This window comes from Ixodes scapularis, unplaced genomic scaffold, assembly GCF_016920785.2.
Source record: "Ixodes scapularis isolate PalLabHiFi unplaced genomic scaffold, ASM1692078v2 PGA_scaffold5__190_contigs__length_132052651, whole genome shotgun sequence".
In the NCBI taxonomy this organism is placed as follows: domain Eukaryota; kingdom Metazoa; phylum Arthropoda; class Arachnida; order Ixodida; family Ixodidae; genus Ixodes; species Ixodes scapularis.
This window is the reverse complement of record NW_024609880.1, coordinates 115,429,899-115,574,077: the sequence shown is the minus strand read 5'-3', so window position 1 is coordinate 115,574,077 and position 144,179 is coordinate 115,429,899. Positions and strand designations below refer to the sequence as shown.

At 44.5% G+C, this 144,179-nt stretch overlaps 1 protein-coding gene and 1 pseudogene across 1 annotated transcript; both read right to left on the bottom strand.

Moving 5' to 3' along the window:
• Window positions 1–53,340: 53,340 nt before the first annotated feature.
• LOC115320675 lies at window positions 53,341–93,762 on the bottom strand. The gene is made up of 6 exons (XM_040214319.1): window positions 93,625–93,762; window positions 73,397–73,551; window positions 62,385–62,464; window positions 59,699–59,800; window positions 59,471–59,605; window positions 53,341–53,660 (listed from the first exon to the last, which is right to left on the bottom strand). The coding sequence occupies exons 1-6, from the start codon at window positions 93,760–93,762 to the stop codon at window positions 53,341–53,343; spliced, it is 930 nt and encodes a 309-aa protein (XP_040070253.1).
• Window positions 93,763–105,248: 11,486 nt separating this feature from the next.
• On the bottom strand, window positions 105,249–116,776 carry LOC115320686 (annotated as a pseudogene).
• Between the last annotated feature and the right edge of the window lie 27,403 nt (window positions 116,777–144,179).

The following is a 144,179-nucleotide window of genomic DNA, read 5'->3' as shown; positions in this document are numbered from 1 at the left end:
GTTGCAGATCAATTTTAGATTGGTTTTATGAGCAATTCAATATGGCGACTAACATCAAACTAAGCTTCTAGCGTGGATGCGTTTGGATTGAAAAACCGTTCACTTACCCTCACGTGAAGCCCTCTCTCTGAAAACCTCACCTGCAGTGCCTCTCTATCTTGTTAATAAGGCAACGTTAGTTCCTGCTTTCATAATCCGAAAAATATGGTTGCAGATCAATTTTAGATTGGTTTTATGAGCAATGCAATATGGCGACTAACATCAAACTAAGCTTCTAGCGTGGATGCGTTTGGATTGAAAAACCGTTCACTTACCCTCACGTGAAGCCCTCTCTCTGAAGACCCCACCTGCAGTGCCTCTCTGTCTTGTTAATAAGGCAATGTTGGTTCCTGCTTTCATAATCCGAAAAATATGGTTTCAGATCTATTTCAGGTTGGTTTTATGGGCATTACAATATGGCGACTAACATCAAACTGAGTTTCTAGCGTGGATGCGTTTGGATTGAAAAACCGTTCACTCACTCTCACGTGAAGCCCTCTCTCTGAAGACCCCACCTGCAGTGCCTCTCTGTCTTGTTAATAAGGATATGTTGGTTCCTGCTTTGATAATCCGAAAAATATGGTTTCAGATCTATTTCAGGTTGGTTTTATGGGCATTACAATATGGCGACTAACATCAAACTAAGTTTCTAGCGTGGATGCGTTTGGATTGAAAAACCGTTCACTCACTCTCACGTGAAGCCCTCTCTCTGAAGACCCCACCTGCAGTGCGTCTCTATCTTGTTAATAAGGCAATGTTGGTTCCTGCTTTGATAATTCGAAAAATATGGTTTCAGATCTATTTCAGATTGGTTTTATGAGCAATACAATATGGCGACTAACATCAAACTAAGCTTCTAGCGTGGATGCGTTTGGATTGAAAAACCGTTCACTCACTCTCACGTGAAGCCCTCTCTCTGAAGACCCCACCTGCAGTGCCTCTCTATCTTGTTAATAAGGCAACGTTAGTTCCTGCTTTCATAATCCGAAAAATATGGTTGCAGATCAATTTTAGATTGGTTTTATGAGCAATACAATATGGCGACTAACATCAAACTAAGCTTCTAGCGTGGATGCGTTTGGATTGAAAAACCGTTCACTCACTCTCACGTGAAGCCCTCTCTCTGAAGACCCCACCTGCAGTACCTCTCTGTCTTGTTAATAAGGCAACGTTAGTTCCTGCTTTGATAATCCGAAAAATATGGTTTCAGATCTATTTCAGATTGGTTTTATGAGCAATACAATATGACGACTAACATCAAACTAAGCATCTAGCGTGGATGCGTTTGGATTGAAAAACCGTTCACTTACTCTCACGTGAAGCCCTCTCTCTGAAGACCCCACCTGCAGTCCTCTCTATCTTGTTAATAAGGCAACGTTAGTTCCTGCTTTCATAATCCGAAAAATATGGTTTCAGATCTATTTCAGATTGGTTTTATGAGCAATACAATATGGCGACTAACATCAAACTAAGCTTCTAGCGTGGATGGGTTTGGATTGAAAAACCGTTCATTTACTCTCACGTGAAGCCCTCTCTCTGAAAACCTCACCTGCAGTTCCTCTCTATCTTGTTAATAAGGCAACGTTAGTTCCTGCTTTGATAATCCGAAAAATATGGTTTCAGATCTATTTCAGATTGGTTTTATGAGCAATACAATATGGCGACTAACATCAAACTAAGCATCTAGCGTGCATGCGTTTGGATTGAAAAACCGTTCACTTACTCTCACGTGAAGCCCTCTCTCTGAAGACCCCACCTGCAGTGCCTCTCTATCTTGTTAATAAGGCAACGTTAGTTCCTGCTTTCATAATCCGAAAAATATGGTTGCAGATCAATTTTAGATTGGTTTTATGAGCAATACAATATGGCGACTAACATCAAACTAACCTTCTAGCGTGGATGCGTTTGGATTGAAAAACCGTTCACTCACTCTCACGTGAAGCCCTCTCTCTGAAGACCCCACCTGCAGTGCCTCTCTGTCTTGTTAATAAGGCAATGTTGCTTCCTGCTTTGATAATCCGAAAAATATGGTTTCAGATCTATTTCAGATTGGTTTTATGAGCAATACAATATGGCGACTAACATCAAACTAAGCTTCTAGCGTGGATGCGTTTGGATTGAGAAACCGTTCACTTACTCTCACGTGAAGCCCTCTCTCTGAAAACCTCAGCTGCAGTTCCTCTCTATCTTGTTAATAAGGCAACGTTAGTTCCTGCTTTGATAATCCGAAAAATATGGTTTCAGATCTATTTCAGATTGGTTTTATGAGCAAAATATGGCGACTAACATCAAACTGAGCTTCTAGCGTGGATGCGTTTGGATTGAAAAACCGTTCACTTACTCTCACGTGAAGGCCTCTCTCTGAAGACCCCACCTGCAGTGCCTCTCTATCTTGTTAATAAGGCAACGTTAGTTTATGCTTTCATAATCCGAAAAATATGGTTGCAGATCAATTTTAGATTGGTTTTATGAGCAATTCAATATGGCGACTAACATCAAACTAAGCTTCTAGCGTGGATGCGTTTGGATTGAAAAACCGTTCACTTACCCTCACGTGAAGCCCTCTCTCTGAAAACCTCACCTGCAGTTCCTCTCTATCTTGTTAATAAGGCAACGTTAGTTCCTGCTTTCATAATCCGAAAAATATGGTTGCAGATCAATTTTAGATTGGTTTTATGAGCAATGCAATATGGCGACTAACATCAAACTAAGCTTCTAGCGTGGATGCGTTTGGATTGAAAAACCGTTCACTTACCCTCACGTGAAGCCCTCTCTCTGAAGACCTCACCTGCAGTGCCTCTCTACCTTGTTAATAAGGCAACGTTAGTTCCTGCTTTGATAATCCGAAAAATATGGTTTCAGATCTATTTCAGATTGGTTTTATGAGCAATACAATATGGCGACTAACATCAAACTAAGCTTCTAGCGTGGATGCGTTTGGATTGAAAAACCGTTCACTCACTCTCACGTGAAGCCCTCTCTCTGAAGACCCCACCTGCAGTGCCTCTCTGTCTTGTTAATAAGGCAATGTTGGTTCCTGCTTTCATAATCCGAAAAATATGGTTTCAGATCTATTTCAGGTTGGTTTTATGGGCATTACAATATGGCGACTAACATCAAACTAAGTTTCTAGCGTGGATGCGTTTGGATTGAAAAACCGTTCACTCACTCTCACGTGAAGCCCTCTCTCTGAAGACCCCACCTGCAGTGCCTCTCTGTCTTGTTAATAAGGATATGTTGGTTCCTGCTTTGATAATCCGAAAAATATGGTTTCAGATCTATTTCAGGTTGGTTTTATGGGCATTACAATATGGCGACTAACATCAAACTAAGTTTCTAGCGTGGATGCGTTTGGATTGAAAAACCGTTCACTCACTCTCACGTGAAGCCCTCTCTCTGAAGACCCCACCTGCAGTGCGTCTCTATCTTGTTAATAAGGCAATGTTGGTTCCTGCTTTGATAATTCGAAAAATATGGTTTCAGATCTATTTCAGATTGGTTTTATGAGCAATACAATATGGCGACTAACATCAAACTAAGCTTCTAGCGTGGATGCGTTTGGATTGAAAAACCGTTCACTTACTCTCACGTGAAGCCCTCTCTGAAGACCCCACCTGCAGTGCCTCTCTATCTTGTTAATAAGGCAACGTTAGTTCCTGCTTTGATAATCCGAAAAATATGGTTTCAGATCTATTTCAGATTGGTTTTATGAGCAATACAATATGGCGACTAACATCAAACTAAGCATCTAGCGTGCATGCGTTTGGATTGAAAAACCGTTCACTTACTCTCACGTGAAGCCCTCTCTCTGAAGACCCCACCTGCAGTTCCTCTCTATCTTGTTAATAAGGCAACGTTAGTTCCTGCTTTCATAATCCGAAAAATATGGTTGCAGATCAATTTTAGATTGGTTTTATAAGCAATACAATATGGCGACTAACATCAAACTAAGCTTCTAGCGTGGATGCGTTTGGATTGAAAAACCGTTCACTCACTCTCACGTGAAGCCCTCTCTCTGAAGACCCCACCTGCAGTTCCTCTCTGTCTTGTTAATAAGGCAATGTTGGTTCCTGCTTTGATAATCCGAAAAATATGGTTTCAGATCTATTTCAGATTGGTTTTATGAGCAATACAATATGGCGACTAACATCAAACTAAGCTTCTAGCGTGGATGCGTTTGGATTGAGAAACCGTTCACTTACTCTCACGTGAAGCCCTCTCTCTGAAAACCTCAGCTGCAGTGCCTCTCTATCTTGTTAATAAGGCAACGTTAGTTCCTGCTTTGATAATCCGAAAAATATGGTTTCAGATCTATTTCAGATTGGTTTTATGAGCAAAATATGGCGACTAACATCAAACTGAGCTTCTAGCGTGGATGCGTTTGGATTGAAAAACCGTTCACTTACTCTCACGTGAAGCCCTCTCTCTGAAGACCCCACCTGCATTCCCTCTCTATCTTGTTAATAAGGCAACGTTAGTTTATGCTTTCATAATCCGAAAAATATGGTTGCAGATCAATTTTAGATTGGTTTTATGAGCAATTCAATATGGCGACTAACATCAAACTAAGCTTCTAGCGTGGATGCGTTTGGATTGAAAAACCGTTCACTTACCCTCACGTGAAGCCCTCTCTCTGAAAACCTCACCTGCAGTTCCTCTCTATCTTGTTAATAAGGCAACGTTAGTTCCTGCTTTCATAATCCGAAAAATATGGTTGCAGATCAATTTTAGATTGGTTTTATGAGCAATGCAATATGGCGACTAACATCAAACTAAGCTTCTAGCGTGGATGCGTTTGGATTGAAAAACCGTTCACTTACCCTCACGTGAAGCCCTCTCTCTGAAGACCTCACCTGCAGTGCCTCTCTACCTTGTTAATAAGGCAACGTTAGAGCCACTAAATGAGCTGCGCTTAGAGTATCGGCACTCCGTTCCCCGACATTGTTGTGGGCGCCGCCATATTGGGGCTTGTGCAGAGCAGACGCAAGTTCCGATCGTCATGATTCAAAAGTGCGACTTCCTTAGCATTCGATTCGGTGTTAGGAAGCTCATGTAATATTGCTTTTCTCTCTCGCGGTCTGTTTAAACATTTGTGGAGGATGGAAAAGCGTTTCCTGTGATTTCAGATAATGTTTCAGATAACTGGCAACCATGATTTTAAGCCACAATATGGCCAAGTGTCGTTACTCTGAAGCGTAGCTTATTTAGTGGCACTAGGCAACGTTAGTTCCTGCTTTGATAATCCGAAAAATATGGTTTCAGATCTATTTCAGATTGGTTTTATGAGCAATACAATATGGCGACTAACATCAAACTAAGCTTCTAGCGTGGATGCGTTTGGATTGAAAAACCGTTCACTCACTCTCACGTGAAGCCCTCTCTCTGAAGACCCCACCTGCAGTGCCTCTCTGTCTTGTTAATAAGGATATGTTGGTTCCTGCTTTGATAATCCGAAAAATATGGTTTCAGATCTATTTCAGGTTGGTTTTATGGGCATTACAATATGGCGACTAACATCAAACTAAGTTTCTAGCGTGGATGCGTTTGGATTGAAAAACCGTTCACTCACTCTCACGTGAAGCCCTCTCTCTGAAGACCCCACCTGCAGTGCCTCTCTGTCTTGTTAATAAGGATATGTTGGTTCCTGCTTTGATAATCCGAAAAATATGGTTTCAGATCTATTTCAGGTTGGTTTTATGGGCATTACAATATGGCGACTAACATCAAACTAAGTTTCTAGCGTGGATGCGTTTGGATTGAAAAACCGTTCACTCACTCTCACGTGAAGCCCTCTCTCTGAAGACCCCACCTGCAGTTCCTCTCTGTCTTGTTAATAAGGATATGTTGGTTCCTGCTTTCATAATCCGAAAAATATGGTTTCAGATCTATTTCAGGTTGGTTTTATGGGCATTACAATATGGCGACTAACATCAAACTAAGTTTCTAGCGTGGATGCGTTTGGATTGAAAAACCGTTCACTCACTCTCACGTGAAGCCCTCTCTCTGAAGACCCCACCTGCAGTGCGTCTCTATCTTGTTAATAAGGCAATGTTGGTTCCTGCTTTGATAATTCGAAAAATATGGTTTCAGATCTATTTCAGGTTGGTTTTATGGGCATTACAATATGGCGACTAACATCAAACTAAGTTTCTAGCGTGGATGCGTTTTGATTGAAAAACCGTTCACTCACTCTCACGTGAAGCCCTCTCTCTGAAGACCCCACCTGCAGTGCCTCTCTGTCTTGTTAATAAGGATATGTTGGTTCCTGCCAGGGGGGGGAAGGAGGGAAAGGGAACGCGGCGCAAAGCGGAGGCTGCCATATTAAAACCGCTTACGTTGCCAGCATAGGTTTTGCAGCGGAGAAGTTGCTGCCATATACGGCGAACTGAGTTTTACTTTGTTTATCGTTTTAGAACGAGAATGTATTGTTGTGTTACATAAGTCCTCCTGCATACAAACAACGAAGTTGAATTATATTTGTCTTGTTTACTTGGTTTGAAACCCTAGAAACAGGTGTTTGACGACTTCTTGCTTTCATCATTTTGGAGTACGCAAGGCAGTTATCTCGCTGTTCTGGTTTCGGTTACGAAAGCAAGGCAAAACGCTCGTAGTTCCCGCCCTCAATACACGTATGACACCTTCCACACTTTGACACCGGATAACTGTATGAACAAGGATTTACATTTACTTCAGAGGTAACTTTCGCCGCTTCCTCACCGTCGAGCAGCCGGATCAGCTGGCGGCAAGCCGCGTATGAAAGGCTTGAGCATCAACAGCCTAGAGCCACTACAACAGCCCAAGTGCACTCAGTGCCGATGCGGGCGACGCGGGCTTCTGTCAACCCAGCGGCGGACCCAAAAAAGGGACGACGGAGACGCCCCCCCCCCCCCCCCCCCCCCCCTGCCCCCTTCTCGGAGGGCGATTTGACATGGGTAGATCCCCCGAAATAACACCAACTACCGGCCTGCCAGGTGGTAGGAGGCTCGCTACTCAAGGATGAGGGTTCGAAATAGGGTAGGCCGCACCCTGGCAGGCACACTTGTACCTTGTACTCTGAACTTGGAGAACCACTCCGTCGCTTCAACCGAGACTGAAGTCCACGGCGGCGGTTTCAAAGCACGGCTTAGAACCAAAAGTCGGCGCAGCGGCGCACATCTAGGGGCCGTCGGTGCACTGTGGTTCTGCCCCCCCCCCCCCTTCCCCTCCAAAGAAAAAACAAACAAACGGAGTTCTGGATCCGCCTTGAAGTCAACCTGTAGTCCAGCACAATCCGTGAACGTTCCAGCTCTTCGCCATGACACGGTGTTGCAGAAAGCAGGGTAAAATACAACTACACGGACCACCGAATCAAATGCACTGTTATCGTAAATATTGGCTTGTGATTGCGCTTTTGCAGATCATCTTATTCGTTTTGCTGGAGAGACGCAACCGACGGGCGTAACAAAATCGTTTGTGTATTCCGCATACCTCGCAAAAGCACTTACCCAGTCACCTTGCGAAAAGCGCGAAACACGGAGTCCGCACCGCCCCGACTTAGCAGTCTTTTACCTGCTTTAGAGCAGTTTGTACCTACTAGTAGGCATGTCTACTGAAACTGCAACTTGAAACTAGGGGCAATGCCAGAGAGAAAAGAGACAAAGTTGTGAAAGCATGCTCGCTCTCTCCAATTTCTGAACTCTCAAGTGATTGTACCATAATAAATTCCCCAACACCTCTTTCCAAAATAAATAAAAAACGCTATGTTCACTACGTAAAAAATGGTCTCAGTTCATGCATCCGCAGGCAGGTAGGAAACGTTGCCCTAATTTATTCACACCACATGACGAGCGCAACAAACTCACACGAGATTTACAAGAAAATATTGGTGGTGACTTAAGTTTCCCTGAAATTCTGTATGACCGGTCATTTGCAGGACCGAATCATCTACTCGGGCGGTGTGCGTCGCTGTGCAAACGCCAACAACACGAAGCATAAAAACGGCAGGTCTAGGACAACAATCCGGAGTCCATTGTTCAATTAAAACGACGTAATTTTGTTGAAAACGCCCGCAGCTTTTTACTCACGGTATGCGTCGAGAATCTTCCACATTTTGAAACGGAACGAAGGAAGATTTACTTTTAAAAGCGCTCACTGGCGTCCTCCCGGACCAGCTGGACCGGATCAGCTGACGACGACGGGACTAAAACCGCAGAATTTCAACCCCACAATAACCAATTTGCGCTTCGTGTTAGTATGGGCTTCTACCTCCAAGCACCGCACCACACACCACAAACGTTTCAACTCTTTGCCGCATCGCCGTATTGCACCAAACCTATCTCTATGCGCCAAACAGAACGAGATCGCCGAAGTCAACGGAGCGCTGTCGTGAACCTTGGCTTGTGGTTGCGCACTCGTGGACCCTGTGACTCCCTTCGCTTTCAAAGCACACACGACGATTACGAATGATACTTTCCGTCTTCCGGAACCATGAAGGGCACTTCTCCGGTCACGTCTTCGCTACATGTGCTCGAAAACCGCGTCAAACGTGGTCAAACCGAAGCTGCCGAAGCAATACCGGCGCCATGTTGAACGTGCGTTGTTGCCAGATTTTCTCCGACCAAACAAAAACAACGAAAGCAAACCGGCTCTAGCTTCCAGCGTACATCGGCGTTGCGCCGTGGCCAGATTTTCTCCGTCAGCTCTAACTTAAAGATGACCTACAGATGCAGCAACACTGGTGTCAAGTTTTAACATGGCGGCCCCCACGGAGCGCCGTAAATTCTGAGGAGGGTGCATTGGAAGCGGCGGCACCTTCCCCCCCCTGGTTCCTGCTTTGATAATCCGAAAAATATGGTTTCAGATCTATTTCAGGTTGGTTTTATGGGCATTACAATATGGCGACTAACATCAAACTAAGTTTCTAGCGTGGATGCGTTTGGATTGAAAAACCGTTCACTCACTCTCACGTGAAGCCCTCTCTCTGAAGACCCCACCTGCAGTGCCTCTCTGTCTTGTTAATAAGGATATGTTGGTTCCTGCTTTCATAATCCGAAAAATATGGTTTCAGATCTATTTCAGGTTGGTTTTATGGGCATTACAATATGGCGACTAACATCAAACTAAGTTTCTAGCGTGGATGCGTTTGGATTGAAAAACCGTTCACTCACTGGCCGTGTTCCGAAATTTAGTCGATCCTCCTCCAGGGTAAGGGTTTTGTACCTTGGCGTTCTAAAACCTACCCACGTCCAGCGTTTTTCAATCTGTGTTGTCACGTGACACGACCCGCCGGAGTAACTCGGATCAATTCGGGTAAGATTTGGAATACAGCCACTCTCACGTGAAGCCCTCTCTCTGAAGACCCCACCTGCAGTGCCTCTCTGTCTTGTTAATAAGGATATGTTGGTTCCTGCTTTGATAATCCGAAAAATATGGTTTCAGATCTATTTCAGGTTGGTTTTATGAGCAATACAATATGGCGACTAACATCAAACTAAGTTTCTAGCGTGGATGCGTTTGGATTGAAAAACCGTTCACTCACTCTCACATGAAGCCCTCTCTCTGAAGACCCCACCTGCAGTGCCTCTCTGTCTTGTTAATAAGGATATGTTGGTTCCTGCTTTGATAATCCGAAAATATGGTTTCAGATCTATTTCAGGTTGGTTTTATGGGCATTACAATATGGCGACTAACATCAAACTAAGCTTCTAGCGTGGATGCGTTTGGATTGAAAAACCGTTCACTCACTCTCACGTGAAGCCCTCTCTCTGAAGACCCCACCTGCAGTGCGTCTCTATCTTGTTAATAAGGATATGTTGGTTCCTGCTTTGATAATTCGAAAAATATGGTTTCAGATCTATTTCAGATTGGTTTTATGAGCAATACAATATGGCGACTAACATCAAACTAAGCTTCTAGCGTGGATGCGTTTGGATTGAAAAACCGTTCACTTACTCTCACGTGAAGCCCTCTCTGAAGACCCCACCTGCAGTTCCTCTCTATCTTGTTAATAAGGCAACGTTAGTTCCTGCTTTCATAATCCGAAAAATATGGTTTTAGATCTATTTCAGATTGGTTTTATGAGCAATACAATATGGCGACTAACATCAAACTAAGCTTCTAGCGTGGATGCGTTTGGATTGAAAAACCGTTCACTCACTCTCACGTGAAGCCCTCTCTCTGAAGACCCCACCTGCAGTTCCTCTCTATTTTGTTAATAAGGCAACGTTAGTTCCGGCTTTGATAATCCGAAAAATATGGTTTCAGATCTATTTCAGATTGGTTTTATGAGCAATACAATATGGCGACTAACATCAAACTAAGCTTCTAGCGTGGATGCGTTTGGATTGAAAAACCGTTCACTTGCTCTCACGTGAAGCCCTCTCTCTGAAGACCCCACCTGCAGTGCCTCTCTATTTTGTTAATAAGGCAACGTTAGTTCCTGCTTTGATAATCCGAAAAATATGGTTTCAGATCTATTTCAGATTGGTTTTATGAGCAATACAATATGGCGACTAACATCAAACTAAGCTTCTAGCGTGGATGCGTTTGGATTGATAAACCGTTCACTCACTCTCACGTGAAGCCCTCTCTCTGAAGACCTCACCTGCAGTACCTCTCTATCTTGTTAATAAGGCAACGTTAGTTCCTGCTTTGATAATCCGAAAAATATGGTTTCAGATCTATTTCAGATTGGTTTTATGAGCAATACATTATGGCGACTAACATCAAACTAAGCTTCTAGCGTGGATGCGTTTGGATTGAAAAACCGTTCACTCACTCTCACGTGAAGCCCTCTACAGCTCTGAAGACCTCACCTGCAGTGCCTCTCTATCTTGTTAATAAGGCAACGTTAGTTCCTGCTTTCATAATCCGAAAAATATGGTTTCAGATCTATTTCAGATTGGTTTTATGAGCAATACAATATGGCGACTAACATCAAACTAAGCTTCTAGCGTGGATGCGTTTGGATTGAAAAACCGTTCACTCACTCTCACGTGAAGCCCTCTCTCTGAAGACCCCACCTGCAGTGCCTCTCTGTCTTGTTAATAAGGATATGTTGGTTCCTGCTTTGATAATCCGAAAAATATGGTTTCAGATCTATTTCAGGTTGGTTTTATGGGCATTACAATATGGCGACTAACATCAAACTAAGTTTCTAGCGTGGATGCGTTTGGATTGAAAAACCGTTCACTCACTCTCACGTGAAGCCCTCTCTCTGAAGACCCCACCTGCAGTGCCTCTCTGTCTTGTTAATAAGGATATGTTGGTTCCTGCTTTGATAATCCGAAAAATATGGTTTCAGATCTATTTCAGGTTGGTTTTATGGGCATTACAATATGGCGACTAACATCAAACTAAGTTTCTAGCGTGGATGCGTTTGGATTGAAAAACCGTTCACTCACTCTCACGTGAAGCCCTCTCTCTGAAGACCCCACCTGCAGTTCCTCTCTGTCTTGTTAATAAGGATATGTTGGTTCCTGCTTTCATAATCCGAAAAATATGGTTTCAGATCTATTTCAGGTTGGTTTTATGGGCATTACAATATGGCGACTAACATCAAACTAAGTTTCTAGCGTGGATGCGTTTGGATTGAAAAACCGTTCACTCACTCTCACGTGAAGCCCTCTCTCTGAAGACCCCACCTGCAGTGCGTCTCTATCTTGTTAATAAGGCAATGTTGGTTCCTGCTTTGATAATTCGAAAAATATGGTTTCAGATCTATTTCAGGTTGGTTTTATGGGCATTACAATATGGCGACTAACATCAAACTAAGTTTCTAGCGTGGATGCGTTTGGATTGAAAAACCGTTCACTCACTCTCACGTGAAGCCCTCTCTCTGAAGACCCCACCTGCAGTGCCTCTCTGTCTTGTTAATAAGGATATGTTGGTTCCTGCTTTGATAATCCGAAAAATATGGTTTCAGATCTATTTCAGGTTGGTTTTATGGGCATTACAATATGGCGACTAACATCAAACTAAGTTTCTAGCGTGGATGCGTTTGGATTGAAAAACCGTTCACTCACTCTCACGTGAAGCCCTCTCTCTGAAGACCCCACCTGCAGTGCCTCTCTGTCTTGTTAATAAGGATATGTTGGTTCCTGCTTTCATAATCCGAAAAATATGGTTTCAGATCTATTTCAGGTTGGTTTTATGGGCATTACAATATGGCGACTAACATCAAACTAAGTTTCTAGCGTGGATGCGTTTGGATTGAAAAACCGTTCACTCACTGGCCGTGTTCCGAAATTTAGTCGATCCTCCTCCAGGGTAAGGGTTTTGTACCTTGGCGTTCTAAAACCTACCCACGTCCAGCGTTTTTCAATCTGTGTTGTCACGTGACACGACCCGCCGGAGTAACTCGGATCAATTCGGGTAAGATTTGGAATACAGCCACTCTCACGTGAAGGCCTCTCTCTGAAGACCCCACCTGCAGTGCCTCTCTGTCTTGTTAATAAGGATATGTTGGTTCCTGCTTTGATAATCCGAAAAATATGGTTTCAGATCTATTTCAGGTTGGTTTTATGAGCAATACAATATGGCGACTAACATCAAACTAAGTTTCTAGCGTGGATGCGTTTGGATTGAAAAACCGTTCACTCACTCTCACATGAAGCCCTCTCTCTGAAGACCCCACCTGCAGTGCCTCTCTGTCTTGTTAATAAGGATATGTTGGTTCCTGCTTTGATAATCCGAAAAATATGGTTTCAGATCTATTTCAGGTTGGTTTTATGGGCATTACAATATGGCGACTAACATCAAACTAAGCTTCTAGCGTGGATGCGTTTGGATTGAAAAACCGTTCACTCACTCTCACGTGAAGCCCTCTCTCTGAAGACCCCACCTGCAGTGCGTCTCTATCTTGTTAATAAGGATATGTTGGTTCCTGCTTTGATAATTCGAAAAATATGGTTTCAGATCTATTTCAGATTGGTTTTATGAGCAATACAATATGGCGACTAACATCAAACTAAGCTTCTAGCGTGGATGCGTTTGGATTGAAAAACCGTTCACTTACTCTCACGTGAAGCCCTCTCTGAAGACCCCACCTGCAGTGCCTCTCTATCTTGTTAATAAGGCAACGTTAGTTCCTGCTTTCATAATCCGAAAAATATGGTTTTAGATCTATTTCAGATTGGTTTTATGAGCAATACAATATGGCGACTAACATCAAACTAAGCTTCTAGCGTGGATGCGTTTGGATTGAAAAACCGTTCACTCACTCTCACGTGAAGCCCTCTCTCTGAAGACCCCACCTGCAGTTCCTCTCTATTTTGTTAATAAGGCAACGTTAGTTCCGGCTTTGATAATCCGAAAAATATGGTTTCAGATGTATTTCAGATTGGTTTTATGAGCAATACAATATGGCGACTAACATCAAACTAAGCTTCTAGCGTGGATGCGTTTGGATTGAAAAACCGTTCACTTGCTCTCACGTGAAGCCCTCTCTCTGAAGACCCCACCTGCAGTGCCTCTCTATTTTGTTAATAAGGCAACGTTAGTTCCTGCTTTGATAATCCGAAAAATATGGTTTCAGATCTATTTCAGATTGGTTTTATGAGCAATACAATATGGCGACTAACATCAAACTAAGCTTCTAGCGTGGATGCGTTTGGATTGATAAACCGTTCACTCACTCTCACGTGAAGCCCTCTCTCTGAAGACCTCACCTGCAGTTCCTCTCTATCTTGTTAATAAGGCAACGTTAGTTCCTGCTTTGATAATCCGAAAAATATGGTTTCAGATCTATTTCAGATTGGTTTTATGAGCAATACATTATGGCGACTAACATCAAACTAAGCTTCTAGCGTGGATGCGTTTGGATTGAAAAACCGTTCACTCACTCTCACGTGAAGCCCTCTAGAGCTCTGAAGACCTCACCTGCAGTGCCTCTCTATCTTGTTAATAAGGCAACGTTAGTTCCTGCCAACGTTACTAAAACACTCAGTTGGGAAACTCGCCGTCGAAACCTGGGCCGCTGGCGTCCACCGAGACCGAGCTAAATGCGACAACAGCGCCACTCTTTTTCGTTTGTCTGTACTATGGTCACCTCGAGCTTTTTGAAAGCCTGTTTTTTCCGTAAAAACAAACGGAAAAGACTGTTTTTGTATGAAATTTATTGGAGTTTAGTACCAAATGATGGGCGCGTGATGTTTTTATCATCTTTAGTTCGCAAGGTTTTGCGGAACAATTAATATTGTTTTTATAAAATCATGCCTCAGCGGGCCTTTCAGGTAGCGCGTCCCGACCTAGGTGCATTTTAACTTCAGTAGTTCAACCAGTGGGATGAAGCTCTCGGCTACTTCCGTCCCGCCGCGTATACTTATGACGTTTGCCCGGTCCGGCGAACTGCTTCCGATTGCCGCGCTCCCAGCGGCTGTTGGCACTTGTTATTTCATTTTAAATAAATATGATTCATATATTTAATGAAGCGAACTAAAGTTGAAGTTGTTTTGAAGGTGTGAATGGGTTTAAAGCTTGTTATCGTAACTTTCTCTTTCACTCTTTCAACGTGTCTGGGAGCGCTTTCTCTCTCTCCCAACCCGCGCCTCGCGCCTCGAGATGCGCTGGCCGCTGGCGCCGGGAAGTCGGTGGACCGTTAGAACAGTTAGAACGCGCGAGGGGCGCGAGCCGGTGAGCTGCTTCGCTTCTGGGAGTGCGTCGCGGCGCGAGATTCGTCCCGCGTTCGTGCGCGCGCGGCTATCTTTTCTTTTTCGTGGGAACTTGTTGTTGGTGTAATGTGGTCAAGCATGGATTTTCGTCATCAACACACCACCTGATGTGCCAAGTGGGGAAACAATGACTGCCGAAAGCCGGGATATCAATGGTTTCGAGTTCGAATGGACGTGCGGTACGCTCTTTTGGTCTTCTCTTGCTTAAGTTTCTGATTAGATGTTTGCAACAAAACCTAACTGTCGCAGTGGTAGTGAGTATTGTTTGATTTTGGCAATAGCTACAATGGTTTCCAATCACAAAAGCAAATCCTATCATTGTTCAGGATTGCTCTTCACTCGCCGCGAGAAATATGTCATTGTCAAATTACTGGAGACTTCTGTGTAGACTTTTTCATATCAAGATCGAGCACATATGCTCACTTTAAAAGATGGCAAACTTTTTGCTGTGAGCTGTTTATTTGGCACTGTTGTCAGCGATTCACGCGTCTGTTCGCGAGGAGTGAAAATATGAGCCTAAATATTTTTCGATTAACTGAGGATGAGCGATAGAGCGATCCGCTCTGGTTTCCCGTTTCGTTTAGCAGTGACTCACTCCTAAATTTAAGTGATAATATTAAAAACGAATGGGCAGTTTCTCAATGAAGACTCAATACCAAAGAACTGAGCTGTTTTTCTTGGTACTCATTGCTTAGTTTCCTTAAGTTGCAATTAAGACACCGTCGTCGGTCTTTACTTATATGCGTACTTATATAATCAAATTTGCAAGGACACATATCATCACCTTCGTCGCACGTAACCTTAACGTTTTATCTTGTTTTGTTGTTCATTTCTTTGTTTCTCGTGTGCAAAACAGTGAGAAATTTCGTCTGTATTTTCTACTGTCTGTTGAATAAAAATGAACGCAAAAGGACAAGCATTGCATATTTTTTGTGTATGTGTCACTTTCGTTGCTTTGCTAGGTTTCTGCTGCTTTGCTGCTGGTCTCGCTTTTCAGTGCTGGCTTGTGTGCGTTTCAACGCACATTAACCAGCATTGAAATGCGAAAACCAGCCGCAAAGCAGCAGAAGCCTAGCAAAGCAACGCGCATCCCGGGCAAAAAAAAAAAAAAAAGCTACAATATATATACTTTTAACTCTAGGTGGCGCAAGCTACCGCCCATCCATCCAAACACAATGGCGCTGCCGTGCAGTTTCGGTTTTTGTTTCGTTGTGCCGCCATGTTGATTTTAGTACAGCCACCAGATACCAAGGGATTCAAATGGCGCTGCGGCCTCCCAGGGTTTTCCAATTTGCGTTCCATGGGCGGTATAGGAAGTTGCACTCCTCTGGTTCAACGCGGCGCGTCCGCCGGGGAGACGGGGGTTCACCCCTGTCAAAGCAAAAATAGAAGTCGCGTACAGTTCCTGGAGTGGCCGCTGCGGGAGAAATGGTGGCGTTGTGTTCGTCATTAGCTCGGTGCTCGGAGACAGATTGGGGCCATATTTTTAGGGCTGTCTCTATGGGAGTTTCCCAACTGAGTGTTTTAGTAACGTTGGTTCCTGCTTTCATAACCCGAAAAATATGGTTGCAGATCAATTTTAGATTGGTTTTATGAGCAATACAATATGGCGACTAACATCAAACTAAGCTTCTAGCGTGGATGCGTTTGGACTGAAAAACCGTTCACTCACTCTCACGTGAAGCCCTCTCTCTGAAGACCCCACCTGCAGTGCCTCTCTATCTTGTTAATAAGGCAATGTTGGTTCCTGCTTTGATAATCCGAAAAATATGGTTTCAGATCTATTTCAGATTGGTTTTATGAGCAATACAATATGGCGACTAACATCAAACTAAGCTTCTAGCGTGGATGCGTTTGGATTGAAAAACCGTTCACTCACTCTCACGTGAAGCCCTCTCTCTGAAGACCTCACCTGCAGTGCCTCTCTATCTTGTTAATAAGGCAACGTTAGTTCCTGCTTTGATAATCCGAAAAATATGGTTTCAGATCTATTTCAGATTGGTTTTATGAGCAATACAATATGGCGACTAACATCAAACTAAGCTTCTAGCGTGGATGCGTTTGGATTGAAAAACCGTTCACTTACTCTCACGTGAAGCCCTCTCTCTGAAGACCCCACCTGCAGTGCCTCTCTATTTTGTTAATAAGGCAACGTTAGTTCCTGCTTTGATAATCCGAAAAATATGTTTTCAGATCTATTTCAGATTGGTTTTATGGGCATTATAATATGGCGACTAACATCAAAGTAAGTTTCTAGCGTGGATGCGTTTGGATTGAAAAACCGTTCACTCACTCTCACGTGAAGCCCTCTCTCTGAAGACCCCACCTGCAGTGCCTCTCTATCTTGTTAATAAGGCAATGTTGGTTCCTGCTTTGATAATCCGAAAAATATGGTTTCAGATCTATTTCAGATTGGTTTTATGGGCATTACAATATGGCGACTAACATCAAACTAAGTTTCTAGGGTGGAGGCGTTTGGATTGAAAAACCGTTCACTCACTCTCACGTGAAGCCCTCTCTCTGAAGACCCCACCTGCAGTGCCTCTCTATCTTGTTAATAAGGCAATGTTGGTTCCTGCTTTGATAATCCGAAAAATATGGTTTCAGATCTATTTCAGATTGGTTTTATGGGCATTACAATATGGCGACTATCGTCAAACTAAGTTTCTAGCGTGGATGCGTTTGGATTGAAAAACCGTTCACTCACTCTCACGTGAAGCCCTCACTATGAAGACCCCACCTGCAGTGCCTCTCTATCTTGTTAATAAGGCAATGTTGGTTCCTGCTTTGAAAATCCGAAAAATATGGTTTCAGATCTATTTCAGATTGGTTTTATGGGCATTACAATATGGTGACTAACATCAAACTAAGTTTCTAGCGTGGATGCGTTTGGATTGAAAAACCGTTCACTCACTCTCACGTGAAGCCCTCTCTCTGAAGACCCCACCTGCAGTGCCTCTCTCTTTTGTTAATAAGGCAATGTTGGTTCCTGCTTTGATAATCCGAAAAATATGGTTTCAGATCTATTTCAGATTGGTTTTATGGGCATTATAATATGGCGACTAACATCAAACTAAGTTTCTAGCGTGGATGCGTTTGGATTGAAAAACCGTTCACTCACTCTCACGTGAAGCCTTCTCTCTGAGGACCTCACCTGCAGTGCCTCTCTATCTTGTTAATAAGGCAACGTTAGTTCCTGCTTTGATAATCCGAAAAATATGGTTTCAGATCTATTTCAGATTGGTTTTATGAGCAATACAATATGGCGACTAACATCAAACTAAGCTTCTAGAGTGGATGCGTTTGGATTGAAAAACCGTTCACTTACTCTCACGTGAAGCCCTCTTTCTGAAGACCCCACCTGCAGTGCCTCTCTATTTTGTTAATAAGGCAACGTTAGTTCCTGCTTTGATAATCCGAAAAATATGGTTTCTGATCTATTTCAGATTGATTTTATGAGCAATACAATATGGCGACTAACATCAAACTAAGCTTCTAGCGTGGATGCGTTTGGATTGAAAAACCGTTCACTCACTCTCACGTGAAGCCCTCTCTCTGAAGACCTCACCTGAAGTGCCTCTCTATCTTGTTAATAAGGCAACGTTAGTTCCTGCTTTGATAATCCGAAAAATATGGTTTCAGATCTATTTCAGATTGGTTTTATGGGCATTATAATATGGCGACTAACATCAAACTAAGTTTCTAGCGTGGATGCGTTTGGATTGAAAAACCGTTCACTCACTCTCACGTCAAGCCCTCTCTCTGAAGACCCCACCTGCAGTGCCTCTCTATCTTGTTAATAAGGCAATGTTGGTTCCTGCTTTGATGACAAAAACAAACCGTAAACAGTTTGTTTTTGTCGATAAAATCAGATCCCAGGAATTAGAAATCAAACATGGCGTACCACAAGGCTCTATATTAGGCCCGCTACTCTTCCTCGTGTATATAAACGACATAACCGATATTCCAAATTCTCCTCATCTCGTAATGTATGCTGACGATACAAATGTCTTCTTCAGTAGCAACACAAAAGCATCCTTACAACAACAGGCTAATGATTACCTCGAGAAGCTATCAAAATGGTTGGAAGAAAACGAACTCAAACTTAATGCAGAAAAAACAAAATATATAATATTTAGACCCATAAACAAACGTGACAATAACCAAATACATCTACAGTTCAATGGCCTCCCAATAGCTCAAGTAGAAGAACAAAAGTTTCTTGGAGTCTGGTTCAATGAAGAACTCACCTGGACAACTCACATTAACAAGTTAAGGGGGGAATTATCAAGAGTGGTCGGATGCATGTATAAAATAGCAAACTTAATACCCAATTGGCTTACCAAAAACTTATACTACTCCCTGTTTTACTCGAGGCTCTGTTATGGAATTATGGTATGGGGAACAACCACGTCCACAAACTATGGTAAACTAATCGTACTTCAAAAAAAGGTTCTGCGAATTTTGGAAAACTACCGTGGAAATATTCGCGAATTTCATAGCAGCCCTTATTTTACTAAGCATAACATGCTCAAAGCAAATCAAATCTACTATTTCAATCTTATGCAGACAATACACAAAAGAAAACTCTACGGAGTGGATGAATCTGCTTCACAACTTTATTTATTGAGAAATAGTAAACGTAGAACTCCTAAGGTGCGTACGAAGTATGGAAAACAAAAAATCGATTATCAGATTCCTGCATTACTAAACACTATGGAAGATTACACTGATTTTGCACTGTCATTTTATAAGTACAAGAAAGGGATAAAACAAATTATTATAGACAAGGACATTTGTTACGCATTGTAGAAATGTTTTGTTTTTTGTTACCTTGGGTTCACCACTGGACATGTGAATACTAGAACTTCTGAGTTTTCTTTCTTTATTTTGTTGTGTGAAATGAACATTTTTTCCAGTCCGTTGAATGAAATGTATTTTGCGTACACAGGCATGTGTGTTTGGGCAGAGGGAATGATACAATGATTGTGCCACCTTTTGCACTTCTGTAAACTGTGGGGGGTAGAGGCCCAGTCAGGCAGAAATGCCTTTTGCCACTACCTCCCTACCGGGCATGGCCCGTGAAAATCCCAATAAACTTTCAAACTTTCAAACTATCAAACTATAATCCGAAAATTATGGTTTCAGATCTATTTCAGATTGGTTTTATGGGCATTACAATATGGCGAGTAACATCAAACTAGGCTTCTAGCGTGGATGCGTTTGGATTGAAAAACCGTTCACTCACTTTCACGTGAAGCCCTCTCTCTGAAGACCTCACCTGCAGTGCCTCTCTATCTTGTTAATAAGGCAATGTTAGTTCCTGCTTTCATAATCCGAAAAATATGGTTTCAGATCTATTTCAGATTGGTTTTATGAGCAATACAATATGGCGACTAACATCAAACTAAGCTTCTAGCGTGGATGGGTTTGGATTGAAAAACCGTTCACTCACTCTCACGTGAAGCCCTCTCTCTGAAGACCCCACCTGCAGTGCCTCTCTATCTTGTTAATAAGGCAATGTTGGTTCCTGCTTTGATAATCCGAAAAGTATGGTTTCAGATCTATTTCAGATTGGTTTTATGGGCATTACAATATGGCGACTAACATCAAACTAAGTTTCTAGCGTGGATGCGTTTGGATTGAAAAACCGTTCACTCACTCTCACGTGAAGCCCTCTCTCTGAAGACCCCACCTGCAGTGCCTCTCTATCTTGTTAATAAGGCAATGTTGGTTCCTGCTTTGATAATCCGAAAAATATGGTTTCAGATCTATTTCAGATTGGTTTTATGGGCATTACAATATGGCGACTAACATCAAACTAAGTTTCTAGGGTGGAGGCGTTTGGATTGAAAAACCGTTCACTCACTCTCACGTGAAGGCCTCTCTCTGAAGACCCCACCTGCAGTGCCTCTCTATCTTGTTAATAAGGCAATGTTGGTTCCTGCTTTGATAATCCGAAAAATATGGTTTCAGATCTATTTCAGATTGGTTTTATGGGCATTACAATATGGCGACTATCGTCAAACTAAGTTTCTAGCGTGGATGCGTTTGGATTGAAAAACCGTTCACTCACTCTCACGTGAAGCCCTCACTATGAAGACCCCACCTGCAGTTCCTCTCTATCTTGTTAATAAGGCAATGTTGGTTCCTGCTTTGAAAATCCGAAAAATATGGTTTCAGATCTATTTCAGATTGGTTTTATGGGCATTACAATATGGTGACTAACATCAAACTAAGTTTCTAGCGTGGATGCGTTTGAATTGAAAAACCGTTCACTCACTCTCACGTGAAGCCCTCTCTCTGAAAACCCCACCTGCAGTGCCTCTCTCTCTTGTTAATAAGGCAATGTTGGTTCCTGCTTTGATAATCCGAAAAATATGGTTTCAGATCTATTTCAGATTGGTTTTATGGGCATTATAATATGGCGACTAACATCAAACTTTTTTTTTCTTTATTGAACTCAGGTTGCAGCACAAGGTGCTATGTCATAAAATACACTTTTGCCCAACCACTTGCGGGCGAACTATAGTTCCTTCATATTTTTGATCTCATCAAACAAGTGAGCCCACTCTGGTGAAGACTCTGGAGTTCTACAGTACACCGACTGGACCTCGCTGACAATTTCGATGAAATGTTTATGCACCGATTTAATTCCGGGGTCAGCATGCCGGAATTCCATTCTGGTTTTCCATATACAAAACAAGCCAAGGAGAATGAAAAGGTCGTAAGGCACCGACTCACTCTCTTCGACCGGCAAGTATCGAATCGTCGCCGGGGACAACAAAAAATCTTTTTTTAGGGTCCTTTGCAGGATGTCCCAAAAAAACACGGCGTCCCAGCAGTAAATAAAGACATGGTCGATACCTTCCGGCGTCTTACACAGGAGGCACTCCACGGACCACGGGACGAAGATACCTCTGTCTCTGAGCCAGGGTTTGACAGGCAATGTCTCGCTATGCAACTTGAAGAAAAAGGACTTGACTGCCGGTGGGACACACATCCGTTTTACACGACGGAGCACGTCTTGCCCGGGACAGTGGCTATACAGTGAGCGGTACAATGGAGCAGGAAAAAGTATCTCGACCAGATCCTGCCTTAGTTTCTTTTTCGTGACTTTACCAAGGTATTCTATGGAAAACCGGGCTTGTAAAAATAATACAGCATCTTGGACCTCTTTTAAAAACCCTGAAAGACCAGCGGGTTCGGTACATTTGCTTGTAACCAACATTGTGGTCAGGGAGTTCGCCAGTCTCATCTGGGTTATGGTGCGCAAAAATGGATGGTTCTGATCGCGCAAGAAGAAGAAGGGCGACACGAGCTTCCGGACGAAAAGGTGCGAGAGGCCAAGACCGCCTGACTTGACGCTTCGGAAAAAGTTATCCCTCTTCATCCTCTCCCATCCGGACTTCCAGATGAAAGTGGCGAACACCCTGTGAAATTTCTGGATGTTCATCCTAGAACATGTTAAAACTTGCATTATATACCATAGTTTGGCGATCAAAAAAATATTGCAGACTGTGGCACGCGCAAATATCGACAGGTTTCGATCAACCCAGGTGTCCGCTTTCACCTTTAAGTCTTTTGCCACTCCCGTCCAGTACCCCGTGGTACCTTTGTAGTACTCCAAGGGCACCCCAAGGTACTTACATGGTCCTTCTTCCCAATTAATGCCTGCAAAATAACGAGGCTTTAAATCCCACCTGCCATGCCACACTCCGCAACATTTCCCCCAGTTCACCGCGGCTCCCGTAGCGTTACAAAATTCTTTGGTGAGCATAACAACTTCCATGACGCTCTCTTCGTCGCTACAGAAAACGGCAACATCATCAGCGTACGCAGACACTTTAACCTCGACGCTATTTAAAAGAAACCCGTGGATATTCCTATTAGCAATTACACTCAGACAAAAAGGTTCCAGGTACAAGGCAAACAATAAAGGCGAAAGGGGACAGCCCTGTCTGACAGATGAAAGTACCGGGATTTTCTTAGTAACATTATTATTTATAACAAGCCTGGTGGTGCAGCCCTTGTACGCCATTTCCACTCGCTTTTGAATCAGTTCACCTACGTTAACAAACGCTAAAATACTCTTTATGACATCGTGTCTGACTTTGTCAAAAGCTTTCTCCAAATCTAATTGAACCATTGCTACTCTACCCCTACCCACAGTTTCAAAAATACTTCTCGCTACATGAATATTAGTTTGAATAGACCTTCCTCTTATACCACATGTCTGATGATCCCCGATGAGCGTTCCAATAACACTCTGAAGCCTGCGCGTTATGATTTTCGTGAAGATTTTATAATCTATATTACATAACGTAATGGGCCTATACCCCGTGACGCTAAGTTTTTTAACTTTATCTTCCGACTTCGGAATCAAGACAGTATGGGCTTCCGCAAATGAAAGTGGTAAAGAGTGGTTTTCGTATGATTCGTTAAATACGCTCAACAATACTGGGCTAATGGCTTCTTTAAATGTCTGATAAAATTCGGCACAAAGCCCATCAGGTCCGGGTGTTTTCTGTCTCGCTAACGAGTCTATGGCTCGCCGAATTTCTTCTAGGGTGATCTCCCCCTCGAGCCAAATTTTTACTTCATCATTCAGCTTCGGCATAACTGACAAGAACTCATTGAATTTAGAAAATCCTACTGGGGTCGGTTTTTCCCCGAAAAGTTGCTCGAAGTGCTCAACAAAAGCAACTTCGATTGTATTTTTGTCCTTACTGACTTTCCCTTTATACTCTATTTCCCTAATCTCGCGTGTCAAGGCGTACTTCTTTTCCTCAGCCAGAGCTCGTTTCGTTGGCATCTCCCCCAGCAAAAACTTTTCCGCGCGAGCGCGGACGACTGCCCCTTTGTATTTCTCGAGGTACAGTTTTTCCAGCTCTAGTTTAACATTTCGGATGTCCTCGCTACTTGAGCCGGGTCGTTCACATTCCACTTGACAGAGTGCCTCCAGGTCTCTTTTCAACTGTCTTTCACGGGCTCGACTCTGAAATCTGATATTGCTTGCCCTTTCAATCGCAGCTAACTTTATGTCTCGCTTAAACTCTTCCCAAGCTGCGCTTATAGAAGGTCTTTTTTCGATGATAGCCCGCAAGTGTTCGCTAACTGTAGCAACGAAAGGCTCGTCATTTAAAAGCGACCGGTTTAATTTCCAAAGCTTCCAGTTAAATTGGTTTTTACTTTCTTTCCTTCCAATTTGAACACTTACAAGGCAATGATCGGTAAAGAAGATTGGCCGCACACGGTATCTATGCGCTTGTCTAAGTGCGTCTGCTGAAACGTAGATGCGGTCTAGTCGGGCGTGCGAACTATTTTGAAAATGAGTGAAACTGACTCCCTCCCTTCCAGCGTATACGGCTCCCACATCCTCGAGCGCACACTCATCAACAATTCTTTTTAAAAAGCTTGCACTGCTGTCACTGTACGGTGTAAGCGCAGACCTATCCCTATCTTCACATACACAGTTAAAGTCCCCCATCAAAACAACAACCTTGTCACATTCCACGTAATTACGCAAAAACTGAAAAAAAATTTCCCTGTCTCTTGCATTGTTGGGTGCATAAACGCAAATGACTCGCCACTGCACTCCTGACAGCACAAAATCACAAGAAATAAAACGACCACATGCGTCTATAACTACCTGCACACTTTCACAATTCACGGCCTTCTTTAAAAAGAGAAAACACCCCCCTGACCGTCCCACAGCATGACTTACAGCTATTTCGTATCTCCCAAGATAAGGATTGAGCGCTCTCTCGATATTATCGTCCGTCTGCATTTTGGTTTCTTGTACCGCAAAAAAGTCCGGTTGCTCGTCTTCTACTAGTCGTTGCAGCTGGTATTGCTTTTTCAACGAGGACAACCCTCGGACGTTTAAAGTGGCGAATCTAAGAGCCATTGCGGTGCAACTACAGACAGTCGGCGAGGCTACAACACAAAAAGCCGCTAAGTCAAATCGTTATATGATGACGAAAGTACAACACTCTTACTTGAAATTTACCTAAAAAGTATGGTTCAGGTTCAATGGTTACAGTTTCTTCACCGTGGGACCTTTGACGCGTGGTCCTCCCGTGGTCCCTGAGCGGCGGCGTGGCGCCGGCCTCTCTTGGATGTCCCCGTCTGCCACTTGTGGAGCGGCGACTCCTGCAGGTTTCCAGGTTGACCCGGGTCCTGGGTTGGTGTTGGTTCCAGGGGACGCTTGGCAGAACCGCTCATAGTGTCCATTTCGCCGTCCTTCGTGTCTTCTTGCCCTTGGTTGGCAGCCAGGGTCGGCTTGCGGAGGGCGTAGTCGTGGTCACAGTCGTCTCCCTGAAGGGCCGGGCCGCGTGCGACGTCGTTGTCTCCTGGCTCGGGGACGTCCGTGGCGTCTGCTGGAAGCTCCACCGTGGCCGAGACCTCGGTTGGTTGGGCGTCTTCGGGGGTCTCAGCCCGCCCCTGAGGTTGGCCGCCCTCCATTCTTCCTCCTGCCGCCTCCTCAGCTTCATCTTGGTCCATGATGAGCTCTGAAGTGTCGTCTGCGGTGCCGCCATTGGTCACGTCTGCGTAGGTCTTCCTGCAGTCGTCGCGGAGGTGGCCGAAGCGCCGGCAGCTGTCGCATCGTGGCACACGGCACTCTCTACGGATGTGGCCGGTTTGACGGCACCTAAGGCAGAGCGGGGCTCTACCCGGGGCCAGCACCAGGGCCGTGCATCCTGGGAGCCGGAGTTGGTGCGGCAGCTTCTCGAGCGTGACGCCTTCCTTTAGGGTCAGCCTCACGACTCTTGTTGTCGACTGCACGCCCTCGAAACCCTCGACGCGCCAGGCTTCTCTGCCGACGTCCTCCACCTTGCCGTACGGTTCCAGGTTCTTTTTCACAACGTCGTCAGGCAGGTGGAAGGGCAACCAGTGCAGCTTCAGTCTCACCTCAGATTTTTCCGGGTCGATGACGACGCAGCGCTTTCCTTTGACTTCAAAGGTTGCGGCGCTCAACAGCTTTTCTTGGCCAACGACGTCTTCAGGGTCACCATCCACACGTGGTTCATTTGGTATGAACCAAACGCGGCGATTTCGCCTAGCACACCGGCTTTCTCGAGTCCTTTTTTAAAATCCTGGATGCGATAAGGCCGAGCTGTTATGTCCGCGTGTAGGAAGACTGAATTGAGGGCGTGCACACCCGTGGGCAGGGGAGGCAGAACGATCCTGTAGCCTTCGTTCGATGATACAGCAGATCCGCGGCTATCAGTAGCCGTTGTTACCGCTCCGACGGAGCTCATAGCGATACGTCCGTTCGCTTCGAAAACCAAACGACGAATCCCCGACTAACATCAAACTAAGTTTCTAGCGTGGATGCGTTTGGATTGAAAAACCGTTCACTCACTCTCACGTGAAGCCCTCTCTCTGAAGACCCCACCTGCAGTGCCTCTCTATCTTGTTAATAAGGCAATGTTGGTTCCTGCTTTGATAATCCGAAAATTATGGTTTCAGATCTATTTCAGATTGGTTTTATGGGCATTACAATATGGCGACTAACATCAAACTAAGCTTCTAGCGTGGATGCGTTTGGATTGAAAAACCGTTCACTCACTTTCACGTGAAGCCCTCTCTCTGAAGACCTCACCTGCAGTGCCTCTCTATCTTGTTAAGGCAACGTTAGTTCCTGCTTTGATAATCCGAAAAATATGGTTTCAGATCTATTTCAGATTGGTTTTATGAGCAATACAATATGGCGACTAACATCAAACTAAGCTTCTAGCGTGGATGCGTTTGGATTGAAAAACCGTTCACTCACTCTCACGTGAAGCCCTCTCTCTGAAGACCTCACCTGTAGTTCCTCTCTATCGTGTTAATAAGGCAACGTTAGTTCCTGCTTTGATAATTCGAACAATATGGTTTCAGATCTATTTCAGATTGGTTTTATGAGCAGTTCAATATGGCGACTAACATCAAACCATAGAGTTATTATAATGTACGCTAGAGGTTAAACTGGCGCTAGTGTCTATGCGACTTCCGTGACGCAAATTGAAGCAGACGGCAACCAGTCTACTTTTCCAGTCTTCCTGTGTATTCCTATGGGAAAGCGCGCGTACATTTTGTCTCTTCGCCGGAAAATAACACGGAACACTTTGGTTATTTGGGTCGTACCGAATAGTATGTACCTTGATTAACACTGTAAAAGTGTAATTGCTTTAGTTAGCGCATTTTTCTTCATCAGTGACCGATGTTTAACTTCGCTACATTTCAGTCCCAAATGTGTGCTCCGCAGCAGGTGTGTAAAAACAAGCGACGATTCGAAGCAAAATTACAATCGAAAGGAATGTAGAGTGTGTTCAAGGCTCGCCAGCAATCCGGTGACGCTTATATATTGATAATATGCCAGTCCTGTCACTATATAAAAATGACCCCGTCGTGCATGAGCGGATAAAAACGTTCAAAACGTAGAGAATAAAGTCCGTGGGCTATAAAAGTTGTCTCTTCGTATTGTTTTCTCTGCCGGGCAGCTTTTATCGGGCACTTGTTCTCAAAGATTTCGAGCGTGCGAGTGATATTTTGAACGTAGAGCAAGCAGCTTCGCTCAGAGCAGAAAGAATAAAACGGTATTTACTTATTTAAAATAGGAATAGATTACGTGGCCTTCAATTAGTTTTGATCGTATATGCGCGTGTAGTTACTGATCCGGTGTTACTGCGTAGTTCTTGCCGTCTTTCTTAATTTCCAGATGTTCTTCGTTCGTTTGGCACGTATATCCCCCACGCTGAAAAGCGCCGACGTCGTGTTCGCGCTAACAGTGTCCGACAGTGCACATAAATACACGTACGAAGCTGTTTTAGCACCGTTTTTAATGCGATGAATTTGAAAGAAAAGCACCGTAACTGACCAATTATTTCGTCGGCCTGACTGAGAAATGTTCCAAGCTACATAGTACGTACGAATTATTCGGGATATTTCCTCTTATGATCGAGCCCAGAGAGAAAATGCACTCACTTTTTCCCATAGAAATGCATTACCGGAAGTCAATTTTAGACTGGTTGCTGTCTGCTTCAATTTGCGTCAGCACACTAGCGCCACTTGAACCTCTAGCGTACATTATAATAACTCTATGCATCAAACTAAGCTTCTAGCGTGGATGCGTTTGGATTGAAAAACCGTTCACTCACTCTCACGTGAAGTCCTCTCTCTGAAGACCCCACCTGCAGTGCCTCTCTATCTTGTTAATAAGGCAATGTTGGTTCCTGCTTTGATAATTCGAAAAATATGGTTTCAGATCTATTTCAGGTTGGTTTTATGGGCATTACAATATGGCGACTAACATCAAACTAATGGCGAATTCCACTGGTCGTTTTGGAGCGCGCCGGGATCGACTTTTCTGGAGCGAGCCTATTTCACTGGGCGATCGGGATTGAGACCGACATGTTTCACTGGTCGTTTTGGATTAGCTCCCGCTCCAGATCTCGATCTGGATCCGATGGCGAATTCCACTGGTGTTTTTGAGCGCGCCGGGATCAGTTCACCAGATCCGGAATGGAGCTCACAATCTGGCTGGTTCCAAGTATCAACGTTTTCGCAATCGCGGCGCTAATACGTGTTCGACGCACGAGCGGCAGGAATGGCTCAGGAGCTTCTAGCAAAGATTGCCGGAATGCCCGTAGCGCGGCCCCCAAAACCTTCTCTTGTCCTTCCTAAAAAACGAACCGGCTGTCTAGCCAAGGGGTAAAGACCCTGTCACACTGAGGGGACAGATGGACAACTCTATCCGGCAACACGGGGAAGTCGTGTTGCCGGCGACCCTGTCACATCGTGGCAACAACAGTCGGGCAACATATTGCTGCCGCCCCGCAACAGTGTTGCCCGATTTGTTATCCGACAACGCTATCACACCGCACTGACGGCGAGGACAATACGGGGAACACTCCGCCATCTTGATTGTTTACCTTCGTTCGTGTGCGGCGCGGAATCGCTGAAAATGTGACTCTACAAAGTGCTAGTGCGTTCGAAGGGCCGGGAATTACCACGGTACGACATCAACCATTGCTGTAATTAGAAAACTTGACACGGGGAGTATTTTCCGCTCTTTATTTTACCGAGATGTTCATCATTCGTTGACAAAGCAGATAGCCTCAACCGAGGAAAGTGACATCGCTGATATATGTTCGGCATTTACGCCACCGTATGAAGTGTTTCTGTCCGGTTCTTTCATGCAATTCCTATTTCTACTGTGAAATTGCGTTAGCACCGGCAGTACCCCAAACCGTCTTTTATAACGTGGTGTTGAACTGACAGTGCTTCAAAACTGCGACACCGACGCCATCGGCCTTCATAACAATCGGTGGATTAAATATTTTTCAACGCTGTCTACTTGTCTACCGCCTGCTATGTGATCGATTCATTGCCCCAAAACGTCCCGGGTATTTTTGAAACAAATCAGGTGTCTGGTAGCGGCTGGTTCCAAGTATCAACGTTTTCGCAATCGCGGCGCTAATACGTGTTCGACGCACGAGCGGCAGGAATGGCTCAGGAGCGTCTAGCAAAGATTACCGGAATGCCCGTAGCGCGGCAAAACCCTTCTCTTCTCTTCTCCTTCTTGGAAAACGAACTGGCTGTCGAGCCAAGGGGTAAGCAAGCGGCCATTACCATTTCTTCTGAGGCGAGATCAGGCGAGATGCCCGCGAGAAAGGAAGTCACGTGTGTGCGCCAAGGGCTGACCCGGCTGGCTTCCGGTTGAATCCGCCAAAATCGGGGGAGCGACTTTCTCGGATCCAGATCGAGATCTGGAGCGGGAGCTAATCCAAAACGACCAGTGGAACACGTTCGTCTCGATCCCGATCGCCCAGTGAAATAGGCTCGCTCCGGAAAAGTCGATCCCGGCGCGCTCCAAAACGACCCGTGGAATTCGCCACGAGAAAAGTCGCTCCCACGATTTCGGCGGATTCAACCGGAAGCCAGCCGGGCCAGCCCTCGGCGCACACACGAGACTTCTTTTCTCGTGGGGCATCTCGCCTCAGAAGAAGAAGCACGTGGCGGGCTAAGCTCCTAGATTGTCTCGACATCAGAAGAATTCGTAATGGTCGCTTGCTTACCCATTGGCTCGACAGCCGGTTCGTTTTCCAGGAAGAAGAAGAGAAGGTATTTGCCGCGCTACGGGCATTCCGGCAATCTTTGCTAGAAGCGCCTGAGCCATTCCTGCCACTCGTGCGTCGAACACGTGTTAGCGCCGCGTAGCGAAAATGTCTTCGAAACGACCGCGGCGGCCGCGAAAAGGGGATTCCCGGGCAGTTGAATGACGGGAAGGCATCCGCCGATCCCGGAGCAGTGGTCATGTTCCACTGGGGATCCGTAGGCGGCACGACCCCGTTCGGATCTTGTGCTCCAATCCGGATCTGGTCGACTGATCCCGGCGCGCTCCAAAACGCCCAGTGGAATTCGACATAAGTTTCTAGCGTGGGTGCGTTTGGATTGAAAAACCGTTCACTCACTTTCACGTGAAGCCCTCTCTCTGAAGACCCCACCTGCAGTTCCTCTCTATCTTGTTAATAAGGCAATGTTGGTTCCTGCTTTGATAATTCGAAAAATATGGTTTCAGATCTATTTCAGGTTGGTTTTATGGGCATTACAATATGGCGACTAACATCAAACTAAGTTTCTAGCGTGGATGCGTTTGGATTAAAAAACCGTTCACTCACTCTCACGTGAAGCCCTCTCTCCGAAGACCCCACCTGCAGTGCCTCTCTGTCTTGTTAATAAGGCAATGTTGGTTCCTGCTTTGATAATCCGAAAAATATGGTTTCAGATCTATTTCAGGTTGGTTTTATGGGCATTACAATATGGCGACTAACATCAAACTAAGTTTCTAGCGTGGATGCGTTTGGATTGAAAAACCGTTCACTCACTCTCACGTGAAGCCCTCTCTCTGAAGACCCCACCTGCAGTGCTCTCTATCTTGTTAATAAGGCAATGTTGGTTCCTGCTTTGATAATCCGAAAAGTATGGTTTCAGATCTATTTCAGATTGGTTTTATGGGCATTACAATATGGCGACTAACATCAAACTAAGTTTCTAGCGTGGATGCGTTTGGATTGAAAAACCGTTCACTCACTCTCACGTGAAGCCCTCTCTCTGAAGACCTCACCTGCAGTTCCTCTCTATCTTGTTAATAAGGCAACGTTAGTTCCAACGAGCTTGAGTCTTACCTTAGAGCGGTAAACCGGAACCCACTGCCTGCAGCGGAAATGGCACCCCCCCGGTTGCCGCCATCTTGACTGTTTGCCACATTAGTGATCACGTGACGTTAAGATGGCTGCGCCCAAAGGTGGGTCAGATCAGATTGGCCAGATCGTGGTCAGCAGATAGGCACTCTGGGGCTGCGTTCGAATCTTACTCGAATGGCGCCGAGCTATTCCGGCGGATCAAGTCACGTGACAAGACAGATGCAGCAACGCTGGACGCGGGTAGGAACGGGTACAAGAACCTCACCCAGGAGCTACCTCGTTGCCCAGGAGTGAGATAGAAGCTGCGTTCGATTTACTTGCACCTCCTGCACTGGTGCAGAAAAGTGTGGGGCAGTGTACTTCCGGTCGTATCTCAATACTATACCGGAAGTAGACTGCCCTACACTTTTCTGCAGCGGCGCAGCAAATGCAAGTAAATCGAACGCAGCTTTTATCTCACTCCTGCACTCCTGGGTGAAGTTCTCGTACCCGTTGCGTTCGAAAACCTACCCGCGTCCAGCTTTGTTGCATCTGTCTTGTCACGTGACTTGATCCGCCGGAATAACACGGCGCCATTCGAGTAAGATTCGAACGCAGCCCCAGAGAGCCCATCTGCTGACCGCGATCTGGCCAATCTGATCTGGCCCACCTATGGGCGCAACCATCTTAACGTCACGTGATCACTAATGTGGCAAACAAGCAAAATGGCGGCAACCGGGGGGGTGCCATTTTTGACCGCTGGTTTACCGCTCTAAGTTTACTCAAGCTCGTTGGTTAGTTCCTGCTTTCATAATCCGAAAAATATGGTTTCAGATCTATTTCAGATTGGTTTTATGAGCAATACAATATGGCGACTAACATCAAACTAAGCTAATAGCGTGGATGCGTTTGGATTGAAAAACCGTTCACTTACTCTCACGTGAAGCCCTCTCTCTGAAGACCCCACCTGCAGTTCCTCTCTATCTTGTTAATAAGGCAACGTTAGTTCCTGCTTTCATAATCCGAAAAATATGGTTTCAGATCTATTTCAGATTGGTTTTATGAGCAATACAATATGGCGACTAACATCAAACTAAGCTTCTAGCGTGGATGCGTTTGGATTGAAAAACCGTTCACTTACTCTCACGTGAAGCCCTCTCTCTGAAGACCCCACCTGCAGTTCCTCTCTATCTTGTTAATAAGGCAACGTTAGTTCCTGCTTTCATAATCCGAAAAATATGGTTTCAGATCAATTTTAGATTGGTTTTATGAGCAATACAATATGGCGACTAACATCAAACTAAGCTTCTAGCGTGGATGCGTTTGGATTGAAAAACCGTTCACTTACTCTCACGTGAAGCCCTCTCTCTGAAGACCCCACCTGCAGTTCCTCTCTATCTTGTTAATAAGGCAACGTTAGTTCCTGCTTTGATAATCCGAAAAATATGGTTTCAGATCTATTTCAGATTGGTTTTATGGGCATTACAATATGGCGACTAACATCAATCTAAGTTTCTAGCGTGGATGCGTTTGGATTGAAAAACCGTTCACTCACTCTCACGTGAAGCCCTCTCTCCAACGTTACTACATCACTCAGTTGGGAAACTCCCAAAGAGACAGCTTTGAAAAAGTAGCCCCAATCTGTCTCCGAACACCGAGCTAATGACGAACACAACGCCACCATTTCTCCCGCAGCAGCCACTCATGGAACAGTACGTGACTTCTATTTTGGCTTTCAGAACAGATACAGCGGAAGACGTTACAGGGGTGCCACCCCCGTCGCCCCGGCGGACGCGCCGCGTTCAAGTACCGACGTTAAAATGCACCTAGGTCAGGACGCGCTACCTGAAAGGCCCGCTGAGGCATGGTTGTATAAAAACAATATTAACTGTTCCACAAAACCTTGCGAACTAAAGATGATAAAAACATCACGCGCCCCTCATTTGGTACTAAACTCCAATAAATTTCATACAAAAAGAGTCTTTTCCGTTTGTTTTTACGCAAAAACAGGCTTTTAAAAAGCTCGAGGAGACCACAGTACAGACAAACGAAAAAGAGTGGCGCTGTTGTCGCATTTAGCTCCGTCTCGGTGGACGCCAGCGGCCCAGGTTTAGACGGCGAGTTTCCCAACTGAGTGTTTTAGTAACGTTTCCTCTCTCTGAAGACCCCACCTGCAGTGCCTCTCTCTCTTGTTAATAAGGCAATGTTGGTTCCTGCTTTGATAATCCGAAAAATATGGTTTCAGATCTATTTCAGATTGGTTTTATGGGCATTATAATATGGCGACTAACATCAAACTAAGTTTCTAGCGTGGATGCGTTTGGATTGAAAAACCGTTCACTCACTCTCACGTGAAGCCCTCTCTCTGAAGACCCCACCTGCAGTGCCTCTCTATCTTGTTAATAAGGCAATGTTGGTTCCTGCTTTGATAATCCGAAAAATATGGTTTCAGATCTATTTCAGATTGGTTTTATGGGCATTACAATATGGCGACTAACATCGAACTAAGTTTCTAGCGTGGATGCGTTTGGATCAACGAGGTAGAGGGGCTTAGAGTGATAAACCGGAAGTTCGGAAGTGGCACCCCCCCGGTTGCCGCCATATTTTACGCAAATGTGACCACTCGTCACGTGACCTCTCAAGTGCCGTGACGTCACAGGTAAGATGGCAGCGCCCAAAGCTGGCGGATGCGAGTTTGTTCGGTGCGCGGTAACCGTGATGTGCAGCTGCTTTCCGACGACTTCGGGCTTCTTCGTGCTCGCTGACGCAGGTATAATGTGAAAATATGGAGGAATGATACTTTATACCGTTTTTGCGCAAGATCGCTCTGGATCATCTGGATATTAACGCCTGTGAGACAGCATCAGCTCTGCATCGCCGTACCGGTGCTCGTATTCCGGGATGTGTCCGAGGATCGATAGAACTTTCAGTGCTTTTAACATGAAATTTTCGCATTCTCTTCGCTTTGTTCGAACGTTGAAATATCTGAGAATCTACGCGAAATGTATACGTCGCGTTAGGGCCTAAGGGAAGTTGTTTCAGCCCTCCGTCACCGAACAACCATAGCAACTTTTAGCGAGAAAGCTCCTGCGATTTTAACCTTTTGTGCTAATCCACAATTCTACATTCGATCGCTTTTCTTCCTTTTTTTTTTGTGTGTGAGTGCGAAGTGCACCCTTATTTTCAGCTACGAGGATGGCGTTTTATTGAGTATGGGGAAGAATAAATCGTTGCAGGCACCTGCTTCAAAGCTATTCGACTTGCTCTAAGAACAACTGTTTTGGTGCATGCATAGATTAACTGCGCATTTTTTCTGTCTTGTAGGATTTATTGCAGCTATAGACGCTTTGCAGCAGCTGTGCTTGGACGCTGCCATAACTGACCTTCAGATTTTGTTTCCTCTTATTACGTTTATTTCACTCCATCATTACCATAGCAGCCCAGGTTATTGCCACGTTAGATTCAACGGTGTCCTTTTCTAAAGCATCGGCCTTTGTACAGGATCGTCAACTACCGTTTCAGTTGATCGGCATCTCGGTGAGACAAGAGAAGGTCAGCTATGGCGGCTGTAATAATGGCGCGTGTGCAAAGCGTCTATACTCTTTTCCATCAAGAGTGCATTGTATCAGTCGGTCAATTATTTAATTGTTCTAATTACCTGGATAAGATGATTCATATTTTTGTTCATCCCTTGCCTGGAGAGCAGTCTTGTTGAAAAATGTTGACCACCATTCCTTTCGGTCTCTTCAATAGACTCTTTTTAAAAGTGTGGGCTGCCTATACTTCGCATCACCGTAGCTTGGAAAAGGCCAACCGCCACAGCCCCCTCGAGCCAATCAGAGAGACGGAGCGAAGGTGTGTGACAAATCTGTGCAGACGAGCACTCTGGTGATATGTTGTCATGTGCCTCTGTCCAATGTGTGTTTTGACTCACCGAGACTGTAGCCTTTGCCGTCTGCGAAATTCTGATGAAACAAATTACAGTAGCTACTACTGTAATTACCCCAGGCTTTCATACTTTGGGCATTTGTTCGACAAGAATGTTATGTCCGCCATCCCTGTGAATTCGGCTCAGCACCTATTGGACTCGAATGCTGCATTAGCGTTCGACCTGAACTGGGGCCCATTCGTGTGCTTTACGCCGAAAAAAATGGTGACAGTTGTGTTGCTTGATAAGGTTCTGCAAAGGGTCTGTTGTGTCGTACATATAGGAAGTGTCATGCTATATAACAATGCATCAACACATACTATTAAACTATATGCTCAGAGTTGTGTTTGTTTTTCCAATTAACAAGTTACAGCAGTGTGCTTTAATGCTATTATCATGTGTGTAGTTTTAAGTATCCTCTCTGCAATGCCTACGAAGGCTCCTGGAAGGAAGAAATTAATAAATAACATTTTCACATCACTGGAGTTGGTTTTCGGATGCACCACATGTTCAGGAAAGGTTGAACGAGTGCAGCCAATTGCAAGAAGTCTGCCAGTCTGGTATGTCCCATTAATTAATATTAAGGGGTCAGAGATGCGAGTGTCCTCGAAAGGTCCAGCACGTGCGGTGAGCGCAATTCTTTGTGTATAGACTCTGAAGGCGTAAAGGCAAGCGGAAATATGTTTATTTGGTTAGTGTATCAAATATGTTTATTTTCACTTGATTACATAATTATTGATTCTTAGTGAATGGTTCTATAACGAATTCTTTCTGCGACAGTCTTGTGTCAGGCGTTCAGTCGTAGTACCTGTGGACCTTGTGGTCGGATGACGCTCCTGGCACGTCGGTGTTCAGTTTGGTCGAGTGGCAACTTTGACCGACTGATGCTGTCTTGTAATCATACGTCATGTGCGGCCACTGACGTCTGATGCACTGAAGCTGCAGGGCTGGCTTCTAATCCGAAAAATTTTCCTGGTAGTTTTCGGCATCAATGTACAAGCTCGGGCATGTATTGCTTATGTGGCTGTGCCTTTTGATGTACCGTTGACTTGAAAGCTGGCAACAATTTTTGTTTGCTATCCAAGTCTGGTGACGCTTGCAGTTCACTTTTGAGAGCAACCAACCAATCTATTCCTTCAAGTCACTCAGGGGCATTCTCCCTCAAAGTTGGAAATTGTGTGCTTCGTGGGGTGGACACAGAAAATTGGTGTCAGCAAATTTTTAGGTATTGTCCTTGGACGACAACTGACACCAAATCCACTGTCACTGCATCGCCGCTCACCTGCCTTGTCGTGCTTACCTCTTGTTGAGGTGATGGACATGAGGAGCTTTGGGGTAATCAGGGATTAAGAATCTTCGATTCAGCACCTTCGGCATCAGGGACAAAGGTCGCCGAAGGTAATCCTTAATCTCCCGTGGTCGCTCCTCGAGACGTAATCGAGGGTTGTTTGGCACGAACCCTCGCCGACCAATTCATTGGTACGGGCTGCTTTGGTAGACATGGTCGGCTTCATGCAGTGGTAGCAAAGTGGTTTTCGGTCGCACATTCGCATCACCTATGTTTTCCTCGGTGTACTTTGTTGAGCACAGACCTACACACGATGTCGGGAATGCTTCGGCGTTAGAGTGTCTCATTAATTGTCATTGAATACTAAGGGGCAGCCGGTGGCGGTCGCCGTGCCATTGTGGCGTAAGTTGCGCTTGGTTTGTCAGATGCTGCTTCGCTCGCAGAAGTCTCGGTTGAAATACCTGTCAAACTTGTTCCAAAACAATCTCGGCAATCAAAAAAAAAAAAAAAAAGCCGGGCAACTGATGGCAGGAAGTAGCTTCCTGATCTCCTCCCAGACAACGTCGTGGACGCCTGGGAGGCTGGCGTCGAAGTAGTAGCTGGACAACTCGAGTGTCGAGACGCCGGGAAGTTGTTCATAGTGGCAGGCTCGGGCATGCAGTGCACATTCCATGTTGGAAGCCTCAGTGATATGAACACATCGACTGTTGTTGGGGGGTTGCGGACAAGGCTGCCGAAGGTGTTGTCCCTCACGTGAGGGGCATGGGATTCTTAGGTTCTTGTCTCCTGTAGCATCAAGGTCGGCGTGGGCGTGGGCGCTCGATAAAGCGCAAAACATCCTCCACGAGTACGGTGGCGCTCTCATTGGGGCAGTGTCCTGGACAGAATCAAGAATGCCGCTCTCTCTCGTTGATGTTGGCTGAGGAATGCGCGCTTCAGCTCGGTCTAGCAAACTTCCCGTGACGTTAAGGAGGATCCATGGTTCTCAGACCAGCGCCGGCAGTTTCTTCCACGAGAAGTATAGGTTCTGCAGGAGCTGGTTGTCTGTCCACCCAATATGGCGGGCGACACTGTCATATTGTTCAATCCAGTCCTTGACGTCTTCATACAGCTTGCTTGAAAAAGCGTCGGAGTGTGATTTGCGACGGGCATGCAAACGATGGTGGGAGGGGACACGGTTTGCTGCTACAGGTTTGTCATTGTTGGCTTAGTCAGCTTCGGATTTTCTGACAGGAGACCGAATTCCGGTGGTTTTTCCTGGTAGCAGCAACTGGCTCGGATTTCAGGTGCTTCGTGGTGTATTTCCGAGGTTACTCCTTGAGGTACTCGGTCGTCTTGCGGTCGTTCTGCCAGGCTCGGGTCAGAACTTTGCTTACGGCTCGACAGGGGTATAAGACGCAGCCGCGTTTTATACCCGCCGTGTCCCATTATCGGGTAACTCGGCTGAAGAGCCGCCGGGTTCACACAGAGTGAAGGGCTATGGGTAAAGTGCCCAGCACCTCCACCTGAACATACGATTACAGTGTCCCAGAATAGTGAATATTGATAGAAGATAGGACTGGAACAAGGATCCGTGACAGTATAACAAAACTCGCAGAAGAGAATCTATCGTGACCACTGAAGAAGCTGCATTGCTTTAGTGGCATTCTGTCCGAATGAATCCTCTCCTTTGGGGTTTGGCGACTGCCGTGGACGAACTGAACTGAAATGGATGTGGGACCACTTTTCTGGTAATGAGCCACTGCAGACTATTGCCACAAAGCGGCGTGAGCTGGGTACGTAACACGCGCGATGAAATGTCCGGACAGCTTGCAATTCGCGTTACGAGTGTGGACGACTGAACAGCGGGATCAATACCAACTGTAACACCTGTGCTCCGTGAAAGTGCACGTCTACGCCGGAACAATTTCGGAAGCAGCACAGCATCACCTAAAGCATGGCACAGGAACTACCAGCTAGAAGGCAGCTCTTCGGTGCGCCGCACACCTGTGCTCCGTGAAAGTGCACTTCTACGCCGGAACAATTTGTAAGCAGCACAGCATCATTCAGCACGGCACGGGAACTACCAGCTTCAAGGCAGCCTTCCGGTGCGCCGCACAACCGAAGCCAGCCCTCGGTCATTTAAATAATAATTGGGGTTGTGGGGATATTTATACAGCGTGTAGTTGGTCTGCCATTAAAGTTGCGACGAGTCACACGCTGTAGATGAGCAATTTAGCCAGTGCAGTACAACCGCTAGCCTGGGGTCTTTAACGTGCACCACGCAGTAGTGATACACGACCGCACGCCGGTACGATGCTCATCCAGATCGAGACGGGCAGGGGTGGGGCTCGAGCCCAGGATCCCTGGGTTCTGCAGCGCGAGCTTTCGCTCCGCGCGCGTCGAGCTGGGTGTGCGCTTCAGCCCACTCGGCCACCGATCCCCCCTCCTCGGTCATTTCATCGAAGCTGCACCACAATTGCACACTGCCAAGCACGACTCACGCAATTTCCGTCGCTAAACTATGTACCCAAATACATTGCACACGCTTTACTGCAGATCTCGAGGGTTCCGATGGTCAACGAGAGCACAAAAACGTCGCCTTAAAATTTATCCTAGCGGTGTCCGAATCAATTCGAGGTCCGAGCAACGTAAGGCCGATTGTCTCCTTTGTGGCAATATCTCCGTCGGTCACTAGCGAAATGCACACCGTTCCTCCGTATTTTCGCGTTATACCTACGTCAGGCACCACGCTGAACTCTGAAGTCGCTTTCGATCGGCCTCATATGACGGCTTTCGTGTCTGAAATCGGCTCACCGAGACGAACGACAACCAACAAAGCATCCGACAAGCTCCGGCCCAGCTGGGGCCAGCCGCTGCATGGGCGCTGCCATCTTTCCTGTGACGTCACCTATTTGGTTTGGTCATGTGACGTGTGGTCAAATTTGCCTACAATGGCAGCCGCCTTATGGGGGTCACTTTCGAGTGCAGACCGGAACCCCGGTTTATCACTCTAAGCCCCTCTACCTCGTTGGTTTGGATTGAAAAACCATAGAGTTATTATAATGTACGCTAGAGGTTCAACTGGCGCTAGTGTCTATGCGACTTCCGGGTGGCAAATTGAAGCAGACAGCAACCAGTCTACTTTTGCCGTGCTCCTGTGCATTCCTATGGGAAAACGCGCGTGAATTTTGTCTCTCCGCCGGAAAATAACATGAATAAAGTTTATTATTTTGGTTGTACCGGATAGTATGTACATTTATTAATATTGTAAAAGTGTAATTGCTTTCATTACAGCATTTTTCTTTACCAGTGAACGATGTTAAGTTTCGCTATATTTCAGGCCCAAACCTCTGTTCCGTGGCAGGTATGTAAAAACAAGCGACGATTCTAAACAAACTAACAATCGAAAAGAATGTAGAGTGCGTTCAAGGTTCGCTAGCGTTCCGGTGGCGCTTATATATTGCTAATATGCCTGTCCTGTCACTCTATGAAAATGACTCTGTCGTGCATCTTTACGATCGGTTAAAAAGCATTCGAATGCAAAAAATAAAGTACGTGGGCTACGGAGGGTGTGTCTTTGTATTATTTCCTATGTCAGGCAGTTTTTATCGAGCACCTATTCTCTAACTTGTCCCTATTTGCAAAGATTTGGAGCGTGCGGTTGATGATTTGAACCCAAACATGTAACTTCGCACCTATTCATAAACAGAAAGAATAAAGCAGTACAAATCGGACTATATTACGTGGCTTTCAATTTATTTTGATCGCCTGCATGCACAAGGAGTTACTTATCCAGCGTTACTGCGTAGTTGTTGCCGTCTTTCTTGGTTTTCCACATGTCCTTCATTCGTTTGACACGTATATCACCCATGATGGAAAGCGCCGACGCCGTGTTCGCGCTAACAGTGTCCGGCAGTGCACTTTAAATACATGTACGAAGCGGTTTTAGCACCGTTTTTGAGGCCACGAATTTCAAATAAAAACGCCGTAACTGACCAATTATTTCGTCTGCGTGACTGAGAAAGGTTCCAATGTGCCTGGTACGTACGAAATATTCGTGATATTTGCTCTTATAATCCAGCGCAGCGAGAAAATGCACTCGCTTTTTCCCGTAGAAATTCATTACCGGAAGTCAATTTCGGAGTGGTTGCTGTCTGCTTCAATTTGCAGCAGCACACTAGCGCCAGTTGAACCTCTAGCGTACATTATAATAACTCTATGTGAAAAACCGTTCACTTACTCTCACGTGAAGCCCTCTCTCTGAAGACCCCACCTGCAGTCCTCTCTATCTTGTTAATAAGGCAATGTTGGTTCCTGCTTTGATAATCCGAAAAATATGGTTTCAGATCTATTTCAGATTGGTTTTATGAGCAATACAATATGGCGACTAACATCAAACTAAGTTTCTAGCGTGCATGCATCTGGATTGAAAAACCGTTCACTCACTCTCACGTGAAGCCCTCTCTCTGAAGACCCCACCTGCAGTGCCTCTCTCTCTTGTTAATAAGGCAATGTTGGTTCCTGCTTTGATAATCCGAAAAATATGGTTTCAGATCTATTTCAGATTGGTTTTATGGGCATTACAATATGGCGACTAACAACAAACTAAGTTTCTAGCGTGGATGCGTTTGGATTGAAAAACCGTTCACTCACTCTCACGTGAAGCCCTCTCTCTGAAGACCCCACCTGCAGTGCCTCTCTCTCTTGTTAATACGGCAATGTTGGTTCCTGCTTTCATAATCCGAAAAATATGGTTTCAGATCTATTTCATATTGGTTTTATGGGCATTACAATATGGCGACTAACATCAAACTAAATTTCTAGCGTGGATGCGCTTGGATTGAAAAACCGTTCACTCACTCTCACGTGAAGCCCTCTCTCTGAAGACCCCACCTGCAGTGCCTCTCTATCTTGTTAATAAGGCAATGTTGGTTCCTGCTTTGATAATCCTAAAAATATGGTTTCAGATCTATTTCAGATTGGTTTTATGGGCATTACAATATGGCGACTAACATCAAACTAAGTTTCTAGCGTGCATGCATCTGGATTGAAAAACCGTTCCCTCACTCTCACGTGAAACCCTCTCTCTGAAGACCCCACCTGCAGTGCCTCTCTATCTTGTTAATAAGGCAATGTTGGTTCCTGCTTTGATAATCCGAAAAATATGGTTTCAGATCTACAGGGGGAACAGCGCACCCGCAGAACAGTCATTCAAATCAACATACACACAAAGAAAGAAACACTTACTCAGCGCTGACTGACAACTCTCTATATTTACACTTTTTCTTCTTCTATTTGTGCTATATGCAAGGGCCAGGGAGAATAACTGGTCTTTTTTTCTTTTCTTTCGATATGATGCTAAATAGTGAACTAAATTGAAATTAATGTAAAGCTAGGTAGTCTCATTCTTTTTGTGACAAGGTTAAAGACGGAGTACTAACGCATGTGCCGTTATGTTTCGCAATGTTCTCTGCCTCGATGATTTCTCTTGTGAGCTTGTTATGATGCTTTCCAAGCACGCCGCAGTTACTCAGCTGCACTGAGCACCCACAGTCACGGCAGTGAATCCCTAGATGACCGGAGCTTTTGTTGGTGAATGTGTTGTTATGCTCTCGAAGGCGATCGTTCAGACACCTTCCGGTTTGACCTATGTACAGTTTTCCACAAGAGAGCGGAAAGGAATAGACCACCTTTTCTGCACAAGGGACAAAGGTATTCTTGTGCTTCTTTTTGCAGCCAACTGTTGTTATTGGTGGAGTATTTACCTTCTTGCATAAGCTGTGAAGTTTGTTAGGAGCTGAGAAGATGACTTCCAAGTTTACTCGGTTAGCTATTTTCTTCAGTCCGTGAGAAAAATTATGAATATATGGCACAATGATGGGCTTCTTTGTTTTGACTCTTTGCTTTTGTTGTGTGCATAGGTCTTGCCTGCTTTCGTTGATGACATTTTCGGCCACTGATGTTAATAACGAGTTTGGGTATCCTGCGCGCCTTAGTCTTGAGACTTGCCCGTCAAAGCTCGCTGGAATGGAATGCGAGCAGGATTTTTTAAGTGAGTTTTTGAGGCATAACCGCACGATGCTTCTTTTAACTAGTTTTGAATGGGCCGGATTGAATGGTAACAGCGGTTTTTTCCCCCTGGGCTTATACGACCAGCATAAATGGTAGGGTAACATGAAGAGTCTGAGATCTAGGAATCTTACGGAGTGCTCGTTTGGAAGTCATGGGTAATTTCCAAAGGGCTCATGCAGATTTTAAAACTGTCGAGGACGTCAGCAACCATGCTGGTGAAGTTGCGATCGTCTGAAGCTAGAACAATTAAATAATCGTCGACGTACCGGAACACTCTTATAATTTTGGAGCTGTCTAATGATTCTTTTATCTTCCTGTCGTTGTGCGCTAGATAGAGATCGCTAAGGATAGGGGCAATGCAGGACCCGGTGCAGACACCTCTCTTCTGTAGGTATGGTTGGTAATCCCAGGTGGCAAAGGTCGACCTGAGGTAGATGTTAATCAAGGTCAAAAACTTGCTTTCGGATAAGCCCGACTCATTTTGAAAGGCAATAGCACCGAAGGTGTCTATGCTGTCCTCTATGTACCTTAGGAGGCGGTCGTGGGGCAAGGAATAGTACAGATCCTTAATGTCGATGGAGAACACCTTTAGGTCTTGGTCACGATGCTCTTCTAAAAAGTTGAAAACTTCAGAGGAGCTGCGGATCAGGTATGGATCATCAATGTTAAGTAGGTTTAGCCGTGTTTGCAGAAATAAGGCAACAGATTTTTTGCCATGTCCCCCTTTCAGAAACGATAACCCGGAGGGGGCAATCCGCTTTGTGAGTTTTGGCGCTGAAAAATAATTCTAGACTCAGATTTTTACTGCGATCGATGTAGGAGCAGAGTCGGGTATGTCGACTGGTCATTTCTTGTTTCCGTACTTTATAAACTGCATTTGCTTCTTTTCTGATCTAAAATACTGAACAAAAACTACTTTCATACATAATTGAAACGGTTCGCGACACTTATATTTTGCATTTCGACTAAAAATAACCTGATCGCGGCTCTGACCAGTAGTAAGCCGAGGACCAAAGACTTGATATATCGCACTCTTTCGGCACCGCGGGTTGCCCCCGTAGGTGGAAGAGGTTTTCGCGTGGTCCGGTTAAAATGTGGCGCACTGAAATTTAGTCACTCTCTCCGTGCCCGCTGGCTTGCCCAAACCCCAAGAGACGTGGAAACCGCAAGAAAGATCGAAGCTTAAATAAGATTGCAGGGCCCCTTTAAAAGGCCGACTGACAGGATCGTCCTCTCCCGGGAAGACCCAGGTTCCCCGTTTCCTCCACTCCGTGGCCTCAGACTCCTTCTCTCCTTTTTTGCCCACCGAGTCTCTGAGCGACTGGCCGCAGAACGGTGGAGGGTCTCCCTCTTTCCCGAATGGCAAGGAGGAATGGAGGGAGTTTCCTTCCTTCTGCCTGTTGGAAGGTCTTTAAGAGTACCAATACATAATTTCCACAGATAAATATTATTTTATTCGTCACCTCCAAAAAATCATGAGCAGCCAATCCCGTACGGATACTACTGTGAGTGAAAGTCACGCTAGACTAGCAAACATTGAAGGGGGTGTGGCTAAAATAAACGCCGTGGCTGAAAAGGTTGAGGCTGGTGACCGCAAGGTTAAGGATTTGTAAAATTATGTGCAAAGGCTGGAACAAAGAATTGAAAGCTTGAAAGATAGAGGCACGAGGAACAACTTTGTCATTTTTGGTGTACATGAGGAAGCTAATGAGAACACTAAATATCTTAATCAAAGTCTTGTCAGAAAGGTTTTCTTTGCAGCCTTGGCGTTGCTGTTAGCACAATCAAACGAATGCATCCGATTGTGCATAAAAAATAAAGAACAAAATCGCCCTGTCATTGTAAAGTTTTATGACTTCAACGAAAAAAAAAAAAAGTTTGGGCAATTGCGGTCAGCTGAAGGATAGCAGCCTTTCAATATCGGAAGATTTTTCCTAGAGTACCCGCCAAATCAGGACATGTTTGTGGGAGAGTGCTAAACAAAACAGAATCAACAAAGATAAGGTGTCACTCGTGTACAACAAGCTAAAAATCAACCATGAGTGGTATGTTTGGGATGAAGCAGAGAATGAACTTGCTAAATGTGGTCACGGTTCACACTTCACGACCAGATGAGCAAGATGCCAGTACTAGCGCGTGACAACTTGACAACAACATAACCGAAGAACTGAAGCCTATGAATCTTAACGCCCGAAGTACTGTGAATAAAATTGGAAAACTAGAACATGTACTATATTCTAATGACCCTCATCTGTTGATAATAACCGAAACATGGCTTCATCCCGAAATAGATAGTTCCGATATAGTACCACCTTCATATTGAGTTACACGGAAGGACCGGGAATCAAGGAGAGTGGCATGGCAAAACTAATCAAGAAATAAATTAAATATACAGTTTTCGATTAACTTCCAGATACAGAGTCCGGGTGGTGCAAGTTAACTTTCGGTTCGACTGAGGTTTTGATAGTGTGAGGGCCGCGAGGTCCTTCCACCTTATTTAATGTGAGGACATAGAACGAGACAACGGTACGACGTGTCTACCTGTGATGGCGGCTTCAGAGCATTCTCTTGCACGAGCTCTCCGAGGTGCGTGCGCGTGCTACGCCTCGAGCCACCTCTTTTATTTTGATGAGAAGAATGGATGTGTGGGCGGCGTTGCACCCTACATAGGCTTTGTTGTAGGATGGCGTTGACCCATGTCGTGGTTGTCTCGTCTTGTCAAATGAATACCAGGAGTTTGGTGTGGGAGCAGCGATAAATAGGGAGATGCGGCTACAATACTGCTCTACTTTGATCGTGCTGTCGTTGGTGACTGCCTTGTATTCCGTGGAAGAACACCCCATGCTGCAGCCGTGTTGACTGATGACGCCGAGGCCTTCTTGTAAGGTGTCTTATTGTTCACCAGGACATGCCAGTGGTGCACCAGAATGTGATGTCGGCTGTGTATATGGCGTGTTGTAAATGTGCGATGATTTTGAGTTCAGTGGGTAAGTCTTTCGTGACCAGGTTGAAAAAGGTGGGTGAGATAAGGGAACCTTGTGGTGTTCCTCTGCCCATAGGATATGGTGGAGATGGTTAACCATCTGAGCACAAAATGGTCATTGTGCGGTTCGTTAGAATGTTCTTGATGTCGTTGAACATTTGAACGCCATGTTGTGTGTCTTCTAAGTTGCTGAGAATGACTTTATGTGCCACGTTATCGAAAGCTTTCGTATATCTACTCCCAAAATGGTACGAAGTTGCGCTATGCTATGCTGAGCGTATCGTAATACACCGCGTGATGCCTTACCCCGAAAAATAGCCGAGCTCAAGTTTTGGCATGATTTGCTTTCTTTTTCAGATACACCGAAAGATAGCCCACTCCCAGAAACTGCAAGGCCCTGGCCAACGGTGACCGCGGCAAAAACGGTGTTACTTACCCACGGCGAGGGATAAGCGAAAATTTCTAAATGGGAGGGACAGTCGTCTTTGGCTTATCGCCCCTTCTTGTGATCAGAAGTTTTGAGGGTAACAAAATAAAAAACTAGCATGTTTTCAACTTTTTTTTATGACACACCGGAAGTTAGCTTACACCTTATTTTCATTCGATTTTCTCTCGATTTTAGGTGGGCTATCTCTCGGAAAATTAAGATAGATGTCTTCTTGGGAGCATTTTGTGGCGTCTTGTGTGTTTACGTGTTTGCGAAAATCCACCGTTGTGGGGGCCACGGGCGTCACGTCACGTGCTATATTACTTTCAGGTCGAGAAGGCTGTCTAATCAACCTAACATGTAGCTCATTTGTGTTTTCGTTGACTTTTTTCGCTCTGCTAGTGTATTTTCGAAAGCATTCGTTGTCCACCATCATACTTCATGTAATTAATTGGGGAAGGAGTGCTCTGCCAAAATTATAACTACTGTCGTCACGCGTTCGGTGTGGCCAGTTGAGCTGTGTGGTTCGAAGAAGCGATGATGACCAAATTCAAAAAGAACTATATCACATCGCAAAAAAAAAAAAAAAGAGTTGATTTTATAGTTTGGGTGAATAGTTGAGCCGTGTCTAATAATAATGTATTAAACAAATTTTGAAGCAAATCAGCGATCATCCAAAATTTCGTTACAGTGCGGTCAACGCTAAGGGCCAAGGGGCCCATCAAGCAGCACCAACAGGGAGGCCATGACGTTCTCTGTCTTTCTGCGCCCACTGATCCGCCAGCTTACTCAATCAAAGCAAAAAATGCTCCGCGACGTCGTGCTTTTTCTTTTTTAATGCTTTTTTTTTTCAGGCTTTGGCAGCGCTTCGACCTAAGGTGTCCTAGAGTACTTGCCGGGTATCTTTACGGAAACCTTCGGTCCTCGCTAAAAGAGGAGATACATCAAAGATTTTTGGTTGGCCGTCCCAGACTCAGCTCCTCTCGTCTTCAATTTTCCTTTCTTTTTCTACGTCAATGACGGAGACAATATCCCGATGGCCTCGGTTATTTGTTCCGTTGTCGTCAGGTGGATAAATGTTAGTGAGGAGGAGTTTTCAAATAGTGTGCGCTGACATCTGGAGTCTCGAGTGAAAGATGACGAAAGAGCGCGACAGAATACGAAGGAAGGAAACTAATGTTGTCAACTGTAGAACAACAGACGCCATGGTAAGCGCGAATATTGAAAGCTATCAAGCAAAGTACTCAGTGACAACTTAACCTTGTAATCTAAATGTTTAGATATTTCTAACGCAAATAAAGAGGTAATGCTGTTGTTGTACTTCATTAACTTCCCATCTGATATCATTTCGTAATCGCAGCAAGACCTCGAAATCTCGGGAATGTGGTGGTTGCGCGTTTAGTTTTCCCTGGGCGCGTCCAACCGCAGATAACCATCACACCCATAGAGCGAAGCTGCCTATCTGCTTTAGTTTAGGGTTGACGCGATGCCATACACCCATAGAGTAAAGTAGTAAACGCAAAGAGTGGACACTCCCTATAGGCACCAAAGATAGGCCCCAGTGGTCGAGATAGTGAAAAGCACGAAGGACACGTAGCAATCGGCAGAGACGCTAAATTAGTTTCGGTTTTTGATTAATGTTCGTTTCGGACCCTATTTTCAGCACTTGCTTAATTTCGCTTGCGAGCTTTCTTTTTTTTTTTTTTAACATTTATCCGTTTACTTTCTGTTATTTTGAAGGCACCCTTTAAGACTGATGACGGCCTTTTAAGGTTTAGCGCAGTCGCATTTCTTTTTGTTTTTTTGGTAGAACGCTGTTTTTCTACGAACACGCTCTATTTACCAAAAATGAGTACAAGGGCTGTTATTTCCAACTATTGTTTTTCTTTTCCAATAAAAAACACAGTTTCAGTTCTAAAGAAGAATTTATTCAACTTTCACAACACGAATGCATGAGTGTTTATGTGTCTTGTTGGGAGAAGGTGTGTACACCAACCCAGGAAATAACGACCACATGCAGCAAGAAGGGATGTAAAAGAAGTTCTGTTGTTGGCAAAATCGTGTACAGGCAAACACGCAGCATGATGTGTAACGACAAATATCGGCATCAGGAGCAGGAGAAAGCTTGCGCATTCTTACTCGATAGTTAAAGGGTGGGGTGGTGGTAGGCAGAATGTTTTTTTGTCAAGGCACATAAGACCATTAGGACGCGGGACGCCGGCGTCCGGTGTTTAGCTCTCACGTTCTACCGCGTTCGACGAGTACACCGGAGACATAGGCAGCGAGCTATTGTGTTCTCATCTCCCTCAGTTGCTCAGCACATAATGGAGTTTTTTAATCACCACGATCGAGCTCCTCTGCCGTTTAACGGACAGCGTTCCGCCGCGTTTTCCCTACGCGTCGGCCCTGCGCCGCCTGCGTCTCTTTCTGCAAACGGCGCAACGAGCACAACTCGCGTCGATGCCAAGCACGGCAGAACGCTGGGAGGTCGTGGGCGGTATCGGTAGTGCCCGATAGTCGTCTGCGAAACCTATTAAGTAATCAAACGTGCTCTGTGCTATATCTCTAATGCCCGTACCTTCAAAAATCCTTTCACTCTGCGTTCTAGTCACTAGGCAAGTGCGCGCATATAATACGTGCAAACAGCGTTACGGGAGCGAGATATTTCTCTTCGTGGCGACCCAGGAAAACAACAAATAAAACAACTTTATGGCTGAAAAAGAACCCCCCCCCCCCCCCCGCCCCCCTCGGGGTCAAGAGAGCAGTGGGAGAGGGAGAAATGGGGAGGATGGCGAGGTAGATTTTCTTACCCTGCGCCTGCGGTAAACCTTTGTACAGGGTGGTTCAAGGAGGCGCATGCGCCCGGGCTCTTTAAATTGACCGCAAAATTCGGTTTCTCAACGTATAGCGCTACGACTTTGTGCAGCGTTGCCAACAGATGTTTTTTTTTGTAAAACTCGCAAAGAGCGAATTTACTTGAGGAAAACGTAAACAAAGAAAAAGGCTTAGCTCCTATGGAAACGCAGCGGCGCCACCGGTCTTCAAACAGGACGGCACCGTTTCGCGCGGGAGACAAGAAATGGCGCACCGGCGTCTTTAGCAGACAAGGAACTGCAGTTCCTTGTAGGAGAAGCGCTAAAGTAGACTCACTCACCCTCACACTCACACTCACACTCACACCATAAAAACGGTCACTCACGTCGCGCTGACGTTCAACTCAAATTGTATTTTCGTCTTCTTTCGTTTTGCTTTTACCCGTATTAAATTTGTCTTCTCACTTCGTTCTCTTCTGTACAAAACAATTAGCAATGTCTATCGCACATTACCTACGAGAATCAAGATATAACAATTCTTTTTCCGTCAGCGTTATGGATGGACAACTAACACAGGTGTCACTTCTTTTTATGATGTTGGCGGCCTCTATTATCTCACGTGTTAACTGATGATGGTTCTTTCCGATTATGGTGCTATTTTTGAAGTCCGCGGCGCACCCACAGTCACGGCAGTGAATGCCCAAAAGTCCTGAGTTTGCTAATTGGGTGTTGTTGTTGTGTTCCCTTAATCTGTCGTTAATACATCTTCCAGTTTGTCCTATTTACTGTTTGCCGCATGAGAGGGCGAAGGAATATATCACTCCTTCTGAGCAAGGTATGTATGGGGTTCTATGCTGGTTTGTGCAGACGGTATTAGTTTTTGGTATGGCGTTAACTTTTTTACATAGGCCTGATAGTTTGATGGGGGCGGAAAAGACTACATCGATATTTGCGCGATTCCCAATCATCTTCAGGTTACGAGAAATGTTATGAATGTAGGGGATGACTACCGGTCTCTGGTTACTGAATCTTTCGCATGGCTTGCGGGATGTGATTTGACCTTTTTTAATCTGTTTAAGGAGACTTTCGGCGACTGAAGAAAGATATCCCGCTTTTAGTATCCTAGATACTTGTCCTGTGAAGCTTGTTAGGCCTGAATGCGGGCAGGAATTGAAAATAGAGTTTTTGAAGCACTGATTAACTATGCCTCTCTTTACCAATTTAGAATGCACCGAATTATAATTGAGGAGTGGTTTTTTCCCTCTTGGCTCATACGACCAACAGACATGACGGGGCTGAAAAGAGAATCTTAGGTCCAGAAATCTTAAGGATCCTAGCTCTGGAAGCTCGTGAGTAATCTCCAAAGGGTTTAAGGATGTTTTAAGCTTTCGCAAGCCATGCGAAAGATTAAGTAACCAGAGACCGGTAGTCATCCCCTACATTCATAACATTTCTCATTACCTGAAGAAGATTGGGAATCGCGCAAATATCGATGTAGTCTTTTCCGCCTCCATCAAACTATCAGGCCTATGTAAAAAAGTTAACGCCATACCAAAAACTAATACCGTCTGCACAAAACAGCATAGAACCCCTACATACCTTGCTCAGAAGGAGTGATTTATTCCTTCGCCCTCTCATGTGGCAAACAGTACATACGACAAACTGGAAGATGTATTAACGACAGATTAAGGGAACACAACAGCAACACCCGATTAGCAAACTCAGGAGTTTTGGGCATTCACTGCCGTGACTGTAGGTGCGCCGCGGACTTCAAAAATAGCACCATAATCCGAAAGAACCAACATCAGTTAACACGTGAGGTAATAGAGGCCGCCAACATCATAAAAAGGAGTGACACCTGTGTTAGTAGTCCATCCATAACGCTGACGGAAAAAGAATTGTTATATCTTGATTCTCGTAGGTAATGTGCGATAGACATTGCTAATTGTTTTGTACAGAAGAGAACGAAGTGAGAAGAAAATTTAACACGGGTAAAAAAAAAACGAAAGAAGACGAAAATACAATTTGAGTTGAAAGTCAGCGCGACGTGAGTGACCGTTTTTCTGGTGTGAGTGTGAGTGTGATGGTGAGTGAGTCTACTTTAGCGCTTCTCCTACAATGGATATCCAACTCGCCCAAGCATCCATTCTACGAATGCAGTTCCTTGTTGTTACCGCGCCTGATGTTGTTTCTGCAACTGTCGCCGCCTGCGGTACGCGCGCCGCTTTTGAGTCGAAAAGATCGTCTGCTAAAGACGCCGGCTCTCGGCGCCGTGTGCGCGATCGTTGGCGGCGTTCGTTGCGCCATCTCTTGTCTCCCTTGCGAAACGGCGCCGTGTTGTTTGAAGACCGGTGGCGTCGCTGCATTTCCATAGAAGCTAAGCCTTGTTCTTTCTTTACTTTTTCCTCAGGTAAGTTCGCTCGTTGCAATTTTTACAAAAAAAAAAAAAAATGCACCATCTGTGGGCAACACTGCACAAAGTCGTAGCGCGATAGGTTAAGAAATCAAATTTTGCGGTCGATTTAAAGAGCCTGGCGTCGGGGGCGGGGGTGGGGGGGTAATTTGAGGTGTATTACTAAATTCACGATTCACATCGATATCGAAATTGTCTAAAATGCAATATCGAAGGATGCTTCGTACTTTAGTGTCTCGAAATTTCTATTAGTTTAAAAGAATTCGTTTTATTGCAGGATGAAGTAATGTCATTTTAAACATTGTTTTGTTATTCTGAAATATAGTTTCAATGTACAGTTTGTTGTTAGCTTTTTAATTTATTATACCTAACCGACGGTTCACGCAAATTATCGTGGACTTTGGGACGTAATTTCTATCCTGTGGAGCTTTCGGTCTACACAAAAGGGGGAAAATACAAAACACGCAAAACCAGAAATTCACTCATGCACTCACTGCGTAAAGCGATCGCAGGTAGATTTTAGCTACCAAGCATTGCATTAACTGAAAGTGTTCCTTCAACATATTAAATTAAAATTTAAAATATTTTTGAACGACCTTTTTTTTAAATTAGTTATGGTAAAGCTTCTTGGGCACTCCTTTAAAACAACAAAAACAAATGATATCTGCAGTTACTTCACTTACTGTGTTCATTTATATCCAGGCACACTCACTAGTCAAATGTGGAGCAGATAAAATGTGCTTCTATTCTTTTAATGCATAGAAATCGACGCACTAACGCCGAACATACAGGAGTGACCTGATCTGTAATAATTATTCAAACTGAGCTTGAGTCCTGTAAATTAATGGTGTCCTAATAGTTAAATTTTAACTCCAACTGAATTTGAATCGTATAATGTTGAAGAATGGCCATACTCTGGGATGTAAAACTGAATATTAATACCAGTAATTTTATTCTAAATATTTCGTAGACTAAACAAAAAACCGCATATTTCAGAAAAAAAAAATCTACCTGTTTATTCTCCCGCAGGGCGCGCGGAATGAACACAGGCCAGCACGAATAAAAACGACGTTGACGAAAGCTAGCCAATTGGATGAATGGACGAACGTGGCTGAACCGTTTCAATAGAGCGACATCTCTTCGTACCTAGCCCTGGCATTTCGCTCGAAGCCGCGGTAAGAAATTGTTGGCGGAAGAAGCCTGTTCGATTATTGTTGTTATCAGTGTTTTTATGCTGGTTTCTTATATTATGGGCATAATAACCGAGAAGGTTGTCTATAGCAAACAGAGCTGGATGCAGGCAACATTATTAGATTAGCTCAGTTACGGAACTGCTCCTAGACGCTGCATGCACGAGCAGTACCCCCCCCCCCCCCCCCCCCCCCCCTCACTCACCACGACTCGCCCGGTGTCGCTCGACGCGCCGCCGAACGGCTGCTTTGGTAACTGAATCGGGATACGTACGTTTCAACGTTACTAGAAACGTAAAGATCAACGGAAAAAAACTCTTTTTTTTGTAGTAACTTTTATTGGAGTTTAGTACAAAATGAGGGGCGCGTAATGTTTTCTAAAACCTTTAGTTTGCAAGGTTTTGCAGTACAATTAACATTGTTTTTATACAACCATGCCTTAGCGGTGATTTCAGGTAGCGCGTCCCGACCTAGGCGCATCTTAACTTCGGTGGTATACCGCGGCGCGTCCGCTGGGAAGTCGAGGGTGACACCCCTGTAACCCTTTCCACCGTATCTGTTTTGGCTCCGAAATGGCCGATTGAAGCCAAAATGGTTGTTACGTGCAGTTCTTCGAGTGACCGCTGCGGGAGAAATGGCGGTGTTGTGATCGCCATTTGTCGCTTCAGCTGTGCTCTTAGGAACACACAGTTATGAAACGAAAATATAGATGGCGTTTCGAACGACGGTTGGCGGATTGAAGTGAGTGAAAGGGAGGTACCCGCCCCCCCCCCCCCCCCCCCCCTCCGCGGGGGTTCCACAACTGAGGTAATCTAGTAACGTTAGATGCAGGTGACGCAGCATCCCTGAATTCAGAATATAGACGCACGCGGTTTTCGGAGTTTTGTCGAGCGCACCCGAGAAGCTAAGATCATTACAGCTTTGATTACAAAACACGAAAGCGAAGTAATTTCTACAGAAATTGTTTGCCATCAAAAGGTGATGAATCCAGGCTTGATTTAGATCCAACACTGCTGTGGGTGATGACTATATTTTACCACATGAAGAGCGCTCCTGAATAAACCAGAATTATTGTCAAGAGTACTAACATTTGATATAACGAATTATTCAAGAGCTCAAGTATTAGAAATTTGAAATTGAAATTGAATTATTGTGGCGCATTATTCGACTCGTATTCAAAACTAGAATATTCACACATTCCTACTGTAAATATTTCTCCTGCTATTTTTTTAAATAAGGACAAAACGAAGTTGATGCTTTCTGCTGCTTTTATTTCATTTCATCCTACGCATAGAAAGAACCGCATGAAACAATGACATAATTACTCTGGAGTCAGCACGGGCACGAACGTGCCCACCACACCTGAGACATGCATGAGCACACAATTATTGACTCGGTGTAGGCTCCTCCATTTGTGCTTTACATGCGTCCTTATCGTACATCATAAACTGTGGATCTCCACATGCTGCTATGAAGGCAAAGCGGCAGGCTCTGGGGAGGCTTTTAAATACTGCTGCTGCAAACTTTTTTGCCTTATTTCTTTTTTCCTCATCGTTGTTATTCTCCTTATTGCCTTTACTTTCATTGCCATTACGTCCTTCAGCATTTCTTTCTTTCGGTGCTGTTGCATCAATAGACTGTGTTAAATTGTCGGCGCTTTGCAGAACATCTGCCAACACTGATTGGTTTAGCCAAAGGTCGCATCCTGAAAAAAAAAAAGTGCGGGGATTTTTCATTGTAATTCTTCAAATTCTTATTTTGGATGTACATATAAAAACATTTCCGATCCGCATATATCATCTGCCCTATGTCCTGTTTCGACACCTTGCGGTCAGAAACAGAGGCATTTCGTGTGCTGTTTCTCACGGACGGCGTCCTCTCATGGGCGAAAACAGTTTTTACTTCTTAGTTAGTATTCCGGTAATGGTAAGTGGTTGACATTCTTTCATCTTGCTCTAACGGCTGGGGCTACGTTTTGACGGAGTTGGAGCTCCCCGCAATGTCTAGTTTACTTCTGAGTTGCGAAAAGTTGTGTAGGGATTTCTCACAAAAACCCGGTATTCCTAGTCCCTGCTAGTCTCCGTGCTCCTCCGGGCACTTCTGAAGGAAATAGAGCTTCCTGTACTACCCCGAGTTTCTTCGGGCTGTGATGGGCAGGTCTGAGTCAGCCTATAGTCAGCACGGCTCTTTCTGCCAGATATATTTTGAACGCACGCCGAACAAATCGACACGTTGATGTTCAACATTTCATTACAAAGCAGAGCATTCCTGCAGTCGGTACCTCCTGAATTGTGAGCTCAACTTTAATGGCAGTGGTGCACAGGTGCAGCCCAGCAAGCACCACTTGTTTGTACACCTTTTCTACCGTAACACAACAACAATAAAAAACTGTCTTGCCTGTTGTCGTTCGAGGTTTAGAACACTTTTTACTGCTCTTGTTTGCTTCGGGACAATGTAGTTGAACACATTCTACTTCCTTATTTAAGAAGTAGTTAAGGTTCTATTAGTGTGTCGAACCGAAAAAAATACGGGTTCGGTTATGGTTCAGGTTCAGGTAAATTTATTTTGTTCCGGTTCAGTTCCGGTTAGATTAATTCGATCCGCGAACCGGTTCGCAAACCGGTTCGGGGCGTTGAACCGGTTCGCGAACCGGTTCAGAAATTATAAATGACAAATTGCAGCATCAAAATAAATTACGAATAAAACATCCGAAATCAGCACATCCGAAACGGGATACATCGTAGTGTAAGGCTCAGGGATTTCTACCAGGACTGGTTTCTTTATGTGCACTCAAAGGTTACCTCACCGACGTTTACGCATTCGGACTTCATCTAATTGGGTCCGACGCAGTAGCTGTAAAATCCGCGACCTCCTTACAAACCCACTTACAAGTATAACTCGCTAAGTATCTCGCAACCTCGGCGTGTAAGAAACTGAAGGAACAGTAGGGAGAAAATACAGCTTTCTTTATTTGAACTAGACTTCGGTAACTCAAATTAGACCCTTAAAGAAGTTTTCATTAAACAAGGTACGGAATATGAAAAACACTTCACCGAACGCAACGCCAGAAGGACGTAATAGGATAAATATTAAAATAGAAGAGTTCGCTGTCTCACAAATATGTTAGCTTCTAAGTGCCTATACGAAACCGGATGCATTATTATCAAACTCCACAGCCTTTTCTTTTCTCATTCCGATGGAAGCAAGCTTCAAGAACTCGCACGTTCTAGAAATGTGTTATGAAATGAGCACACAGCAGCATTTAGGATTTACAAGATAGTAGGAAAATAAAATTACGTGACGCGATTTTTTTTTTTTTTTGCACAGCATTTTAATTTTTTTTCCTCCGTGCAAGCCGCGACCAGCGCAATACTGGTTCCTATGTCAAGATTCATGGATGCAGCGTTTGTCAAGATTCATGGATGCAGCGTTTATATTCCTAAGACTGAGTGGAGAAGAAAAATATGTAAGCGAGGTGTGTGTCAGTTGACGGCACTTAAAAAACAAATGGCATTGATAGCACATTCATTGTCAACAGCGAGTGGCCGAACCGTTTTGACATGAGCCGGTAACCGTTATTTTTTTCCGGTTCAGTTCTGGTTCGGGTTCATTGCGATAACAGTATAACGGTTCGGGTTCGGGTTCAGTTCCGGAAAAAATACCGGTTCGGTTCCGGTTTTCGGTTCGGTTCGGTTCCGGTTCGACACCCTGGGTTCTATAGAATAAACTCGATACAAAGTAGCTTAACAATGACGGCTGCCTCCTGGTATAAAAAAACCCATAAATAAATCGTACTGGTTCAATAATATAAGGGCAGGAGAGCGACAGAGAACAGTATATGGTGGAGCCGGGATTCGAACGCCGAATTTTTTGGTGATCAATGAGATGAGGAGACCCGGAAAGTCTCGTCGCCCTGAAAAGTCGATAACCTTTTTAACATTATTTTTTTTTTTGTTTTTACAAAAATTTGTATTATATAATGTTTTTATGCTCTAAACTGCTTGGGGTTTGACTTTTTGGCTATTTAGACTATCGGAATCGTTATTACGAAAGCATGAAATGCTGTTTAACGCTGCCCCAATCCCATAATTTTGTCCCTCCGTCCATGCGTGCGTTTCACCCTAAATTCGGTAGGGTAACTGATTTGGTGTTTAAGTCACGTGGCGTAAATCGATGTCACCTATACATCAATTCAGTTTCTTCGCTAAATATAGCGTAAAATTTAGGTCACGTTACCTGACGTGAAGTGACCTTTACACAAATTTAGTTTCAACACTCAATATATCGGGGAAATACCGCCCGTGCTCGAGAACGGTGTTGTACAGAACAGGAACGCGTTTCGTTTAGGAGGAAAGTAGGAACACTGCGGTTGCAGTTTCCGTTGGCGGAGCTGGAACGGAAACTTGTTACGTTTTCGGGGGAACGGAAGAAGGAACGGCATTCCTTTTGCAGTTTCATCCCGCACAAATTTACCTAATCGAAAAACTAGAAAAAAAAATCGCAGATACTGCAGCAAAGTTTGTTCTGGAATGATACGCACAAAAGGAGGGTTGAACTGACATAAAAAAAAATCTAATTGGGAATTGCTTTCAGTCCGACGGAAAACATTTTAACAAAATAAAGTAGCACTTGTCCTGTCTTGTCCTCTCTTGTCCTTTGTCCTTCGTGCTAATATTTTTACGACATAGAAATTGAAGACTTGCATTTTTAGTATCAATATTAAATGGCACATATGGCATTATAAAAAGCTTATTTAAAAAACCGTACAATATTTGCAGATGAACCTATCATTGTTTTGAAGTAACAAAATACCGTGCCAGATCGAGCATGTAGGCCAATTTATTTCTTGCCAAGACCATCCAACAATGGAGCAAGGTGTCGGAGGAACAAATAAACTCTGCAACCGAAGCTTTTTTTTTCACTTTTGTAGTTTTTTTGCAGTAGCACCTTCGGGCAATCCGGGGTAACTTCTGAATGCAGTAAGAAAATAATGCAGTAAGCATATAGGTTTTTGATTAGCGGCTATTTCAACCCGTAAACTTCGATGGATGGACAAGTGTCCGAGAGATATTCCAAAGCATAGAACTGGAACAAATGTGATTCTGAAGACTCGAGAAGTAGTTCGATCTGGATATTTTCACTTGCTTGTTGTATTCTTTTTGCGAATTGTATAATGTAAATTTTTGCTAATTGTATAATATTCAATATAAAAATAATGCAATGGCCCGTTCGATTTACGAATTATCCAGCAGAATATTTCCATAAAATACGCAAGTGTAACGTAAATGTAATTACCTGTTCCAGAAGAAACGTAATTGGAACGCGTTCCTTTTGGTCCATTGGATCTTGTAAAGGGAACTCGTTCCAAGATTCAGAAGGAGCGGGAATCTAGCTTTCGTTCTTGTTTTACACGGAAGTGTAAATTCTTGAAAGTTAATAAAAGGGATCCCTTAACGATTTTCGAGCGTTTGCTCCCTTTCGGTTATTTACGTCCTTTGTGGTTTGGGAGAACTAAGAGAACTGGTACGAACCGCGAGATATTAATTTTTCCTATTTTACTTCGCCCAGACTAAAAAAAACTCTAACTGTACGGTGGCGCCAAGCAGTGTTGAACGCGCGCGGCTCGTGGCGTCATAGGCCAAGAGTTTTCCGATGGGCGAGAGCCGCTGAAATATTTTTGAAAGTGAAAAAAGCATGTGATTTAGTAAACCTTCGTTATCCTTCCCAGAAATCATGTCTATAGGATTCATGTTATAGGAATCATGTTATAGGAATCATGTCTATAGGGATCGAAGCTGGAAAAGAAAGATAAAAAGTCTTATAATATCGGAAACCAACAAAAACAACGCTTCTTCGACGTGGAGGCCTCTAACACTCTAAAAACAGAAAAGAAGAAAAAAAAAGACCGTGTTTATACTTTTTCGCACAACACTCGGGCAGCCAATCACCGCCACTTTTGTAGGCCGCTTAGCGAATGATGATGCCGAAACATATGTTTAGTACAAAAACCCAGTCGGAGTTGTGACATTAGGCAATGCAAGCTTCACGTTTTGCATTGCTTAATATCACAACTCACACTCTAAAAAATGTTTGTGCGTCTACTTTCACGCACACCGCTCAGAGAGTCAATCGCCGCAACTTGCGGAGGCAGCTCAGCGAATAGCGATGCCGAAACATATGTTTAGACCTAAAAACGCAGTCCGAGTTGTTGCATCAAGCAATGCAAGCGTGACGTTTTGCATTGCTTTATCTCACAACTCAGACTGCGTTTTTTGGTCTAGACATGGCTTTCGACGTCGTCATTCACTTAGCTGCCTCCGTAAGTGGCGGGGATTGGCTCTCCAAGTGTTGCGCGGGAAAGTAGACGCACGGGCTTTTTTAGAGTCGAGAGGCGTAGCAGGCGGCAACGGCGTATTTTACGCTGGCAGCCGACAAATGACACGCACAGACGGAGCGTATTGTGTGCTCTGTTGTGCGCTCTCGAGCAGCCGGGCCACCGGGCACCACTCTGTGCATCCTACTCGCCAAGGCGGTTCCGGCAGCTCCGGTGGTGGAGTTGAGGGAGACGAACAAAGAGTTTTGCCTGGCATACGAGGCGGACTGAGACTCGTTCTGCTCTCTCGTGGAGTGTCCTCATATTGCACGACGCCTTCATTCTTGACTCTCCTCTACGAAATTCGGAGCTCCGCCGCCGATAGCCCCGTTGAATTCATCGGTAACGACAAACGCGACCGGGCCGGCTAACTACAAGCGCGGCCACAGCCTCGCAGAAGCGGCCATTACCCTACTCGCAGCCGATTGGAGGCTCCTCGCTCAGATCCCTGAACGCTAGCCACTTGCGTCACAAGGCCAAATTTTCGTGCTTGCTTTTCTTTATATTTTGCAAATTCGAATTGCTAATAACTTTTTACATAAAGCAAATTTCAAGAAAGAAATGTTTCCTCCGTTTAATGAGCTTCGTTTTAAACCAAATTTAAAATCGTTTTAAAAATGGACAGAGGGTGGCTTTCAGCTACAACCAAATGGTTTTTATTCTATTTGATAAATCAGGTACCCTTTTTCAGCGACATCAAGAAATTACTGTCCTATTCAAAAAGAAAATTGTGTGCAATAAACATTATTTTTTGCAACCAACACTATTTATGTTGGCTGCTCAAAACATTTGCCCTGTGTATGCATATTTAACAACGAGTTGATGCCATAATTCGAGAAATGAAAAGCAAGCTACAATTATAGTGAGCGACGTCTAAGAAAATAAACAATCGGAACAAGATTGAGCCTACTCTAAAGGAATAAAGTGATTGATACGTCAAAAATAGCATAAGAGCACGGCACAATCGCAACTTGCAAATATACCATACAGCTCGTTTCATTTCGGATTACAGGCAATGGGTTATCATAATTTTACTCTTTCGTGTTTTGTTTAACAGTAATTCGCTCTTGTTTCCCTAGGTGTTTAAATGTGTGCAAGATCCCACCCTGATACTTTTCACCATATGTTTTTAACCAGCTTACCTCCTTGAAGATGGGGAGACCTGAGAATGTTGCAAATTGGTTGGTTGTACACCTCGTAGAAGTCAAGATAATCTTGTCCTTCCACTGGTGTGGTGGTTTTCGGTTTATCTTTATCCTCAGAAGTTCCGTCACTCACTGTGTACAAATATAACATCAGAGCATACAGATATGCACCCTCTTTAGGCAGAAACATTCTCAACATTCGTCGAGCATAAAAGCTGGACTTACACATTTGCCAGATGGGTTTGCTTGATGTGTTACAGGAGTAGTCGCCATACTGTATGTACATGTTACTCCCCAAAGGTCTAGGGGTCGCACTTGGAGCGCTTCCTGTGAAGATTTATGAAAGCAATGTTTCCTTATAATATTTATACACAAATATTATTCTGCGCTGTAAAGTATCCTAACCTAGAGAAAGAAAAACGACGTTTATATTTGAAACGTGGTTAAATTAATGAGGTTTTTGTTCGGGAAATGGTATTTTTAAGACTAAGAGACGTTAAGTCATGTCCAAGGTAAGTAACTACACATTTAAAACAGTAAATACTTTGTTACTCTGAGACCATACGCGTACTTCCTCTCGTAGACAGTATGTAGAATACTCCGTATAAAATGAATCAAAGCTAAAGCTTACAAAATTGACTTGTCTTTTTTTTTTAATATTGCAAAGATCTTAGTTATTCACGCGACGCCCTATGTTTTCCACATATCTTTGTTAACGACCATGAGTCATACCAACGCTCTTCCAGATTGAAATAGAAGAAATTAACCACATAGGCGGCAAAGTCACCTGATTAAGATTATGTCAACGTTTATATTGTTACGTTGTTCTGGGACCAAGCAAGGAGACGTCCGTTTGCGGTTCCGCTTTTAATTGGAAACTGACCGCCACCGGCAAGAGCCGGTGGCTCGTACCCATGGCGCCGAGACAGCCCGTCGTGTCCTTCCTCGTACTAATATTTATATTTATAGTATGGCGTTGCCATTAACAAAGCTATGAATGGCGGAGTGTGCAGTGCAACCGCTGTCACAAGTTGGTGAAGCGGATTTACCTTTTTAACGTATATCATCAACCTTCATTTCACTAGAATTAATTTAATACCCAAGATTTCTTGAATTAAGGTTCGCGATAGCTATATGAACCGGGGAATTCTCTCCAATTAGATACTCCCCCAAAGTAGGTTTCCAGAAATATGTTTCTCCTTATATTTATTCCGCTAAAAATATATCTTTTAGATGTCTTCATTTCGTAAACCTCATGTCATCCAAGTGACTATCCTAAAGGCCTTTCTAAACTGTAATCACTGCGCTCATGGGTTAGTGAAATACCGTGTGATGTGCGTCATAGCACTGTTATGCTTCCTCCCTTTTTAAAAGTGGGAATATTTTTTTACTAAAAATAAACTTCAGTGTGAACCTTCTGTAGCAAAACATTCACACTGCCGCTGAGAGAACTGTTGATTGAAGCCCTTCAAGTAACCATTAAACTAACAAATAAATCTTGGTTGGAATCGGTGTCATTCGCTTGTTTTTATTCTGGGCAGCCGACTCTACCAGGTACTGTACGAGTCCCTCGCATTTACCGTACATGCCCTCATGTATTCCAGACCCATTAAGAACTCTATGAACACGTAGTAACGCCGCCTTTGAGTACATTTTATGTACCACCTGAAAATGCTTGGAATAATATTTTTTTTTACTTTATTACTGTAACAATCAATAAACAGATAACTACCAAAATTAAAAATATTCTCTTCACTGTTCCAACTCTTACTTTATTGAGAGGAACTATTGTGGTTATTTCTCGACATAAGAAACTACGAAATATCTTCTAAATATTTTAACTTCAACTTTTGTGAAGTAATCTCATCTGAGCTAGCGATCATAACTACCATTATTTTAATCTACATTTTTCGCCAAAATTCAGCCTTCACCGCGGGATTTTTATCTGTGCTAGAAATTGGCGACCATCAAACCATTTCGCGCAAGATTTTATACGGCCATAAACAATTATCTGTCGCACTATCTGTTTGTTACGTGCATATGAAATATCGGTTCCCTAAAGAACGGCTTATATTAAACGCTTTGTGATCAGTTACTGGATTCAACTTTTAATTTTATTACTGAAGCAGTTCCATTACCTGATAAAAATAAAATTATTTTAATGATATACCAGGCCAACATTATGTTTTATGCGAAACTCAACGATATAAACGCCTACCTCATTTGCAACAACAATATCTGCAGTAAATATTATTGCGCTTTGCCCTGCGCTATTTAATAAATGGGGATCATTCCTGATATTTTGGCCAAATTATAAACAATCCAGAAGACATGTTTTAGAGACCTCTGCCAAGATGCATGCTCCCAGATATATTCGTTCCTATCACCGAGGAAAATTATATTCTTTCTGAGCGCATTGGTATTTCTTCATTATAAACATTTTAGGGGCTCCAGTTTTTTGTTTTGTTTTACAGCGCAGCTCTTTTATAGCGCCCGCTTCCGGCTTGAGCGCCGTCGGCGTACCCGCGCGGTGCATAATGGCTAAATTTCCACGCTAAATTTAGCGGAAAATTTTCCCCGCTAAATTTAGCGAAAACTTTGTCCCGCTAAATTTAGCTGAAGAAAATTCCCCGCTAAATTTAGCGGAAAATTTTCCCCGCGAAATTTAGCGGAAACAATTTCCCACTACATTTAGCGGAAATATTTCTCCTAAATGGCAAGCAAGCAGGAAAGGAGGAGGGTCATAGCCTCCTCTCTGTACCTTCTCCTCCTCCTCCTAAAGAGCTGCGCTCTAATTCGGCTTTACAGGGGATTGCAAACATCTTTCATTTTTTTGCCTAGATTTGGTACAAATATAAATACATTACATCTTTAACTAATATTTTGCAGAACTCAATCATGTGTTACATACCCTTCAAGCCTGCACGTATTACATTTTCTTTGCCGTAGTCGAATTGCTTTAATGCTCTGACTTGGTATTCTAAAGTCGTCCTGAAAAAGAATGTAAATTGGGCAGAGTTCGCAATTATTACCGAGTCTCACAGCACATTATACCTTTTCTAAAATGCGATAGCTTTCATAATTACATATTCTCATTGTCTGAGAACCTTTCAGCGTTCGTTGCTTACTTTTCATTTTACAATTTCTAAATGCGTAATACACGCTCTCCATAGAAATTAATAATAATATAGTTCTGCGACTGCACTGAATGCCTTTAAAAAACATTTGTAACCTGTTCAAATTAATATATTGTCACGGGTGGTGACCAAAAATAACAAATAAACAGGAAGAAATAAACGTTTATTGTGGCGAACTTGTGCCAAAAATAAAAGAGTCTCGGTGTCCGCATCCTGATCGAAACGTCCAAGAACCGGAGGCGTCTGGAGTCGTCGCTTCAGCTCGTCGAATGCCTGCTGCTGTTCCTCGGCCCATTCGAACCTCTCGGCGTCCTTCGTGAGGTTTGTGAGCGGTGCGGAAATCCGTGCGAAATTCCGAACGAAGCGACGATAGTAGGCGCAAAGTCCAAGGAATCTTCGCACGGCCTTTTTGTCTGTCGGCGCTGGAAATGACGCGACGGCGCGAGTCTTCTCAGGGTCTGGGCGCACGCCTTCGTTGCTAACCACATGACCTAGAAACTTCAGTTCGTCATAGGCGAACCGACACTTTGACGGCTTGAGGGTGAGTCCAGCGGTCCGTATGGCTTGAAGAACAGTTCGGAGTCGTCGCAAGTGCTCGTCGAAGTCGCTGGAAAACAGCACGACGTCATCGAGGTAGACCAGACAGCTCTGCCACTTCAGTCCTGCCAGTACGGTGTCCATAACACGCTGGAAAGTTGCTGGCGCCGTACATAGTCCGAAGGGCATTACCTTGAACTCGTACAGCCCATCCGGCGTGACGAAAGCTGTCTTCTCTCGGTCCCGTTCGTCGACTTCGATCTGCCAGTAGCCGCTCTTCAGGTCCATCGATGAGAAGTATCAAGAGTGGCGCAGCCGGTCTAACGTGTCGTCGATTCGGGGGAGTGGGTAGACGTCTTTCTTTGTCACCGCATTCAGCTGCCGGTAGTCCACGCAGAACCGAAGCGTTCCGTCCTTCTTCTTAACCAGTACGACTGGAGAGGCCCACGGACTGCTTGATGGCTGGATTATGTCGTCGTTCAGCATCTCTTGAACTTGCTCCTGGATCACCTCCCTTTCTTTAACGGAGACTCTGTACGGTGATCGATGCACAGGGCGCGCGTCGTCCTCGGTAATGATGCGGTGCTTCGCAACGGCTGTTTGGCGTACCTTCGACGACGTCGCAAAGCAGTCACGGTATTCGGCGAGGAGGTTAATCAGCTGCCGTCGTTTCGGGTCCGGAAGCTTAGGGTCGATGTCGAGTTGCGCTGGCGACGTACCGTCTTGCTGAGGTGGCGAGGATTCATCAGTAATGGCGGCGATTTCGGCGGAGTTTCGGAGATCCTCGACGTGGCCAACGGCTGCACCTTTTGTGAGGTGTTGCGTTTCATTCCGGAAGTTCGTCACGAGGACCACAGTGCGGCCATCCTGAAGTTCAGCTACTCCTCGTGCGACGCCTATTCCTCTTCCCAGGAGCAACTGGATGTTACCTTCCAGAAGAACTTCGCTACGGGTAGCTGCATCGGTCACGACGGGTACGACAACACTTGATCGCGGCGGCAGATTCACGTGGTCGGCAGCGACTCGGACTGCGGCGGACGCAGTTTGGAGTTTCTCTGAAGGCGGAACAGGTGTCCGCAGCGTCAATCTGTTTTCTCCAAGGTCGATGACGGCGCCGTATTCACACAAAAAGTCCATGCCGAGAATGACGTCTCTGGAACAGTCTTGTAGAATGACGAATTTCACAGGACACGTCTCGCCGTGAATTTCGACGCGAGCGGTGCACCATCCGACAGGCGTGATGAGGTGTCCTCCGGCGGTTCGTATCTGCGGTCCACCCCACGGCGTCGTGACTTTTTGAAGGTGGCGAGAGAGCCTCCCACTCAATACTGAGTAGTCTGCCCCGGTGTCAACGAGTGCCGATGCGTTTTGGCCATCGATAACAACGTTTAGGTTGTTGGACACCGTTGCAGGCGCGTCGATGCAATGCGGTGCGTCGAAAGAGTGGGAGCGCTCCGGCGTTCTTGGAGGCTGTTTGCTTCCGTCGTTTTCGGCAACGTCACCTCCAGGCGTTGCCGCACTCAGTTTTCCCGACGACGCAGGGGACACAGGCTCTCTCGGCGGGATCGTGACGCTGGGGAGGCTGAACGTCGTGGCGAAGGGGAGCGGGCTTCACGGCGGAGAGACGACACTGGGGAGGGCGAACCTCGGAGGTACTCCTCGATGTCGCGAGGGCGTTCGCCGTACCTCGGGCGTGGGTCGTTCGGGTGGAACCCACGCAGGCCCATTTGCCGGTAGGGACAACGACGGTAGATATGGTCGGCCTCCCCGCAGTGGTAGCAGATGGGTCGTCGATCCGCTGTCCTCCACACGTCGGTTTTCCTTGGCGCCTGCTGTTCTCGGCGGTCGTACTGACGTACTTCGTCGTTGCGTCGGGGGTACGCCTGCGTTGATGGGTCTCGTCGTGGCGCCACCGGGTAGTGTTGAGCAGTTGGCGACGGTCCTCGGGCCACTGCGGCGTAGGTCAGCGTCGGCTCATCGGCTGGGCCCACGCTGGCAGGAGTCTCCGGTTGAATTGCGCGCTGAACTTCTTCGCGCACCACCTCGGCTATCGACAGCGAAGCCGGCTGGTTGGCAGCAGGCAGCAGCTTCCTGAGTTCTTCCCGGACGACATCCCGGATGATGTCGCGGATGTCCGGGATGCTGCAGCTGGACGGCGAGAGGGCAGCGAAGCCGGGAAGTCTCTGGTAGTGTGAGGCCCGTGCGTGAAGGGCACGTTCGATGTTGGTGGCCTCAGTAATGAAACCCTGGACAGTCGTAGGCGGGCTCCGCACGAGGCCCCCAAAGATGTTTTCTTTGACGCCGCGCATTAGGACCCGCAACGTTTTCTCTTCGGGAGCGTTTGGGTCGGCGCGGTTCATGAGGCGGAGAACGTCTTCGACGAAGCTTGTCACGCTCTCGTTTGGCCCTTGGTGTCTTGCTTGAAGGAGTTCTTCGGCACGCTGTCGTCGCTGCTGGTTGGCAAAGGTGCGTCGCAGCTCGGCCTGGAACTCTTCCCACGTCGAAATCGACGCTTCGTGGTTCTCGAACCAGGTGCGCGCCGTGCCTTCCAGAGCGAAGTAGACGTTCTGAAGGCACTGCTCTGGTGTCCACTGGTTATGGCGGGCCACTCGTTCGTAATGCTGTAGCCAATCTTCAACGTCCTCGTGGACCTCCCCGTGGAATGGCGTCGGAGTCCGGGGTGCGACGGGAAGGTATACGACGGCGGCGGCGGACGGGTTCTGCGACGACTGGTTGTCCATCGTCGGCCTCGTTGGCTGCCTGGTCCGGGGTGGCAGAAGTCCGTGTTCCGGGGGTAGACCTTGGGTGCGGCGACTGGATCGGGTCTCGATCTGGTCTTCGCTCGGTCCTCGGGAGGCTGGGTCCGGACTTGCACTGCGGGAACTCGGAGGGGAGCGCTGCACGGGCATGCGGGTACCCCGCACCTCCATTAAAATGTCATGGGTGGTGACCAAAAATAACAAATAAACAGGAAGAAATAAACGTTTAATGTGGCGAACTTGTGCCAAAAATAAAAGAGTACAAAAGATAATAATAGAGCGTCGCGGGCGTCGAAGTCGGCGTGGTAGCAGAGTCGAACGCTGGGGCTAGACTGACTCCGCTCGCCTTGCGGAATCCCTTATGTACCCTCGTGGGTTTCTGGATCGTTCGGCGTAGAAGGTTCGGCGCGTGGAACATTCTAACCTCAAATTCTCGAATTCACCAGAACCTTACATTACAGTGTCAACAAAAATGCGCCTCCGCGGCCAGGAATCGAACCCAGGCTTTCAGCGTGGGAAGCAAGCGCGATAACCGTTAGGCCACGCGCGCGCTGCCTGCTTGGACAGCTGCGCGCGCGGCAATATATTTGTCGTTGGGTAACCATATTCCGACACTCGTTACTGCTACGGCACCCGAGTAGGTAAAAGTCCTAAGATTATTCTATGTACCTAAATAATACTCTGAACTTTCACCACAAATAATACGAACCACAAAATTAAGCACGTGAAAAATATGTTGAACAATAGTAATGTGACGTAGAGAAAATTGACAAGCAAAATGGGAAAAAAAGCACAAAAGAAATTGAACCTTTTTTTTTATACAGTGACGACTTTATGGGCACGCCGCATATGCTCATGTTGCAATCAAAATGTATATGAGACCACACTTTAAATAAATTGAAATTAATTTATTCAAACATTTAATACTCGATCGATAGAAACCAAATGTTTTATATCTGTTTTTTTTTTGTTTTTTTACTGTTAGTAGCATTGTCTGGCTCTCTTTGAAAACATGCAAGATCTGTGTGTTTTAAGAAAAAATTTGGTAATAATAGATATCTAATTCCCTACAAACTAGTGAATAACGTTTTTTTGTTTTTTTTTTCATTTTTGCAGTTTGGAGGCACAACGTAGTTTAGAACAGTTACTGCTGCAGACCAGACCTACTGCTAAATTACCCTAGCATCAAGAAGAATGCAGGGAATGGTGTTCCACGCGCCGCACGTGCCGGGGTCTGCAGCAGTAACTGTTCTAAAGCAAAAGCCTAAAACAAAAGGCATCTTGAACGCGCGTTTACCAATGCTTTATTGTGGCTATTTACTTCGAATCTTTTATACGTGGAAGGCGTGCGCGTGCGGCGCGTGGAACACCATTCACGGCATTATCCTTGACACTTGGGCAAAGTTAGCAATAGGTCTGTAGATGCTCGACCTCAGAGCCGTATATGTATAGTTTGGCCATTTATCGGGAACTGTAAGAGACAAATGAAGAGGCGCCATTAGCCGAAAGCGGGCTTGGCGTGTTCACCTTATTGTTTCGCACATTATAATCACCTTAATTACCAATTACCTTATTGTTGAACACATTATTATTCTACAAACATTTTGTCACTTAATTTTTCTAATACCGCGACCAAAACTTCTAAGCATACCAAAATACAGCCATATTTCTAAGCAGTTTAGCAGCGGAACAGACACCGTTGAAAGCTTCTAACATCATAAAACATCAATATCAATTTAGCAGCAGAACGTCATAAAATATTGAACGTCAAGCACCGCGTACAAGCTTTGATATCTTTACATTCGTGTGAGTTCTTTCGCAAGCTTTTGTGTATCGCCTGATGTCTAGCAATTACCTCAGGTGGGGACACCGAAGGCTGCCCGATGTGGGATTCAGCCTACTCTAATTCGTCGAACCTTTAAGTGGTGCCGAAAGGAAGTGTTTTTCACTTACTTCTTTGTCTGGATGTGGTCTATGTTGTGTCGGCTGCCCAGAAACACTAGCCTAGACGAGTGTTCCAGGGCTGCAGGCGCATAAGTCAGGAGAACTTATATTAAAACGAATGAACAGATTTGGAAATTGCGTCTGGTTGCGGTTTGTGAAGCTCCGTTGGAATGCCGCGACGACATGAGTTCCTAAGAAGCAGCGTCAGTTCGCACGTGGAATTAGTTAGTCCTGAATGTGAGTTGGCGGAGAACACTAACGGCGTTTACTACACTCCGTTCACTCATAAGATGAGACAGCAGCCAAAGCTGCAAGCACGAGCTAGCCCGCCCTCCTGGCTTTGAGACAGGCATTTTTAGCGCGAGCGCTCGTTCTGCGGAGGAACGCTTCAAACCAGTGACCTTGTGCTATCGCCCTCAAATACTACAATTAGGCGAGTTTGTCACGCGTTGACGCTACCACGCAGCAAGGCGCGCAACTACAGCGTCTTTGACCGTGCATCAACCATTGACGTCAGGAACGCGATAGGCATTGCGCTTCTCGCTGGCTGACTTTGAAGCGAGGGGTAGCGAGCTCGCGCTCATGTCATTTTGTTTCCGTGCCCCTTCAAGCTGACATTGCAGCCAATGAAGAAAACACGAAAGCACAAGGTTGTGACTTTAAAACGTTCTTCCGCAGAACGAGTGCCCGCGCCAGTAGGGCGCTTCTCAAAGTCAGGAGTACGGGGTATACGCCCTTCACCCTTAACCTGAGACTCGAAGCTTCTCCTCTAGCGCGAGCTTTCTTCCCTTACTAGCGGAAGTGTGAACGGGCGGGCACGCGCAGCCGAAGCACTGCGGAAGCCAGAGAGCTCGCGCTGAAGGATGAGCTTTTATAGTCCGTTCACCCTTGAATTGAGACTAGAAGCTCCCGCTTCTAGTCTCAGGGGTTTGGTTGCGTGTGCCTGCGCCTTCACACTTGTGTTAACCAGGGCAGAAAGCTCGCGCTGAACGCGGAGCTTCTAGTCTCAGCTCAAAGGTGAACGGAGTATAGTCTCAGCTTAAGGGTAAACGGAGTATAGCTCGCGCTCCTAACTTTGGCTGTAGTCTCAGCTTAAGTGTTGACTGAGTATACTATACTCCGTTCGCCTTTAAACTGAGACTGCAGCCAAAGCTACAAGAGCGAGCTAGCCCACGCTCCTGGCCTTGAGACATACATTTCTAGCGTGAGTGCTCGTTCTGCGAAAGAGCGCTTCAAAGCAGCGACCTCGAGCTCTCGTGCTTCTGGCTTCGGCTGCAGCCCCAACTTAAGAGGGAACGAAGGAAACCACAGAAACAACTCCGTTTTTACAGCGAAGCTGTTTATGGCTAGGGTTCCGTGATTGTTAATGTGCGTCAATAAAAACTCAAAGAGGGCTCGCACCGCCCTCTGTTTGTCGTCGTTTCAAGCGCTTGAGTGCCTAGTTTTCTTTCCTTCCGCCGAGTGGTCGTCCCGGCCCTCGTGTCTAGTTTCCTCTGGCTCCTCGGGGTGGCGATAAACCCTGACTAGTGTACAGGGGCGGATTTAGAGGGGGGCGTCCGGATGTCCTGACTCCCTTCTTGATTTTTACATGTCTAAAATTAAGGGCGTAAAACAAGGGAGAGGGGGAGGGGCTTCCTAAACATATGGCACGCTGACCAACACCTGACACCCCCCCCCCCCCTCAGGAAATTTCTGCATCCGCCCCTGCTAGTGTGTGCGCACCTCTCGGCACGATGACCATCGATCAAGACAATAAATATGTTCGTACCTTTGTGCAATATTTTTGTCACGTCTCTGTCGTGTGCTAAACAGCTTCGCTGGTAATCCACCTTGACATAGTGGAATGGTTCATGATTTTTGTTTTGTTCTATTTTGTTTGAAGTGGACTATCCGTTTCGTATCAATAACCTGAAACCTGATGTCGAACAGCGGCTTAAAAGGTCAGTATTTGTTTTATGTCCAATGGTTGTTCTTAAAGTGCTGGGCGGTAATGGTGAACGTCCTCCTCGCAAAATCACATTTTCGGTGACATTCTAGTAGATTCGATCTACTGTTTCGCTTGATGTAGAGCTAAAACTACCGCCGTATGTATCGCCTCCCCATTATGCGGTGTGCAGAATTTCTTGTTTGAATCTGCTCTTTCATTGCGGTCGGACGGTGGTAGAAACATCAACGAGGGTCAAGTTTAAAGGGATTGTCCGGTCAAATTTTGTATTCGAGAAAACAACTGAATATCATTGTTATTGCCTCGAGACGCATCGTACGTGCACTATCTGAATTTTATGTGCCCTTCTGCGTGAGTAATTGAATTTATACTGCTCCAATCGCGTTCTAGCGTAAACGATGCTTTCGTTGGCAACATTGAGGCTCTGACGTCACACAACACAAAGCGAGCATTTCTGTCTCGTCGTTTGCCTGCGAGTGAACGCCTCAGCGTGCTTCGTTTTTGGTCGTTGTGCTCGACTTGTTTCGTGGTTGAGTGAGATTTTTGTAGCGCGGTTGGGTGCCACAACCACCGGGCAGCACATGCGACCCAAGACATGACGTTCCACACTTTTCAGCGAGACGTGAAGTGACGAGCAAAATGGATCGTCGCCGTGCGTATACGGTCTAGGTTCCCGTCAAGATCGAGATCCCGCTTATGCAGCAATCATCTCACAGAAAAGAGCTACGAGCTGAGCTCTAAGCGGACAGAAGGCTCGTCAGCTGAGATGTGATTCTGTGCCAACGATACTAAACTACGTCCGTCCACTCCTCGCCCAAACCGGATCAATCAATTTGATTATGCAGCGAAACCGAAACCAACAGCTAGGCCGTCTGGAAACGATACCAGAAGTTATATTTAGCACGCGTGCAGCCAAATTTTGTTTGACCCGCATGTGAAAATAGAGCGTGGCTACGATTCACCAAGCTCGTCCAAGTCAAGTGACGACATGCATTTGAACGGTTCGCCGTTTGCCTTCGATCCGCGAACATCGCCTCTGAGGAGCGACCCGTAGCCTCATCACCGATCCAGTGGGTCCGCCGATACGTGTATTCAGATGTCACTTTGTGTACCTCGGTGCCGCTTCAGAGGCGAAATCTGCATCCTTTGCTTTGCAAGCGCTCCTAGTTCGTTCGGTGGTCGTCTCAGTTGCACGAAACGGCATACGTTTGGTTAAAGCTTATTACTGTTTTCGAGTAATATCCTGCTAAAAGACGTGATTTTTTTTTGCACATGCTTGGAAATGACAATAAAGAAACAGTATTTAAGTAGGGCATAGCCTAGCAGACTATATAATTCGAAACAAAATACAGGACATCCATCGACAAACGCTTGTTTTTCCGACCATCCGACAAATCTTTGCGTTTTGTGATGTCACGCAGCAGGTACTGACTGATGTCAGCCTTTGACACTGGCGAAATTCAGGGTGCAGTCTCGTACATACGCTCATGAAAGGTTTAATTAATAACGGGAGATCATGTATCAAAATAAAAATGATGTTTGTCTACATGAAGGCTAAATCGGCGTAATGAGCGCAAAAGCTTAAGTACTTCCGGTTTCGACCGGACAATACCTGTCTGGGAGCTTCGCAATGCTATTCATCGCTTGCAAAGCCAAACATCAAGTAAACACCAAGTTTCGGTCAATGAACAATCTTGCGGTATTTGCAAGCTTTTGGAAAACATTGCTCAGACTGTGGTTACCAAGACACAGTCCAACAGGGGTCATCCGATCTAGCAGGGACTGAAGAGCGAAGTAGACGGAACTTGTTAAAGGAAAACCCGGGTCCAAAATGAAACCAAAATAAATGACTGGTCACAGCCGAAATATTACTTCAAAGTAAAGCCGCGCACTCCACTAAAACTGATTTTAAAGATACGACCAGCTGCTCTTTAGTAGGCACGAGTGGGTTAGCTTTTAGTCAAGGAACACTGATGCAGCTCCACCGTAATGTCACGTGGAGTCGGAGCTGTGGTTGATTCCACACGGTATACCGTGTACCTAGCACCATGCTGACGTAACGTCGCGGCCGTACCGTTGATGATCAGTGTTGCCATCCTTGTGGCAGATAGCTTCGGTTTTGCCAAAGACACCCGAAACCAAAGTTTGAGTCATAATATAAAACTACAAGCAATATCGAAAAAAAATTATATCTTGTAAAGCAGGTAACGTTTCGGTGTCCGTTGAAGATTATTTTAAATGAAAATCACAACATGGGGGGGGGGGGGGAGGGGGGGGGGAGAATGCAAAGCACCAAATAAGTTGCGCTATGCCGTTCATTACTAGTTCGCGATAAAATATTAAAAATTGCCCCACATTTTTTTTTAAATTGTGCTGAGTTACTTTTTTTTTTAAGTACACTATTTAGAAGTTTAGTACCTTAAACGGCCACAGTTTAGAATTCAGTAGATTCTGCCCCTTCACACAACCGTCATGAAATAGTTTTTCATCTTGCCACCGACCAGCAATGGGCAAAATACATGCAAATATGTATCGAAATGCAAATACAAAGTACTTCGTCAAAAATGTATTTAATTACAAATCTAATTACATTTCCAAAAAAGCATTTAAGTACAAGATACAAATACAACCATATGTATTTGGTCTCCTCCAAATACTTTTCCAAATACATTCCTCAAAATTTGCGTCAGCGACTTCAGGGCACCTGCAACGGGTTTCTGGGTATCTCATTTTAATTTTGCATCGCACACTCGGGAGTTAGTGTGCGAGGCTCTAGTAACGTAATAAAAATAGAAAAAAAAAATGTAATCAGCTTAGACGTAATAGGTGAAAAAAGTACAGAGCTTCAAGCAGCTTTTTTTGTCGATTACATTTTGGTATAGACCAACAAAGAACCGAGACGACCAAGACGCGCAGCACTAAGTAGAGAATTTTTTATTGTTGCAACTCGCACCAGTTACGAAAATCTGGACGACCCGCGCATTTAGAATGTTCCAGGCAAAAATATGGATGGAAATCAAGCTGGAAAGCATCAAAGTTGTCACAGGCACTTATTTAGCCAGTCTGCCTGTGAACGTCGATTTCGTCACTTTTCTTGCCCTGGACTAGCACCGCAATCACAAAGTCACTAAACGCTTGTGCTTAATCGAGAGACACTGCATTCGGTGCAGGACGTAGCTTTCTTCCTGCTCTGGACAGTGCCTTTAAAATAAAGCCGGAGGAGAAAAAGAAATAAAACTCCATGGCCGAATAAAGGATGGAGACTATATCTTAAAACCGCATGTAAAAAAACAAGATGTATTTTCGCCCACAAAATTGTATTTAATTACAATTGTATTTGAAATTCCCACGTTTTAGTATTTAAATACACAGGTCAAATACATTACCCAATTTGTAATCAAATACAAATACAAAATACCCAAAGTATTTGAAATACGTATTTCAAATACTTGTACTTGAAATACTGCCCATCCCTGCCACCGACTATTATAATCTATAGAAACAACCATTTTCCAAAGTAATATGAATGTCCTTAAAGTAAAATAATTTAATGAAGCCTTTAAAATGTTCGTTTAATAACATGTATGTTTCGACTACTTACTGATCGCCTGAAGTCATGTTGATATATGTCCTCGTGTAATTGGCAATTTTTAGCGTTTCGTTATATACAGTTGATTTTACTTTCACACAAGTGATATTCGGTTCGTAATCTTTTGAACGAAACAGCAGTACATATGTATCATTTCGTTCAAGAGCCTGAAAAGCAAAATTTTTAGCGCTCAATATTAAAGAACACACACAATTTTTATTAGGTTTCAATTACCCTTTATTTGACCTGACCGAAACTTGAAAAACGGTGAAGGCCATGGAACCAATGAGCCAATCAGTGCTTTGGAATAAAGCACGTGAGAACGTATTGTCGGAGAACACATCTGCTGCGACATATGTCACGCCCTTCGCTGTGTTTCTCTGATTATCGAAAAAAAAAAAAAAAAACCGCGCCGCTCCTTTTTTTGAGAATGGTGAAGCGAAATATATAAATGTCCAGGGATGCAGGCAGAAATCTCATCACCCACTGATGCTACAAAATTTTGCACATATTTGTTACCTCTACACTAAACCGTTAGGTATTTCTCTGCACTGCCTAAAAGCAATGATATTTATATATAAATTAAGCTAAACAATATATGGGTAATTTCATTTCAAATCGTGCAAGAAAAAGACGATGGGTCCTCAAAAAGTTCAGAAAAAAAAATATGTTGGTGGACATTGTGTGACTAGAAGAAAACAACAATATAGAACTACGGGAAATTTGTGTTCTTGAGTTTCGGGCTTCGAAAAGGCAGAAGGTAGGTCTTCCGAGAGGATCCTCTCAGCGCTGCGTGCCAGCGCCGAAGCAGAAACGTCCGAGGCGCCGAGAGGATCAGTGGGGTCCTCGGCTGTTTGTGCTCTGCCGGGGGCACGCAGCGCCATGGGGTGGGTTAATTGAAACTGACGCGCGGCGGCTTCATATCACAACTGTTTTGCGCGGATTTTTGCGTGGTTTCAAAGCTTTGATGCCTCAGATCGTGGCTTTGGGAATTTATCTGCCGTTTGGCGCGGCTGATGACGTCTGCTCGCTCCATGGGACAGTCAATGCTTTCGCATTAATATTGTCAAGAAGGACAAGTGATGAGGCGGCGAATAACGGAGTAAACTGAACGTTTAATCGGGCGAACTTGTGCCCAAAAAGTAAAAGGAGAAAGAAAGATAACAACAGAGCGTCGCGGGCGTCGAAGGCGGCGAAGCAGCAAGTTCGAACGCTGAGGCGAAACTGACTCGACAAGGTCGCGGGCGGCCTCTTATCTAGCGTGCGTCGCTATCTCGAAGATTCGGCGAAAGCGGCTCGAGCGTCGCGTGATCGGGGCGAGAATGAACACGCACTTTCTACAAAACAAAAGCAGGAATAAATGATATAAGTTACGTGCGGTACATGAATAAACGAGAACTTTCTGGAGGTTCCGGATCGAGCGTTGCTTTCTCAGCTCTGCGCGCGGCATTATCCCCCTCTTTAAAAGTGCATCGTCCCGATGCAGCCCAAAAAACGGAAAACAAAAAAGAGACCACGCGAAACGGGATCCCGTACAAGTACGGGCGGAATTTGGTTATCGCCCAGACGACAGCAAGACATTCTTTGTCGATCGTTGAATAATTTTGTTCTGCCTTGGACAGCGCCCGGCTTGCGTAAGCGATTACCCTCTCTGCCCCTTCTCGTCGCTGAACGAGAACCGCACCGAGACCGGTATTGCTGGCGTCCGTGTGGATTTCAGTCTCCGCCGACTGGTCAAAATGTCCGAGGATAGGGGGCGACTGGAGCCTTCGCTTGAGTTCGTCGAACGCTTGCTCTTGCTCCTCTCCCCAATGGAACTGCACATCGTCTTTCGTCAGATGCGTCAGCGGTGCAGCGATTTGCGCAAAGTCACGAACGAAACGTCTGTAATAGGCGCATAGCCCAAGGAATCTTCGAACGGTCTTCTTGTCTGATGGCTTTGGGAACCCGACGACAGCGAACGTCTTGGCGGGATCAGGGCTTACACCCTGAGCACTCACGACGTGGCCCAAGAATTTCAGCTCACCATAGGCGAACCGACACTTAGAAGGCTTGAGGGTCAGCCCAGCAGCTTTGAAGGCCTGTAGCACGGCTCGCAGTCTTCTCAGGTGTTCGTCGAATTCGCTTGCGAAGACCACAACATCGTCGAGGTAGACGAGACAGCTTTGCCATTTCAAGCCGGCAAGGACGGTGTCCATAACGCGCTGGAAGGTTGCCGGCGCTGTGCACAGCCCGAACGGCATTCAGTCCGTCCGGCGTGACGAAGGCCGTCTTCTCACGATCTCGTTCGTCGACCTCAATCTGCCAGTAGCCGCTCTTCAAGTCCATCGACGAAAAGTATCGGGCGTGGCGTAGCCGGTCCAGGGTGTCGTCGATGCGTGGCAGCGGGTAGACGTCCGTTTTTGTTACGGCGTTCAGTCGGCGATAGTCCACGCAGAACCGAAGAGTCCCGTCTTTCTTTTTCACCAGGACTACTGGTGAAGCCCACGGACTGCTTGAGGGCTGGACAATGTCGTCGTCAAGCATTTCTTGTACCTGCTGCTGGATGGCTTCCCTTTCTTTCACGGAGACCCTGTACGGCGGCCGATGCACAGGGAGTGCGTCGTCATCAGTAATCATCCGATGTTTCGCAACCGTCATTTGGCGCACCTTCGACGACGCGGAGAAGCACTCACTGGACTCGGTCAGAAGGTCACGAAGTTGTCGCCGTTGTGGGGCTGAGAGGGATGGGTCGATGTCGAGCTCTGAGGACGTGATTGTCTTGCTCTGCGTCGGAGAGGCGTCTTCTGAGATCACGGCGATCGCGGCTGAGTCTTGAATTTCCTCGACGTAGCCCACAGCTGTACCCTTTGTAAGGTGCTGCGACTCTTGCCGGAAGTTGGTGACAAGGGCTACGGTACGCCCGTCCTGGAGCTCGGTTACGCCTCTTGCAATGCCAATCCCTCGTCCGAGGAGAAGTTGGACGCTTCCTTCCAGCAGCGCTACACCGCAGGTGGCTCCTTCGGTCCCGACGGGCACGAAGACACTCGACAGCGGCGGCAGGTTTACGTGGCTGGCGAGGACTCGCACTGCAGCTAACGTCGGTTTGGTATTTTCTACCGATGGGACAGGCTTCCGAAGCGTCAGCTTGTTCTCCGCAAGGTCGATGATGGCGCCGTATTCACACAGGAAGTCCATTCCGAGAATGACGTCCCTCGAACAGTCTTGCAGAACGAGGAACTGCACAGGGCATGTTTCGCTGTGAATCTCGACGCCAGCGGTGCATCTCCCGACTGGTGTAATCAGGTGTCCTCCGGCGGTTCTTATTTGTGCTTCATCCCACGGCGTCATGACTTTTCGAAGGCGGCGGGAGAGCCTCCCACTCAAGACTGAGTAGTCTGCTCCGGTGTCCACGAGTGCCGATGAGTCGAGGCCGTCAATAACAACGTTTAGGTTGTTGGACACCGAAGCAGGAGCGTCGTTGTGATGCGTAGCGTCGGGAGAGTGGGAGCGCTCTGTCGTTCTTGGAGGCTCTTTACGTCGGTCGTCTTCGGCAACTCCACCTCCAGGGGTTGCCGCGCCTAGTTTCCCCGGCGAGGAGCGAGGGGCGACAGGCTTTCACGTCGGGGTCGGTGCATCGGCGAAGCTGGACGTCGCGGCGACGGCGACCGGAACACTCGGCGGAACGCAGGCTCGGGCGACTGGGGTCGTCGCAGGTACTCGTCGATCTCCAGAGGGTGTTCACCATACCGGGGGCGCGGGTCGTTTGGGTGGAACCCCCGCAGCCCGAGTCGTCGGTATGGGCATTGGCGGTAGGTGTGGTTTGCCTCTCCGCCGTGGAAACACAGTGGGCGTCGGTCGGGCGTTCGCCACACGAGAGATTTCGGGGGTTTATGGCGCAATAGCTACGAGGCCATCTGCGCCAAACTAATTGAAGGTTTGTACTATAAAACAGGTTTTACAAAACGGCTAACCAAAAAGCTATAATCGGTATAAAAGGCCAATACTACCAAGAAATTCTATTACTCGTTCAAAAGAGACCAGAGGATTCTCTCCCAGAAGGAGAGCAGGATGAAATGGGATATGATGTTGAAAAAATTCAGGGAAATGAATGCGGCGCTTGGGCTCAAGACCAGGGCACAACCACAAGATATGCAAAACAGTGAGCCTATCACCACACTGATCGCAGACTGGTGGATCTTCTCCCGAAAGCAGATGCCTATGGGTTACAAAAGAGTGTCCGATTCTCAGACGGCACAGCAACGTTTCATAGAGTCGGCTCTTGCATGAAGAGCTTTCCCAAACTCCCAAAGCCGGTTTGGTAACATGAAGCTTGTTACCGCACTCCATGTCCCATTCCAATTGCCAAGAATGAAGAATTGAGGACTTTACCAAGGGCTTAATATCTTGATAGGGTAAACAGGACAGAGATTGTGGAAGGTTACCGGCAGACCCTGCAAGCTTGTCGGCTTCTTCATTGCCTTGTATGCCAATGTGACTGGGTACCCAACAAAATTTTATATTTTGACCTCCATGCAAAGCAGTGTTAAGTTTATATTAAATCTGTTGTACAAGCATATTTTTAGTGTCTTTAAGAGAGCAAACTGCAAGAATCACACTTTGAGAGTCAACAAACAGGACCGCCCTCAGTATTTTCCTATTGATAATGCATTCGATCGCCATTGATACCGCATAGAGTTCCGCCGTAAAAATGCTCGCGACACAATCGAGTCGTTGAACCTTGGAAAAGCGTTCTGAATACACAGCGCAACCGACAAAAGAAGAAGTCTTGGCACCATCTGTATAAACATGAAGATAACCATCATACTTAGTTTGCAGTTCACCAAACTCTTGCATAATTACAGCATGGGAAATGCCGTGCTTGTTGAACTTCGCAAGAGACCAGTCAGATTCAACTCGCTGTGCTTTCCAAGGTGGAATACCGTTGACCTTCCTAACGAGGCCGACCTGGCCCAGAGGAAGGTGCAGAGAAGTGCGAAGATGTTCAATACGGAAGCTTAACGGAGTCACAATGCTTGGTTTATTTTCAGAAAGGCGAAAGAACCTTGACCTTGTAAGAGAACAGTATGTCGGATGCTGGGGGTCGGCCAGAATCTTATAAGCATATGTTAGACTAAGATATGTACGTCGTTTGTTCAGGGACAGCTCATTGGATTCTGCATACAAACTGAGGACGGGCGATGTCCGGAAGGCTCCTGTTGCCAGTCGCAAGCCGAGATGGTGAACTGGGTCCAACATTTTAAGGGCAGAAGGCCGAGCCGATCCATACACTACTGCACCGTAGTCAAGACGGGATCGTACAAGGGCGTTGTATAACTGCAGGATACATTTTCTATCAGACCCCCAAGACTTGTGAGATAAAACTTTCAAAAGGTTTGTGGACTGAAGGCATTTTTGCTTCAGAGTTTTAAGGTGGGAAATAAAGTTAAGCTTTTTATCAAATATTACACCAAGAAACCGGTGCTCCTTTTTAACTGGAATAGTGTTCCATTTAATTTCATGGAGGGATCCAAAGACAGCCCGCGTCGCAAAGAAAAAGGAACACAGACCGTTTTTGAAGCAGAGAACCTGAACCCATTTTCGTCGGCCCACTTGGACAATTTGTTTATGGCTAACTGCAACTGGCGCTCACAACTAGAAAGGTTACAGGACGATGATGAAATCTGTATATCATCAGCATAAAGAGAATACGAAATAGATGGTGGCAGCAGTCGTGCGAGTGAATTCATTGTCAACAAAAACAAAGTCACACTTAAAACACCCCCTTGAGGGACTCCATTTTCTTGAACAAAGGAGTCAGATAGGGCTGAGCCGAGACGAACTTCGAAAGTCCTGTCTGTCAGATATTCCTTTATGCTTCGTAGCATACGGCCCCGGATATTACAGGCATACAGGTTTTGGAGAATCCCATACCTCCATGCTGTGTCATATGCCGTTTCTAAGTCGAAAAAAACCGCAACACAGTGCTGCCTGTTTACAAATGCCTCACGTATCACAGTCTCCAGGCGAACTAAGTGGTCAAGGGTAGATCGACCTTGGCGAAATCCACATTGATTGTTATCAAAGACCCTCTGGCTTTCTAACATGTAGACCAGTCGCCTGTTTATAAGCCTTTCATATGCTTTCCCAAGGCAGCTTGTGAGTGCAATTGGGCGATAGCTTGATGGTTGTGAGGGGTCTTTGTGAGACTTCAGGAGGGGGATGATATGTGCGTGTTTCCAAGCCTGAGGGAAACATGCCTTTTCCCACAAAAGATTAAAAAACAGGAGAAGGTTTTCAAGGGATTCTGTAGAAAGGCGGCGCAGCATTTCATAATGGATTCCATCGGGACCAGGGACAGAGAGCTTTCTCACATTAAGAGCCATCTCAAGCTCGCATCGCGTAAATGGTTGGTTATACGATGCCGAGTTTCCTCCTGACATGACAAGCTTTTGTCGTTCCGCACAAACTTTTAACTGTCCGAAGGAAACACTGTAGTTGGCCGAACTAGATGAATTCTAAAAATGTTCCCCGAGTATGTTACCAATATCTTTTAGAGACGAAGAAGGAGCATTAAACGTTGGAATGGCAAAGCACCTGTAATCCCCATTTACTTTCCTGTATCTGTCCCAGGCCTCCTTGGCTGGGACAAAGCTGGTTAAAGAAGAGAGATACTTCATCCACGACTTCCGCTTTGCCTGCTTCCTAGTCCAACGAGCCTTGGCTTTTCGTCGCTTGAACTCAACAAGGTTGCTTGAAGTGGGGTATCTGCGAAATCTGCCCCACGCCCTATTTTGGTCCGCCCGGGTTGTGGCACGCTCCTTATTCCACCAAGGTTTACATTTTTTGGGTATATTACCAGATGTTTGGGGAATGGACTGCTGAGCAGCCTTTAGTATCTGCTCAGTAACATAAAGTGTAGCGTTCTCAGGGGACATAGACGAAAGAAGCGAAGGACACAAAGTGGAGTGAAGATTAAAAAGTGCCCAGTCTGCCTTGTCTAACTTCCACCTAGGAACCCGCTTTAAAAGATTAGGCAATGGAACGGTACTTTCTAAAACAACTGGATAATGATCACTTCCAAAAGGGTTATGGAGAACCTTCCATGAAAAGCAAGGAAGTAATGAAGGTGAAGCGATAGAAAGATCAATAGATGTGAATGTGTTGTGTGCCGCACTAAAAAAAGTTGGCTCTCTCCCGTTAAGAAGGCACAGCCCAGAAGACAATAAAAGACGTTCAATTACACCACCACGGGAGTCCTGACGGGTACTACCCCACATGGGATGATGAGCGTTAAAATCACCTAAAATTAAAAACGGTTGAGGAAGCTGTCCAACAAGTCCCTGCAGCTCTTGAAGATTTAAAGGAACATTTGGTGGTAAGTATAAAGAAACAAGCGTTACAAGGCGGTCCACGAGGAGACGCACTGCAACTGCTTCCAGAGGTGTGCGGATTGGGACTTGAGAGCAAGCGACTTCACTCTGCACAACTACTGCAACGCCACCTGAAGGAGTGGAAGCGGGACGGTCTTTCCTGAAAACCTGATGGCGCCTTAAAATGTTAAAAGAATTAGAGTGAAGATGGGTTTCTTGCAAGGCAAGAGCGATAGGTCGAAGCTCATCCACGAAATGATTGACATCATCAATATTTCTTAAAATACCGCGACAGTTCCATTGCATAAAATGTAACTTCGTCATCTATTAAAAAATTGTGTAAATATGTAAATATAAGAAGATAAAACCTGGTAAAATAAATAAAGCTATGGAGAGCCAACTCGAGCTAGGTGGAATATGTGACCACAATACGGTAGCTATTGGGGTCATCACTTGGGCGCTACTACAGGTTGCTTCTTTTTAGATTTACGAGAAGCTGTCTCCCATTCCATACCATCCTGGTCAGACCCAGGAGTAGACTGACTGTCAGCATCAGTTGGTATCTCCATGTCCTGGGAAGTGTCCGATGGATGGAGTATGACGGAGCTGGTCCGGCCTGGTACGCGCGGGGGAAAACCCCGGCCACGACCGGATGGAGGAGTGGCGGACGAACTGGGCGAGGGGTCACCCAAGTTTGTCTTGACACCTCCTTTCACAGGAGCTGCATGGGTACCATGCTGCTCCTTCAGTAGGGGGACCCTCTCCACCGAGCAGGAGCGAGAAGCTCGCTCCTCCCTAGGAGGGGACCTAGGAGACGGGGAAGGCGCGTCTGCTGCCGGCCTGTCCTTGGATGGAGGGGCAGCACGCGTGCCACCACCAGGGGCTGGAGGAAGCTGCTGCTGCCCCTGTCGAGGAGCTGGGGCCCTGAGGTCGGCCGCCAAGGTCTCGGGAGAGACCTGCGTGGCCCTCGACTCCGAGCGTGGTGCAGGGCCCCTGCGCACCATGTCGGCAAAACTTCCCTTTGACACAAAGGAGAATCGTTTTTTCGCTTCCGAATACGAAATGTTCTCCTTCACTTTAATGGCAAGGGTGTCTTTCTCTTGTTTCCACGAGGGACAGGTACGATAGTAAGCGGGGTGTGGTCCACCGCAATTAACACAGTGGGCCACAGCCTCCTCACAAATGTCAGAAACATGACCCTGACTGCCACACTTTGCACATGTCTCCTTCCCTCGGCATCTGCGTGCTCCGTGACCAAAACGTTGGCAACGGAAGCACCGCTGGGGGTTGGGGACGTAAGGGCGAATGCGGCAGTTCAGGTATCCTGCCTTGACGGTCTCTGGGAGTGTGTGCTTTTCAAAGGTCAGGATAACATGTTTCGAAGGAACCTGTTCACCATTTTTCCGAAACATTATGCGTTTAACGGCGACAACGACGGAACTTTTAAGTCCCTCGAGAAGTTCTTCTTCGCTTGTGTCCAGAAAGTCGTCTTCAGAGAGGACTCCACGAATGGTGTTAAGTGTGCGGTGAGGACTCACCGACACCTTCACGTCAACAATGGTGGTCAGGTTGAGGAGTGCTTCGCTTTGCTTTTTTGTGTTTACCTCCACAAGGAGGTCTCCAGAGTACAGTTTTTTTGCCTTGTAGGAAAACCCTACAAGCTGCTCTAGAACTTTGGCTACAATGAAGGGTGACATCTTTGCAACTGTCTTGTGTTCATCAAGAAAGTGAACAACAAAAAACTTTGTGAAGGATTCTACCTCGGGATCTTTGTCAATGGTTTTGTGTTCAAGGCAACGCCTTTTAAGGGCGTGCCCTGAACGGGGTTTAGAGGGGTAGGGCGCCATAGAAGGGCAAAGAATGTTCGGAATCCGCGGTGCACCGCCCACCACCGAGCCCAACAAGGGGTTAGGTAACGCATCATAACAAGATGAGCTTGGCTGGAGACGTTACACTAACAGTGCTGCCGGGAAACTATACCCAAGTGTGGGTCAAGACAGAAGTCTATTGCCACCCAAGGTTAGCCCTTGCCCCCAAAGAGTGGTGAAAAAGGAGTAAGAGAAATGAGAGAGAAGTAAAAGAAACAGGAAAGGTAAAGGTGAAAGATTGGAGGGGATAGTAGAAGAAAAGGCGACTAGACTGAATCATCCTGGCCGGGCCTTACCAGGACTCCCGTCTACGAGAAGCGGGGGCCGAAGTGGTGTATTGCCTCACCCGGGGGGCCCCGAAGGGTCCAAACCTACCCCGGGCTCGGCTCAACCACCAGGATGCCCTTTTCCCCGGACGCGGGAAAGCCACGCACAGCCATACGTGGGCGGGCGAACCCGCATGGCTCGGGGTCCGTGGAGACGCCACTCTCCAAACACCTGCTTTCACAGGTGCCCCCTGCGGGGCGTTCGCCACACGTCGGTCTTCCGAGGTGCGCGGGGCTCTTGGGCGGCGTACCGCACCTGGTCGTCGCGGCGGTGGTCGTGCTGCGGCGCAGGAGAACGACGTCGGGGCGGCGCAACATAGGCTGGAGGAGGAGGCGGTGGCCGTCGGGCCACTGCGGCGTAGGTCAGGGCGGGCTCTTCGGGTGGTGCTACGTAGGCAGGAGCCTCCGGTTGAATTGCCCGCTGGACTTCTTCGCGCACCACTTCGGCTATCGACCGGCTGGTTGGCAGCAGGCAGCAGCTTCTGGAGCTCCTCCCATACGATGTCGCGGACGATTTCCCGAAGGCCGTCGGCACCGGTGGCGTTCAGGTCTAGTCGGCAAGATGCGGCGGTTCGAGGAGCAGGCACGCCGGCGAGTCGATGGTAATGGCTTGCTCGGGCCGACAGCGCTCGCTCGATGTTAGTGGCTTCAGCCACAAAACCGTCGACGGTTGTCGGGGGATGGCGGACAAGGCCCCCAAAAATTTCAGCCTTCACGCCACGCATGAGGACGCGAAGCTTCTTCTCATCGGCTGCCTCCGGATCGGCTCGGGCACATAGGCGCATGACATCCTCTACGAAGCTGGTCACGCTTTCGTTGGGGCCCTGCACCCTTGTTTGAAGAAGGTCCTCCGCTCGCTGCCGACGGTGGTGGTTGAGGAACGTTCGCTTCAACTCCGCGGCGCAGGACTCCCACGTAGTGAAGGACGCTTCGTGGTTTTCAAACCAATGCCTCGCAGTTCCTTCAAGCGCGAAGTAGAGATTGTGGAGGCATTGTTCAGTCGTCCATCTGTTGTGGCGGGCTACACGTTCATAGTGTTGCAGCCAGTCTTCAACGCCATCGTGGACGTCTCCGTGGAAAGGTGTTGGAGTCCTGGGTGCGATTGGCAGGTAGACAACGGCAGAAGCGGCCGGGGTCTGCGGCTGGTTGGCCATCGTCGTCTTCGGCTTGATCGTGGGTGGCAGAAGTCCGTGTTCCGGGGTAGACCTCGGATGCGGCGACTTGACCGGGTCTCGATCTGGTCTTCGTCGGGTCCTCCGGAGCTTGGGTACGGACTTGTACCGCGGGAACTTGGAGGGCTGCGCTACACGGACATGCAGTACCCCGCACCTCCACCAAAATGTCACGAAGGACAAGTGATGAGACGGCGAATAACGGAGTAAACTGAACGTTTGATCGGGCGAACTTGTGCCCAAACAGTAAAAGGAGAAAGAAAGATAACAACAGAGCGTGGCGGGCGTCGAAGGCGGCGAAGCAGCAAGTTCGAACACTGAGGCGAAACTGACTCGGCAAGCTCGCGGGCGGCCTTTTATATAGAGTGCGTCCCTATCTCGAAGATTCGGCGAAAGCGGCTCGAGCGTCGCGTGATCGGGGCGAGAATGAACACGCACTTTCTAGATAACAAAAGCAGGAATAAATGATAGAAGTTACGTGCGGTACATGAATAAACGAGAACTTCCTGGAGGTTCCGGATCGAGCGTTGCTTTCTCAGCCCTGCGCGCAATATAAAGAAGTCAAGATGGTTTGAACCATCCTAGTTTCTTGCCAGTATACGTGAAAATACGGCCGCATGAAGGAAAAAAAACTCCGCACTTGGCCTGCTGTGTTTTTAAAACAATTGATCTAGGACCCCTGTGTGTCATCGTCTGACGTAAAAAGTTTGTGAAAGTTAGTTTTTATACTTGCTAAATAAAACAACACTTTTGAAAACGTTTGTTTAAAAACAGTTTTGTGAATTCATAAATTTTGTAATAAAACTGGACGTGTGTATGAACTTCTTAATTATCATAGCATACCAGTCACACGTCCTTTTTACTAAATGGTACATGATCTCAAATATTATAAAAATACTCACGTCCTAGGCATATAACAATGATGTAAAATGTTCGGTAACGCCCCATACCTTTTCATTTTAAATGGTGAACAAATATGTCTTCTTTCCAAACACACTTCTCATTATGACGAACCATTATGTAAAAATAAAATATTTTTTGTAAATTTAAAAACGCATAAAATATTTTGATGTAAAACATTAAATTAATAAAGAATACCTATTGTTAAATGACGATATGATTTGGGTTTTCAGATTATCTTTTCAAGTTTATATTGTTGTTTATTTTATATACACCACATTTAAAGTAACAATATTATAATTTTGAAATAGGCGTAAATAAAAGCGTTTATTTGACATGTTTCTTATGCCTTTAATAATTGTACATCGAAAGATAGCTCGATTGAAAGTTCGCTCAATATTTTCAAAGATGCACGATTCAATCATTTGTATTTAATAAATTAAATATGAAATTTAACCCTTCTATACAAAGACTCAAAGAAGTAACAAAAGTTAGCATGGTGGCGAAAAAAAAAAAAGAATCTAAGCGTTGCGAGACTCCAAAATGTGTCACTCGTGAAAACTGCAAGAATCGCAAAACTTACCTCTGTTCTTACGAAGCCAAAAACTCAAGAACAAAACATTTTCTGTAGTTCTAATTTGAAACTTTGTTCTAGTCACATACCTTCCACCAAAATATATTTTTTTTCCCGAATTTTGTGAGATTCCATCTAGTTTTTTTGCATGATTTGAAACGAAATAACCCATACGTGATCTTCCTCCCAAAATTACATCAGCGGTGGGTCGTCCGTTCTCCAAGCTAATGCATGATTTAGATTCTGGGCAATAATTTCTAAAAATCACGTATACATGAAGTGAGCAATGCCAAGGGTGGTGAAAATTTAGGTAAAAAATCGTGTAAACTGTACTATGAGAACGTCGTCCGGTGAAACGACGCAGTTCACAACAAATTTGTTTTAGGAATGCAAACAAAAGATGGTATTCACTAGACTTAAAATTATGTAAACAAGTTAGTGATTCCTCAAACACTGTTTACATAACAAGCAGAACAGGGCCTAGTTAAAATAATAAAGAAATACGTGGTAGAATCTAGAAACTCCGTGGCAGATTTTAAATGTCCAGAGATTGCGGAAGTTCTAAGACTTGAGCATGTATCCTTCTCAAAAGAAGCTCCGCTTGGGCCATGTCGCTCAGAGCAAACTCGTACCAACGCCTTGCAAGTAACGCGTTACTCATATATAGTTACTTCTCGTAACAAAGTAACGACTTCGTTACTTCTTTAGAAAAGAACCGAGTTGCGTATTTTCGCTACCTGCTGACGGAGTAACAAGTGACGGTATTTAGTTATTTATGGAAAGGAACGTCTAAAACGCAAGTTACCGTATTTGGTTTCCACTCCAGTTCGCGCCTGTGACTTTCACGGTAAGAAAAGATTCAACAATAAATTAAAAAAATATGCCGTTGAATGCGTTAAAAAGCTATAGGCATTATTGACGACACAAAGTATTAAAAGGCGGCCATAGCTTCAGAAAAAAGGACGCATTGATATTAACGCGATAGTAATGCGTTATTTTCGTGTCGAACTAATGCTTTATTTTTAAATCCCGGTAAAGAGTAACGTGCTTAGTTATTTTAGAGCGTGCAATTAGTAACTGCATTTAGTGACTTTTTTTTCAGTAACTTGCACATGTTTGGTTTAGAGCTTGTCGATTCACTTCTCTAGAACCCATTCTTCGCGATTTCTCAGTTCAAGCAATATCGTGCTCTTCCCGTGTGCGCTCACAAACTGACAACGCTGAAGCCGGCATGCCAGCTAAGGAAACAATGAGAATCCGCACGAGGCAAAGTCGGGTGTGTTCGGAGGGTGTGGAAATACAGCAGCGGTTCTTTTTTTTCTTTTTTTTGGCGAGGAAGGATGAAACATGGAAAGAGCTGTGGATGAGCAGTCGCAGGTACCCTTCTACGTTCTTCGTATACAATCTTTTACCTGCCTTTGCCGACCCTCTTGTGCGATTTAAAGGCTCTCTAAGATGAGAGGTTGCTCTTGCCACTGCCCTGTTTTATTATGTGGCGAGGCTTTGGTAACATTGCGCAAATCTAACGCAAATGTTTAAAGCGCCGCTCGATAAAGGCCGTACCCAGAGCCTTGCTCACAAGACTGCACTTAAAAAAAAAACACGCTCTTGAGAGCTTCTTCGATGCCCCAAAACCTCTTTCAGTTCGTGAAGAACGGTTTCGCTTCAAGCACAATCGCCCCCTGGCGCATTAGAAAGGCAACTAGGCAGCGAAGGACTGATTCGCAAGGTTTTTAACGAAAAACCCTTTTAGGTGGCGCTTAACCAAACCTTTTAGGGTGAAAAATACGGACAAGCATAACGACCGCTAAACGAATTATTATTATTTTTTTTTGCATTCAAGTTTTTTTTAATTATTATTGAGGGATGTACTATTGCGGACAATATGAGCTGAAACAGTCGTTTATACTTCTTTGCCGTACCTGCCACTATACTAGGACGTTGTGGTTCTAACTAATCATAAAATGCGAACATAAGTTCCATACTTCGGACTATATCACAAATTGAGAAATAATAGAGCTTGTGGGAAAAGCAGACACTTGAAAAGGCCGGATCGGGTGCTTCAGTTCCTATTTTCCGCGGGAATAGGTAGCGAGCAGCGACTGCATTATGCGTTTAGACAGAGACTACTGGGAAGGGGGGGGGGGTGTTATCACTATATAAGTGCAGAATCACTTGCGATTCTGCTGTACTGTCGACTATGAATGGACTACAAACGGGGGAACGCGTGGCCGCTGATGCATGCTGTGATACGTGAAGGCTGATGAATCCGACAACTCGAAAGGGCGGTGCAATGGTATCCGCTTATCCTGGCTTACCATAGAGTAATATACACAAGGTAAAGAACGGACACTGCCATAGGCCCCAGCGGCCCAGATAGATCAGTGACAGGTAGCGCTCCTAGCGGGCGGTATTAAGTATAATCTGATTCCGTTTCCGGTCAAGTTAGTTTCGGTTTCGGTTTGGGCGTTTTTGCTCCGGTTCTCCAATACCCTTCTCTCTCTCTTTCCTCCCCGCCCCGCTCATCTCTCGGGAGCACCTTGACTCCCGAAGCCGCTGTTTTTTTTTTTGTTTTTTTTTTAATACTGACACATTTTTGTTTTATTTTTTACGATAGAGTCCGTGCAAAAGGTGTCAATCAATATTTCAACTTACTTCACAAAGCAGAAGTATATATATTTCTTGTTCTTTTTATATTGTAAAGCATTGAAGTTACACAATCACCGCATTGACTCCTGGCTGGTGGAGCATTTTGGGGTCAACAACAGTAAGTGGTTCGAACACATTTTATTGGACCCCATTCATGTACACATGATTTACTTCAGAAGCTCTGTATGTTTTATACGAAAGAGATCGATACTCACAAAAATAAATGAATATGAAGGACTTCGGCATTCGTACACTTCGTAATAGATTCTTAGCGGAACCAAGTTAACAAAACCCTTCCACGGAGAACATGCTGTATGATACATTCACTTTCACGCCGACTCGGGTACGGGAAGTAAGTGCAAAAATAAATAAGACATCGCTATCATTACCAGTCATAAGAGTATAATAACAGTGCGATGCACACGCCGGATAGTACAAATTCCCGATTTCCGGCAAATATAAAAAAAACACCAATTTGCATAGCCTCAAACTCACTGCGGGCGAGCCATTACCAAACAATGAGAACTCTATTCGAAATCTGACAAGATTCAACGTCCCTAAATATTCCCCAAAATTGTTCAGAAAAGAAATATGGCTTCAGAAAAAAGCGGCTAAAAACTATGGACAATGGATACAAAAGTGGATACGTTTTCTTTCAGATATTGTTAGCCTCTATACACTGTTTTCTATCGAATTTCTTTAGAAAGTGGACAAATATTTTTGTTAGGGAGCCGTGATACACATTCGCTGCAAAAAGGGGAAACAAATATTTGGAGAGCAAGCTGCACCGCCCACTTAACCACTTTTTGTTTTTGGTTTGGCAACCGCCTCTGTTAATACGCTATTAACAATTAAACCTGTCTCGTTTTTACTAGCCACTGAAGAGTGCAACCGAACTTTGTCGGAATTCCGGTTAAAAAATAAACATGTCAACACAAGCGTATTCTGCAAAACAATTTCAAAAACCCTTTGTGGTACTCCTATGGGCAAAGGCGAAAACCTCCCAGACCTCAAGGTGTGCTATACAAGGCGGCACACACTCCTCGAACATGTCTCACACTCTCTATTATGGGAAAAAAGTGATTTTTTAGTTGCTGAATGAAATGAAAGGCAGCCTGTGATGGTACACTAAGTTCCCGAAGAATTTTCCAGGCACGTGGTATGCTTTAGGAACAAGACAGTACTGGTGAGGCCTGGTCAAGTTATTAGACTCATCCGATAGCAGCTGAGAACAGCCACAGCTGTAAGTTTTCTGTTCAAGCAAAAGCTTGATCAAATATCCCCAAACGTAATAAAAACGTGGACGAGTCATCAATTATGTTAGACCTGATGTCTGATGCCAGCTCAGAAATATCCTCTAGTGGCGGGAAGTTATCAATTGGAAGACATTCCGCCATGTCTAAAATTAAACTTTCATGGTGCGAAGATATTTGCAACTCCTTTAGGAGGTCAGCCTTGTCATCTTCTACGTTTTCATTGTCCGACAGTTTGAACAGTTTCTTTATCCAGAGGTGTTTTAGTCGTGAGGTGAACTGATGCACATTTGGGTTTGTGTTGCAGCCCAGCATTTGTCGTATATAGCTCCAAAAACGTTCTCAAGTGCGTCTTGCTGCAGGCGTCGTGTAAGTAAGAACTTAAAGTCATGGCAGCTTGAAAGCTCATCCCAGAGCATGAGGGCACTTTTTATAGTAACTTGCCACCCAATGATGGCTTATGGCTGCCTCCTACTTTGGAACTGCCATGCTGAAATCCATCCGAGTTACTGGTGGAGAAAATCAAGTAATTGAGATTCTCCCTTCAGAATGGCATGACGCAACTTCTGCCCTGTCTTCTTGAATTTTTTAGCTATTTAGACAATCAAAAAGTATGCACATCCTATCACAGAAATAGGCTGTAGCCATGGCTGCCTGAGGAAGTTCCTTTGCATAAACAAGATATATGATTACAAGAAAGATTGAGGCACTCAGTACCTGTGGGGCACAATTTTCTTCCATGTTACAGAAAGGTTTTTGAATAAATCTGTCTCTCAGTAAGTTTCGGAGTCAATTGCAAGCTAATCTCATGGATGGAACAATGAAGTTCAACAATAGAAGACCGCTCATTGACCTCATTTACAATGCAAAGTTTGTGGGCTTGGAGATTGCTTTTGGTTGTTTTGGGAAGGTGCGGAATATCAAAGACAAAGTAAACGTGTTCGTTGCCAACTTCAAGAAATGGCTTATCACCACACACACCAAGCTTACGTTTGAAGCCCCCTAACCACAGACCACAGCTTTTACTGTGAAGCCAACAGTCTTAAAGGGGCGATGCACTGATATTTGTTTTTTGCGCAAGTACCGCTTAGAACGAATCCCTGACATTAATGATCCGTAAAATATACCCGTTTGTCTTCACCACACGCAGTCGAAGTCACAGAAAAAAATGAAGAAAAACGAGCAGAGTTCACCCCCACAACTCGCAACCAGAACAAGCGGCCCCGTGATCTGGAGCCGATTATATGCCGCCAATGTTGATCATAGTCATGCGCTGGGGTTGGCAAGGCACAGGACACGCGCTGAGTTCCAGACATTGTTATGGTTCGGCTGTTGTCGTCATTGCAGCGATTTGACACAGGACACTACCCGAATGTTTCTCGAGCTATCGATTATCACGAGCCCAAATCGAGTGTCCACGCCATGCTCGGGTCCAATCTATGAGCCGTATTCAAATATCGTCACTGGGCGGTACTGCTACCGTCCAGCTATGTCATCAGGTTTTTCGAAGGAGAGATTGAATAAAAACACTGGGTTTTGTCCTCGAAATTACAGCGCAACAGAGGAGTTTCTTGGTCAGTGGCGTTGCGTGCGAGTATCCTTGAGTCCCACTAGTGCCAGTAAGCTCGTATAAAGTGAAAAACATTCCAATTGAATATCATTGCACCGCCCCTTTAAGCTCCCAAATGAGAGAAAGAGGAGACTGCTTTAAACAGAAGACGTTGTTGGAGTGTGCACAACAGTGTGTGCAAACGCACCTCCTGGAAATTTCAGACAGCATATCAACCAAGGCTCTATCTGCAATGTTAGAGGTGCGTTCAACACCGTCATCTGTAAACCCATGGACAATGTCATGTGCAAGGTCGTAAGTTAAGTTCTTTTCTTGAAACAATCTCATCGAAAATCAACGTGCACAGACGGTCAAGTGCAGCCAGCCAGCCCGGCAGAAACAACAGCGCAAAAAGCTCGAACCGATCGGCTCCACGAATTCACGGCGAGCATGCGAGCACGCGGGCGGTCATGCGTCACCTTGATTGATGCAAAGTCGACCGAACATGATGCAGCAGAAAGCACAGATGGACGGCACGCACGGCACAGACGAACGACGCAGGGACGAGCAGAGGCCATGCAGAATGATGCAGAGGCGACGGCGTGCAGGCAGGCAGCCCATGGCAGGCGCCATTCTTCACGTGGTTTTTGTGACGTATTTGATTTAATCTATTTAGTCGTTTTAAGTACTTTAAACAATTTTAAAGCATTGCCATTTAAAAAATAAATACTTTTCACAGAAATAGTTTAAATTAATTTTAACCAAATTGCAGAAAAGCGCCACGTAGCGGAGGGTATGAAACGCACTATCAGAGCCGCGAATCGGCTCCTGTGTCCTCTCTTTACGTTTACTATATTATTCTATGGGCTTACTCCGATGCAAACACTAAATAATTTACTAGGAGAATACATTTCGCTCCAACAAAATCCAATGACATTAAAAACAACAAAGTTCGTACAGTTGGAACGGTCGCATGCGTGCGCTCTCATGGCTTTTCCTCTGAATTGGGAGGGGTGTCACGCGCCAAAGCCCTTTATACTGGGAACATTTGGCAGTTTTTTGAAGATGCCGACAATCCAGCAACCACAGCTGGAAGTAAGACAACCAGGAGGTGGCAACTTGCCTCCGCCTGTTCGTTTAATCGAATTTTGAACTCACTCAGGATTAGGCACGCAAGGTATGCTGTGACCCACCATTGTAATAAAAGTGCTATCGCTAATGTAAATGTGTTCGGCGCTGCACTCGTAGTCAGAAGCTCAAACGTACTTATCTGCTACGATCTCTTAATGGTATATGAGCTTAAACTTATTCCTCTTTTTTTTAAATATGAATTTAGAAAAAATTCAGTGCAGTGACGAGCGCTATCTATGAGAGGCACTGCGGACCCCCGCGCTCAATCGCCAGATTAATTTTTGATTGATAACGCCTAATTTGGTTTTAAAACTAAATAAATAAAGCTTACTTGTAAGTTATGTTTTTGGAGATCAATAAATGGTGGCCAGTGCTTGAATATAGTGACCAGTTAGGCATAACAAAATGTCAACGTACAAGAAAGTGTGTTTATAAAACAACTACTAACCGAAAATTTCGACTAGCGCACGTAAGTAGAGTGGCCAAAAGCAAAAACTTCAATTTTTTGTTATCGTAAAGTCCGCTCGTTTTAGCGGGCGACAGGCTCCGCCCATCGGTCAAACTCTCTCAGTATATAGAACCTTAGCATGCGCCATCTATGGTTGAGACAGTGTCTCGACCATAGATCGCGCATGCTTGGGGTTTGGGAATTATGGTGCGCCGGCGGCAGCCCTCTCTTTCTGCACCGCATGAGTACGCGACAACTTGAAGAGCGCGGTGTACATAAATTATCTCCAACGTGAAATGCCCACACCGCTAAGGGAAGATTTTGTGTAGTAGGCGCGCTGCCTAATGCGACTGACCTCAGTGAAATGTACTAGTGAATTATCTGTGCACACCTTCGCAACCACCTGTTCGCGCTTTATTCATCGCCGATAGCAAGTACGTTGCCGTACATACCCGGTTATTGAACGCATAAAACCTGCCTTGAAATGATAGATATTATAGGGGCGCGCAAAGAGTGGTTCGAATCTAAGAGGGCGGCGCTATTTATGTCCTTCTCATTCACATTTTCTGCAGTGTTGAAGGAAGACAGTTACGCGTCTCATCACACTGGAAAGCGCACTCTTCGGTAACGGTTTTCAAGCACAAATAATCTTAAAAGTAAGAACCTAATCAGTACACTCAGTGACGTTGGTGCAAATGTTCCGGAATGTATTATTGCCACCACAGTCTTTTCTTGCTCCTGGTGTTCTGGCGAGGGACCCTTTCACTTGAAGGGGCTTCAGGGGAAAATATCTAATTATGCAGGCTTCCCGAATACCTTTTTTAACTTCTATCGTATCAAACAACAGCGGTCACCGGAAGCTACATACAACGCGAATTCAACATCTTCCAAGTTAAAATAAGATTTCCCTAAAACTTTTGCAGATTACGATATGATTAGGCACACTATGAAGTTGATAAATACATTTTTCCACCCACCCCTATTTCTTTTTTTCTTTTTATGTTTAAAGATAACATACCTTCCAGGCGTTTTGGAGATTTCCACATCTATCTTCGTTAAGCCAGACGTTGTTTTCCAGATATCTTATGGTCATTTGTGCCTGCCAGGCACTAGTGGTAGCGATACAAGCTAACAAAGCTGCGTACTTCAGACCCATTGGAACTGATGCGACTCCCATTTTCCACCGTGCCGTGATCCCTTTCGAAGCATTTTTATACTTAAAAGATGCGTAGGCGTGCTTATCATTTCATAATCCACTTCCAAGAATTCCAAAGCCGTGGGTGCGGCACGTATTTTCTAAGAAACATTCTATATTTTGCTGCTTATTTTTTGTTGCCCGATTTCGCCGTTCATTTCTGCGAAACCTTGCACGCACATGTGTGTGTTTTTTCGTTTTTTTTATAGTGACTATAATGCCGCTTGCAATAAATCGAATGCCGTTGGGATTATAGCCACGCCTTCAACGCGTGTACATATATGTTTGTGCTTATTCGGAACGTCGACTGGACCACGAACGACGACAACGAGCCATTTAATCTAACCAAATGCCGCTTTATTGTCCAGTGACTTTCGGGGATGGTATCAGTGAAGAGCAGTGGGTGCGAATAGCCACGCGGTACTTTCGCCGCGCTCGATTGGTTGGAATGACTTGCGGTGTCCGCTGCGGTTTGCCGTGAGGTAAAACGTAGCATAAAGGCCTGCTATGCACCATTCTGACTATGCGCTATTCTGCAGAAATATTTGCATTTGAAAAAACATTTAAAAAACAACAAACTTAAATAAGTGCGAAACTGAACAGGCTTTTGTGGAATTCATATTGATATGCGTCTCCCATAATCATAAAATTATTACATAGTGAATAGTTTAGCAGTTAACTATAGTTACTGATAGGGCAAACACGGCCGGGAGAAGCCTCAGTTGAACCGCCTCCAGAGCGAGCTCCCTACATACGACAACGCTTCGTCGTCCAGTGCACCTCAAGCGCTCGCGCTCGGCCAAAGCAAGGCGCGTGGCATAGAGATCGTCTTCGATGTTTCATTCACGTCACTTGTCTTTAAGTGTGCGCATCTCTTATCGTTGTTGATATAATCTTCCTCATTAAGATACGTCATATGTTATGCATCAATCTTAGTAGCCTTAATGACCTGAAGAAAAAATAGAGGCATTATTATGCCCTGAGTATCTCATATTTTGCCTCCCAATGTTTCTACTTTTTTAGTGCAACCAATCGATCTTTAATTTTCTTTTGAAACCAATCCTACTAAAATGTGAGCATAGAGTAAGCTATTTACGAAGCGAACGTACACTAAGCTTGCGTTTAGCGCACCAACCTTGTAAAAACACGTGTTTGCATCGGATCTAATGGGTTTAGAGTCAGCACATCAGCAGTAGCGTAATAAACTGTAGTTACGAACACGTTCTAAACTTGTAACTTCCATTCATGGTAACAAAAACCATTGACTGTGGGATTGGTTAGTTGAATGATTGATTGGTTGATTGATTAAATAACTCATTAATACAATAATTGATGGATTAATTGATTGACTGATATAAGGGGCACATAGGGCTACAGGATAAGGCCTCTGTAATAATGGTAATGGACAATGGCCCAAAAGCGTGACCAGAAAAGGAAAAATGTAAAGTACTAAACGGCCAAAATTTGTAATAACTAAATATGCAAAAGTTGCACTCTTCCTAGCTCGGATTCATACTGACCGTTCCTCGGACGCCTTTCTCTTTCATGATAAATACCATTTTTTTTTTATTTATTATCTTTTGAAACATTTTCGGCACTAAAAACCGAACGTTTTTTCGGGCTGCCATCCAAGCACAATGATTTCTGATTGTTTTCGCCACCGGAAATATTAACTACGCAACGCCGACTGCTCGGAGGCCTCTAAAATATAGCCCACGCGGTGCACTAAAATATGTTTTTAGATGGTAACGTCATTCTGTCGGTGAATCTGTTCACAAACACATTTCAATGCTAACATTCCACACTAGTAGAACCGGCCGATGGCTCAGAACATGTGTTACGTATATAAATGCATGCGCTTCGCTCGATCTTTCTCGACTGCTTCTTGCAAACGTGGACAAATTAGAATCATACCTGCCTACCGTCTTGCCTGTTCAGATCAGGATTGTTATCCTACGTTTCCTCGTTCAAAATGAAACTTTTATGCCGAATGTCGGGGCAACGCTGAGACAAAACGAAGGTCTTCAGTGCCATAATAAGCTCTGTTCTCGTGCTTTTTCTTTCTTTTGTTATTGGGCAGTCGAAACGTTAAGAAGCGTACCAACCTTATTATTATTATTTTTTTTTTTTAATATTGCGGAACAGCACGCAGTGACAGAAGTATTCTCTTTTTGGAATTTAGAATTTGTGAGAGCAAATTCCACTTTTTGTGGCTCCCAAATTTTGCTCCAAACTTTGTTTTGCTGCCAGAGGTAGCAAACATCTGTCTATTGCCCCTGCTAAAAAAGGTTCACGCTTGTAAAAAGTTCCTTCCCCATATATTATTCATATTGAAGGCGCTCAATACACGAGGAACGGTTTAACAAACATAGCGTGAAGATAATGAATATGTTTCCTCGTTTCCACACACAGATGAGTTTAGCTCTTTCTTTAACTTAAAGTTGCTGTAGCGATTGTTTTGTAATTTTTATTACAGAGTTTTTGTATTTCGTTTTTTGGATCTCACTCTACGCCAGGGGTTTCCAAACTGTCTGGATGATGGGCAGAAAAGGGATCGTTTGCTGCCTCGAGAGCTGGAGAATATATAAGTTAAAATAAATGAGGAAAAAGAAATCCTAGATAAGAATTTAGAAACAAACTAGAAAGCTATAATAAGAACTAAGAAAGAACGAACCGTTATCTTTTTCACAAGTTATAACCAGTTTCCTGTGATTTTCAATGGGAAGATGATGGCCGATGGGCCGCTGAATGGCGGCAGTTGCTGAAAACGGACGAAAACGGCCCCCTTTTTCACATTGAAATGTTCATAAAATTACCTACAACTTTTTTACTGAGACAGCGTTAGTTCTGTAACATTGGCATCTGGTTCGAATTGATAAAGCTACATTTGGGCGGAAAATAAGCTTTAGGTGACTCATAGTTTAATTTTGCTGTAAAAAAAAAAAAGACAAACAAACAAACTGAATATTTTGGGAGACACCTTGTACTTTATATTGAAGTACAATACTTAGGTCATTATGATATTACACAATACTTGGGGCCCTCAAAATTCACCCGGCATATGGACCAAAGCTGATGCACACCAAAACTTTCAACACCCATGCTCGTGGTAAAAATGTGCTTTTCCGAGCTTATTACACAATTGTTTTAACATTCAAGTGTGTACGGAAAGATCTACACCTCTTCGTACATCCCTTTTACACCCTGCGGTTACCGAAATTGTGTTTAAATGGTGTTGCGGTGGTAAACTCATGATTTTGAAGTCGTCAAAATCGGAAACCACCAAATTTCGGACATACGCTCCGACACCAGAAGTCAGGAGGTTGTCCGCACAATTTGGCAGATTTCGTGAAGTTCAAGTAAACAAAATGGGCAGCTGACATCCAATACAAGTCAATGCTCAAGTTGTTCTCAAGCCAGATGAATGCGTGCGTTGTGAACAGGTTTCTCGGTTGTTTACGTGCAAGCGACCCCGAAAATAGCATACAGGTTATCAAACCATTTCGGATAAAAATGATGAGACCACGTAGGTTCTATTATGATACGTTCCGTCGCATTCTGAGATGTACTAGATCGAAGGCTTGACATGCGTGACGGTACGAGCTCACAGCTTTGCTAGATATTCAAGCTGCACCAGGGTTCGTGCAGTGGGGCCGTCTAGCGAAGCTATGAGCTCGTGCTCTAGTTTTTGCTTTAATACATGTTGGGATGGGGTGGCACTCAGTTGGTCGAACGACGTTTTAGCGAACGCCGACTTTTCATCGAATGACACTTTAGCGAATGGTCGGCCGCCTCGAACCGGCCTTTACGGGTGGGCCAAGTGTGCCAATATTTTTGTAATGAGCCGCCGCAGACTGCCACCGCGAAGCAGCGTGAACGCAGCGAAGGAGACGGGGGAAGGGGGGGGAGGGGGGGAGGGGGGTTGACACGTGTTCTCGTTATTTGCTAAGCCGTCATTCGCTCATGTAATATGAACCCCTCATGCTGTTTGGATTGGACAAGGGGCGTGTGAAAAATATCCAGACGGAACATGGTTATCAACAGCGGAGATACGGGCTGGAAGAAGTTAAGAGCGTCTAATTGCAAGGGCCGCAGAAATTGTAGTTGAGTGATTAAAGGATCATTTGAGGACATATATAAAAAGTAAGCCTTCTCTCCCCTTCCGCCATCACCCTTCACTTGTATTAAGGCTGCTGGAATATTAGTTCAGGCTAAGCCCTCTGTCTTTCAATCAGTAAATACTCAGGCCGTTCTAACTTCTAACTGACTTTGTTGTTTCACAGTTGATGTCTTGGAAAATGGAAGGCAGATTTTTTTTACATAGCCAACACATTAAAAGTGTTTTCAAGTAATACCTGCCATATTAATATTTCATGATTTCAAACCAGGGTCGCCCCGCCTGCCGCCTGTGGAGGGAGAAGATGCGAGAAGCCTCAAAGCCCAGCGACAGTGGCTGTGTACTGAGGAACGAAAGCTGGCGCCCGGCGAAGGCCAGGTTGACCTTAGAATGAATGCGGCTGCCTGCAAACGGCTACATGCGCTTACATCGATGGACGTAGAGACTGCGAAAATTATTATCCTCACCTGATAGATGCTAGGATGGTATGCATTCCGTATTAACTGCATGGCGTACTATACTCTCACAATGCAATGCACCTAGTATTTGGTTTCCCCTTGCCATGAAATCTTTCATAAACGGGCCTCGAATCAAACTCGAATCAAACTCAACTCGAAACTCCGCTCTTGCCGGTTATTCGCTTCATAAACCGACCTCCACTCCAACGCTCCTCGGATCGAGCGAATACTCGACTCTTTCATGTGAGATGCTTGTGAGATCTCCCACAAGCGTTTCACAGCTCCAGGCAATCACAATCGACACTTTCGTCGAGAATCTCAAGGTATCTCCTGCGCTTCCTCGAGGCGCTCCTTGAAATTCGAGCCGGTCTTCGCGGGTAGTGGCGACAGATCGGTCCGCTGTAATCACCTTTAACGAACCGCAATGCCTGGTTTTGAACCCGTTCCAACTATTATTCAAAGTAACTTTCTGGTGCGTCCCAGATGAAAGAAGCGTTTCCTAAAATAGGTCGAATTAAAGAAAAAAATGTTTGTTTTACACTGCGAGATGTATTTTTGAAATTCCTGAAAATAAAGTATAACATTTTACCCGCCTTAGCAACAGTGTTATCCACATGATCATTCCACTTCAAACTGAACGACAAAGGAGCTCCCGGGTAGTTATAATTTTCTGCATGGTCAAGTAACACATTTTTTTCAGTTTATATTCGGTCGGGGAAGATGTACAGCGAGAAAAACACATGTATTTACACTTGGCAATATTTAAACTCATTTCGCAACAGTCACACCAGTCTTCGAGCGCTTTTAAATCGTTTTGAAGCACACTGGCGTTAGGAAGGCGGCACAGGAGAAGAGGGCAATGGAGGGCGAGGGGAGAAAGGGAGAGCACTAGAAACGTTATAGAAGAGAGGGGGCTTCTCTTTTCCTTTCCTGCCTTTCTACTACTTGCGCTTTCTCCCTTCGTCTGTACTGCATGCAACTAGTGAAACGGAGGATAGAGGACATGTTTTTTTGAAACTGCAAAGACTCATGAATACCGTTAGATCAAACTCCACATAAAAGCAGCACCGCTCCACGGAAAGATGGCGGCCAGCAGTCTGTGCGCGAGTCCTGCCTAACTTGGCTGAACCGGATTTCTTCTCTCCCATGCCTATTCAACTCCTGTTGAGAGCGGGGAGGCACAGCTCGAACGGTCAAGATATAATGCATTGATGTCATCAAGTGGCGAAGCTCGCAACTACGCCAGCCCCCATGCAGCCTTCACTGTAAAGGGGATGCGTCTCGGGGGATCTTCAGAGACAAATTTGTTTTAAGTAATGGTTTGAAGTCTTTTTGGGGTCAAAACTGGTGTCCTCGTGGTTTGGCCAGAACGTGGTTGACACTAAGACAATAAATAGGCACTACAATTTCGTTGCAGGGTTCCTTTAAAAACATTCTGCCCTTTTACCATATTTGCAATATCAAGTGTTGGCATTGCTTTGAAGAAACTGTCTGCAATTCACTTTTCGAGGTAAGTCCACTTCCCACGTGGTTTGTAAGGCACATACGATGACAACGGACACATCTGTTCTGTTGAAGGTCAGCACTTATTAACTTACGCTTGTGTTTTTTTTTTTGTTTTTTTTTGTTTTTTTTTTTTGGTTACAGGTCCCTTCCAGATCTATTCAGGGGTGGAAGTGTAATTGGATGTGCTGTTACCTCAGAGATAACGAGCGAGCTGCGACGTAAAGAAAGAGCAGGCGGACTGTTTAGCGTAAATAAGTTTATGAAAAATCTACGACTCTCATATTCTGTCTTATCAAAGTCTGTAAAGATTGATAAATTTTTTTCAATATTTTAATACTGGAAGAACTGTGAACTTGTAGTGCGGCACCATCACGGTGTGCTGTGCCTTTTTGCCGCCTACTGGATTTTTCACATCTAGTAAGTGAAGAAAGCCCACAAGATGTTGGCTTTCACTGAGCATGTGCTTTGGGGACTGTGCTACATGAAACCGCAGGTCAAGGCACTGAAATTGATCATTTTCTACGAAGCGATAATGGTTGTTGGCAGCACAGTTAGCCTGTGTGCCCTACAGTGTAATACCCCTGTCAGACGGGCATTTAGATGGCCTTCAGAATAGACTCCTTCAAAGAATTGGCGAATCAACTCACGACCTCGGCTCTGCACCTGCCCTTTTACGTGCGCTTGTTTGCAGCTTTTTTTTTTTAAGGTGTTTTCTTCGAAGGCCGTTTAAACGGTCGTCTGGTGAAGCCAGTTTCCGCCCAAAGCAACATGGGCTCTTGCCACACAAGACTTGTATAAGAAGTGTACAGGATACGTGCAATAAATTTATTTTCTGCATGATGCTACCTGCTTATGTTTTTCCTTTCACACTTCCTGATTTTGAAGCCCCTTAAAGGTAGCAAGAAAATACTCTCACAAGTATATATTGAAACTCCTAGGTAGATGTGAAATAATGCTCCTTTGGGTCCAGGTAAGAACTCCCAGATGGATACGAAAGAATACTCCCGTAGGTCCACGTAATAGCTCCCAAATGGATGTGAAAAAACACTTCCTTAGGCCCAGGTAGCAACCCCCAGATGAACGTGATAGAATAGTCCCATAGGTTCACGTAAAAGCTTTCAGTTGGATGTGAAATAATACTCCCGTGGGTTCACGTAAGAACTTCCCATATGAATGTGAAAGAATACTCCCGTGGGGCTACCTAAGAATACTTTGATAGAAGTAAATAAATACTCTCGATGATCCATGTACACCCTCCTGTACTGAAGTGAGTTCTGGACTCATCCCTTGCACCCCCCCCCCCCCCCCCAAAAAAAAAAAAAAAAAAAATTTCTGGTTTGCATTGGAGTAAACTGTGAACTTCATTCCGGATGAGTATAGAAAACTCAAATATGGGAATGCGCTATAGGACAAGCGATTTATTCCCATCTGGGTATTTTTTTGTTTTTTTTTTTGTTTAGTTTGCAGTGACCGCTCAATAAAAAGTGATTTCGTTGCCGCCCCCGGGTAGAAAACAATAATACCGCCGTGTGGAACTGTGGCGCCATTTCTTAGGTGGGCACAACACAACATAACCCTTTACAGGAGCAATCCGCGCAGAACCACCAATTGATTGCCCTCATGTCATCATTCGTGCCCATTGCCTCACTCTCAACACGAGATTTTTAACGGTCGTCTAACTCTCGTAGTCAACCCTACAGCGTCTGGGATTACAAAATTAAAAAAAAAAGCTAATGTCCGTCCATCGACTTTCGCGCATATGCGACACATGAAAAAGAAATCAATCAGCCACAGGAAACAGAGGAAAATAAATACATGCATAAAACCTCCAAAAAAAGACACACATAATCGTCGCCGAAAAAGAAAATAGCCGATAACTTTGCCAGCGCGACCGTCAAAATATAACGAACAATAAAGTACGTCAGAGAAAACAAAATAAGAGAAACATACACTCCCAGGCCACCACTTTCCCCTCCCCCTCTCACCGCAGACGGTTGGGTCGTATTGGACTAGACGCTTAATTGTGACGCAGCGCAAACGCGCAGAAAAAATACTTTTTTTTTTCGTTTTTTAATGATTTGATATTATCAGTTTAAGACAGAGGCGTACAGATTGGGACACACAAGCCTGAACATTACCGCTACAAGTGTTTCGTACGAAAGACAGCCATGGCGGCTCACGGCAGGGCAAACGATTAGCGACGCTCTGTCCCGGCTGAACCAGCAGATCCAGGAAACGACCGCGGGGAGCTGTTGTCAGTTGAAAACTGCCATTCTAGATGCAAAGCTCGTGCATCGCACAGCCAGCATGAAAATATTGATGGCTCGTTATTCCCACCAGCAATGTACCAAAAACAAAAGCGTCAGTACAGCAGGATTATTTATTTGTTTATTTATACGAGTACTATTGGTCCTACACAGGACCAAGATAGGAGTGGATTTGCACAACACAAAAAAAACACAAAAAATACACGCGCTCAAAATGCACAGATTAATAAGACGTATTCAACACAACGATGAAATGATAACTCTAGGTAGTGCTGGCAGAAATCTCTGAAACAAAGGAACTGAACTCGTCTTGAGTTCCAGCGGTCACGACATGCGCGGTTAGCTTGTTCCATTTTCGCGCTGTTTGCAAAAAAGAACGAATACCTAAAACAGTCCTTGGAAAACCTCCGCCCTTCCACATACCCAGCCTGCTTGTTGCGGGTTATACGCGACATGCTCTCATTAATATACTCTTGCTTATTTACTAGGACCAGGTTATTCATTATGTTATAAAAAAAGGTTAAGCCGCTTCTGCTTCCGCCGCACTTGAAGAAGGGGTTAGATTTGCCCTTTTATAAAGGGGTGACACAGAGTCCAGCCGTCTACAGCAAGGAAAAACAAAATTACCCAGTCGAAGGAAGACAAACGAGCAGCGTGACGCTTGCGACTCTCCGGCCACGACCGTTTCCAGCTCTCCCTGAATTGGCGCGAAGACTTAGCATCGTCTGAACTCGGTGCCCATGTATTGTACGCCTTCACGTCTCCTATTGACCGAACTACATTGGCCCAGTTAAGAGGGACCACTCCCCTTTTAATATAGACACGCCTGAATTTTTCTGTCGGACTTTCCTACTGAGAGGGACCAAGGATACGGTTTCCTTGGTCTCTCTTAATGTGTCGGTGTCGCGTTAGATGTGGCTATTTTGTTCTTTCATTTCCCTCTTAAAAAGAACTGTCCCCCTGAAAACATCGTTGTCATCTCTAAAATCAAAGGGACAGTGTTCTTTATGAGAGATCGGTTTTAGTGAGTAGGCGCGTTCTATAGGCCTTCGTCGAGCACGGCGCCGTATCTTACGTCGCTGTCCAAGTCCATGTCCGTTGTTGCACAGGGAAATCCAGTTTTGGGTGGGGACTTCAACCTTCCAGATGTATCATGGGTAGATTATCGTCCCGTGACTACTCATTTATCGTGCGTCTATTCAGCGTTTCTGGACATTGTAAATGACTTATTTCTATCAGTTTGTCACCGAACCCACTACAACCGGTGCCAGCTGATTAGCTGTCTTGGACTTATCCGTGTGTAATAGGCCGTCAACTGTCACCTCTCTTTCTGTAATACGAGGGACGAGGCATAAGCGACCACAAAGCAGCTGTAGCGACAATAAAATGCTCAAATGTACCACGATACGAAGGGCAACCGAAAAAGGTTTACATGTTCGGCGTAGCTGACTATGATGATCTAAGATCTCATGGATTTTTGGCCTAGGTTTGAAGTGCGGGGTGCATCTACCGATGTAAGGGCTTCGTGGAAATTATTTAAGGAAAAGGAAAAAGAACTGCTTGACATATGCGTAACAGCTAAGATAGTGAGTGCAAAGCGCAAGCAAGATAAGCCTTGGATGAATCCGGAAATTAGACGTTCAATATATAGAAATAAGCGTATTTTCGCGTGGTATAAGAAAACACACGATTCATGTACACGCGATCATCTTAAAGAACTTCAACGAAGGCTTACAACTAAAGTAAAAAATGCAAAGTTTGATTATTTCTTTGCGTTTGGTCAAAAGAATAAAGATGTGGTGGGTATCCCTCCACTCGTGATTCACGACGCTCTTGTAACAGACGACAGCCTAAAAGCAACTGCATTCAATGGGTATTTCAGGTCTGTCTTTTCAACTTCAACACCTGCGTCTCTACCGCCAACTATCGACTTAATTATTGATGCTATGGACATATTACCTTTGGTCATAACGGCATACGTATATTATTAAGCAATATCAGACTGGGAAAGGCCGCCGGACCGGACGGAATCCTCAATATTGTTTTAAAATCATCTGCTGTTATCGTCGCGTAATATCTAATGATAGTATACACCAAATCGTTGCAAAGTGGCTTTCTTCTTGATGACTGGAAAAGCGAAAATGTAGTTCCAATACACAAGAATGGCACAAAAAATAATGTAAGCAACTATAAGCCAATATCACTAACACCATGAGAATATCTATCCGGTTGAATTTTTAAGATTAGTTGCTCCAACACAATCGGATTTCTAAAGTAACTTGTTACTGCCTGAGCACCGAGCACGCGATGGCTTTGATACATCTTTATTTCACACCTATACTCGTTCTCACCTCAAGATCCACTGTTAAAAAGAACCGCTCCTCGCGAAGAATAACTAATTTAACCCTTTATGTAGGTACATATTTTAAGATATATATTTAAGATATATGTAGGTTCATTTTAAATTAGATATGTGTTATCTAATCACGATGTATACCTTCCAAACGCCAAAAGCACCAGTTCCTCCTAAGACCAAATCTTGTAAGAACAACTTCCCGCTGCGTATGAAGAATGCCCAAAACTTCCTTTTTCTTGAGGTTAAAACGAGTACAGTAGAAACGAGCATTAAAAACATTTTATTATATATTCGATTAATTTCAAAATTTCTTACGATATTTTTACTTCCAGTTATGAACTTAGGAACACACTGAACAACTTCTTGTTAAAATACAAAACCGAATTAAAGATGTAGTCGCTTCAGTATCGCTTTAGTTCGCGCTAAGCACACCAGCTGTTATCAGGTTGAGCACCAACACTGTTCATTTGAGTGCTGGCATAAATACGAATGAACCTTCCAAAGCCGTACAAGCACGAGTGATTGTATTTGTAGTATAATAATGGCAAGGTAGAATATTCGTAGTTTTTGCATCACTGCCACTTTATAAAGACTTGGCGTGATGGGTAGTTTCTTCGACTAATATTTTATTTCAATCTACGCACACGAAACACACAGTGGAGACAATGGCCTATTTTTTGTCTTAATTTTTGTACGAATACGAAAGTGTCCGGCACCAATTGGGACACGCAAAGGCATCCCTATTAAAGACTCAAAGAAGTCTTATCTGCTTGGGTATTTTCGCATATGCTCTTTTCGTACATCATATCGTTTGGATATCCACAGACGGATATGAAGGCATAGCGGCAAGCGGTGGGAAGGCTTCTAAATAGAGCTTCTTGAAATTTATGCGTTTTTTCTTTCTGTATATCTTCACTTCCTGCTGCAGTTTCTGATTTTTTCTCAGCCTGCGTGTCTTCTACTTTTGATGGAAGGCTTTTTGTGAAATTTTCTGCGCGTTCCAGCACCCCTGGCAACTCAGATTTCCTCAGCCAAAAGTCGCATCCTGGAAAAGAAGCAATAAAAATACCAATCATTGCAAACATTTCACTGACATTAATGTAATGGTTCTAACAGGACCCTTAATGGGCAATAAAATAATGAGCAAAAGTAACATAACGGCTTTATTAAGAAGAATGAATGTACAACGTGAGTCAAGGAATGCTGGTGTAGTCGCTCCTGCACCTGACATTACAAAAAAAAATTAATGTTATATTAGTCTCTGCCAGAAGGAATATCTAGAAGCAATAATGCTCAGTACGGATAGCCTTTGAATTATTTAAAAATTATCTTACTATACTCGGCGACAACTTTTCTTGGCAATGCAGTGGAGGGTACGGGCACGTGTTTTCTATCCAATTTTGAGCGCTGGATAAGGCTGTGCGTGGGCTATCGTCAACTTCCTCTGCATTGCCAAGAAAGGTTGTCGCCGAGTATAATGAGTAAATTTCAAACCATAATTTCAATTACAGTTTTTATATATCACCGAAAATAACTAAATCAACACACTTCACAGACACCCTAGAAGGCATGAGCAGCCTTCTAGGGGGTTAGAACGGGGTTCGGTATGAATGCGTTTTAAGTTGAGGTTTCGAACCAAAATGATTCTCTGCGGCAGCGATTCTGCACCCCCAAGGCGCACGGCAGGAAGTGTGGTGCGGGCTGGCAAATGAAACGCTGTGCTGTTCAAATAACATCGCAAGAACACATCTTGATTCTTAAGTTCACCTCCATCATAGAAAGCTACGGTAATTGAGCTCATTGGCCACGGGCAGCGGGTCAACTGGCGCAGAGATTCGCTTTGGTAGCACATCAAAACTTAAAAGGGCGTAGAAATTGAGTGTGTTTTTCTACTACCTTAAAATGCTGCGCCTGCCTTATATTTTTGTGAAGTGGCTAATGGCTGAATTCGACGATGCCCAGAACGTTTCTAATTAAAACTATACATTCGTATTTTTTTAAATGTATAAGTAATCAAAATTACCTATTAATTTAATTAAACTGCGTGTTATTTTTTTAAATGGTTCATATGGTAGAAATAAGTGACATTAACAAGTTCTATCTGACACCTGTGTTGTTCGCGAATCGATTTCCCAAGCGTTTCGTTTAACACCTGTTATATCGCCGCGTGCATGGCCAAGAGGGAAGGCTATTCCATACATCTTGATGATTCGCGTTTACTCTTGCCCCAAATGTTCGACGCTCGAACATTCTGGATGTTCAAGATGCCGGGGGACAAGGAGACCAGCCATTGCCTTGCCGACGCACTCTCGCGCTAGCCAGGTGTCACGCTGACACCTCTACTTGCTCTTCTTTTTTCTCGACACTCGTTCTTTCTTTTTTTTTTTCTGGTACAAGTTTGCCGATTAAACTTTTATTTTCAGTTTTAGAATTGTAGATTAATTTCTATCCGCGACATTATTCCAGTTCGCAAACGTGTGAAAACAAATTCTCTTTAAATGGGTAGTAGGGTGATCTTACGATGATTTTTATTTTGTTTGATGAGATTTTAATACGCTGCGCTATTGCACAGAGTTGAAACTACCTCTGCCATACTTGTCCAGTCATGTCTCGTCAATACAGACCCCTTTATTATGAATACACCATTATATAGACACCACTTTCGGCAAAAAGCTGGGGAAATTCAGTCATTTTTGTCTCGTTATTACGGACAACTCGCTTTACGGACGATGTTTTAGGGGAACGGAGGTGTCCATATTAATGAGACATCACTGTATCATAAAGTATATAGCCACATATTGCCGCGTGCAGAACGCTGCTCCCTACATCTACAGGATCTTAATTTACTCTTACTTTAGGTGTAAAAAGTAAGCAGGCCAGAATTGCTTTACGGAATTAATCTCACCCTAGCTCACTCCCAAACATTCTAGGTCGAAAATTCGAGATACAAAGTTTAGTAGATAAGTAGCCGAGCGCGGTCTTGCCGAATCACTCAGACACTCCCGACGACGATGCAGTCTTTCGCCAGCGCTGAACTCTGCGTTTCGGCCGACTCGGACGCCCGCGACGCTTTGTACTTATCTCCGTTTGGTTTTTCGTTTATTTTGGGCACAAGTTCTCCCGATTAAACGTTTATTTCCATTCCTTATTCATCGTCTCGTCGCCCTCATCCGTGGCAATATAATATTGTAGATATAATCGGTGTTTCCTGATTCACCTATATAAATCAAAGTCAAAGTTTATTAAGAGAACCTTCGAGGGATACAGTTGTCTGGGGGGCCGCCATACAAGACATCAACACGCTTGACAAGGAGACAGCCCCTCCCCCCTTTCCCTTCACGGCCAGACCATCCAGCATGCCTAGACGAAATGAATTTTTGACAGAAGACAAGCTACTTGATCATGACATATCAAACATGAAAACCCATAAGCAGTAAACACGTTGAAGAGAAAACCCAAGGAAATATATCCAGATTACCCCCCGCGCCGTAACAAAAAACAATGACGCACATTAATTTGTTGTTAAGCCTGCGCAAACACGGCAGTAATGGGGCTACACGCCACACTTTTCTGAACTTGTGTTCATCTTGTAACGTCATAGTTTAGCGGTTTGTATATTACTTAAAAAAAGATACAAATGAGAAATAGGTAGAAACAAATTATTATAGAAAGCACATATAATGATTTAAGCTCATTGTTGTTTTAATATTGTTAATATTCTTCGAGCTTGATAACTATTATTCTCACTAAAGCAGTTATGCGGATATTCTTGGCTGCCAGATGTTTAACCCTGCCATTTTTCCAGATTAACCCGTTCTAAACACTACTTTTGTTCCATGCATATATATATAGTTATAGTTATTCTGCAGGTAAAGCGAAAAGAAGACCCTGCATGTTCAGAACTTCAGTATTAACGTCTATCACTTTTGAGGCGACCATTGCGAATAAGGCGAAACAAGTATGTTTATTTCCTCTATATTAATATTCAGTTCAGCCTTCCCTATCACTGGAGGCCTCAGCTCATAGGCCGTCCGAAATATTCCCGGGCCTCTAATGCGTTATTTGGCTGCTCCGGTACACGTTTATAGAAACAGATCGATGCAATGCCACAACACCAAAAAATATAAATCAATAAACAGCACCTAGCTTCGTCTTGCAGTCATATTAAACAAGAAACTGAGCATAAAGGTGACAGGGCACTTGTGTTTAAAGTTGATTGTGAATGAAGCGTGATTAAGAGCCTATACCTCAAAGAGGACTTACAATATTTGAGTTTTTAAGAAGTTAAATTTATATTATATTGCAGTACACATTTGCTTATTTTGTTATAGATTGCACCGTCCTTCATAAGAATGTATATAGAGACCATGAGCCTTAATCTTTGTTAGTCACCATCGTACTCCAAGCGGCACTTTCGACGGAATCGGAGGTGCCTCTATATACTACCCTATATCTGTCTGCTTCTAAAGTAGAGGTTCGATTGAACACACGATTATGGTGGCATAATCCGGCGTCAAATTTCCGGACAGGGGTTCATTTGCCACCTATGTCTTGCGCATGCGTATTGTACGTCGGCGTTGAAATCAAATGCGATTTTTCAGGAAGTAGTACATGGCAGCATTATATCATGTAACGTATCGTATAGGAGTGGAGATTGATGTCCTTGTTAAACAGAAGACATCGCAGGAGGCGCTGCTTTGGGTTATCTCTGTCGGCTGTGATGCAACAAATAAAATTGTTTTGCCTGCTTTAGTGTTAAATTGAGAGCGCTTCCAACTGTTCTCGTGCATTTCACGCCAATCTCATTCAGCACATGCAACCCGCTTATTTAGACACACTCGTAAAGCCTTGAATTGATGATGTCGCGCATTAACTGCCGTACTTCTTCCAGCAAGACTGCTCCTGCAGACAACGCTTTTGTGTCACAAGAGTGGCTGGCTTAAACATCGTAGGACCACATCACAGCTACCATGAGGCCCCCAGACTCCCCGGACACGAACCTTCGGAGCTGTTGAAAAGGAGGTCAACAAGCAGACTCGTGATACGAAAGAGTCAATGAAGGCTATCATTCTTGATGTTATGGCCCACATCAATCAAGAACACTTTGTCAAGTGTTGCAGACACTTCCTAAGCCTATTGATACTATCTTTACTGTTAATGCTGGTTCTTTCACTTCAGCTTTAAGAGCATGGGTTTAGAGGAATGTGTATCATAGTTTTCCCAGATATATTGGCTTTTATAGGAAGTAAATTAGTTTTTGCGTCACATAGGTGTGTGTTCTCAGATACCGGTCACACTTTTATACATCATGGCTTGTATTGGTTTCCGATTACTGGATGTGGCCTATGTTTATTTTATTTTTATTTTACTAAATGTGTAAATACTTTCGCATTAACTATTCAATTAACCGGCTTACCTCCTCTCAGAAAAGGAGACCTTAGGATATTGCACTGTGGCTGGTTGAACACCACGTAGAAGTCAAGGTAATTTACTCCTTCGACTGGTTCAGCGGATACAGCTTCACCTCCTTTAGCATCGTTTACGGCCTTCACTGCGTGCGAAGACAACATTACAGCGGACCGCTATACACTTTCAGAATGCAGAATTATTCACAGTAGGGGTAGCGAATAAAAACAGAACTTACACATATCCGACAACGGTTTGCTTGAGGAGTTGAATGAATAATCACCATATTCTATATACATGTTGCTTCCCATAGGCTCTGGTTTATCACTTGGAGTGCCTAGTTACAGAGCACACACAGTGTATATCTGTATGGCTTTTGTATGCAACAGTAGTTTTGACATGTTGAATAATCTAGTTTGGTTAGGAAAAAATAACGGTTATATTCGAAGCTTAAGAAAAATACTAACGTGTATGTTCAGATAAATGTGGCTTCCAAACAAACGTAAAGAACGACATGCCAGGATCCATCAAGAAATGAAACCCGTTTTTTTTTGGCCTTATACAAACACTGCGCCTTAAAGAAATCTGAAACTCCATCAGAATATCAGGCAAGCAGCGGGGTTAGGGTGGGAATGTTCTAAATATGACATTAGCTGAATCGAGAGATAAAAGGGAAGGTCAAGATTCAACTATAAGCCCACGTCCATCTAAACCTAATTTTGTCAAAGCAAAAAAATAGTATTTTGGGTGCTTGTGGTATTTATTTTAGTAAAACAATCTTCTCAGCAAGAAAAAAAAATATTGCATTTTTTGACAATTTTCTTTACAGAAATGAAATACCACAGCCGCCCACAATTTTATTTCTTGTTTTGACGGAATTGGGCTTAGTCGGACGTCTGCTTACTGAGAATATTTTTTTTTTGTTGGTTCTAAATAAAGTCAAGATTCAAAACTTTCGCATCCTATCCCAACCACTAGAGCCATGTTCTGACAGTTTAAGCTCTCTGCAATGGAAAGTTGGTTTATGCCCGTCAGAAAAAAAAACGAATTTAATTTTCGCAACAAATCCTGGTACAGTAAATGGCGATTTTTCTAAATTAACAATCAATATGTTGTTTTTCTGAATAAACGAAGTGTTTTCTCTAGAGAATATAAGAAATCTGTCAAACATCAAAAATAAGATCTGAAGCTCGCAGAATGCTATTTTCTTCCTTGCTTTGCAATAGCCGGAAGACCTTAGGTGTGGAATGCCGATACAATATCTTTTGCAAAACGTTTATTTTTTTTATTACGTTTACAAGTTATCCCCAAGCTCTTCCCTATTGAAACGGAGGAGGAACTGCGTAGACGATAATGTCGTCTGGTTAGCATTATGGAACTGCCATGAACGAATTGATGCAATCTGGCTTATGCTGTCTAGCCACTGACACACCTGTTGTATCGGATTTATATCACTGTATAATACAACGCTCCTTCAACAGAATTAATCTAATATGGTAAATTTGCAACATTTTTTTTTTGCGCGAGTACATAGGCCCGAGTGGTTTGCTCCAACCTTGCACTTTGCTCATATATATGTCTCCAAAATAATTTGTCTTATTGAGTACGCTTGTAAAATCCATCAGCATACAGGGTCCTTTGGCTTGAAATCTGTGTTGTATTAAAGTGGAAGCCTTGATTTTTATTTAATTTCAACCATTGCCTGCGAGTATAGGTAAGATGCTGTTTTGCTTTCTTTTCGTCAATATTTAATATGATGTCTAGCCTCTAATATATCAAAATTACCATAGCTAGAACTACACCACTGTATGCAGCTCTCCTACCAAAAAGTAAGTGCTACCATAAAGACTACGGGTAACGGGAGCACTCCAAGAAACCATTAAACTAACTTCGTATGCTCCCTGGGCACCGATGTCATTCATCCGTTTTAATTCGAAGCCCGCCCTCTGCTTCAGGTACTTTGTGGGTGTTTCCTACCTTTCTGGAATATTTTCTTTTGAGATGACAAAATTAACTTTGACTGATCGTGTCCTTGTTCCACGCCACTGGCTTGTAAAGATCATTTTGTTATCACTCTTTTAATTCTGCCTATTTTATTTTGTTTCGAGTGTTTCATGGCTTTTATCCTTACCAGGTGTAAAATTCTGTGCAATAAGCGCAGGAAACAATTATCTGAATGCGAAACTCTTAAATATGTTCAGAGTAAATAGTTCGTTTTAGTGCGCTCCTTGATAACTCTGAATGGGTCATTGCTGATATTTCGGTCAAATTAGGCGCAAACCAGGAAAAGTGCTTTAGAGACTTTTTCCAAGGTATGTGATTCAGAATGCACTGTTTCCCACCCCCACACAGATAGACAACCCCCTGAGTACATTCCTGTTCATTCATTAGAAATCTGTTGGGGGCGTTGTTTTATAATTGCGTAGAAATATTAGAATGAAAACATTACTGCTGGTAAAATGATGTTGAATCCTAAATTCCAGGGGTACATACCGTCCAAGCCTGCACGTATAACATTTTCTATCTTGTAGTTGAATTGACTTAAGGCTCTCACTTGGTACCTTAAAGTGTCGCTGAAACGTGAAAAAAATATTATATTTTGATTCTCGACATAAATAAGTGTTGAAAAAACAAAATGTTGTTTAGTTACAAATTCGAAAAAAAAAATATATATACTATGGTGCGTCAAACACGTCTACAAAAATACTGCTCTTTGCATCCTTACTGCGTTTGCTTAATTTCTTCCTGCAACGTCACTGAATGCCTCTATATTTCGATTGATAGAGACGCTAAACCGGGAGGCCGCCTGTGCAGCTGTAGCTTGCCCAGCAGTCGACCAATCGAGAGAAACTCAGGCACGTATCAGAGGCTTTAACGTTACGACGTTGGTACGTCATGCTTCTAAGCAGGCTAAAAACATTTTCAAGAAAACGAGCAGAAATGTGAACGAAAATTGGAACGGAACAAACCGCAGACGAATTGCAAATACAGTTTCTTTAAACAATAACTATATTTCTTCCGAGGAATCCCTCCCCTACCCCCGCTCTTATCATATTTTTGTTTTTGTTTATTTTAACGGTACACATAAATTCATTCTCTCTTTTCCGCTATTCTTTCACCTACAACAAAAATAATGGCGATAGGAATCCCTACTTGATATTGTCACGATTTAATTATTTTGTCCTGATGGACAAAATTAAAGTAATGTTAAGGACATTTCAATGCATCAAATGTACAAGGCATTCATCATCAGTGGGAGAATCCGTTCAACACCATAGTCATGGTCCGTTCCGTCAAGTACGTTTTGATGCAACTAACTTTTGACAACTGTAACACATTGTGCCAAGAAATAGTGGATTTTATTTTTGCTTCCCCTGGAGTATGTGCACAATCCTATCGGAAAAAATTAGGATTATGCTTTCATAGTATTTTTGTATAAAAATTAGGTTGTTTTATATCTTAAATGTAGTGGCAAAACTCTCGAAACACACTGAAATACAGCCGCTTTCCTAACCTATCCGTCCTCAAAATTATATCTTCCGCGATAGTGTCCTCTGGTCAAAATTAATGAATAGCGTTTTCTAAGAAACATGTATTTTATTTTAATATCAACAAACTCAACAGTTAAAGACGCGTGAGCGACTAATAGATGGCATATCTCGCGTTTGTTTTTCTAGTATGGAAGAATATATCATGACCACGACACGTGAGAATTGGCTAATTATTTTATATAGTATAATTGTTGTCCCTACAATACAGTGAATGTCAAGTTACAGTTAAGAATTCAATCGGTTTTTTTCAACCAAACAGCCGTCATGAATTGGACTGTTTATTTACTCTGTCATCATTCATCGTCTTCCAAAAACAAATATTTTTGCGCCAGAGTCCTGTTCGACTGAAGATCAGATGTTTCAGTGAAACTTTTTTAACATTTGTATCCTTATCAAACATGCTCATTGCCAATACTTACTTTTGTTCATCAGTCTTGTTAAAATATGTCCTCGATAAATTGACAATTTTAATTTCTCATTGTGAAGACTTGCTGTTACTACGACACAAGATATATTTGGTTCGTGATTTTTTGAACGAAACATTAGGACAAATGTATCATCTTCTGATTTATTAATAGCCTGAAGGTATAAAAAAATACATTTCTTGTTATCTGAGTACTACATATCGCCTGAGAATGGTGTTTCAGCTTTCATTGTCTATAAATGCATGCGGGAACATTATTACGCAATTACACATCAATATATTCACGTGCTCCCTAAACCTGCCCTACAGCATTTTGTATTTCGCTGCACCGTGTAAGGCTAGCTAAATCAACTCAAATGTTATATTTAAATGTTTTTGTGGCAAGAACAGCGGCGTTGGAGCTTGTCTTTACTTTAAACTGATGCGTGCCGTGGGCTATAATTTGATGAGAAAAAGACCAATCGTTTACGCAAACGATGTATGCCCAAAGTAAGCAATACAACAGACATTTATGTTTTTAACGCTTGTTTTAACACCGTCTTGTGTAAGAACGCACTGCACAACCACCGTATTGGAACCACAAAATAAAAGAATTAATTTATTAAACTTCAAGTTCTCTTAAAAAAGAAATGATTCCCGGAACACCTTATTTTTTTAATAGATGTAAACATTTTAATTTTGATAGTAACCTGCATGCTCAAGAGGGTGCAAAGCTCGCAGAAATAGCCCTGAAACCCAATCTTTGATATTGCAATCTAGTTCATCTATCGTTGCGTTCTCCGTTTGCCTGCTCCTTTCTTTCTTTCTGTAATAACTGATAAAAATAAATAAAAAGGAGACATTGGCTGCTGCTATAACAGCGCCGGCTACTCTTTTGAGCTTGAGTGTTTAGTGTCCAGTAATAACGCCATTTATGGCGACGTGTCTGCTCATGAAGAAGAAGTTGCTGAGGCCGAGACTAAATGTGTACACTTGGTATGAGAGGATGTCTGATATTGTTTTGGCTCGACCACTTCAAAGGTGTGACTGCACCATAGGCTACTTCTCCGAAGAAGTGGAAACTCTATATACACTTAATCCATATTTGCGAAATTAAATTATATTTTATTAATTTAGATCATTCCTTCATATTTCTAGCAAGAAACGTAGGAGCTTTTTTTTTTATGAAACCGTATTTTAAATACATTCTACCAAATTTTGTTTCGAACACTTTGCCTGTGTCTCTGATAGATTTGCCGAAGAACTGATCAATTACCTTGAACTTACAAACATGTCTATCTGGTAATTTTTTTCTTCCTTTCTACTGTTCACAGTGCATACCGTTAAAATATTAATATTATTGTGTAATGTTGATAACTACTTGTATTTTGTTGTTCTTTGATTCATCTGTGTTGCTGACTTCCTCTCTGTGATTGTTAATTTATTTGAAACTATGATTATTAGTGTGTTATCGACCCCCTTGTATAATGCCCTAACGGGCCCTCAAGGAATAATAAATTAATGAATGAATTAAACACCTTGGTACATGTTTGACTGTTATACACACATTTAGGCTGTATAGTGTATACAATTATTATACGCATTTTTTGTGAGAATGAGCTTCTCAATGGTACTCTAAAAAAAAGCCCGTGCGTCTGCTTTCCCGCACAACGCTTGGAGAGCCAATCACCACAACTCACGGATGCAGCTCAGCGAATGACAATGCCGAAACATATGCTTAGACCAAAAAACGGAGTCTGAGATGTAACATTAAGCAATGGAAGCGTGACGTTTTGCATTGCTTATTGTCACAACTCAGAATGCGTTTTTTGATCTAAACATATGTTTCATAATGTCATTCGCTGAGCTGCCTCCATAAGTTGCGGTGATTGGCTCTCCGAGTGTTGTGCGTGAAAGTTGACGCACAAACGTTTTTTAGAGTGTGTGCGGAATTTAGATGTCTTTCAAATTAATAAATAAGAAAAATATGTATGTATACATGTATATATATATATATGTATATATATTGGTGAAAAATATGCAGTGCCCAATGTTGCGCGCTGAAAAAACTGCTATATTAACCGGCTCGAGCTATTGTCGTAACCTCCTTAAAAGGATATTGCAATATCACATCACATACGTAGATAACAGAAAACAATATATGGTATCAACTCTGGGGACGGTACACAAACAAGGGGATGGAGACACCCGGCAGAGAACAATTCCCTGTAGGGTGTAGTAAGTTGGCAAGCAGTAACGAGAGAAACCTTTGCCCAAACCTGAGATACGCAATGTAGCTTCTTACACAAGCACCCCAAACCTTTCTCCCAAAGATTCAGCGCAGTAAAAACTGCTTGAATGTATATATATATATATATATATATATATATATATATATATATATATATATATATTTAAACACTAAACTCAAAGAAATATTTTTTTTTTATTTCATAAACTTTAGTGTTGCCACTGAATTTTTGAGACTCCTAGCAGCCTCACCAGGGACGACATAATTGAAAAGGGCTTCACCAGAAATTCCCTTTCATGATGGGTTTCATTAAATGCTTTCAAGCATATTGAACAAAAACTTGCCAACAATCACTGAAATATATACATAGCACAAACTCAGGATTGTTAAAAGTAAAAACGCCAGAACCTGCAATGGTTGGCAATCGCTATATTATGAGCACTGTGAATTTACATCCAGATATTAAGTCATTTGAAAAATAAGTGTTATCTCCGGTCCCGATATATATCGTTGACCACGTACCTTCCAGGCGTTTTGGAGAACTCCATATTGAGGATCGTTAAGTTTTGGGTGGTTTTCAGGGTTTTTTATGATCATTTGTGGCTGCCAGGCACAAGTAGTGGCGATGCAAGCGAACAAAGTCGCGTACAGGAGACCCATCGGAACTGCTGCAACGATCATTTCAAGCTTTTCCGGGATCCCTTTCGAACCACTTTTATAGCTGAGTAGGCGTACTTAATAAATAATATTAAGTAGGCGTACTCAATATTTAATAATCATCTCCCAACCTTTCAAAAATCCTAGCTGTGGCACGTTTTTGCTAAGAAACCTTATATATCTTGCTGCTTTTTTTTTGTTGCCCATTTCCGCTGCTCATTCTTGCGAAACCTTGCACGCACTTGTGTTTTTGTTATTTCTGTTTTTTATGGTGACTTAAATACTGTTTGCAATAAATTGAATGCTGTTGGAAATATTGCCACACCTTCAATATTTGTGCACAGGGTGCTCCACAAAAAAAGGGCAAAATCGATATTGCGAAAACAACGCGTTGCATAAAAAAAAAAGGTTTGTGTTGTTTTGGTTTTCTGCCAGGGACCCATTTAGAAAAGTATTAAAGTTGGGAAAAATTAAGTTGTCAATTATTTTTGTGTAATTACCTTTAACGTTGTGTTTTGAGGGTATGTTTTAAATTAGAAAATTGCTTAGCATCATCCAAAAAGACTAAACCAATAAATTGGAGAACTATAGAAGGCACGCGCAGTATTTTACGGCGTTCTGTAAAACCGCACAATTTCGACGGGTTTTGAAGTTTCGGTTTGCAATTGGATCACTTCTCGGCACCGACGGCACCCGTTTAGAAATATCCAACAGACAACCGCTGCGCTGTCTTCACGTAACGCAGCAGACACAGGTTGCACTTTTTCTCCACGGGTTGCGGTGCCGTCGGTGCCGAGAAGGGCTCCGAATGCAAACCGAAACTTAAAAACCCGTCGAAGTAGTGCGGTTTTCCAGAAAGCCGTAAAATATCCCGCGTGCCTTGTATCGTTCTGCACTTTCTTGCTTTAATGTTTTCGATGATGCTGAGCAATTTTCTAGTTGCAATCATGCCCTTAAACACAATATTAAAAATTTTAATTACGCAAAAATAATTCTCAACTTAATTTTCCCCAACTTTAATATATTTTTTTTTCTAAATGATCCCCTGCCCCAGGACCAAAACGACATCAGCCTTTTTTCGTTGCGACGCGTGGTTTTCGCAATATCGAATTTGTACACTTTTCGTGAAACACCCAGTACATGTTTGTGCTTATTCGTAACGCCAATTGGACTACGAGCGACAACAACGAGCCATCGAATCAAACCAAATGTCCCGGGAGCGTCACTTGAACTTCGGGGAGGGTAGAGTAACAAGCGCGGTGCGTATAGTCACGTGATATTTTCGCCGCGCTCGATTGGTTGGAAAGACTTGTGGCATCTCCTGCCGTTTTCCGTCAGGCAAAAAGTTGCAGAAAGGCTTTACACTATGCGCTATTCTGTAGAATTCATGAGAGCGAAGAAACGCAAATATGTGTGAAACTGAAAAAGCTTTTGTGTAATTCATATTGGTAGGCATGTTCTGTAATCATGAAATGATTACCTAACAAACTTTTTAGACATTAACATAACTATACTTACTGAAAAGATGAGAATGGCAGGGAGGAGCTTCGGGTGTGCGCCTCCAGCGCAAGCTTCCTACCTTCGACAACGTTTCGGCGTCCGTGCACATCGAACGCGCGCGCTCAGCCAAAGGAACACGCAAGCATAGCCTCCTCTATACTCACAAAGCCTGGCAGTTCGACGACAGAGCAATAGCGTGCCCGGTCGCAGATTTAGAGCGTGAGAATCTGGTAGCAGAGAGCATATTTCGGAGAACCTGAACGTCAGCGCAGAGCTTTTGCAGCGGCGAGGAACCGAAATATGGTTTTCAAACCCGTCGAGAAAAGAAGCGGCAGCGCGAGGAAGGCGAGGAGCACGGGAGGACAGTCCATCGCTCGGGACAAGTGTGTTTTGGCCTCTCGCCGCAGCGGGGCGTCCGTCACGTGGCTTCCCTCTGATCTGTTGTTTGCCGCTCTACCTTTTTTAATTTCGGCGGCCGCTTCTCGTGGCGATCCGTCAGGCTTTGTAAGTATACAGGAGGCTATGGCGCACGGCATGGAGCGCGTGTGCTGGAAGCTGGACGTTGGTAAGACAGGCCCCTTCTCGTTCTCATTTCGTCTGTGACTATAGATTGTTGTTGTTTACGAACCCGAAGTATATTCAAGTCTTGACTCCTGGAAGAAAACGGAAGAATCCGCTAAATGTATATAGTGAAAACAATTAATGACGACGCCACGTGCACACGATTTCGAAAAAAAAACCAGCAACTTTTTGTGGGATTGATTATATATTATTCTCAATTTTCTGCCACGTCATTTCATGTTAAACTTTACATGCGCTCTACTGTCGTCTGTGTCGATCTAGTACGAAATAATACCACAAAAGGAATTTTAAGTTCAGAATATTTAATTTTAATATGCAAGTCATTGAATCCTATAACGTTCAGAGCGCGACACTGTTAGCGGGAACAAGCGATCGCCGGTTTTTCCAGTTTTTTTTCTTTGAAAGCAATTGATGCAATCCAAGTTATTATCGCTACGGAAAGAGCTCATTTAGTTTTATAATGTAAGCGATAAAAGTTCGTGCTCGCTAATGCTATTTAGAAGTAAAATGCGAAAATGCGCCGATGTCGTGTTCGTGCTAACAGTGTCGTGATGTGTATCTCTTTGTGAGAATGGTGGCTCCCTATTTCGTCCGTTTTATGTACCTTAACGTTCTTAAACCTCGATAGTGAACAACGCATTTTGAAAACTTCAATTTGCGAAGGACTTCAATTTCAGGGCATCTGAGCTATTGTAGTTCACCACATTTCACTCCCCATTTTCACAATCCGCAACTTTCAAAGTTGTGCCCAAGACAGGTGCAACCCTGGTATATCATACGTTAGGTAACCATAATGATTAAATTACGGCTTGTTACGTTTTGTGTTAATTTGCTTCTACATCCTGCTAGATTTTTTTTTTTTTTACATAATGACGTTGCACTCAACGAATACGCCCTGGAAAAGTAAACTCTCGGGCCTGTCTTGACAGCAAGACGGGACACAATGTCGCCAAACAGTTTACTCAGCCGCTGTGTTGCTGCCTCTCAAACTGAAACCGCCGCGTTGCCTATTCATATTTTCATTTTTTTAATCTTTCCTACAATAGAAAAGAAGTGGCCGGATGAAATTTCATACCCAGATTCAGGCTATGGGAAGTGCTCCCACGCAGCTCTGTGGTGTACTTAGTGAAGCAAGTAAAAAAAACTTTCCATAGAACATCATCTTCGTCAAGCAGAATTATCATTCCACATTCACGGACGAGATCAAATTGTATACAAAAAATAAACCAATTCATTTAACTATAAACTTAAGTGAAAGCCTAAGCCTTCAGTTTCTTCAAACTAAGCTTAGTTTTTCGACTCCAACTAGGTCATTGTGAATTTAGTTATATCTTAATTTACACTATAATTTTTGAAGTTTTCTACGTAGTGAAAAATCTTTAGTGGCAATATTGTTTCGCAGACTGAATATATAAGGCAATTTGGAGCTTACATATATAAAAACCTCGCGAAAACACATTTCGGCCAATTTTTCACCTCTCCTTTTAAAAGCTTACAGCCGAACTGTCTTTTGTCAGCTTCTTGCACACAGTGCCCATTTCGTCATTGCCTGAGTGACTTCAGACGATGTCATAGTGGTCCCTGGGCAGAACCAAAAGTGCAAAACGACAAACGCAGAAATCATTATCACACCGCATACTTAATTTTAGACGAAAAGTTTTTGAAGGCGAAAGCTCTGTATGTCCCATTGCGGAAAAAGGTGTCGGCGTTATGCCCGAAAGATGGCCATAAAAATACGTCATCAAGGTCAAAGCAAACGTGCCTCAGAGATAGAACACAAAGAAAAGCACAGCAACGCAGATGCTTCGTCACGAAGGCCGCGAAGTCGGCGGGGGCGCCGCCCCTACGCAGTGAGGGAGCGTGATGTCACCCCCAAAGTACCGTGCGCAAAAGGAAGACGTGACGCGCTGACTCCGGCGCGTCATTGGCGCTTCGGACTTTCAGTTGTGCTCGTTGCGTGCTTCGTGCGATGGAATGTGAAGCGACCGCGCCTACATCTACAGCCTCGACATCGGCAGCAGCTTCTACATCTACGGCGGCACACCGAATAAAATTCCGTGGAAACAAATGTAATACGTGTATAAACATTATTCAAAAACATTTCAACCGCGATACTATGATGCTTTCGCGTTGCTAAACGTAAGCAATTGCCTACGGCGTGTGTTTTTCAATCTTGTTTAATTTTTTTTTTTATGGACAGGCGGTGGGTATCGTTCCAGAATGTTTATGAAAGACAACGCATATTCTGAACGATCCAATATTAATATATAAAAACTAACTCGGCTTGAGTATATTTATTTATTTTTTACTTGTCTGTGTCGTCTAAGTGGACGGTAGAAAAAAAAAGGCCAACAGTGCGATTTTTTTCAGAACAGCACCCGTTTCGTTTGTGTTCCGACTGGTGACTCCCTGACCAAGAAACAGAATAAACAAACATTAAAAGTATAATTAAATATATCTTGAGCTTATTTTGAAACAAACGTTTGATTTCAAATCATATTAAAACTGGTCCGAAATCATGATTCAGGACACTTCATAAATTACGATTTAAATCATCTCAATTTTCATTCGCCACCCTGTGTCAAATGTAGAGGTCTACACAAAGTAAGTTTGAGAATCTTCATAATAGAAGAATTATATTTTATGATGTTAGTGCGACACGTGAATCTAAAACATTCTTCTCAAAGCAATCGAAGCAAAAAAAAAATAATCCCTAGTATTTGTTGAAGTGTTGAAGTAAGCTTTACTCTTCGCCTTCAAGAAAATATAATTGCAAATAACATTAACATTTTAATAATACAAAATTTTAAATAAAAAGCAAGCATAATTTATTCTTACATTTTGGTGTCAAAGGTTTTCGCATGACCTACTGGCGATATAGACTGGTTCTTCTTATTACCTAACTTTTTCCAAAAAAGACAGTGTGCAGTTTAATGAAAAGAGCTATAGTTTTAGGGACTCTTTTGTGCTACTGGTTTTTGTGCAACCAGGTGAAAACGAAATCCTTATCGAAATTTTCTTTTGGGGACGTTCAGAAAAAAATTAGTTTTAAAGAGTTTTATGGGCTTAGTTTAAAGGGATACTAAACCAATATTACGAGCTCACAAAACAAGCCTGGACGGATCGGCGCGACGCTGCAAAATCCAAAAACATCACTCATACAGCAAAAACGGTTAGCCGTATTTTTTTTTTTGGAAAATAAGTGCGCGATTGAAAATGGCTCACGAGGCCCACGAGACAAGTCCATGACACGATTCCCATTCGCATTCCTTCTCGCTACGTCCTGCCGAGCTGGTGAACCGAAGCGAGGAGGGTAGAAACGAGACCGCTTCCACTCGTTCCCAAATGTTCCAGGAGGACCATGACGTAAAAGACCTCGCTTGATCGTGCCCCTCTTTTTCAAAAGTACGAGCATCCGTTTGAGATATCGATGTATGAGTGATGTTTCGGAGATTGTAGCATCCCGTTCAACGCTTCTCCGGCCTTATTTTTCGAAATACAAATTTCGGTTCATTATCCCTTTAAAGGCAACTTTCAGCGAATAGTGATATATTCGCAAAGAGGAATAACGAATCTACGTTTTGTGGAAGACATATGGTGCGTCATTGAGATAGTACAATAGCTCTCCCTGGTTTCAAGGCACCCCATTGACAAGCATGAATTTAAGTAAAAGTTCACTATAAACTTAAATCTACAAAAGCATAAATACCAAAAGCACATAAATATTCAATTTACTTTAATGAGTCTGAAATTTTTAAATCGGCGATCATTGACATGTGGAAGGCTTTCGACAGAGTCAATCATAATCGGCTCCTGCGTAAACTAGGGGACTACGGCCTCTGTTCAACGTATTGTAATTGGTTTAGCAGCTCCCTTAGCGATTGTACAAACTCCGTTCGTGTATCGGGATTTATGTCCAAAACCTTTATTTCGTCGTCAGGGGTGCCTCAGAGTAGCAACTTGGGTCCACTTTTGTTTTTAATCGTTGTAAATGACATTGCATCTTCAGTAAAAAATTCTGAAGTGCTTTTATTCGCCGACGATAAAAGTTGCTTCGTCAGGTTAGTTCGCATTTTTAATGCACACTTCTTCAAAGCGATGTCGATAACATAGCTAGGTGGTACTTTAATAATGATTTCCTGCTTAATGAACATAAAACACAGGCTATAGGTATTTGTAGAAAGCGAAAGCCCTTTGCGTTCAGTTATATCTTGGATGGGGTCGTCATCCAACGAGTGGGTGTTGCTCGTGGTCTTGAAGTTTTTATAGATAAGGCGTTGAATTTTAATCATCACGTGTCGGTCGCATGCAACGCATCACTTAAAACATTGGGAGCAATTTTACGTTTCACAAGACAATTTTCTTCCTATGCATGTATCGTCCGTTTATTCTGTTGTCTAATTCGCTCAAAACTCGAGTTTGCATCTACAGTCTGGAATTGTATAAATGATACAGCATCTTCCTCTATCGAGCGTGTACAAGATCGTTCTTTTTTTCATTTTCGATCGTTTTTCTGGACGTCAGCTTTATTATAATCAAGATCGGCTGCTCGAGAAACTTGGTTTATTAACTCTGTTTGACAGACGGCGTCGTCCGGATATCTTGTTTTTACACAAACTTGTCAATGGGCTTGTCGACTGTCCTGTGTTGTTAAGCGCTGTATGTTTTCACGTCCCACCACGTTCGAGCCGCAATCGCAACTTTTTCTATTCATCCACATTTTTTTCACACGTCTCCCCTACTACGAATGCAGCAGGATTTTAATAAGTTGGATTGTTCGTTCCTAGAAATATTCAGTGACAAGTCAACTTGTTGGTGTATCCTAGAGCGTATATTGTTTGCATGATCCCACACTCTAAAAAAAGCCCGTGAATCCGCTTTCCCGCACAACACTCGGAGAGCCAATCACGGCAACTAACGAAGTCAGCTCGGCGAATGACGATGGCGAAGCATAACTTTAGACCAAAAAACGCAGTCTGAGTTGTGACATTAAGCAATGCAAGCGTGACGTTTTGCATTAATGTGATCACCTCTCAGACTGCGTTTTTTGGTATTAAAATATGTTTCGGCATCGTCATTCGCCGAGCTGCCTTCGTAAGTTGCCGTGATTGGCTCTCCAAATGTTGTGCGGAAAAGCGGACGCACGGAATTTTTTTAGAGTGTAGTGGTTTGTAATTTTGAGCGTTTTTGCTGTTTTGGGGTTGCTGTATTTGTATTTTCAGTGCCTCTTCTTTTACCTTATCTTGCTTGTCAGATGTCACTACGTGTTCTATGTTTGTTGGATAGATATGTTTTCTCAGTGCTTATACATTTTATCTTGTCGGCGTTTGCTGTGTACACTGTAAAAAAAGCCCGTGCGTCTACTTCCCCGCGCAACATTCGGAGAGCCAATCACCGCAACTTACGGATGCAGCTCGGCGAATGACGATGGCGAAACATATCTTTAGACGAAAAAACGCAGTCTGAGTTGTGACATTAAGCAATGCAAGCGTGACGTTTTGCATTAATATCACCTCTCAGACTGCGTTTTTTGGTATTAAAATATGCTTCGGCATCGTCATTCGCCGAGCTGCCTCCGTAAGTTGCCGTGATTGGCTCTCCAAATGTTGTGCGGGAAAGCGGACGCACGGGATTTTTTTAGAGTGTAGTGGTTTGTAATTTTGAGCGTTTTTTGCTGTTTTGGGGTTGCTGTATTTGTATTTTCAGTGCCTCTTCTTCTTTTACCTTATCTTGCTTGTCAGATGTCACTACGTGTTCTATGTTTGTTGAATAGCTATGTTTTCTCAGTGCTTATACCTTTTATCCTCTCGGCGTTTGCTGTGTACACTGTAAAAAAAGCCCGTGCTTCTACTTCCCCCCGCAACACTCGGAGAGCCAATCACCACAACTTACGGAGGCAGCTCAGCGAATGGCGACGACGAAACATATGTTTAGACCTAAAAACGCAGTCTGAGTTGTGACATTAAGCAATGCAAAACGTCACGCGTGCATTGCTTAATGTCACAGCTCAGACTGTGTTTTTAATGTTCCCTTTCAGGTAGCTAATTATTTGCCCTGTTCCTATCCGTGTTTTGAAGCTAGTTGTGGCTAAAAACTCTTAGAGCGCACGAATCGCAGTTGCGTGGCTTCTTAGTTTAAGTTTCTTACCTCCTGATTGGTTCCTTTGCGTTGGTATCGGCTAATGCTGCAGCCTCATTGGCTGCGGCTAATGCCGAAACCAACGCTCGCCAACGATAATGATATGCTCGCCACACCCTCCGTTTCCGAAGCTGCCAGTGTAATCGAGGCTACGTGTTTTATTTTTATTTATTTACAAGCCCTTTATTTTCTGAACTGTGTTATACGCTTTTGCAGTCACGTTTCTTAAATTTGACATTGGACGATAAACGTGTTGTTGCCAACAACCGGCTGTTGCCCCGAATGTGACGAATGAATACACCCAGTCAGAGAAAACACGTTTTCGACTCGGTATACGTGATACGTGTGTACGGCATATGCATCATAGGGAAAAGATTCTAACGAACTCGGTGAAGTTGCGAAGCTGGCGCTCCCTGATTTGCCACGTCGCCTTTTTGGATCATCGTGATTGCAATTACATCTTTCCTGACCGCGCCCACACGCCATCGACCACCGTTGATTGGGGGTTTCCAAGCGCCGTGAAGAAATTAAATTTAGTACTGAGAATTATGTTCCACAATATCGTGGATAGCCGAAAAACTGTACGTTCCCTTTCAATGTAGGTTTCAGCTTTATCACAAGCTGGTAAGCTGTCAAGGCCATTCTTGACAGCCCATCACCCCATTCCTGGGAACTGCTCATTACTGGAAATGGCTGTTGCATTGTCTAGCATGGTTGCATTGTCCAACCACGACGCGAGCGCCTCAATGTGGTGGGCGGTGTTATGTGCATACGGAATGACATCCAAGGGTTTTCTTCTGGGTGGTCTTTGCGCCTAGGAAGGGGCTTGGGGATGTTAATCTCTTTAAGGAGGCCTCTAAGAGATATTCAGGATAGCCGTCTTTCTTCAGCCTGCCCATCTGGAGCACAATGCAGTTCCCTGTAAAAGGGGGACATGACTTTGATCGAAAAGAGGTCAGGATAAATTTTATAGTACCCAGCGTGATGGTTCTTGAGTGAACAATAGCGAAAGGGAATAGGGGTTTCTCAGAACGCTGCCTGAACTCCCAGCGAATTCCTCCGGTGCGCAGTACTAGGTTAAGGTCTAGGTACTGGAGGTCACCCTCCGACGGCCTCTCCCTCTTAAATCAATGTAAGGCAAGAGGAGCTCGAAGTGAGTGCCTCCAGGGTGGTCTTAGAGATGGCGTTCTCTTGGCGAATGACGAGCTAATCGTCGACGTTGCGGTACACCAGACGTCCTGGGGCTGATCTATCCAGCACTGCCCTGATGGACCAATCTACGCAGCTGAGAACAATATCGCTTAGCACAGGTTCTAGGAACGACTCGATGCACACCCCGACCTCTGAATGTACACCTTCCCCTCGTTTTTCACAACTGTAGATCTAAGATAGTGGTCAAATTAGTGCCAGGAACATTTCAACCGACATTCCCAAAGAGTTCTGGAACCCGCACTGGTAATTTTCGTGTATGGCCGTGCTAACGGACCCCACAAGAAAACCGATGTCTAAGGAGAACATGCCAAGCGGGCTGGAGGATGCAAGAAGAGAAATAAAGAGAGGTATCACTAGACACGTGACCGTACCAAATCCTGGTGCTTTTACGCAAAACCGTGCCGATATTTGTATTGCGATCGCTGTAAAAAACTTGATAAACTATTTTTCAATACTGTTAGCCCCAGAGATCATGTCTGCCTCTGATAAAAACTCAAAATACAGCACCACGGCTGACGGCATCTAGCGTAGTCATTGCCAAGCTGTTCGAGTTATTGTCGTGAAATCACATTTCGGACTTAAAACAATGGAAACATAACTTATCACGTCGGTACTGTTATTAAAGATGAATAAGCAATTATCTGCACGCGGTACTTTGTTAAAATCTAGACATAAAACTATCAGGTCACGTGTCTAGTGGTCAAAAATATGCAACATAACGGCGGCCGGTTGGGGGTCACTTTCAGCTGTCAGTTTATCGCTCTAAACACCTCCTTGGTCTTCAGGCTCAATCACCTTTCTTGCGGCTGCCAAGAGAAAAAATAACAAGAACAGAACAGGCTGCAATTGCTGCATATTTATTTTGCTGCTTTTTTTTTTACTCCTCCCAGTCACTTTTTACCGTAAATCGACAGAAGCTGACAGACGCCTGTGTTGGACCGTAGCTCATGCATGATGAAACGCTGAACGCCACTTCCATGGTCACGTCTTGGGAGCGTTGTAGAAGTGTTTGGACGGGAGCAGAATAGCAGATGATATAGCAGCTTCGTGTCCGCGTCTCACTGGCATTGCAGACAACGATAGACAGTGGTGAGATAGTATATGATGCCGGAGACTGCCGCGTGTCTGCTCGCACGACTACTAGCAGGCTCAGTCAGACACCAGAGTTGACACATTGAATCTCGCGAAAGGGAGACACTAGGCTTGTTAACGTGTTCAACCGAGAAGCCGAGCCAATCCAGTAGTAATCGGGGGGGCCACTGGGAGGGATACCATACTTTGGGAGGGATCCCATACTTGAGCACCATCTATCCCCATGCGAGTGAAGCGCGCTCGGTGTGCCGAACATAATGTGGTCGCCGCGTCGGACAGAGTAATCACCTAAATCTGTTTCTTCCACCGTGGTCTGGACTTAAGATGAAACGCAGTATCGGAAGCCAGCCCAGCAGGTGTCCCCGCTGGAGATGAAAAACTAGCCAGTGCGGTACCCGTGCTAGACATGTTTTTAACGTGCCTCACGCAGTAGTGGTACACGACGGCACGCCGATACGCCGGCACCTGTGGGGATTGACCCAAGGGCATCCGCGCCCAACCTTCACTTCCGCAGGGCAGCTGGAGATGGAAGGCACGGCGCCTGGTACATGCAACCCTTCAGCTGTATATATGAGTGCCGTGCGTAAACACACACGTCAACTGATTCTTCGGAGATCCAAAATCCTGAGGTATTTTAGCATTGTTGGGTCTGACGTGATTTAGGTGCAGCAGTGGAATGCCGATGATGGCGTCGTCTGATTGACGCTTCAATAGGCTCTACTCCCACTCACTCGATTGTTTGAGTCGTCGCCCAACGTTGGACAATAAAGAGATTGAAGTATCATCTTATAGCACGAAATGCTTTTTAACGAAAACCCTCTGCCAAATGTTTTGGCCGTCCGCCCGTTCGTCCCGGTATTTCCCGCTAAATTTAAAGGGGAAACTTCAGTAACGTGGTTTAAACACAAATTCAGTTTCCCCGCTAAATTCAGTGGGAAACGTGATGTCACGTGACCTGACGTCACGAGACCTATAGAACAATTCATTTTCCCCACTGAATTTAGCGGGGAAATTGACGTCGCGTTACCTATACACCAATTCAGTTGACCCGCTAAATTTGGCGGGGAAATTGATAAAAATGTAGGTCCTTCTTCATTCTCCAAAATTAATGGTTAATGTGTTCTAAAGAAATTTAAAAGATTGTTTGTCGAATACCGCATTCCACGTATAATAGGACTTTGAAGATAGAGATCGCTGTCAAATATCTTGCACAAAGGAAGCTATGCCTTAAAAATTCACAAGGTCACGTGGCACTACCATGCACTTTTGATGATATTTTAAGATCCCGGCGTGTAGGTGGTGATATTTCCTGTCGATTTTATAGCGATCCTGAGGATTGAAAGAATCCTATATTCGATAGAAGAATGCACTAAGTTAGTTCTCTAATTTTATGTCGTTGTGTACGTTCAAGTGAAGCAAAAAAACATTTTTATATAAAAATATTTTGCGCCACCATTTTCCTATTGATTAAAATATGATTTCGTGTAATTTTACAGTTTAAGTTCTAACGCAGTAAACAGCAGCGAATTTGTCTACCGTCACGAACGAAAAATGGCAGACAATAAATAACTGAAAAAGTTAAAGCATAAAGGGGACCGAATTTGTGCTTATAAACTTAAACGAACCCGACGGCAACTGTTTTATATTGCCAGTCACTGTTACCGTTTTGCATCGCTGAATAGTTGTCCAGTCTGAATAGTTTTTCTATCTGGAAATACGACAAACAAAGCCGACGCGCTGTGTGCATTCCCATACTCGGGAAGCAGACGATGCAGGCCTGCGTTCGTCGGTAGTTACCTGGGCAGAAGTAGAGTAATGGCCCGTTCCCACATTTGCAACCGAGCAGAACCAGCTGAGACAAGATCGGCATTTAAGCATCATGCGACGGCTTCGCACCCGCTCAGCAGCAGCACGTCGGTTCCTACGCCGTCGCTAGAGGCTTAAAAACAGGTCTTGTCTCAGCCAATCCTGCTCGGTTGCAAGTTTGTCAACGGGCCTTAATATTAAAGCGCCGGTATCATTACGTAACGTAGAGAGGATACAGATGCATGGAAGTTAGGATAACGTCCACTGCAACTGAATAAAACGTATTTTCAAAAGAGCGTTGAAGATCTTGCGGTGGCGTCTCACACCACTGACGTCTCGCTGGCTAACGCCGGCGTGCGTCGCCTAAGAGGCGAGCGTCTGAAAGCATAAAGAGGCTCATTAATAAAAAAAAAAGTTCTCAGGGGCAACAGAAAATACTTTTCTATTTTTTATATGTTGAGAACATGAGGTGAATTAAACTTATGGCTATTTTGAAAGTTCTGGGCACTCTTGCCCACATTGCTTTTTCTGGCTCTCACTAAGGCCATTTCTGTATCAACTATAAATATTGTCATTAAATTAATACGGAAAAAGGAAGGATATGAAAATATGATATTTAATTATTAGCTATATGAGAACAAAGGAAAAATGTATTGCAGCTAACATCCAGCTCCAAGTTTAAACATACTAAACAAAGATATCCTCATAATATCGTTTCTTTTGGGGCCTTCTATTTGGACACAAAATGGCGCCCTTGCTGTAGCCTTGAAGGCGGATAGAGCACTCGGGAGAAGTGATGCGGACGACAATGGACCTGTCATCTGCATACTGATCAAGTAGGGTGTTGCTGTTTTGCGGCATGTCGTTAACATTGAACGAGGACAAAGTTGGACCAAGTACGCAGCCCTCTGGAACTCCAGAAAGAGCTGGGTAGCTTTGGGACATTGACCCATGGTCCCTAGCAGCACAGGTCTCCTATACACATCCACAGGACATCCGTAGCAGGAACGTTTTATTTTATTTTATTTTTATTTTATTTATTTCGCAGTACCGCCAGCCCTGTTAAGGGCCAAATCAGGAGTGTATAATACAAAACAAGGATTGTACACTGCACTCTGTACATCACACACACACACAATAAAAAAGCCGGTGTTTCAAATCCGCTTACAGAGGCGTATGTGCCAAAGACACAAGAGCATATCATTTTTTTTTTTATTTAAGCAACACACGTAGAACTTTTTCGAAGTCAGAAATCGACTGGAGAGCAAGAACAGCACACAGAAGTTTTTTTTACAAATCTATGGCCTCCACAAAAAAAAAAAAAATGATTATGTATATATATTTATACGGGCGTGAATGGGTTCGAGCACTATCGTGTAATGTAAGCGCTCTGAACGGGTGACTTTTGGGTATTACATATTTAGAGCTGTCGATATTTTGAAGATGATTGTAAATGTGATAAAAGAATTTCAGGCGTTGGCATATTCTCCTTTTTTTCAAGGGCTGCATATCTGCCTGCTTTTTTAGCTCCGTTACAGACGTCGTAGTGCTGAAATTAGGTGTCTTATACAGTTTCCTTCGTAAATACCACAGTTTCTTAGTGACCTTTTCTGTTACATAATCCACATGTTTGTTCTATTTCAGATCGCTTGTAATAATCACACCCAAGTATTTATAGCTGTAAACTTTAGTAAGCCTGACAGAGTCAACCTCCTAATCAAAGTAAAATATAGTTTTCTTATTCCTCAAGTGCATGTATTGCGTTTTCTGGGTGTTTAGTATCATAACATTTTCACTACACCATGACGAGAGACGATATTAAATATCATTTACTTCTATCTGATCGTTAACAGACGAAATGGGAGCATAGATAATACAATCATCGGCAAACATTCTTACTTTCACGCGCCCGTTACTCCAGATAGAAAACAAACTGTTGACATGTACTAAAAAAAGCAAGGAACCCGACAATGCCGAAAAGGTGCCATTTATATCGACGCACTGCCGGCGAATACTGAGATATGCGCTAATCCATCCTATAACCAATGAAAAACCAACATAGTCAATTAAAACATTTATAATTTTAGAATGTGGGACTCGGTCGAACGCTTTAGACAGATCTATAAAAATTGCATCCACTTGTAGCCGATTATTAACATAACCAGACATCTCATGATAGCATTCAAGTAGTTGGGTTGTTGTTGAATACTCTTTCCGAAAAGCATGCTCATTGGAACTTAGGATGCCTTTGTCCTCCATAAAAAAAACGGTACACAGGCATCAGACTAGACCCAGTTGTCTTGACCGTTTGGTGATTTCCTTTTCGAAATCTGAGAGGTACCTAAAAGGAGAACTTCATCCGATTTCCCAACCCACCGATCACCCTCAGTGGTACATGTGCGGAACGCCGCCAGCGTCGCCATGTTTTCCGAGTGAGGATAAAAGCCAGGATGCGACATCACTCCGGACTCCGATTTTCGGTATTTCAAAAAGGTGAACCGTAGTGGGTTCACAATTATGTGAAAGACATGTTTTGCGAATTCTGTTTTTAAATTTTATGAAAATGTCGCTTACAAGGCTTCTAAATTTTATAATTTATGACGTCACAAATAAAACGAAGCGAGGAGGTGAGAAGAGGGTGAGGAAAAAGGCCAAAAATAAAAAAGCGGGTGCGTGCGTGGAACTTTTTTTTTTTCTTTTAGCGTTCTGCAATAGGTTTGTGCGTTCTACAACTGTTGGTTTCTACAACCTTTATTGTTTTAGACAACAAGAAAACCTAGGACCTCTGGGGTGTCGTGGCCCCTTTAAGGCTTAAGTTTATACTCGGTTTCACTTTATAAAACACTGAAATAAAAAATAATTAAACGGTTTATTTAAGGCACGTATACTTGTTTATTATTTTTCCACAAAAAAAAATTTTTTTTTGCAATGTTTACGTTGTTAGACGCAATTTAAAGGGGCCCTGCAATTACTTTTTTACTAATTTTTAATTTGCACCGAACCTGAGCGCACTGAACGTAGTAACTTAGTGAAACTTTTCTTTTCTCGAAATTCGCTTTATTTTAAAAGTTACAGGCAAACTAAAATTACAAAAACAAGCAAGAAATAACCCCCCTCGTGACGTCCTTGGTTGCTTGAGAGTGGCCATGAACTCGAGGAGAAGTAGTGAGCTCATCGAGCGCTCATGGCTGCCGCACTCGTGTCGACGGCGCGAGAGGGCGCCACTGAAGCGTGTTCTGGATAGGCTGTATGCAGCGGGCAGCCAGAGCGGCTCTCATTGCATTTGCTGCACGATTAAATACTAATTCGGCATGACACTTCATTGGCCACAAACGACAGCAAACACGGGGTAACGATCAGTTCAGAATGGGAGCTACTTTGCGCTGCCATACCGCGAAACGGCCGAACCGCAAGACAAAGGTTCTCGCCGAAGGCCTTCGGAACGCTCGGAGCCGGTCGGATCCTCCTGCCCATACGACCGCAGCGCCGCCGCGTACATCCGGGACCTTTCCGTGTCGGCGCCTGATCCCACTACTCCTTTCTAGTTAGCGCCGCCTTTTCCACCGCTTGGTGGCGGGTATGTGGACGGGTCATTGCTTGTTTCCGTACTTTATGAACTGCATTCGTTTCTTTTTTGATCTAAAATACTGAACAAAAACTACTTTTATAAATAATTGAAACGGTTCACGCCACTTATATTTTGTATTTCGACTAAAAAGAAGCTTTTAGCGGCTCTGACCAGTAGTAAGCCCAGGACCAAAGACGTCACATTTTGCGCGTTTTCGGTACCGCGTGTCGCCCTCGTCGGTGGAGGAGGTTTCCGCGTCGTCCAGTTAAAATATGACGCACTCATATTTCGTTAGTCTCTCCGTGCCCGCTGGCTTGCCCGAACCCCAAGAGACGTGAAAACCGCAAAAGAAGTAGACGCTCAAATATGATTGAAGGGCCCCTTTAAGTGGAGGAAGCCCACCCAAGAACGTAGTTAGCTACGCTCCATTTCTCGGTTGCCATCAATTGAAGAGATGACTGACGAATGGATCGTTCGTTGAAAAATTGTTTCTCGGTGTCGTAATAGAATTTTTAACGCAAATATTTTTGTGTATGAAACAAACAATCTAGATAGAGTCACTATTTATTTTTTAAAAATGATCCCAAAATCGTCTTTTTCGAATTGGTGTGAAACAAAAAGAAACACAGCTCCGGGCGTCTGCGGAGTTCTCAACAAGCCCAGCTCGTCAAGCTCGTATTTTTTTCAATAGTGCGAGTCGTTTTGTGTTCACCGAGGTGTTTAGAGAAAGATCTCCTCAACTCTCTCGAGCGCAGGGAGACTCAAAATTCTGAGCCTCCAACTACAGACAGACGCCAAATCGTCGTTTAGTGTCCGAGTGCTGCGCAAACAGTGCCACAGGTTGCCCACTTGTTCCGAAGAGTCACTAACAACCGTAGAGGACTCAAGGAGAGAGACACAATTACGATAGCTCAGGCTCTGCTGGTGAGTCTCATAGTCTACCACACGCGCTTCCAAAATTTTCGCCGAAAAGAAATCGATGCCCTTGACACCACTTACTCACATGGCGGTCAAGACGGCCATTGGCCTTCCGCAACACACTTCGACCGAGCGCCTACTCCAACTAGGCTTTCACAACACGATAGAGGAGCGGACTGAGGCACAGTCGATTGGACAAAGAACCCGGCTCGGCCGAACTAGGTCCGGGAGGGCCCTACTTCATAGACTGGGCTATCGACCTCCGGCATCCTCCCTTGAGGAAGGAGGGCAGAAACCCGCGCCTCCAGCAATCGCCGCGAGAGTTCGTGTAATGTCCATCCCCAAGAACATGCACCCGCAAGTCAACGCGGTCAGGAGACTCGCAAAGGTCCGGTAGCTACGGAGACGATATCACGGAGACCCTGACGTACTCTATACGGACACTGCTTGCTATTCTTCACCCTCGGTTGGCAAATGCATCGCGGTGTGCGACTCGGACGGCAGGAATGGGACTTCGGCATCCCTGAGGGGCTCCCCCTCCTGCGCTGAGGCCAAGGAAACGGCGATAGTTTTAGCCATATCGACCACCCAGTATAGAGCAGACTTTGATTCCAGTACCACGGTTACCCTCATAACCGATTGTCAAGCCGCGTGCAGCGCCTGGGTTGAAAACTTCCTTTCTAGCTGGATTAACCTAATTCTATCCGACTTCGATCACACAAGACTGCCTCTGGTCCGGATAATCTGGACACCCAGCCATTCCTCTCTCTCGGGCAACGGGAGCGTAGACGCCCTAGCCCCAGGATTAACTATCCGGGCTTTGCATAGGGAAGGGACGACAGTCGGGGACAACACTGGCCTCGAGGACCAGCAGGAACGCTAACCTCAGAAACCGCACCTAGAAAGCCTCATGTCACTGAGTGCCACTGCTCGAGGCAAAAAAAGTACCCCCCCCCTCTACCCACAAGGACCTTAAGAGGCAGGAGCTTCCGAATGGAGGAAACTCCAGACTCTCTCCTTCCCGAACCTCCTTCACGTTCATCGATTCTTCTCTGAAAGGTACCCGAGCGTATGCCCGGGCTGTCAATCACCTGAACCCTCCATCTACCACTGTACCTGGGCATGTCCCTCTCCTGTCGGAATAGGAGTCATGCCCGTACCTAACCCCACTACAACCTCCTGGGAGGCCGCTCTACTCGGCTCACGGTCCGAGGAGCGGCGACAGCTGCTTGAACGGGCTAGACGGGTAGCGGTGGCTTGCAGCGTCTTGAACTTGAGGACCGGACCCGGGGGGTTTAATCACTGAACAGATTCAATTAAAGTTTTTACCTCCACCTCCACCTCTCCTCAACAAACGTAGTTTGCCAGAAACAACTGCCGCAAGTCCGCGCCTTCGAAAGTCATTTTCTTGAAACACCTGAGGCTGCTTAGGAAACTTGAGACTGGGTGGAGAAGCCATTTTCTTGAACCACCTCAGACTGGGAAGCGCTGTGCGGGTGCTTGTTTTCGCAGCGGTATACTGGCCTAAGACTAGCGTCTCACGTCAACTACACTGCTTGATCTGGACTTATTTCTTGGTTTCCACGTGTTGATGCTGAATAAAAATGTTGGTTCCCGGAAAAGTGGTCCGCTTCTTTCTAAATTCTGAAACCGTCGTGATTGCAACCATGGTTTCAATACCGAGAAGATGCCTACACAAGTAAGAACTTGCGAGGCATTTGGCTGGAGGCAATCGGGCGATCCGCAAGCATGAAGTTTATCTAGCTATGTTCCCGTCATTTCACTTCAAAGGTTAAGTAGCTAAAGCTTTCCAGTGCACCTAGCCTTCAGGGCACCAGCAGAAAGGCTTACAGTGATGAACTGGTATCCCGTTCACCAGGCAAGAGACCCACTCGCCCCCCCCCCCCCCCCTTTTCTGGCTGCCGCCATGTTGAACAATTTTGACTATCAGATCTGAGGAGTTGGTCAGGCGCAAAGGTTTGAGGGTGTCAGGGTGGGAAGATGCTTCTGCAAAACGGTGGCCAATATCATCTGCCTACATCTGTTCTCCGAAATAATACTGCGTAGGGAAACATTAGGTTTGTTTGTTATTTTTTTTTTGTGAAAAACACAAAGGTATACTGCTAGGCAGACGAGCCTGTAGCGTTCTTTAAAGAATGCAGGTTGAGACTAACACATGTTCTTTAGATTCGGATCTAAAAGACCCCGACGGCATCCTCTTGAGCAACACAAAGTCCTTCCCGAGAGCGGCGTCCACCTTCCGGCCGAAAGACCATTGTCCATGACGAAAAAACCTCCAGTCTTGTCCAACTTGAGAAGCTTCAGCCTGGCGCCGCACATCTCCTCGACTACCGAACGTACAAGGGACTTGCCTGGTGGGGGAGGCAGATGGGTTCACGCGGATCGAACTGCAGCTCTCATGAACTCCTGGCGGTCATGCTCTTGGATGGAGGCGGCTACCTGGTGTACGGAGGCCAGCTGGTCCACCCTCGAACCCGAAAGATCACGAGCGATCTTCGGTCCCTGGAAAGGAAGCCCCAATGTGTCCGGGGAGAGCGGCGTGTCCCAGAGTACCATTGGAGGATCCGGTCTGACAGCGGGACTGCTATGATGGGAGGTGCGGAACTGCGCCAGGACCTTTTTCCTGGCCGACTCGAGGAGCCGAGATGACTGTAACCTTGGAATTTAAGAATCCTAATTTGTTTAGAGTAGCGCCTTTCCTTTCGTAAATGGGCGCACTTCCGAATCATGCGTCGACCTTACCTTATGTTGGCTCTTTTAATGTAAGGTGAACTTACTCGTTTCCTTACAAATCGAAGACCGAAGTAGCTATCAGATGATTTCTTTACTTTCCGCTGTCAAGATGGCGACGCTCCGGGTTAATGGCAATTTTTCTCACCTCGTTTATTACTGTAACAGTGTGCAGGAAGAGGGGCAGTAGAGAAAGCGGAGCGCGTCTTTGATGCAGAATAGTATGCCTCACTGCGAAAAGCAACCGATTACCATTACAATTACTTTATCGAAAAATGTAACTGATTCGAGTAATCCATTACTATATTACAAAAGTAACTGAAATATTACCAGAAAGTAATTAAATCGTTTCCACGAAACTCTTTTAAACCTTTCATTTCGAAATCAAAAATGCATGCACATGTTTAAAGATGTTACTTTTTTTTTTCGTCATTCACACATGAAGTTTCAACAGCAGCTTCAACAGCTCGACAATCAAACGTCGCTGAGCGCGTTGGCATTCTAATCCTGGTATGTTGGTATATCATTTTAGCTTTTAAGGGGTTAAAAAGGTGTATAACGTTAGTGCAACATAGAAGAGAGACACACGGGTAGACAGACGATTATTTACGTGAAAAAGCTCAGACGTATAACCTATAGTGAGTATCAGCAGTTGCTTTATTTTAGACATGTCGAACAGAGCCTGCTTTTCTTCAAGTGTAAGTGCACTGAATATTTTATCTCTTTCAGAAACATGTAATTGGTTACTTGTAACTTATAAGAGAAAAATAATGATTGAATTACACCGAACTTTACCGCGGGAAAAATGCAATTGAAACGTTACAATGTTGGAAGCAAATGTAATTTCTTACAAGTAATTAGTTCTTTCTAACTCGATACTTACAAGTCTCGTGATGGCTGTTGCCACCAGCGGCGAAAGACGCGACAGCATTGCTTGCGTCTGGCCTTCAACGAGTCCGCTGAGGGCTGTTCATTTTGGTCTCTTGTCGAGTTGAGTTTTGGGGCCCCGTCGCTTGAACCAGTGAGATTTGAATCTATGCATCGAAGCTATTTCGCATCAGCGAATTCCAGGAAACGTCGCACTTAAAGGCTAAATTGCAAAAGAGTCTGAAATTGGCCTTTAGACTATTCACGCCGTATCAACGGTGAGTAAGTTCAGGAATGTCAACATTTAACCTGGAGGCTGTCCAGCAAATGTTCCGGACGCTCCTGCTTATTCGTGCTCCTTTTTTTTCGGGGGGGGGGGGGGGGGGAGGGAATTGAGAAAAAAACAACAAATTTGTCATTCCAGCCCAGGAGGTACCATTCTTTACTACGGACAAACCTCAAGTAGACTGTGGATAAGCGGTTGCAAGCGTCGCCACGTTGAGAGACAACTCGGCGTAACAAGAATTGGACGCTTCACGACGCCGAAGGAGAGTATTTTACTCCGTGCCCGCCAACCGCTCTCCTAGCACAGGGGAAGTGAATATGAAAAAGGTAGAGTTTTTCATTGAATGCCGGCGTTTCCCGCTCCGAAGATACTCGTGCCACGTAAGCTTGTGGCAAACGTGGCAGGGCCGGGACAACAAGATGCAGAAAAAGTATAGCAGCAGGGCGTGCCAGCAATCAGCTAGGTCGCTTGATGAACACAGCCTTACAATGAGCTTGCATGGCAAAACGTAATGCAAGTTTCAAGCTGCTTTTAGTATTAACAGCAAAGGAAAGACAGCAAGGAAGGGAACACTTTGCATTACTTGCATACATCTAGAAAAGCCCTCTTTATATGGCAATCACGCCCCAAACCGAAAAAAAGAGGTGATAAAATTTTAAGAAGTAATAAACAATTTGTTTTTGTTTAATTCCTTTGTGCTCCTCTTACTGGTTCCGCCTCTTGGCTCACCGTAAATCTATTAACTCATTTAAACTCTTAATTGGACCTCAAGGATCACATTTCATATCTTGACTCATGTTCAACAAGTCAAAAAGTATAACGAGTGAGGAGTTCCAATATTACGTCTCAACTCCTCTTCGCCATTAAAACACATTGACTTCACACATATATTCCAGGACTCGTGATGACAGAGTGCAGTTTTACTACATTGGAGCACAAAAACCTCGATCGAGGACTAGAATAACCGCCTTACAGCAAACGTTTTCTTATGCCTAAAACAAAAATGAAAGCCGTTTACACTTCCCTGCATCGCCGGTTAGAGCGCAGCTCTAGAGGAGAAGGATGGAAGCGTACTGAGGGATAGGTGACTCCTTGATGTCACGTGACCTCAGGGGCGAGGGGGGGAGGGTCGTGCGAAGTCAGGAAGGTCACGTTACCTCGGGGGGGGGGGGGGGGGGGTGTTACGTGACCTGGGGGTCACGTGACCTTGTGGTTACGCCGACGGCAACGACGACGCCGACGCCGCTCAAGCCGGAAACGGGCCCCTAAGAGCTGCGCTCTAAAAACAGAAATACTTGAGTGGATATTAATTTCCCATTAGCACCTCTTATCTAATTCTTAGCTTGTTTTAAATAAACCAAATTCACTGTAGAGTTCAGTTTGAACTAACCATAGTTTTCTTTAATAGTGGATCGTCGGAGTCGTATATATTGACTCGTTGAAACTCGACTTGCACATCTTGACTTATATTGAATCTCTTGACGCGTTTGATCTCTTGACTGGTTAAATTTCTTCACCCGTTGGATCTATTGACCTGATCCGATACACTGGATACCGACCACACCTTTGATTTATGCACCGTGTCTCTATGTGTTGGAGCTGTAGAGAAGCCAGAGGAGCGAGCGTAACTCTTTGAGCGGGTCTTTTATGTAAACGCGCTCGTGAAGTGAACGCGCCATTGAAAACAAAATGATTGTGCTTCTAGTAGCGGCTTTGCTAATACTTATGATAAAACAAAGTAGCTTTTACTGACAATTTCACAATTCGTCGTCTTCTAAAGTCAACGGCAGCCCAACGGGAAACATAAACGTGCGAGCACATCGCACGTTGTCCCCAGACAAGGATGCTATCAAACGTGGTCAAAACACGCCCGTTATTGATGCCCTTGAACTCAGCATTCTCAATTTTAGATATTTTTTTAAAGGACTTTAAATGTCAAAATAATTGCTAAAATACTTCTCTTGGGTATATTTTACATGTGCTGAGACCAAAGTTCACGATAATTTCGACCCCAAATACTTTCATCCTTACGTTACTGAACGAAGGAGCCCTTCGTCGGTAGCTTACCTGAGGAAAGGATAAAGTTGGCTTCTGCAACGATATGACGCCTTTCCTTAAGTAAAGCGATTTTCTTTCCTTAAATAAGATAACAATACGCAGACAAGAAAGGCCCCTTCTTGAATTCAGAGGTTAGTCCATTATACTTACCTGAAAACGTAGTTTCATAAGGCGTCTTATGTTTATTTTCAGATCAATTTTGAGATAGGAAAAGATTAAAAATAACGCAATGTTGGAAACCGCGTATTTCCCATGTCCTGTAACAGCCTGTTTGTCGTCTCCACACTGGTTTATAAACTAGCTCCCAGGTGGCTTGCTGAAGGCGAAACTGCTGAAGACAAATAGTCCAGGCTGGCGATGAGCGAGGTAATCGCAATAATTATTAGGCTTAACCAAATATATATAAATAATGATCACCTGGAAGCAAGCTCACAAACCAGTAAGCAAACGACGAACACCAGGCACATAAAACAGGAAATTTACGGACGCCGTTTTTGCTCTTTTTTATATATATTGTTACGAAGAAGACGACGATGACCGTCTTTATCGGGCCGCTGGCAATGGGGCTCGCTCCAGCGCGAGCTGGGGCGGGCAGTTCGATTAAAAGATCGAGGCTGAAACGGACCGTTCTTGTCCTTGCTTTTGATTTCCATCGTGACATCGTGGTGGAGGTGTGGGTCTTTCCTCTTCACCTCTCCGCACGCTAATCACCACGCTTCTCCGAAGCCACCAACCCCTGCGCTGGCCATGTCACAAGGTGAAGCGGCAGGCACTCCGGCGCTCCGCCCTGGCTCAGTGCCCTATCGCCAACGGGACTCTCCGACGTTCGCCGGCTTCGGCACCGACGACGTTGACGACTGGCTGCGAAGCTTCGAACGAGTAGGTACCCACAACGCATGGGACGACACTCTCAAGCTCGCAAACGTGGTGGTTTATCTACGAGACACAGCTAAAGTGTGGTTCGATAACCATGAAGACAAAATCTCCTCATGGGATGCCTTCAAAGCGAACCTGTCGGATGTTTTCGGATGTCCCGTCAGCCGCAAAGAAGATGCTACGCATAGACTTGCTACAAGAGCCCAGACTGCAGGCGAGTCGATTACTTCTTACACCGAAGACATCCTCGCGCTGTGCAAACGCGTTAACGCAGCCATGCCCGAGTCAGAAAAGGTCGGCCATATAATGAAAGGAATCGCCGAGGACGCCTTCACCATGCTGACGTCACGAAACCCACGGACTGTGAAAGAACTCCAGGAAGAATGTCAGCGCTGTGAAGGGCTTCGAAATAGGCACATATCTGAGGCCGTCCACCGACTTCAGGATTGTGTACCGTCCTCCGGAGTCCCTTCCACTGGGGACCTTACTACCATCATTCGAAAAATAATCAAGGAGGAGCTTGCCTTGCTATTTCCGCGTGGTTGCCACCATCAGCAAGACGACTCATCGAGCCCCACGCGGGATAATCTGCGAGCTCTCATTCGCACCGTGCTGGCGCAATCAGGAGCTCCACCCGCTCAGACGGTATGTGCTACGACCTCAGCACAACGTTACACCTTCGAGGCAGAACAGATTCCACAACAGTCAAGATACTTCCAGAACTCGGGACTACAACGCTCATGGTCACAGCCCTACTACCTGGTTATCCGTCCACCGACGTGCTTTTATTGTGGGATAGCTGGCCATATTGCCCGTTTCTGTCGCCAACGCATATCGGATATTTCAAGAAGGACTCCTGATTTCCGCCCGTCCACTTTCTATGGCACGAACCAACCGCCCTCTTACAACGATTACGACGACGAGCTCCCACACAGGTACCAACGACGATCGGTATCACCCTCCAGTCGCAATGCTTGAGACCGAAGCCCTTCTCCCGGATACCGACGCCGCTGTCCTCCACGCACTGACCAGACCTTCCCCAAGTCGTTCGTCAATGGGGAAAACTAGTAGAGGCAGCGAAAGGGGGTCCAGCTGCTTCTGTTCTTCCTCGACATCCCCCACCGACTCCGCCAACATTCAACGTATTGGACGTTTTCATTAAGAAGGTAAAATTCAAGGCACTTGTTGACACTGGAGCATCCATTTCAATCATTCGTGAAGACGACGCGAAATGTTTAGACTTGGTTGTACTCCTTGGAACGGTGGCACTCTTCGCAGTTCGAATGCGACTTTACTTAATCCTCTTGGAATCGTTTCCGTCGAACTCACCATTCAAAATGAACCTCACAGACATTGCTTTGTTATCCTTCCTAACTGTACCCATGACATCATTTTACACTGGGACTTCTTAGCCACTCGACGTGCCCTTATAGATTGCGCGACTAAATCGATTTCTTTCAGCGATCCAATACCTTACTCCCAGCCATTTTCTCGCCCCTACGTTAATTTTCGTGCAACGTCTCATACTCGTATTCCACCATTGACTGCAGCACTCATCGCATTAGAAGCCGACGTCAATGACTCTACATATTTGCTCGAACCAAACAGAGAAGTTTTGTTGCAGAAAGGTCTAGCTTTGCCTACCGTACTCGCACAGTTACAAAATAATCGAACCACTGTTTGGTTAGCAAATATTACTGAAATTTGTCAAGTTCTACCAGCTGGAACCTGCGTTTCGAGAACAAGTTTGAATGATTTCTTATATATCGGCGCTGTCACTGATGAAAAGATGAAGCCTCACTCCCCTCACCGCGATCAGGAAGCGTTAAGTTTACTCCGGAAAACTATTAACACTCGTCTTCCACGTCATCAACAGGATGCGCTCTACAGTCTACTATGTTCTTTCGTGGATGTCTTTGATATCAGTTATCCTCACTTAGGTCAAACTTCTGTTGTCCGACATACGATCGACACCGGCGATCATAGACCGCTACGTAGTCGTCCTTATCGTGTCTCTTCCTCTGAAAGACTCATTATACAAGAACACGTAAGCAAGATGTTCCAAGAAAACATAATCGAGGAATCCTCGAGCCCATGGTCTTCCCCTGTAGTGCTCGTCAAGAAAAAAGACGGTACATGGCGATTCTGTGTTGATTACAGACGTCTAAACAAAATAACAAAACGAGACGTTTACCCTCTTCCTCGAAGAGACGATGCTCTTGATCGTTTACATGATGCCAACTATTTCTCCTCAATAGACATGAGTACCGGATACTGGCAGATCACCGTAGATGAAAAAGACAAAGAAAAAACAGCTTTCGTAACTCCCGATGGTCTTTACCAGTTTCGAGTAATGCCCTTTGGCCTGTGCAATGCGCCCGCCACGTTTGAGCGGATGATGGGCACTCTACTTCGCGGCCTACGCTGGACAGCTTGTCTATGTTATCTTGACGATGTTGTAGTTTTCGCATCTACCTTTGAACAACATCTCTCCCGCCTTACTTTGGTCTTGAAATGCTTCCGTAAAGCAGGTTTACAACTCAACTTAAAGAAATGCGCCTTCGGTAATACGGAAATCCAAATCCTTGGCCATGTAGTCAGCCGTCAGGGAATATCCCCCGATCCAGAAAAGCTCCTGGCTGTCACACATTTTCCTCGCCCTACACATTTAAAAGCTTTGCGCTCTTTCCTTGGTCTGTGTTCTTATTTTCGACGTTTCATTCGCGGCTTTGCTGATTTATCCGAACCGTTGTAGCGCCTCCTAAAAAAGAATGTCCCTTTCGTGTGGTCCCAAGACCAAGAGCAGGCGTTTCTTTCCCTCAAAGCGGCACTAACGACACAGCCTGTTCTGGCTCACTTTGACCCGTCTCGTGAGGTTGAAATACACACCGATGCTAGCGGCTACGGAGTTGGTGCCATCCTCATTCAAACCTGTGACTCTAATGAACATGTTGTCGCGTACACCAGCCGGTCGCTATCCAAATCTGAAATGAATTACGGAATTACAGAGAAAGAATGTCTCGCCGTGGTTTGGGCAATACAAAAGTTTCGGCCATATGTATTCGGGCGACCATTTAAAGTTATCACTGACCACCACGCCTTGTGCTGGCTATCGAATCTAAAGGACCCTTCTGGAAGACTCGGACGCTGGGCACTAAAGCTTCAGGAGTACGACGTTTCTATATTTTATAAATCTGGCAAAAAACACGAAGCCCCAGATTGTTTATCGAGAAATCCTGTTTCTACGGCACATCCGACACATCATAATCCACCAATCGCGGCAATCTCCTTGACATCCACATTAGATTTTGCTTCTGAGCAGCGAAGAGATTCCCACTTACAACAGGTTTCCAAATGCCTAAAAAAGGCTCATCTTACACGCCAAGAACAGCGTTTGAGCAGTCTTTATACACTGAAAGAAGGCATACTTTATCGTCGTAACTATAACCCCGAGGGGCCCGAATTACTCTTTGTTGTTCCCAAACACCTCCGGACGAATATTTTGCGCGTTCTACATGATGACCCCACAGCTGGACATATGGGATTTTTTAAAACATACATGCGCGTTCGAAACACATTTCACTGGAAAGGAATGTACCGTGACATTTTTAAGTATGTCACATCCTGCCTACAATGTCAGCAACGTAAAAAACCAACCCAAGCACCAGCTGGACTCCTGCAACCTCTTACACCACCGCGTTATGAATTCGAACGAGTCGGAATCGATCTCCTGGGACCACTTCCCGCCACTC

Excerpts from the sequence above, each read along its gene's own strand:
- LOC115320675 (XM_040214319.1), bottom strand. The coding sequence starts at position 93,762 with ATGGGTCTGAAGTACGCAGCTTTGTTAGCTTGTATCGCTACCACTAGT. Across the intron at positions 62,465-73,396 it reads AACATGACTTCAGGCGATCA|GACGACTTTAGAATACCAAG; the intron begins GTAAGTAGTCGA and ends ATTCTTTTTCAG. Across the intron at positions 53,661-59,470 it reads GTCTCCCCATCTTCAAGGAG|GATGCGACCTTTGGCTAAAC; the intron begins GTAAGCTGGTTA and ends TTTTTTTTTCAG.